This window comes from Dermacentor silvarum, unplaced genomic scaffold (genome assembly GCF_013339745.2).
Source record: "Dermacentor silvarum isolate Dsil-2018 unplaced genomic scaffold, BIME_Dsil_1.4 Seq955, whole genome shotgun sequence".
Classification (NCBI taxonomy): domain Eukaryota; kingdom Metazoa; phylum Arthropoda; class Arachnida; order Ixodida; family Ixodidae; genus Dermacentor; species Dermacentor silvarum.
Window position 1 is genome coordinate 20,062 of NW_023607015.1, and position 144,179 is coordinate 164,240.

A 144,179-nucleotide genomic window follows, 5' to 3' on the forward strand; every position below is an offset into this window, starting at 1 on the left:
TAGATTTTCCAGCGCGCAGCCACAAGTGTCCGCTTTCTAAAGGGGTAGGGGGGGGGGGAGGGTCAAACGGCATAATTTGGCCCTCCCCTTCTGACAGTGGGGGAGGCAATAGCCCTCCCCCCTGCCCCCTCTCCCTGTGATTACGTCTATGGTGGTGACGCCATTGTCATCAAACACCCATCCCATTGTTATCATGCCGTAGTCAAGCCATCGCCTTCACTGCATTGCATGCAGTGCAGGCAGTCGTCGTGCAGTCCTCATCATGCATTCGTTGTCCTACCGTCGTCGGGATGCCATCGCGGTCGTCATAGTTTTAGCTTCCACATCCGACAATCATGATTCCGTGGTCGTTATACCACTTTCGTCATGACATCCGGCCGTTTCACCATATTCGTCACTTCCGTATTGTCATCCCAGTGCCGGGATGCCGTCGTCGTCATAACACCTTCGTCTTTCCACCGACGTCATTCCTCGTTCTTCGCTCTATCGTTATCATACTATCATCATTCAATCGTGATTATGCCGCGGTTGTCATGTGATCATCGGCATCGTGTCGTCGTCTCACAGACGCAATCATGTATTCGTTGTCATGCCGTCATACCGTCTTGGTTATGCTATCGTCGTCATTCCTTCATCCGGTTGTCGTCATACCGTCGTCATTGTCATCTCAATGTCCTCATGTCATTTATTTATTTATTTACCTTACAGGGCCCAGAGGCCATTGAGTAAGGGGGACGAACAAAGATATTATAAGAAATGCAAAATATGCACGGCAAAAAGGGAAAGTAAAAGCATTGCACAGGGCTAGTACTAAAAAGCTGCAACAAACATAAGAGCAAAGTACACAAAATAATTGAAGTATATAAATACAGCGCAAATGTCTGGCACATGACTAATAAAAAAAGAAGAAAACAAAAAACAACGCAGGGCTTTACAAAACACAATAGCCAAAAAGCGCGATATTTCATACAAGACAAAGTTTAACGTCACCATGTGACTTGAAAGTATTCGCACAGGTGATCATGGAATGAGGTTGCATATGGATGAAATATTACCGGGTAGATAATTCTAACTTTCTACTTTTCTTGTGGAAAACCAAGGTAGCTGTGGAATCCTTGTAGATAGTAGAAAGTTGCCTATCAAGAAAGGAGTCAGGCAAGGAGACACAATCTCTCCAATGCTATTCACTGCATCCTTAGAAGAAGTATTCAAGCTCTTAGATTGGGAAGGATTAGGAGTGAGGATCAACGGCGAATATCTAAGCAACCTTCGGTTTGCAGATGACATTGTCCTATTCAGCAACAACGGATACGAATTACAACAAATGATTGAGGACCTTAATCGAGAAAGTGTAAGAATTGGGTTGCAGATGAATATGCTGAAAACAAAGGTAATGTTCAATGGCCTGGCAAGGGAACAAGAATTCAGGATTGCCAGTCAGCCTCTAGAGTCTGTAAAGGAGTACGTTTATCTAGGTCAATTACTCACAGGGGACCCTGATCATGAGAAAGAAATTTACGGAAGAATAAAATTGGGTTGGAGTGGTTACGGGAGGCATTGCCAAATCCTGACTGGGAGCTTACCCCTGTCGTTGAAAAGAAAAGTGCACAATCATTGCATTCTACTGGTGCTAACATATGGGGCAGAAACTTGGAGGTTAACAAAGAAGCTCGAGAACAAGTTAAGGACCGCACAAAGAGCGATGGAACGAAAAATGTTACGAGTAACGTTAAGAGACAGGAAGAGAGTGGCGTGGATCAGAGAACAAACGGGGATAGCCGATATTCTAGTTGACATTAAGCGGAATAAATGGAGCTGGGCAGGCCATGTAATGCGTAGGATGGATAACCGGTGGACCATTAGGGTTACAGAATGGATACCAAGAGAAGGGAAGCGCAGTCGAGGATGGCAGAAAACCAGGTGGGATGATGAAGTTAGGAAATTTGCAGGCGCAAGTTGGAATAGGCTAGCGCAATATAGGGGTAATTGGGGATCGCAGGGAGAGGCCTTCGTCCTGCAGTGGACACAGATATAGCCTGATGATGATGAGATAATTCTAAATAACGATGGCACGTTCAAGGTTGGCATCGACAACGTCACGTTGTCGCAGTTAAACCATCGCCATAATTTAGGAATCGACTTGTCATTCTTGTCATGTCATCGTCGTTCACGCCTTTGCCTTTATTTGGTTGTCATTCTCTCGTCATTTGATTCTCTCTGCGTCGGAGTCATACTTTTGTCGTCATGCCTCAGTGCTGATGCTCGACCTTGGGAAGCGAGTGCCATAGCACAGTGGGACAATATCGGCCTATGTGGCGTATAGCCGAAGCACAGAAAGTCTGAAGATAATCAGTACACGTGGTAAATAAACGTCACCTCAGGAGTATGGTCTGGCGCTACAATGCTCGACTGCTATTCGCATTACCGTCGACAGCCATCGTGCTGTTAGTTCTGCCGTAATATTTTACTCTATGCAATCATCGAATCAGTGCCTCTAAGTCGAAAGTTACCTACTGCATCATTTTGGTTTATAATTGACGAAAAATAGCACGACACCCCAAGTGATCGTCAGTAGATGTGGGCATGAGCATGATTGAGTGCCGTTGAAGGTGAGTAGGCGCTACAATCTTAGTGCTTTTGAATGTGAGTGACCATGAGCGTGCGAATGCCTATGCTGAAAAACAAAAAAAGCAGGCAGATCCCATGACCTGTGGGAATTGATATTATGTAAAGCAGTGTGCGAGGAGCCTACGAAATTTACGACACAACCACAAGAGCACCAAGACGTAGTCGTCCGTTTCATGGCATACATGACACGTATTTCATGACAATAATTTCCATGACCTATCATTTATGTTCGTCATACACTACTGTCATACTATGCAAATTTTGGTGCATACGAAGTTAACAAAATGACCATGACGGCACCATGACGTAGGCAACTGCTTTATGACCTACATGACACGCATGTCATGACATTCATATCATAACCTATGGTTTACGTTCGTCATACACTCCTTTCATACTATGCCAATTTTGGCACCTAGTAAATTAACGAAACACAATGAGAGTACCAAGACGTAGGCGGTTGTTTCATGGCTTACATGACACACATGTCATGACATTCATGTCATGCCTTATCATTTATGTTCGTCATACACTCGTCATACCAAGTCATACCAAGTCAGCGAGTCGTCATACCAAGTCAGCGAAACAACCATGAGTGCTTTCATGACCTACATAACACACATGTCATGACATATCATTTATGTTCCTCATACACTCATCATACTAGGTCAGTTTAGTACGTACCACGCTTACAAAACGACCACAAGCTCCAAGACGTAGGCGGCTGTTTCATGACCTGCATAGCACACATCATGATATTCGTGTCACGACCTATAATTTATGTTCGTCATACACTCCTGTCATACTGTGCCAATTTTGGTACATCCCAAGTTAATGAAACGTCCACGACAGCACCAAGACGTAGGTGGCTAGATAGATAGTTAGATACTGTGAAAGTCGCAAATGTTCCACAAGAAATGCTTCGCATTACAAATAACGTATTGGAGAGTGATTGCAATTGAGTGCAAACTGAAGATAAGCTGCAGCGACACAATATATCTATGGAATTTTCTGATTATAATACTGTGATGGAAACGACAACGACAAACTTGCCGGTTTCCAGTTGGGGAAAGGATCCGTTAATAATGACACGGCAGACGGGAGCTTGCTACACGAAACACAAGATTTATACAGACACGCTAAACGATAAGACATTTACATGCACATGTAAGTGGGCTATAGTTCGGGAGTCTGTCATTCCATATAAAAACGTGCTAAGACTCATGCGGTCAACACTCGCCCGTATGCATAGTCGTTGCGGGCCCGTGACGGTGTTGTGACGGTGGAGCGTCGTTGTGGCTACGTCGCTGCTGTCGCGCCGCACCTTGTCGCGACGTGGAAGCAGGTGAAACAGCAGGCCGGTAGAACACCAGGCCACTGCTGTAGCTGGCCAGTAACGCCTGGCCTGGAACGCCTCGGCCGCTATAACGTCGGGCTCGGTCAGCGGACAGGTAGCTCAGGCGCCCCGGTGGCCAGCAGGAAGCACTGCACCAGGCCGCTATCACAGCAGGCCGCTGGTACACAGGAGAGCAGAGCCACGAGCGGGGCACGACCAGGTCCGCACGGTAGCTGGACGCCCGGTCGCCAGTCCTCGGGCTCGCTCAGCAGGCTGGTAGCTGGTAGCTCAGGCGTCCCGGTCCAAGCAGGAAGCACTGCACCAGGCCGCTATCACAGCAGGCCGCTGGTGCGCAGGAAAGTCCAGCCACGAGCTGGATCTCCGCCCGGGTCCGCACGGTAGCTGGACACCCGGTCGCCGGTACCCGAGCCTGGAACCGCCGTTTTTCGAGCTTGCGTTCGAGGCTGCCCTCGCTCTCACGCTCTGCGTGCTCTCGTCCACTTCTTTGTTCATGGCACGTGGTGGTCTTCTTCCATTATCATCATCACCAATGCCCTTCTTGGTGCTGCCATACAATCACCAACACTTCAAGCTGGCTTGTCACGCACTTTGTTTTGGCACCGCCACACGCCACTATCCACATCATCACAAATACCAATATTAAGGTGTATGTTTGGTACTATATCAAAAGGTAAATATTTACGGTGAAACTATGCAATATTTTCCTAAGATTGTTACAGAATGCTGTATTTTGAATGGCAAAAAAGTCGCAGTTTCGCCCGAAAGGCGGAGCATCGATTGCGATAGCAAATTAGTAGACAGCTATACGAAGTAGGGATAGTAGTTTTATCGGCCGTGTAAAGTTCTAAATATTCGCTTACTAACTAAAAAAGGCGCACTTTTGCCCGAAAGGCAAGGCATCAATGGTACTAGAGACATCGGCTGCATAAACTTCGACACATTCGCTTACTGAGTTAAGAAGCATGAAGTCAGCGCGCACAAGCAAACATGAATAGATCACACTCGATGACCGCAGACAACTACTGTCAAAACGCTAGCGTGAGCAACCGCGGCGCAACGACGACCAAAGGTTCGGGCAGTCTATCGCTTCAATGGAAACTGAGCGGCGAAAGTACAGCGCATACAAAGGTAAGAGCCGCGTGGAGATTGCTTTCAAGATACGGTGCGCGCGACAGCCCTCAGCCGCGCAAAGTACAAGTACGCAGTTGCTGGCAGAGTAGAAGCCACGCCCATTCCCTCTCGTGCTGCCTTACCACTTTCCTCCTTCCGCGTGGGAGATTGAGTCGCCAGTTCCCCTTGCGCCCGGTCGCGAGATACGCATTTGGGGCCGCAGCTAAATGTCGTCTTCACTCCCCCCTCCCATCCCTCCACGGCCTTTCGCACAACGGAACACGTCACGTTTGCTCTCCGCAATGTGTTCGCTCTCCGTGAAAGCGTGCGCCCCTTGCGCGCTTTCACTCGCACATACAGCATACGGCGCTCGGTCACGATTTGATCGCCGTTGGACTTTATACGGAACCTCATGATGACGACGACGCCGACGGTGACGACGACGCCGACGGTGACGACGACGGCAGAAATGCACTTGGAGTGTCCATATAATTGCTATCGCCGTAATAAACAAGCACGGTGTCACGCGCGCACAGGTAAACATGAACACATCTCGCTCGATGACCGCGGAAACTCTTCAAAACGCTTGAGTGAGAAATCGCGCCAGCGGCAGCGAGCAAATTGGCCTTCGCGCGGGCTCTCGCTTCAACGCGAACTAAAAGTCGAAAGCACAGCGCATACGAAGCTAAAGGAACTCGGCGCGTGCACTTTGCACCCATCGCAGATCGTTTTGAAGATGAAGCCCCCCGCGGGCGCACATTTCGGCCACATCGCAGATTGTTTTCAAGATAGGCGCCCGCGCGGCAGCTCCGTGAGCAGCAGCCGCAAGAGCAGAACGCACCCTCCCACCTTCTCCGTCGCCTCCGCCCCGTGCCTCGCGCGCGAACTAAGACCGCACGCGCTTCGAGCCGCCTTCGTCTCTCTCTCGTGCGCGAGATTAAGCTGCGGTTGCCGTCTCGCGTATTTACAAATGCTAGTAGGCACAGCGGGGGCGTGGCACTGCAGGTCATGTGACTTCCGCTTAACACGGGTTGTCATGGCAATCATGAAGCTCCTAGGTGTTAAGGGGAAGTCACATGACCCGCAGTGCCACGCCCCCGCTGTGCCTACTAGCATTTGTAAATACGCTGCCGTCTCACCCTCGCGCGCTTTCACTCTCACACCCAGCGTAGGGCGCGCGGCGACAGCTTTATCGCCATTGGACTTTATATGGAACCTCAGGGCGACGGTGACGATGACGGCAAAAATGCGCTTGGAGTGTCCATATAATTGCTATCGCGATAAAAATTATAAGATGCTGGATGTTATGCGTTGTCAGTCACGGAAAGAAGAAACGTTGGCACTAAATACGGTAACAGCATTAACCAGTGCCATGTAAATACTTACCGAGTTCATGAGTACTACGATGTATTCCACACGATCGCTGGTATTATTAGCAAAATGCTTGGTGTGATTGTAATCACAAATAACAACTGTCTCAATAGTGAAATATGATGGCAGTGCTCTTGACTCTGCCGAGAGAAAATAGTCTGATTAGTTAAGAAAGAAACAAGGGTTAGGAGCGGAGCATTCAGTGAAATGACGTGCGATCAAGAGCAGACATCCCTGATATAATTCGCAGCATGTGATAAACCCACCTGGTTCAAGGTTGCTGGATAATTTCTGCGGACTCGTTCCTGAAACAGATGTTATGGATTCACATTCAGTAAATACGCAAACATGGGCAAATCCTGGCACAGAATAAAGAAAAAACCTAGCGAACTAGAAACCTATTCTACACTGATTTTATCGTAGAGACTTGAATAACCCTTCTAAAAGATGACATTATCTCAATTAAGTTAAACATTCGAGTATGTCCAGGGCAACACCTATGTCAGACACGCAAGGAAATTCTGCGCTGCGTGGGTGCAATACGAGTATATTTCCCATTGTTAACGCCAGCTCAATATTAGTGGTATTTATTGTGAGTATGGTAGTGCGAAACACGACGGCAAGTACGTAAACCGGAGACTTGAGTAACCCATGTAAAAGATGACATTATCTCAATTAAGTTAAACATTCAAGTATGTCCAGGGCAACACCTATGTCAGACACGCAAAATTCTGCGCTGCGTGGGTGCAATACGAGTATTTCCCATTCTTGACGCCAGCTCAATATTAGTGGTATTTATTGTGAGTATGGTAGTGCGAAACACGACGGCAAGTACGTAAATCGGAGACTTGAGTAACCCTTGTAAAAGATGACATTATCTCAATTAAGTTAAACATTCAAGTATGTCCAGGGCAACACCTATGTCAGACACGCAAGGAAATTCTGCGCTGCGTGGGTGCAATACGAGTATATTTCCCATTGTTGACGCCAGCTCAATATTAGTGGTATTTATTGTGAGTATGGTAGTGCGAACACGACGGCAAGTACGTAAACCGGAGACTTGAGTAACCCATGTAAAGATGACTTATCTCAATTAAGTTAAACATTCAAGTATGTCCAGGGCAACACCTATGTCAGACACGCAAGGAAATTTGCGCTGCGTGGGTGCAATACGAGTATATTTCCCATTGTTGACGCCAGCTCAATATTAGTGGTATTTATTGTGAGTATGGTAGTGCGAAACACGACGGCAAGTACGTAAACCGAGACTTGAGTAACCCATGTAAAAGATGACATTATCTCAATTAAGTTAAACATCAAGTATGTCCAGGGCAACACCTATGTCAGACACGCAAGAAATTCTGCGCTGCGTGGGTGCAATACGAGTATATTTCCCATTGTTGACGCCAGCTCAATATTAGTGGTATTTATTGTGAGTATGGTAGTGCGAAACACGACGGCAAGTACGTAAACCGAGACTTGAGTAACCCTTGTAAAAGATGACATTATCTCAATTAAGTTAAACATTCAAGTATGTCCAGGGCAACACCTATGTCAGACACGCAAGGAAATTCTGCGCTGCGTGGGTGCAATACGAGTATATTTCCCATTGTTGACGCCAGCTCAATATTAGTGGTATTTATTGTGAGTATGGTAGTGCGAAACACGACGGCAAGTACGTAAACCGGAGACTTGAGTAACCCATGTAAAAGATGACATTATCTCAATTAAGTTAAACATTCAAGTATGTCCAGGGCACCTATGTCAGACACGCAAGGAAATTCTGCGCTGCGTGGGTGCAATACGAGTATATTTCCCATTGTTGACGCCAGCTCAATATTAGTGGTATTTATTGTGAGTATGGTAGTGCGAAACACGACGGCAAGTACGTAAACCGGAGACTTGAGTAACCCTGTAAAAGATGACATTATCTCAATTAAGTTAAACATTCAAGTATGTCCAGGGCAACACCTATGTCAGACACGCAAGGAAATTCTGCGCTGGTGGGTGCAATACGAGTATATTTCCATTGTTGACCAGCTCAATATTAGTGGTATTTATTGTGAGTATGGTAGTGCGAAACACGACGGCAAGTACGTAAACCGGAGACTTGAGTAACCCATGTAAAAGATGACATTATCTCAATTAAGTTAAACATTCGAGTATGTCCAGGGCAACACCTATGTCAGACACGCAAGAAATTCTGCGCTGCGTGGGTGCAATACGAGTATTTCCCATTGTTGACGCCAGCTCAATATTAGTGGTATTTATTGTGAGTATGGTAGTGCGAAACACGACGGCAAGTACGTAAACCGAGACTTGACCCATGTAAAAGATGACATTATCTCAATTAAGTTAAACATTCAAGTATGTCCAGGGCAACACCTATGTCAGACACGCAAGGAAATTCTGCGCTGCGGGTGCAATACGAGTATATTTCCCATTGTTGACGCCAGCTCAATATTAGTGGTATTTATTGTGAGTATGGTATGCGAAACACGACGGCAAGTACGTAAACGGAGACTTGAGTAACCCTTGTAAAAGATGACATTATCTCAATTAAGTAAAACATTCAAGTATGTCCAGGGTAACACCTATGTCAGACACGCAAGGAAATTATGCGCTGCGTGGGTGCAATACGAGTATATTTCCCATTGTTGACGCCAGCTCAATATAGTGGTATTTATTGTGAGTATGGTAGTGCGAAACACGACGGCAAGTACGTAAACCGGAGACTGAGTAACCCATGTAAAAGATGACATTATCTCAATTAAGTTAAACATTCAAGTATGTCCAGGTAACACCTATGTCAGACACGCAAGGAAATTCTGCGCTGCGTGGGTGCAATACGAGATATTTCCCATTGTTGACGCCAGCTCAATATTAGTGGTATTATTGTGAGTATGGTAGTGCGAAACACGACGGCAAGTACGTAAACCGGAGCTTGAGTAACCCATGTAAAAGATGACATTATCTCAATTAAGTTAAACATTCAAGTATGTCCAGGGCAACACCTATGTCAGACACGCAAGGAAATTCTGCGCTGCGTGGGTGCAATACGAGTATATTTCCCATTGTTGACGCCAGCTCATATTAGTGGTATTTATTGTGAGTATGGTAGTGCGAAACACGACGGCAAGTACGTAAACCGGAGACTTGAGTAACCCATGTAAAAGATGACATTATCTCAATTAAGTTAAACATTCAAGTATGTCCAGGGCACACCTATGTCAGACACGCAAGGAAATTCTGCGCTGCGTGGGTGCAATACGAGTATATTTCCCATTGTTGACGCCAGCTCAATATTAGTGGTTATTGTGAGTATGGTAGTGCGAAACACGACGGCAAGTACGTAAACCGGAGACTTGAGTAACCCATGTAAAAGATGACATTATCTCAATTAAGTTAAACATTCAAGTATGTCCAGGGCAACACCTATGTCAGACACGCAAGGAAATTCTGCGCTGCGTGGGTGCAATACGAGTATTTCCCATTGTTGACGCCAGCTCAATATTAGTGGTATTTATTGTGAGTATGGTAGTGCGAAACACGACGGCAAGTACGTAAACCGGGACTTGAGTAACCCATGTAAAAGATGACATTATCTCAATTAAGTTAAACATTCAAGTATGTCCAGGGCAACACCTATGTCAGACACGCAAGGAAATTCTGCGCTGCGTGGGTGCAATACGAGTATATTTCCCATTGTTGACGCCAGCTCAATATTAGTGGTGTATTGTGAGTATGGTAGTGCGAAACACGACGGCAAGTACGTAAACCGGAGACTTGAGTAACCCATGTAAAAGATGACATTATCTCAATTAAGTTAAACATTCAAGTATGTCCAGGGCAACACCTATGTCAGACACGCAAGGAAATTCTGCGCTGCGTGGGTGCAATACGAGTATATTTCCCATTGTTAACGCCAGCTCAATATTAGTGGTATTTATTGTGAGTATGGTAGTGCGAAACACGACGGCAAGTACGTAAACCGGAGACTTGAGTAACCCATGTAAAAGATGACATTATCTCAATTAAGTTAAACATTCAAGTATGTCCAGGGTAACACCTATGTCAGACACGCAAGGAAATTCTGCGCTGCGTGGGTCCAATACGAGTATATTTCCCATTGTTGACGCCAGCTCAATATTAGTGGTATTTATTGTGAGTATGGTAGTGCGAAACACGACGGCAAGTACGTAAACCGGAGACTTGAGTAACCCCTGTAAAAGATGACATTATCTCAATTAAGTTAAACATTCAAGAATGTCCAGGGCAACACCTATGTCAGACACGCAAGGAAATTCTGCGCTGCGTGGGTGCAATACGAGTATATTTCCCATTGTTGACGCCAGCTCAATATTAGTGGTATTTATTGTGAGTATGGTAGTGCGAAACACGACGGCAAGTACGTAAACCGGAGACTTGAGTAACCCATGTAAAAGATGACATTATCTCAATTAAGTTAAACATTCAAGTATGTCCAGGGCAACACCTATGTCAGACACGCAAGGAAATTCTGCGCTGCGTGGGTGCAATACGAGTATATTTCCCATTGTTGACGCCAGCTCAATATTAGTGGTATTTATTGTGAGTATGGTAGTGCGAAACACGACGGCAAGTACGTAAACCGGAGGACTTGATTAACCCATGTAAAGATGACATTATCTCAATTAAGTTAAACATTCAACTATGTCCAGGCAACACCTATGTCAGACACGCAAGGAAATTCTGCGCTGCGTGGCTGCAATACGAGTATATTTCCCATTGTTAACGCCAGCTCAATATTAGTAGTATTTATTGTGAGTATGGTATGCGAAACACGACGGCAAGTACGTAAACCGGACGTTAGCGCCTGACCTGTTCACTTGTTTGTCCTTGTCTTCTTTTGCGCTTGCGCACTAATAATCCAGGGTTCATATTTTTTGCCCACATTTTAGACCAGACTCCCGTATACACCAGTTTCGTTTAACAGCGGAGCTGTTTGAGCCGGCCGTAATGTGTGTTGCCTGCCACTGGGTTACCACCACGCGGAGCGTCGAGCGCTATGTTCGGGAGAGAGAAAGAGAAAATGAGAGCAATATATATAGAGAGAAACAAGTTGTAGCAGCACTAACAAAGCAACTCGCAGAGGTGCTGCCGATGCCATCCGCGCTTATCCGTTTCCCCACATTAGGGCCGAATGCTCGCGGTGTCCGTGACTGCAGCAGGCGCCTCTGGCGGCGGCATGGCCACGCTCTCACCAGCTGCACGCTACTGCGCATGCACTGTGGTGTCATCCCAGCGTGTCGTCTCCTGAACGTCGCCCATACACTGTGCATAGCTTTTGACCCAGTTCCCCTACGTGGGCTCGGACTGCAAGTCCTTCGCGAGGCGTTCGCCGATGCCACGCACCACGAAGAAATGCGTATACACTTCGTATAACTTAGCATCACTTGGCATTACTTCGTATAACGTAACACCACTTCGTACAGCCAGGACAAGCTAGGAACCGATCAGCTCCGCTGTGCCTTTAGCCTTGTCCCAGTAGTGCCAGCTACCCCGAATTATTTTCTATTTGTTTGCATTCACTCATCAGGCACATACCATTAATTATGGTTTGTGTCTGATGTTTCTTGTTGTAAAAAGGCTATGTATCCATGTTCTAGCAATTCTTATTTGTATCAGCTCTATAGATGATTTGTGATGTTGCTTGTATGTATGATTTTCATGTTTCCTTGCTCTGTTCTGTTGCCAAAGTCAAAGGCATTCCTCGCGGCTTCTCTCTCAACCCCGTCTGCAAGGCCGCAGGATTGTCTCGTATACTTTCGCGCTGTCACGCGTACGGGTGGTAATCGCGCTGGTTTTCTTTGCGTTTTTGAGGGGCTGAGGAAAACCCACGTGGTCTCGAGTGACGACTCACGGTGCGCGCCGGAGGAGCGGTACGCATGCGAAAAACGCACTCACAGAACGTAGTCTTGTAAGCATCGAGTTCGGATGCCCTCGCCAACGGTCATAATTTTTTCACGCATACAAACCTTGAGTGGAACTGCGATATGCTGTGTTGTGGCACCGTTTTCCGATTCCTTCGTTGGCTAGAGACGCCGCCGAGGTTCAAGATGGTCTGACAATAAATAGTGCGCGCACAGCACTTTTCGCTGATGCCGTCACTGACTACGTGGGGATAAGACAGAGAAACGTAGTTGTAGAAGAAAAAAAAACACGTTTTCTTACTAATTCTTTTAATTCGAAGCGTAAGCCCATCTCCTTGGGTAGTGTTCTACAAAATGTTTTTCTCATTGGCAATTGCGTCTGCCCTACCGTGCTTTTAGGGGCGAAGCTCCTTAGGGTGGATGGAGCCTTGTCCCTCGTCGCGCTGTCGTAGCCATGCTAGTACTCGCCACTCCCGCTAGAGGCGCAGCTGTGCTCTCTTTCTCTTTCTCTCTCGTTGCCGACGCGCTTTCTCTCTCTCTCTCTCGTCCGTAGCTAGGGGCGCTGCGGTGCACAAGGGCGTAAGGTCCTTACAAGGGCGTTGGTTTCTCTTCCTCGTTCCCGACGCTCTCTCTCTCTCTCTCGTCCGTAGCTAGGGGCGCTGCGGTGCACAAGCGTTCGTTCCCGACGCGCGCTCTTTCTTTCTCGTCCGTAGCTCTGGTTTACCCGAATGCGTTCGTTTCTCTTTCTCTCTCGTTCCCGACGCGTGCTCTCTCTCTCTCTCGTCCGTAGCTAGGGGCGCTGCGGTGCCCAAGGGCGTTCGTTCCCGACGTGCTCTCTCTCTCTCATGCGTCGCTAGGGGCACTACGGTGCACAACGGCGTTCATTCCCGACGCGCGCGCTTTCTCTCTCTCGTCCGTAGCTCTAGTTTACCCGAATGATCCCCGGGTGCTTCGCCCACTCATCATCATTCATGTCGTGGATATGCGGGGATTTCTTCCTTGCCTTTTTGAGCTGTGTTATTCCAGACGATATCCTGTCCCTCAGTCTGGGCTAAACTCAGGATTGCTCAGGATCTTTGGGGTACCGTACAATGTAGGTTAAATGTAGTCTGGGGTGCAGTCAGATTTGGTGATCGATCAGTGCAGTAATGTACAGTAGTCTGGGCTCTAACAGTCATTGAGACAGACACTGTTTTCTCATTTGTTCAAGTTGTAATTATTTTAATTAACAATAATAATGTTACGGGAAGGAAGAAACGTACTGGTTTTACAGACGGGTTTTAATGGCTACGCAGAGAAGCGAAAACCCAGAATCTTCTTTTTCGTCTCCCAGGGCACCAACCATGTCCTCTTCTTTCCACCTTACGCACTGTGACATTACCCCGTCAGAAGAAGCACCTTACTGGTGCGACTCACTGGTTCCAGAAAGGAACGGTTTGAGGCGGCTGACGTGGACGACGTCAGATAGAGGTGAAGGCACGGTAGCATCCAGTGGAGACACTTCATATGTGACAGGCGTCACCTGGCGGAGGATGCGATAAGGGCCGTAGTATCGCGAAAGGAGTTTCTCCGAAAGACCGACACGTCGAGATGGAGACCAAACTAGCACAAGATCACCTGGTTCGTATTCGACATCGCGGTGGCGCTGATCGTAACGGCATTCTGACGTGTTTGGGAAGCAGAGAGACGAAGACGGGCAATCTGGCGTGCCTGGGTCGCTGTGTTATGACATCACGAGCGTACTCCGTCGGCGAGTCGAGTGTGGTCGAAAGAAGAGTCTCGAAAGACAAGGTCGGTTCACGGCCATATAGAAGGTAAAAGGGCGAATAACCAGCTGTGTCGTGGCGCGAGGAATTGTACGCAAACGTGACAAATGGTAAAGCAGTGTCCCAGTCGCGATGATCGGAGGAAACATACATCGCGAGCATGTCAGTTATTGTCCGGTTCAGGCGTTCAGTAAGACCGTTAGTTTGAGGATGGTAGGCTGTAGTAAGCTTGTATTTAGTAGCACAGGATCGAAGTAAGTCGTCGATGACTTTGGCAAGAAAGTATCGCCCGCGATCGGTGAGAAGTTGACGAGGTGCGCCGTGGTGTAAGATAACGTGGTGAAGCAAGAAGTCAGCGACGTCTGTAGCGCAACTGGTGGGAAGGGCTCTTGTAATGGCATAGCGGGTGGTATAGTCCGTAGCGACGGCAATCCACTTATTTCCGTCGTTTGATATAGGGAATGGTCCGAGAAGATCAACACCAACGCGAAAAAAAGGGTCGGTCGGTATATCCAGAGGCTGCAGCCAGACCAGCGGGATGTACAGCAGGTCGTTTTCGGCGTTGACACGACTCACACGCGGCGACATAGCGACGGACGGAGCGGTTGAGACGGGGCCAGAAAAGTCGCCGCATAGTTCAGCAGTTCACGCGGTAGTTTTGAGGTAGTATATTACGTTGGCCAGCATAAGCGTGTTAACCCACCTGTTGCTGGCGCAGACCCGTTCGTAATTTGCCAACCAGTCATCGACGTCAACGTTGTCAATCGCAGAAAACATGCCAGGGTCGCGGGGCTGGGTAAGGATGACCGTCGGTGGCGTCGACGGGGCCGCGGTTGAAGACTCCCCTTCGGATGACATGCAGCCAGGTTACGTCCGCTGCGGAGCTCCGTCTTGCGCAAGTGAGTACCCCGCACCTCCACCAATAATGTTACGGGAAGGAAGAAACGTACTGGTTTTACAGACGGGTTTTAATGGCTACGCAGAGAAGCGAAAACCCAAAATCTTCTTTTTCGTCTCCCAGGGCACCATGTCCTCTTCTTTCCACCTTACGCACTGTGACAATATATTTACACGGAAATGTTTAGCAAGAAACATTCGTTATCCATCTGGTCTACATCATTTCCTGTCTGCCAATCATCACACGAGCGATTTCACGTTCCAACGAAGAACAGAGAAGCAACAAGAGCCGACGACGAAACATTACTGGCGTAGCAGGACAGGATCGGCAAGCCCTACGACGAGCAACTAGCCGGCTTTCAGAGAGCCATGCGCAAGGCATCACACCACCACCAGCCTATTCAGGAAGCGTTAAAATTCATCAGGACAAGGACGTCAGGTGGCGCCCCCCAGCAGCAACGGCTGAGTGGAATCTTTTGCGTTTTGTCAAAGTTGGCATGAGTGTTGTTCTGGGAGGTTAACCATGCGGACGCGCAGAATGGAAAGCGCGATCGAGACTATCGTAAACAGCTCGATGAAGAGAGAATCAGAGGTGGCAAAAACTGCGCAGCTCCGGAGAGGCCGAGTCTGAGACGTCGGGCACGGTAATTGCGGTAATTGCCAAGTTGTCGCGCAAGGAGCTCCGCAGGCTCCAATCAGGCCAGATTCAAAGGCCATGGCTATACGATGCTTGGAACTGGAGTTGGCAAAGGTACGCCCGCAGCGTCAGTACGAATGCATAGCTTTAAGGAGAGAGGAGCTCGAACAATCGAGCAGGCCGCCTTGGTGTCGGAAAGAAGCGATCGCCACCATACCAGCACGGACAGAAAAGCGCAATGTGCTCAAGTCCTAAAGGTATAGCGGTTGCCGTTGTGACGCATACGTTTCGATGTGGTTAGATGAGGTTGAACATTTTTTCCATCTTTTTGTGCACCGCAAGGAGCCGTATACAGGTGATTAAGCCTGCGCTGACTGAGTCGGTCCGTTATCTGTTGTGTAGCCTCAAGGAAGAGGACTGTTCAGATTACAGGATCACAAAGAAGGCGATAATGAAAGCTGAAGGCTCTCCCGTGATTGCTTGGCCTATTCAGCAAGAGAATAGCTAGGCCGCAAGCATGGTCACGAAATCCGTAGAGGTTCGCAAATGAAATCTTCGCTTTTAAAAACTTCTTAGTGGACTTAAAGTTTTTCTTTAGACTACGCACAATAACGTGGATGCCATAATGCGCCGTGTCCCGAGGATATCATTTCATAAATTTCATGCACTGTGTCATCGCACCATATTGTAACCGCTGAAACACATCTTAAATCAGGCATGTAGGCTGCCGCAATGCTCTCTCGCGCTTTCCTCTGGACACGTATGGCTCGTGTGTGGATATTAGAGCACTCCACGGGCTCGGGCTTACCCGAAAGCCGGGCCGGGCCGGGTAGAGCAGTTTTTTCACGGGCTTGGGCCGGGCTCGGGCACAGCATGCGCTTTTTGACCCGGGCGCGGGCCGGGCTCGGACTTTCGGGTGGTGTGCATGTAACGTGCAGCGAGTTATCCTCGCCTGTATCGGCTCTGAAAAACCTGTTGCCCCGGCGCAGGTGGAAGCTAGCAGTGCTACTCCTGTGTGCTTCCCTTTTCTTCTTCCGTCGCATTTTGCGCAGTTTCAACAGAATGAAAAAGTCCAGAAAGACCTAAGTCGCCTCAAACCGACGGATGTTATAGTATTTCTTACCGAAATCAATGTAACTAATGCTTTCAGCGCGGTGCAAGCGCGTTCGCCACTTGCTGATTCTTCAAAGGCGAATTGGTAAAACAATGAGCGGCACGATAATATCATTCGTCACGCGGCTGAAATATGGCACTGCGTCCATCGATGATTGCACGCATGTTCTTAACTGGCCGCCTAACAGCACTGCATTACGCTGCACCATGGAGGAACGAGAAGCTTTCTTTCTCCGTTTACTCGATCCATGCGCTACGCTCACGACCGGTCGTGGCTGCGTTTCGGCTATAGTGCAGTAGAATACGGTTGAGTGGGACGAGCGGCTGAGGCGGCGTATGCTTTGCAGTGAGGCGCCCGACGTAGAAAAATACTGTGGTGGCGCTGCGATAGAAGTGGATTGGGCCGCATCAAGGTCGTGCCGTTGGAAACTGCTGGCGATAGTGCTCGGCAGGGTCATTGGTACTACTTCGCCCGCTGGTATTTGCGTTCAGACCGCTCAAATGGTGTTCATAATTGCATATGAGATGTATTTATGCCTAAGAATAAATTTCTTTCATTCTCTTCTTTATTTTATTTTTTTAATGCCGCTAGGTGATCTTTTTCGGTCTCGGGCCGGGTTTGGGCCGGTTTCGAGCCGGGCTCAGGCCGGGCTCGGGCCTAAGGTAAAGGGGTGGCGGGCCGGGGCCGGGCGGATAATGTAGATTATTTCCGGGCCCCGGCCGGGCCTGGGCTGAAAAAAGCGGCCTGTGCAGTGCTCTAGTGGATATACATTGAAAGAACATTGGCGAATATTTACTACGTAGGTTCCTCTTCACCACAGCCGGAGGAATCTATATGATGTTAAGGCGATCGCTTTATATATGTAGGCGAAATCGTATATGACTAGGCGAAATCACCTGTGTACCAAAAACTATCGTCATCAGAATTGACCCGAGCGTCGTCGTCTTATTACGCAGCTGGCTCGTTGTCGCGCCTCGGGTTGTGCTCGTGCCACTGCTCCCGCGTTCGTCGCCGTCGTTTTCTTCCACACCTGGCTGCGTTGCCGCTCATCATTCCAGCGAAGAATTTCACTTCTCTTCTGTCGTCGTAATGGGGAGGCTGCGTTTACGGGGGTATGAGCCATTGCTTAAGGGGGTTGGAGCCATTCTAACGTGACCGAGTGATTTGATTTTGAAGCAATTTAATTTCGAAGAATCGCAAGCGGTAATGGGCGGGCGAATGCTGCTAACCACTCCGCCTAGCAAACTCGAGACATCGAACGCAAGCGACAACGGCGGACTGCCGGCATAACGTCAGTGATGTCGTCCTCTTTGTCGCAGCCGAATTTGTGTGTAACCTCATAATTCAGAAATACCAAGGGGCCCTAGTTATTGTGAAACAGGTTTAGTTGGAGCTGGGCAGGCCATGTAATGCGTAGGATGGATAACCGGTTGACCATTAGAGATACAGAATAGATACCAAGAGAAGGGAAGTGCAGTCGACGACGGCAGAAAACTAGGTGGGTTGATGAAGTTAGGCAATTTGCAGGCGCAAGTTGAAATCAGCTAGCGCAAGGCAGGGGTAATTGGAGATCGCAGGGAGAGGCCTTCATGCTGCAGTGGACGTAAATATAGGCTGATGATGATGATGATGATGACTTGTATTGAGTTTTACACACAAATTGTTGACGCACCGATCACGAACAAGTGATCGGCCGGAACAAGAGTGGGAACGTCAGCTGGCCTCCCGTCCGGATCATGCAAAACCCGCTGCTGCTTTTTACGCAGATTTCGCTCCTAAAGACAAAGGGAGCAACCGCTGTTGACAAGGATTCTTCATGGCCGTTTCTTGCGCCGCCATCTACAGCGCTTGCGCACCTTATATCGGCTCATGTGGATGACACCGCCTTCATGTTCTTCGGCGCCTGCCGTTAAAAGAAGTTTGCCGCTAAGGGATCACTTCAGTGGGCACGTCAGCTGGCCTCCCGTCCGGATCATGCTAAACCCGCTGCTGCTTTTTACGCAGGTCAGTAACACTTGTTCTACAACTAAAACGAGTAATCGTTACCTAGTCCAGTTCACGTGCCCCCATAGTGTTTTATACCTTTGTTTGTATGTGCAAAAATTTTCATTTCACTGCTCATGTTGTGTGGTGACATCGAACCCAACCCAGGCCCCACTGCGGAACAGTTGCTGAAACAGCTTATTGATGGTCAAAAGTGCATTAATCAAAGATTCGACAACATCGAAGCTAAACTAAAGGAGGTCGAGCCATCTGTGGCAATAGCGAAGGAAGTGGGGGAGAAGGTTTGTTGTCTAGAGAAAGCTATACAAGATGTGGACAGATGATTAGTGGATATGGAAGACAGAACCCGCAGAAATGATCTTATCCTTTTTGGCATCCCTGAGTGTACAGAAGAAATAACGGCATGCCTGACAGATACTGGGGTTACTGACTTATTTATGAACACGCTCAGTGTTCAGGTATCTTTGGTTGAGCGAATACATAGGTTTGGCAGGAAAAGGTTGAACAAACCACGACCATTAATATTGAAGCTAATCGACTATCGAGAAAAAAGTAAACGTCCTGAGAAACAATTTCAAGCTAAAGGGAACGAACATATCCATATTGGAAGACTTTTCTGCTACCACTGGGTCAATTAGGAAGATACTCTGGGATAGCACTGCAGACATTTGAAGAGAGGGTGGCAAAGTAAAACTCGTGTACAACAGAATTAAAATTGGCAATGATGTGTTTCATGGGACTGTTCCAAAATGCAATGAGTACGTGCCTTCAGGGAAGCACCCCCCACGACCAGACGACATGACCCGCGAATCTCACAACATTCTGTTGCCTTAATGTAATTGCTAGAAGCATGATTAACAAAAGGGCCGACCTTGAAAGTCTCCTTATTGCACACAAACCACACTTCAGAGTTATCACCGAGACATGGTCACATCAGGACATTGCCGATTTCGAGATTACCCCTACTGGTTGCGGCATTTACAGAAAAGACCGAGATTCCTGAGGCGGTGGTGTTGCAATAATTTTCAATGAGTCACTAACTGTGTTTCGGTTGCCTGATATTGCAGGAATTGAATACGTTATTTTGAAGGCCAACTTGCATAATTTGCGTTTCATCATCGGAGTCTTGTATCGCCCTCCAACCTCTGGCAGCAATTTCTTTGAAAGCCTAAACGAGTTTTTGTGTGGGCATAGAAATCATTCGGGTTGCGTTTTGTTAGCCGGCGCCTTTAATGCCCCTGTTGTGAACTGGTCAGATGATTTTGCCGAGGCACTTTCACCAACGGCCGAACATCTTGTCGCTATCATTCTGCTTCACGATCTGTCACAGTTGGTCAAGCTGCCGACACGAGTTCAGAGTGGATGTTCATCAACTTTAGATTTGTTTCTCGCCAATGCAAAAACTCTCTCTCGCCATCCAATTGTCAGCATTTTTGATGGAATATCTGACCATAAAGCAGTGTGCCTGACAGTGTAACTTAATCCTGTCTCCAAGGCAAAACGCGAAGAAAAGCTCGTTCCTATGTTTGCACGCGTCAACGATACAGAAATCTTAGATGACCTGGGCAGTTCCTTTTCGAATTTCGTTTCTGAGTATCAAAATAACGGCTCTGTCGACACTTCGGGGAACCGCTTCAAAAATCTGGTTAATCTGTGCATAAACAACTTCGTTCCGACAAAACGCTACGTAAAACGTTCTTCTAACCCCTGGATGACGCGGGACGTTGTTCATCTTGGGCGCAGGGCTAAAAAGGCTCGAAAAAAGCATCAGCTACGCCCTTTATCGTCTACCGTTGATATGCTGTCTCAGTTACGCGTAAATTTGAAAGACGCCATTAAAAAGGCGAAAGACCACTACCAAACCGTTCGCTTAAAAGGGTTTCTTGTTTCCTCGCGGCACAAGTTCTGGCGTTATCTATCCCCCAGGAAAAACCCACCCATCAGTCTTATTTTGCAAGGGATCGCTGACTGACCAGGCGTTAATCGCTGATGCATTCAATGATCAGTTTTGCTCGGTTTTTACCAGTGACGACAGCAACGTTCCATGCTTCCCTGATTACGACGACAAACCAGCTATTGACGATGTTCATATAAGCGAAGAGGGCGTCTTTTCGCTCTTGCTTAACTTGGATATCAAAAAGTCGCCTGCTGTTGACGGTATTCCTACTGTCTTTCTCTACCGATACGCTGAATGGTGCTCAAAATACCTATGTCTAATAATTAGAAAATCACTCGCCAGCGCCGAACTACACCACGATTGGAAACAATCCATTATTACTCCCATTCCAAAGGCAGACGATAAGTCACTTGTGTCGTCGTATAGGCCTATTTCCTTGCTCTGCATTTGTGCTAAAACCCTTGAGCATATCATATCCAAACACTTGTCGACATTCCTCGAACAGAATGACATAACTGACAACCGTCAACATGGCTTTCGCCGAGGTATGTCTACCATTACTCAGCTACTCGAAACTATTCATGACCTTACGTTGGCTATCGATAAGTCCAGTCAAATTGATATCATATTTTTAGACTTCGAGAAAGCTTTCGACCGCGTGTCTCATTCTAAGGTGCCCTCAAAATTAAGACCAATACTTAAGAACGACTCGTCACTCGCATGGTTTGCAGCCTAGTTATCCTACAGGTCCCAGGCAGTCACCGTTGGCCACACTTCTAAATCTGCCCCTGTGCAATCTGGAATCCCTCAGGGCTCTGTACTAGGGCCTTTATTGTTTTTTTTTATTTTTATAAATGATTTGGTTAGGGATCTTCCTGTTGTGGCACGGCTTTTCGCTGATGACGGCATTATTTATAAAGAAATCCGCACTCCGGCAGATCAGTAATTATTAAACAACGCGTTAAATTGCATGTACACATGGTGGCAAATGAGTATTAACATCAAGAAAGCAGTGCCAATGCAAGTAACACGTAAAGTTCAAACCTTTAAGTTCACGTACGTCCTCAATGGTACCATTCTATCTGAAGTAACGAGGTATAAGTATCTTGGGCTACTAATTACTCATGATCTTCGTTGGAATGATCACGTGACCTATATATTTAGGAGAGCTATGCAAGGCTTAGGATACTTACGCTGATCTTTAGCTAAATCAACGACAGAAACTCTTGGCCTATAAAACTTATGTAAGATCAATCCTCGAATACGCGGCAGTAATTTGGGACCCCCATACAAAAACTAACATCCAAAACTCGAGAAGTACAGGGGAAATCGGCTGGATTTATTTATAACTCTTATAGTTGGAAAACATCCCCTACAGACCTTTTGCAGACAGCCAACTTGGAGAGCTTGGAGAGAAGGCGGTATCGTGATAGACTAAAACTTTTCTATTTATTGTATCATGACAAATTAGGAATAGATAAGAATTTATCGTTTCAACTATTACAGCGACGACAAACTCGATCCTTCCACTCCAGGAAAGTCAGTGAATACTTGGCCAAAACGATTGCTTTTAAAAACTCCTTCTTCCCGCGTACAATCCGTAACTGGAGCGACCTGCTCGCTGAGGTGGTCGAAAGCCCCACTATTTCGTCTTTCATGTGCGCGCTTGAACGTTTGCGATAAGTACTTGCCTTCTATTTATCATGCGTATTTGTCATGCGTTTTCATTCATGTGCGTTCGTTCCTTTTTTGTACAGCTGCGATATCGAATACGGCTTTGTCATGCGCAGTGCCGAGTGCTGTCACACGTCACGCGGAACGTTAGAATGCTGTTGGTACGGAAATTTTGTATCCTTGTCTTATTCTTGTATTGTTTCTTGTTTTACATAAATGAGCTGCGACTTCGTATGCTCACTTTGTTATGCGCAGTGCCGAGTGCTGTTATACGCAACGTTATCATGCTGTTGATAAGGAATTGCTGTATCCTCGCATTGTTTCACCTATTCTTGTATATTTCATGCCCACTCCTGCCCAAGGCCTGACATTCAGACCGGCAGTATGTACCAAATAAATAAATAATAAGTCTGAGTTTTCTATGAAGTAATGCAACATAACGAACTGCATGAAATATAAAATGACCAACCCTTTCCCTAACGGAAAATGGGGCTAAGCGAAGCTTGTCATGTGTTTCTGCCATGTTTCTGGGAACAAACTGCACTGACGAGTACCACGTTTTGCTCCAACCGCAACCGGTCACACTTAATGCAATTGGCTCCGAAGTTCCGGCTAAGAAACTCGCGTTGAAACCTGGCAGTAGCGCCGGGGAAGTTGGCGCAAGCATTGCCGAGGCGTGCACCACTGTTGTAGGGTTCCTGGAATGCAAGACGACGCTGATGTTTGCCCTCAATATCGCGCTCCCGCAACTCGGGGTCGGCGGCTCTTCGCTGACATTTCGCCTGGGCTTCGGACGCCCTCACGCTAGAATCGACAAGTCGACGATAAGCCCTTTCCCAAACGAGTTCGCGGTGCCGTTGCTCAAACGGAGCCTGCTCCTCGGCGGAACGCACTACGCACCGCCTTGCCAACCGGTCGCCGAGACTGATTTGAGGCGAGGGAAGCCCGGGGCGGAGCACGCGCCAACCCAATTTCCTTCCCTTTAACTCCCCGCAACACACCAAACGACCCTGATTGGCCGCGTGCGTCACGTGATCCGGCGCCGGTGCAGCTGGGTCAGCTGCTCTACTCGGGAGCAGCCGCATTTTCGTCGCGTGACCACCACAACGCCACCTAAACTCGTGAGCCAATACAAGCTTCGCTTGAAAAGAATTGTATTACCAAGAGCTTAATTTAACCGACTTTGGGCTAGGTTCTAAAGGCGGCATTAGAAATTGACTTACAGGCATACGTTAAACAGCCATTTTGGATAGGTCAGAAGTTACAGGGACACTTAACTCACCTTATGTGCATTCAGTGCGAAAGCATTGTGACTTTCCCGCACGATACTTTTCACTTGGTCATGAGCTAGAATTGAGCCAAGTCAATTTTGAGGCTGGGCCACCTAAATTACAGGGTGGGCCAAGTCAATTTTGGGATTGGGCAAGGTTGGTTTCGAGCCTTGGTGAACTTGATTTTCGAATTGGGCAAAGTCAATTTTTTTTTTGGGGGGGGGGCACCCATAACTGTAGGAGTGAGCGAGGTCAATTTTAGTGGGCCAGGTCGGTACTGAACCTGAGTGAACTGAACTTTCGAATTGGGCACAGCCAATTTCGGGTATGGGTCAGGTCAATTTTGGCAGTGGGCCAGGTCGTGTTTGAACATGGATTAACTCAATTTTGGAGATGGGCTAAGTCAATTTTGTGCTTGAGCCACCCAAATTTGGAGGTGGGCCAAGTTAATATGTGGAGTGGGCCAAGTCGGTTTTGATTGTGGGTCAACCTAATTTTCGAATTGGGCCAAGTCAATCTTTGGGTGTGCGCCACGGCGTCCGTCCGATGCCGTGCATGTTCACCGTGCAATTCGCAGCACAACCTGCAGCAGGTCCAGTGCTGGGAGCGTGACGTCTTCACTCGGTCACGGAAGTTTTGCCATGTGGATGTTAACGCCGCACGCTCGTCGGATTTTCCGTTCTATGGGTCATATAAGGCTTTCGCCCTAAAACAACGTAACATGCTGTAGACTGTACAATAATAGTGGAACATTGGTTCAGATGATGGCGAACGGCAGTATTAGAAAACCTGCCGACGTCATCTATTTTTCCTGCCGTGAATTCATTCACTGGGACATGGGCTGCCTCTCACAGAGCCGTCTTTGCAATGACTTCTTGATGATGCACGCAAAGCCTTGCTTGATCGCTACATTTGAGGGATTCCAAATTCATCTAACTGCACAGACACTACCACACTTCTAACGAGAAGAAGGGAAGGAGAGGGGCTCTCAAATAATGCCAAGGTTGTGGGTTCGTCCCTAGCACTGACAAACATCTTTTCGTCCACGTTTATTTAGCTTGTCTGCATTATTTCGCACAATTTAATTTGAACCGAAGGGTATTACCCCTATGCTTTTTATTGTCTTCGCTACCTGTTGGCTTTGTATGCTCGAACTACAGTACTAGCATTTTTGGGCCGTCAAGTCCGGCATAAATACCCAAATTGCAATGCTGTGCCAAAGCGCTGCGACTAACGCGTCCAACTTTCAAATACGTATTGCCACAGGAGCATATTACTGCCAATCCTAAAAGTGGTTGTGCGTGAATGTTTTTCTTCGCACTAAGCTCAGGTGGAAACTTAGGATAAGGAAGTGACCTGGGGAGGACGACATGACAAAGAATGAACAGACGAGGCCAGCCCAGTTTCCAGCTTTTAACTGCTGTCACCGGGAAATGAAGGCTAATTCGAACGTCAGTAATGCATAACACGAGTAATAAAATTTAGTGTCACGTGATAAAACGTTTAATTGGAATATCTGAAACACATTATTTCTGTTTTTAATAATTCTGTGTATACTGAATTGTTTTCGGCCTTCGTTACTGAGAGAAGTCATCCGTATTAGTTTAAAGTTCGCGCACAAAAGCTTTGCGCATAAGATTTTCTTTTTGAACGCTTGTGGAGCACAAGGTTTACAACGTTAATGTCTAAGAGCGCGACGAGTATTTCATATTGCAAGGCAAACGCGTTGCGATTGTGCTGTGGAGGAACCGCACAAAAGACCGAGCAGGCAAGGTGGTATACAGACACACACACACAGACACACAAACGAACATGCACACACACGCGCACGCACTAACACAAGCACAATCACAAAATATGCGCGCACACACACTCATGCACACGCACAGATATGTCTGCCCATGCAAGTACGCAGGCGCGCACAGAATGACAAATTTGGTGTGAGTGCATTAACACCGAGTGGCCCCTACTAAAACAATTCAAAGAAACAGCGCAAGTCATTCTGCACGAGTAGTGAAATCAATATTTTTTCACATGGCCATACAAGTCATAACTTCTGTCCGAGAACACAAGCGCTACAAAAGGACCTAAAATTAACAAAAGCTGGCGCTCTAACATTTTAAAGAAGTTTAACATTCGCTAATGCAAAGTCATGGAAGTAACACGCAAACACTGAGTACTCCTTGAAATCAGGAACTATAGCAGCAGTTGAATCGCATTGTTACCTAGGCGTCACCATTAAACTAGTAATTTTACTTGGTTTGAATACATCAAGAAATTAGCTGGTGATAAATCGGAATTTTTTATATGTATAAGATGAAACCTTGCTTTGTGCATTGTCTCACTCGAACATTATGCCATGAAACAGTTATGCGAAAAAAGGTTGAAGATTGAATACATGGCAGAACAGCATGGCGGAGATCGCTTCTTTCCGACACCGACGCTCGATTGCGATTTCTAGGCCTCATCAAGTATACATATTAGCCAGTTGTAAGAAATTGAATGACGTGGCAGCGCGTTTCTTCGTGCCAATTAGGATAGGCAGTTTGGAAGGCTGTGAAGTGCGGAAGTTAGCTGAGTTAGCGAGAAGTTAGCCTCCCCACATAAAATTATGCAAAGACAGCACTCGGACACTACAATTGAGGCAAATGTGAGAGGCTAGCAAATAAATAAACACGGTAGTTTCACACACGTTTTGTTTGGCCAAGGCCGGGAGCTTTATATGTTAGCTGTTAGCTATATGTTAGCTGTATATGATGGCCCATATGTTAGCACCGGTAAAATTCAATGATTGTACACTATTCTTTTCAACGACAGTGGTAAGCTCCCAGTCAGGATTTGGTAATGCCTGCCGTATGCACTCCAACCCAATTTTATTCTTCTGTAAATTCCTCTATCATGATCAAGGGACCCTATGAATAACTGACCTAGATAAACGTACTCCTTCGCAGACTCAAGAGGCTGACTGGTGATCCTGAATTCCTTGCCAGGCTATTGAAAATTATCTTTGTCTTCTGTCTTCTGCCTATTATTCTTCAATCCCACTCTGGTAGTTCATGTGTTCATGTGTTCAGTTCAGTCAATAATTCCATGCAGTTTTTAGACTTAAGAATTTTTCTGTTCGATCATCATATTTGTCGAGAATACCATCCTCGTGACAATAAGATGCTGCTTCCGCATCATTCATCACATTATAAGCTGATGAAACGAGCAATGGCTAATCTGTGTCTTGACAACGCGTTCCGCAAATCATGCCCCTATAAAATGTCTAGAAGCTTTGACATACAAAAAGAACGTCTATTGGACGCACGATATCATAACCATGTACTTATATCAGTAGCAGAAAGTGCGTTAAGGAAGCCAAAGAACCGGAATGGAACGCACGTGAGCAGTAGTGACAACATGAAAAAGGTTGTTGTGGCGTATTTGCATAACGTATCACACGCTCTAAAAAAGATTGGACGAAAGGTTGAAGTAGATGTAATATTTTCCGCTCCGCAGAAATTGCTTAGCTTATGCAGTGCTACTGATCCGTTTGCCAAGAAACGTGGAGGTTGCAAAAAGAATCATCAGCCCCCTCTTGTGTCGTGCGTAAAGAATGTTGTGTATCGCCTTCCGTTATCGTGCAGGAAAGTTTACGTTGGGCAGTCTGGGAGGTGCCTGAATGATAGGTTAAGAGAACACAAACAAAAATTGAACCGATACCGAGATGGTCATGTTTCTGCGCATTGCACTGATTGTGGGTGCAAACCCTTGTTCAATGAGTGTTCCGTTTTGTATAGAAATGTAGATAAAGTTACGCGAGAGGTTGTTGATGCCACTCTGATAGCCAGGGCCGGTGATAGCTGCATCGCGCTCCCCTTCAGTTGCTCTGACTACAAATGAATTTGCGTTCCTGGATGCGGACGGTTTTCATGGGCGCTGATTGGGCCTTTTCTGTAGGCGGGCCTACAAATACGGTTGTTTCTCGAAATAAACACTCAGTTGAAAGTTAGCGCTCGTCTTTTCTCTCGTTCTTGTCCGTGTCTGCTAGCGCTATGACCACCTCTGATGTATCTAACCTACTAGCCCAAAAAGCCATACTTGTAGGCTGAAATATTCGCCATTGATCCTCACTACTAAGCCTTCCCAGTCTAAGAGCTTGAGTACTTCTTCTAAGCATGCAGTGAATAACATTGTAGAGATTGTGTCTCCTTACCTGACCCATTTCTTGATAGATAACTTTTTTACTTCCTTGTGGAGAACCAATGTAGATGTGGAATCTTTTTAGATATTTCCCAAGATATTCACCTATACCTCCTGTACTCCTTGGTTACGCAATGCCTCTATGACTGCTGGTATATCTACTGAATCAAATACCTTTTCATATTCTATGAGAGCCATATAGAGAGGTTGATTGTACTCCGCACATTTCTCGATTACCTGACTGATGACATGGATATGATTCATCGTAGAATATCTCTTCCTGAAGCCAGCCTGTTCTCTTGGTTGGCTGAAGTCAAATGTTGCCCTGATTCTATTGCAAATTATCTTGGTGAATCTTATACAATACTGAAAGCAAGCAAATATGGATATATAATTCTTCAATTCTTTAACGTTTCCCTTATGGATTAGTATAATGTTGCGGTTCTTCCAGCTCTCTGGTACACTTGAAGTCGTGAGGCATTGCGTATAAAGGGCAGCAAGCTTTTCAACCATGATATCTCCTCCATCTTTAATTAAATCGACAATTATTCCATCTTCTCCAGCGGGTTTTCCCCTGGTCATGTCTTTCAAGGCCCTTCTAACTTCATCGCTAGTTATAGAAGGAGCCTCTGTATCCTGTCCATGACTACTTCGAATGAAAGTAGCTTGGCTGCTCTGGGCACTATACAGGTCAGTATATAATTCTTCCGCTGCTTTTACTATGTCATCGAAATTGCTGATGACATTACCCTGCTTATCTTTCAACGCATGCATCTTGGTTTGTCCTATGCCAAGTTTTCTTCTTACGGATTTCATGCTGCGTCCATATTTTACTGCTTCTTCAATCTTTTCAATGTGAGAGCCTGAGAGCCTTATCCATGTGAGAGCCTAACTGGGGATGAACTTCCCATTTTGTCACGGGGCCTAACCTTTTGTCCTGCAACCGGCGGATATGACGACTTTCAATTGGCTAAAAATTTGGAAAACTTTTCACGCAACGTGCGCCTACGGGAATATTTCCACGACCGCCATTCACTTCTGACACGCCACCAGTTATGCCTTCTAGCAAACGTTGGACCCCTCCGGCCCAGTGTGATAAATGCCTAGACATGTACATTGCCGCCATTCAACGTGACGTCCTTAAAGCTTATGAAAACCAAAATTCATTTGGGCGAAATATTTCATTAGAAGAAAGGAAATCCATCACCTCATTGGCCAAACGCAGTGACGTTGTGATAAAACTAGCGGACAAAGGTGGTGCCGTGGTGATGATGAGCACAACGGACTATATAAACGAAGCCCAGAGACAACTAAGTTATCAGACTTTCTATAAGCGTCTAGACGGGGATCCTACCAGAAATTTTAAAACAATAGTCCAAGACACCATTAAAGGTCTCGTAAAAGCGAAGCAATTAAGCGATAACGCAGTAGGTTCACTCTTCCCACTCAGTCCCATCCCGGGCAGGTTTTACTTACTACCTAAAATACACAAAGAAAACTGTCCCGGACGCCCTATTGTTTCATTGTTTCAGGCATTGGCACTGTCACGGAGCAACTTTCGCGCTACGTTGATGTAATAATCAGCAGCCTTCCATGTACCTTCTCATCTTATCTTAAAGATACGAACCATTGTTTGTTGGACATCGAAGACCTCCTTATACCAGAGAAATCCCTGCTCGTTACATTAGATGTGGTTTCACGCTGTACAAACATCCCACATAATGATGGCATTCAGGCAGTTGTTCATGCCTATGACAGATCGTCTGATGATCAGAAAACCATTGGTAGTGACACACTGTCTACATTATTGAAATTAATTTTACAGCTCAATAATTTTGAATTTGATGGTTCGCACTACCTTCAAATAAGCGGCACATCAATGGGCACTCGCATTGGACCTATTTATACCAGCATTTTTATGTCCGTTCTGGAGGATGACTTTCTTGGCAAGGGCGAACTAAAACCTCTTTATTATAAGCGGTTTATAGATGACATTTTTCTGATCTGGCCTCATGGTGAAAATGAACTGTTATCGTTTATAGCCGATTTCAATACCACCCACCCATCGATTTCTTTTTCGCATGAATACTCTCGTTCTACGATTAACTTTCTGGACGTTACAGTTTCTCTATCTAACAACAAGCTAACCACTAAACTTTACAGAAAACCAACGGAAAGGCATCGTTATCTTCACTTTAAAAGTTCTCACGTAAAACACTGGAAAACCAGTGTACCATATAGTCAGGCACTCCGCTTTAAAAAACTTTGCTCGGAACAGTCGGACTTCTATGAAAACTGTGAACAACTTCGCGAAGCCTTAATTCAGCAGGAATAACCACGTCATATTGTGGATGATGCCGTTAAAAGGGCCGATGCGCTAAATCGGAAGGATTTGTTCCGTGCAAAAAAGCAATCGCCCATTCAGACACAAAGTACCCTCGTTCTAACCCACTCAGCATCGGTTCCAAATGTCTCGTCAATGCTTAAAAACATTTCAACATACTAGCACAGAGTGATGACCTTAAAGTTATCTTTCCAGAACCCCCACGGGTAGTCTTCAGACGGTCTAGTAATCTGCATGACATCTTAACGTCATCTAAAACGAGGATTCCTGTGACTGCGGGTTGCCAACCTTGCAAGAAAACACGGTGCAAAGTTTGTGCACACATGACGACAGCCTGTATTGCCAAAAGCACTGCCTCCGATTTCCACATGAAAATTAAAGGTAATTTTACGTGTGACACTAACAACTGTATCTATTTGCTCGAATATTCCGTTTGCAAGTCACAGTACGTTGGACAAACTGAAACGCCGTTCCGGTATCGCTTTAACAACCATAAGTGCCACACAGCTACTCTCCTTCATCTTCCACTATCAAAAACACGTGCTCATTCCAGGCCACTCATTTGATAACATCACCGCAACAATCCTTCACTGTGGTTTTCATTCCCATCACGAAAGAGAGCTTCGAGAATCCTATCCAATTCATAAATTTAAAGCGGTTACTTGTGGAATCAATGAAAGTGAGTGAGTGAGTCAACTTTAATAAATATCCGGCAAATTGATGGCCTGGGTCTAGGCCGCGCCGGGGGCAGCAGAGAGACCCTGTCTCTCGGTAGCTTCCCGGGCTTGCTGGATGGCCCAAAGTTGGTCCTGAAGATCAGAGCTAGTCAGTGCGGTTCTCCACCGCGCCCTTGGTTCATCCGGGGGGACTGCAATTCTCCTCTGAACTATTTCACAATCCCAGAGTATGTGTGTTCTAGGGTGGCTACTCTATCTTTACATAACTTACATTTGGCCTCAGGGTATAAATCTGGAAACATGCGGTTAAGATGTACCGGGTTCGTGTAAGTTCTGGTTTGAAGTCGCCTCCAGTCAACCGCCTGAGACCTGTTTAATTTTGGGTTAGGAGGTGGATATATACACCTCGACTTTCTGTAGAATTGGGTAATGTCACTGAATGAGAAAAGTCTAGCCCTATCCATACGTTCCATCTCCTCCTCGGCCAGAGCGCCCCCTAGTCGGGCGCGGTTAGTGAGTCCTCGCGCAACACGATGGGCAGACTCGTTAAGGTTTGGGTTGGCGGTGGATTCGCAGTCTGTATGGGCTAGAAACCAGATGATTTCCTTGTCGTAACATTCCTCAGATGATATAAGTTCGGTTTCGATCACTGTTTAGAATTTTTGCAGCTTCAGCTGATATCCGTCCTTTGGCATAATTTCGTATAGCCGATTGAGAGTCGCTAATATTGTGTCTATATTTGGGAGAAGCGATAGCCAGAACGATGGCAACCTCCTCCGCAACCTCAGAGACACTGGGTTTTATTGAGCACGTGCGTACGCTTTCTTGCTTTGTATTAATTGCTACTGCTGTAAATGCTAGGTGATTTGAATATTCCGCGGCGTCCACGAGCAGCGCTTCCTCATCATTGCCATAGGCTTTGAGTAGAGTTTTAGCTCTGCTCGTTCTCCTGCCCTGATTGAATTCCGGGTGCATATTTTTGGGTAAATTGGGGATCAATGAAAGTGCTCGCAAACTTTCTTTTTTACCCGTTTAGTGTGCTAACACCTTGCAAGTTTCGTGGCTCCTTATCATTTAACATATACTTTTATCCCTATCACTTTTGGTTTCTTTGACGTCAAAAGGTGTGCACCTGCATTTCCAGCTGTCATTCTTCACTACTTTTTTATTTTGACATTTGACTGTGTGGCCGAAAAGTCAGTAAAGTCATGGTATTGTATTTATTATTATTTTTCTTCTTCATTACTCCGTTCTCCTGTTCTTTGAAAAAAAGAAATATATATATATAATATATATATATATTATATATATAGTTGTACATTGAACATGCATTTCGTGACGGTTCTATAACACATATTATATGGCATGTTTATGAAGGGATATGCATACTTCCGCAGCATTATTTCGGAATTATATTGATGCTTATTACTTAATCTTGTGATTACATCTTTCATTTATTTTATATTTTATTTCATTCCATCACACGCTCATAGAATTTGTATAAAATAGGCCTGCCTACAAACACAAAGAATACCACGTGTGCAACGAATGCAATGGTTCGCAGTTCGTTCAATTCATAGGTTAGTGGAGGTCACAGTGCAGGCGTCCTGGGGCCAGGTGAGGGTGTATTGACCATTTTTGTGGTCAAATAGTCTCCTGGCAGCAGCGACCCCTCGCATCCATTTTGTTAATATGTTTTCATAATGCCACTGTATTTACGCGCAGCTTTGTACCCCTTTATAGCACCTCGAATATATGCCCGTCGTTTTTGATGTATCTTGCTAAGAGCCATTAGACGTGTTGACACGCCCGACGCCACTAAATCTTTTCAGTGACGCCCGCATGCTTTTTGTTATTATGTTTTCAATAATCCCACTACATGCACGCGCCACTTTGTACCCCTGTATAGCACCACTGTACATGCCCATCGTTTTGATGACTTTGACATGAGTCATTGTACGTGTTGACATCCATGACGACAGGAAATCTGTGCACGCCTGTGGTCATAGGCTACTCACGATTTACGAGCTTGTTTTCACAGCCTTCTTGTACTCACGGTTTATTTTATAAACAATTCCACGCTGCGCACAAGCGTTTACATTTACGTGTTTATTGTATTCTTTTTTACTTTGTATTTTCTTCTTTTTTACTTTGTATTTTTTCTTGTCTCTTTTCACCCTTACGGCAAAAAGGTATAGACGGTTTCATACTGCACCACCACGCTCTGGCAACGCTGTGCGCCGGCATCCGGCGCCCCTAGGAAACTTCCGGTAGCGGTTCCTTTTGCTCGTTTTTGCTGGTAGTTGTTGGCTCGCGCGCTCGTCCTGTGCGTATTATGTGGTATTTTTCGGCTATATCAATATCAGTGCGACTTGTGGCATTGAGTGTGTTGTGTGACGGCGAGCAAGTCCAGCAATCTGGGACATCGACTACTGCGGCGAAGCCGACCGTGGGCGATGCGGTTGGCGTAACTCTATGGGAAGCATTTTTTAGAAATCGATTACTGAGCAATGGCTCGTTTTTCGCGATTTGCACTTTAGGCACTAATCCCGACAACGTTCTCACTGTATATGTGGAGTTTTAGTCTAATTCCACTGGCTGATTTTTTTCCTGGGGCACTTTTGTAGACATTGAAATGCATGGGGTGATTTTTAAAATGTAGTTTGCAGCACAGTAAAAACTCATCCTAATTGCACTCTAGTGGCACATACTTTAGATCTCTCTATATGTAGGTCCAGTTTGGTTTTAATCCGTTGGCTGAATTTTTTTCTGGGGCGCTTTTGTTTGGCTACTATGCGGCAAAGCATCTCTACAGGGGCAAAAGATTCGTCCGCCGTGGAATTGATGGGAAAGAGCTTGCGGACCATGTCAAAAATGGACACGAATGTGCACCTGTGATGCATATTTGCGCCATGACGTATAAGGAAAGATGATGGTATTAGATTCTGCAAGGAGCGGGCCAATGGCTTTATGGAGTGCCATCGAAGCGCGAAGCCTGGTTGCGCGCCCCCCTTTTCTCAAGTTTGGGTGCATGGTAAAGTGTTTCATTTGGTATTTAGAAAAAGGTGCTTAGACAGATTTAGTATTCGGCAAATTCTTGACACAAAAGGACATCGCAAATAGAGCACTTGTTACGTGTGTTTACGTGTTACTTGTTAGGTGTTTACTTAATTTGTTAGGTGTGTTACGTGTGTTTAGTGCAATGTGCCGACAATGCGAAGGTTTGAATATTATCAGTGTAAAAAACAAATTGAAAGGAAAACGATGATCTATAGTGCGCGTGACGGAACGAAATAAAGAGGAAAAAGATCCCGTGTTACAGCGAAAATCAGCAGCTTCGTCTCGTTTACTAAACCATCCCGTTTTAGTTTTAAATGCATAAGCATTTCTATGCTACCAAATGAGAAATTTGTCCGTCCGTCACGTAGACGAATGCAATGCTCATAACCACGTAAGGCAGAGGCTACAAGCGCTCAGCGAAGTGAAGGGAACAGCGCATACATTCATTCAGATCACCCATACAGTACACAGAACAGCACACGTTTCAATAAAGAACAAGTGCAAAACAAGCATCCGAACCATGAATAAGCATTGCATGCTCCCAGCAATTGTGTGGTTTTGTAACAGCTTAGCTGGACATCCAGGTTGATAAGGACCGATAATAATTCGTAAGGGTCGGATCGTGTTCGATAAGGTTGATAACGACCGATGAGGGTTTATAAGGGTTTGCTGGTCGAATCAAGTTTCATAACATTGATGATGACACCGGGCAGCGTGGGGATAGCAAGCGCCACAATGCTTGCATACTTAGGCAACTGCCAGAGGAGTTTCTACGTGATTTCTTTTATCAGTTTGAAAGTATAGCTAAAATCATGCGTGCCTGTTCAGTGTACACAAATCTCGCACGTTATACGCGAAGGTAAGGTTGTGAAGGTTTGAGAAAGTGGAGCCGCAACCGCTGAACTACACCGGGTCAATTGTTGTTGGGCCTGCTGTGAGCCACACGATGCTTAGCTGAGCAAATTGGTAATCTCTTGAGAATACTTCTCGGAGCCCCGCTTTGTCGGGAATATTTCCTCTCGTAAGGTGACTCTTACAATGTCCTCGTAGCGCAACAAAACTGGTCTGACGATCGTTCGGACATGACTAACCTGATTCCAGGCTTTTAAATGCAGTCGCACCAAATCGCTTGGAAATACGAATAACATACAATGCGTTTGTTTCTCCATAAACTCAGTCGTACTGTGGGGAAACAAGCTTCTAGTTTATGGCAGGGGTATTTCCCGTACACAACTTTTTTTTAGTATTTGGAAAGCAGTTATATCTACACTCCAAGAGCATTTACGCCGACGTCATCCGCGTCACCTTCGCTGTCGCCGCGATGTTCCGTGTGAAGTCCGACTGCGATAACATCGCGGCCGGATGCCGTATGTTGCCGGTGCGAGTGGAAGCGTGCCAGATTCATCTTAGAAGCCTGGTGGCTAAATCTCGAAGGTATGATAAACGGCGCACAACAATGCCTCAAGCAAGCACGTCTCGCTGTGTATTGTGTATTACACGGACAAACAGGTGCACGCAGAACATCAACTCACCCTCTCGCGTTGCACTAAATGCTGAAATTAAACATTCACTGTTAAGATCACCGCGTACTATCGTCAGTCAAAGCAAACAGCAGAGAAAAGCTTCGCTTACTCTGCTTACCAAACTGAGTCGGATCAACATAACTTTATTGCGATTGCAAATATATGGACACTCCAGGTACATTTCCGCCGTCGTCGTCAACGTGATGTTTCGTATAATGTCCAAATGCGATAACATCGTGGCTGCGCGCCGTATAGTATGGGTAAAGTGAAGCGTGAGAGGGTGGAGCAAAGAATGGTTGCTCAGTCTCGCGTGCGCAAGGGAGGAAGGCGGGGAAAAGGCGCTCCGTCTTCTATCGCGCACAAGGCCGCAGGGAAAGTGGGGGGCGTTTTACTCCGTGGCGGCTACGTATGACGCGGCCCCGATCTAGAAAGCGATCTGCGCTGGGTACAAAGTCTAGAAGGGCCGATGGCTGGGACCCTATAACGTAAAACTATTCCAATCTGTTTTCCTTCTAATCACCTGATGTCCAATTTACGTAACCGCCAACGCAAGCATCGGGCGGTGACTCGCAGCGTTGTTTGAGAAGGCTATGAAACGCTCTCCTATTTTATAGGAGGTCACTGCATGTTTGCTTTCAAAAGGAATAGCATTGCCTAACTTAACATATATTTCTTACCTGATTGGCTGACCAAGGGCGATGAGCACGCAGAAGTGGAGGGGTAACGTGGGGCCGGGCTAGCGCAGTGAAAGTAGATAACCTGATGAGCAGTGTGTTGCCGGCGTCTGCGTTTGCCCTGCTTCTTCTTACTTAGCTTTCGGTGTCTGCTATAAAATCACGTCGGCGTGCAACGGCAACGTAACAATGCAGCTAAAACGAATCTTCAGTGAAGAAAATTTGACATAGCGATGTCGTTTTCGTGCTGAAAGGACTCGACAACCATATAATGTCACGCAAAATTTTTAATATAGACAAATAAATCCATTCTCCACGGCAGCTCCGACTAGCCAGTGCCAGAGTTATCGGCGGGTACCACCTTCTATTGATGTCGGAACGGGGCAGTGTCCGGCTATTAAAAAGAAAATTAAGTTTTGACCGCGTAATAATGCATCTTTAATGCGTACAAGCCCCTTGACGCAGTGATTTTTCACGGTTTTTGGACGTCAGGTGACAGACAGGCGAAGTGGACGCGGCCCGAAAACTTTTGACCAATTGCGGATGGCTGATGTTTACCATCAGCCATCCGCATAGATAAAAAAAATGCATAGAATCGAAAAATAATATTTTTTGTTCGGTCTCACATGCAATAATAGTGTGCACACGTTATAAGAGTGAGTAGCTCTCACGTTTTTAACAGCGGAGCTGTTTAAGCCGAGCGTTAGTCCGTAACCTGCGGACAGAAATTGTGGGCCGATCCTGGCGGTTAGAGCAGAAAGGGTCCAAGCGCAATGACACATACCTCTGTGAACTGGCGAAGCTGAGCCTGTTAAGTCTAGCTAAGCATGGTTGGGACTACTTAAGCTTAGTCTCTCATCGATAGACAATCGATAGTCAACCAGCAGCTAATCTATAATCGAGAATGATCAATAATTCCGGAAATGCTGGGAATGACTTGGTAGTGCTTAGCCTAGTCCAAAAGCCATGCCAAGCTAGGTGCCCATCAGCTACGCTTTCTCTGTAGCATTGAGCCTCCCGTGCAAGCTACGCTAATATTTTTTCCTTTACGTGCGTGAAAAAAAAATATCTTGCCATTTTGTGGAATTATACGTGTACCTCTGAGAAGTCGATTCTTTTCGTGGGCGATGGACGCGGACCAACCCAGACGTGTGCCAGATTCGGCGACGTCAGCGGTGGCCGCGTCAAGAAAGCGGACTGGCCCTCACAGCAACTCTGACAGCGAGGACACCCATATCTACTCACTGAGCAGCGAGGAGGCCTCCGACGACGATGACTTCGAACTTGTTTGAGCCGTAAGGCGAAGAGACGCAACACCAGGACCTCTTCGTCATCGAGCACATTGAATGAAAGACCACAACAGAGGCCTGCGACCAACACCTCCTCTTCGTTCCTGCTGTACCCAACGGGAACATGAAACGCCTCAACAGGCAAACCGTTTTGGCTGCTAGAGGCACTGGTGCCGAATGAAATTATCGACATCAGAGTAAACACGCGCAAGAACGTCCTGGCGATCGACGTTACTCATGCAGCCGCACTGAATACCCTGCGCAACGTCACCGACCTGGATGGAATGAAGGTCCGTTCCCACATCCCGCTGGGCTCTGACATCGTCACCGGTGTCATCTACGATGTAGATTCCGCGATTCCCAGCTCCGACTTGGAAGTTCTTGTGAAACCAGCCAGTGAAGCTGATGTCATCACGAGTGTTACCCGCCTGGGCAGCTCACGCTGTTTGAAGATATTGTTCAAGGGAGACTGTCTACCTTCATATGTAAAGGTAGGCCACTTTCGACATCCTGTGCGACCTTTCGTACCGAAGCCACTACAATGCCTCAATGCATGAGGCTGGGCACGTGAGAAGCGTTGCGAGAATGCAGCAGTGTGTTCTCGCGCTCTGAAACGCACTCCGCGGATGATTGCAGGGCCACTGTTCCAACATACATCACGGTTGACAACCTCAGAGCACACATTCGACACCTGTGTCGCTCGAATTGTCATGGGCCCCATGAAGCTTCATCAAAGGATTGCCCAAACATGAAAAGGGATCTGGCTGTATTAAAACAAATGGCAGAGACCATTCGTCTCACCGAGAGGCTGCCAAAACCTCAGAAAGCGGCGATATCGTCGCCGACATTCGTGAAGAAAATCAGCGTCTCTACCGCGTCTGTCGCATATCCACCGGCTCCACGCCCTTGCCGCCCAGACCGGTCACGGCTGATAGGAACCAGAATGCTGGAAAAAGTGAGACTGCGGTTGATGCAGCTTGGCCTAGGTTGCCAAGACCAGCCACACGCACATCGGCAACCACGAATGCTGAACCTCCCGCCGATAACTGCTGAAGAGGACAAACAAGTGATCGCGATGCTTCGATCAATGATGAACGCCATTCGCGTGCTCCTAGGCAAGCTAAAAACGCCGTCAGCTCAAAGTGCCTACAGGTACTGGATGCTCTAAATCCAGTACTTGCAAGCCTTGAGTAGACACCATGGGTCCAATACTGTCATTTCGCACTGAGGTCAGACAAGCTTCGATTTTACAGTGGAACGCCAGAGGCTTGAGGTCCCGCATCTCATCCTTCCGTCAATATGTTTTCACAAATCGGATTCCCATAATCGTTATTTGTGAACCCAACGTACTTACTCCCATCAAACTGTCAGGGTACGAACCATTTTTGTCATCTACGTGCGAGGAGCCAGCAAAATTGTCGTTTACATCCGCACGGATTTTACGTATGCCCACCATGCAGTACAACCACATGATGACAATCAGTATGTCTGCCTACGTGTAAAGAAGAAACACGTCTCATTCACACTCATTGGTGTCTACTTATCGCAGTCAGGACGATTTGAATGCGATAGACTGCGAGACATATTGTTACATACCAGTGGTCCTTGGATTATAACGGGCTATTTCAACGCACATCACTTGCTCTGGGGTAGCTCGGCAATCAATTCCAGAGGCAGGAATCTGGTAACTTCGCCAATGATCACGACCTTTGTGTGACGAATGACGGCAGTCCTACATACCTGCGAGGCCTCAAGTACAGCAGTTGCCTGATTTGACTTTGGTATCACGATGCTTCAGCTCGCAAGTACAGTGGTTTTCAGACATAGAAACGCATGGAAGTGAGTGACCCATATTCCCACTTGAAGATCAGGGGGCTAAACAATTCCTCCTCGTCGAATGCAGTACAACGTATCGATTGGACTAATTCAAGCTACATATGGAAAATGCATGCAGAGAAGACTTGGGCCATAGCCTAGAGGAAACCATCTCAGAGGCAATGCGAGAAGTTTCATGCCTCCTAACATTGAAAGCGAACCGTTCCCAATTTGACGTAGAACTGGAGAGGCTAACGGCACTTCGACGACGAGCTGAAGGAGGTACAGGCGCACGAAGGCAGTTTGTGACCTGAGAATGGCACGAAGAACACAGAAGAAAATTCAGCGCCGTTTGGAAAATAGCAGGAACAACGTTGGAAGTCCTTTTGTGAATCCCTGGACCCTCGTAAACCACTTTCATACATCTGGAGGACAGTTCGTGGCCTCCGCTCGTCTCCACAACAGCGACATCCCTTCATGGCCTTAGCCCTACATCACTGCCAGACGCAAGTTGAGGTGGCAAATAATTTTGTGCGCGGATCGCCGGCGTGTGTGTCACCCCCCACGACGAAGGTGTTAGTGTCGTCCCTGTGTCTCGCGTACCAGAAATGGAACTTCCATTTACTATGGAAGAACTTGACGCATCTTTGGCTGCTTCTCGACGTTCATCTTCACCAGGGCCTGACGGCATCACCTATGCAGCTCTTGTCCATCTTGGACGGGAGGCCAGGCAAGAGATGTTGAATTACTACAACCGCTCATGGCGTGACGGAATTGTCCTCTGCAATGGAAAATAGTCGGCTTGTACCGCTACTAAAAACAGGGAAGTCGCCTTTAGACCTGACATCATATCGCCCTATTGCCCTGGCAAGTTGCGTAGGTAAAGTAATGGAAAAAATGATCCTTACACGCTTAGAATGGTACCTTGAACGCCACAGTATATACCCTGACTCAATGACAGGCTTTCGGCGAGGCAGGTCTTCAATAGACAATGTTATCGACCTGACAACGTACATACAGCAACAAAATGTCTCAAGCGCATATCAGTGGCGCTCTTTCTTGATGTGAAAGGGGCGTACGATAATGTCACACATGAAGCAATCCTTGAATCACTGGAGGCTGTCGGAATCGGTGGCCGTAGTTTCAATGGATCAGAGACTATTTGACCAGAAGGTCCTTCTATGTGCAGACCGAAATGGCCCCTCTGCCAACTATTATACCTACTGCGGCGTCCCGCAGGGCGGGGTATTGAGCCCTATTCTGTTTAACCTAGCTATGATTGGCCTTGCTGAACTATTACCCAATACAATACACCTGTCGATCTACGGCGACGATATTTGTCTTGATCTTCTGCGGTGACTCGTCTTCAAGTGCGCGCAAGAATTCAGCGGGCAGCCACCCTAACTTGTTCCTATCTCCGAAAACAAGGCTTACTATGTCCATCGAAAAATGTGCGCTCATGCCTTTACGCGCAAACCATGTCACCGTACCCTGTTTCTCTCAATGGCCAGGATATTACATACCAGAAGTCTCACCGCTTCTTAGGTGTGATTATTGACAGGAACCTTTCATGGAGCCCCCACTGCATCTACCTGAAGCGGAGACTAATTTCAATTACATATAATGAAGTTCCTGTGTGGAAAAACTTGGGGAACGTCGGTACGGTCAATGCTGCAGCTGTACAGAACACTGTTTCTGGGCTTTTTACGATACAGCTTGCCGGTTTTGGCGAACACATGCAAAACAAATATTCGTACCCTCCAAAGTTTGCAAGGCCAGGCTGCGGACATGTCTTGGACTTCCACGATGCGCCTCGACTCATGCAACAATCGTGATTGCTAGAGACTACTTGATTCCAACATACATACGGTTGACAACCTCAGAGCACACATTCGACACCTGTGTCGCGTACCCAGTCATCACATTGCTGTTTTGCCGGCACAAGACTCAGGCCACGTTTTCGAAACTTGTTGCGACACATCAAGGCTGCCTTCCATCGGGATTTACACCAGCAGCAAGACCACTGTCACCCCCGTGTGTCTACGGCAGCACAAGTACACCTCACGATTCCGGGAATTACGAACAAGCTCATCATTCCCGGTAGCTCTACGACAGTTGACATTGTCATTGCTGAACGATGCATATGAAGTTAAGAACGCAGGTTTACACCGATGGATCTGTCTCAGGCACCAGCTCCACAGGCGCTTTTATCATCCCGACCTTACAAGTCACAAGGAAGTTCAAGTGTCCACATAACGACTTCTACGGCTACAGAACTTGCCGCTCTACGTGCTGCAGTTAATTACATCGTAGAAACACCACTCGAAAGTGGGTCATTTTTTGTGACTCCAAGGCAGCCCTTCAAAGTCTGCAGTCAGCTACGACGCAAGACACATGACAACTGGGTTTGAGACCAGAGAGGTTCTCCATCAAGCCCTCATGAACGGACATGACATCATCTTTCAATGGCTGCCGGGGCACTGTGGCATCGTCGGTAATGAACTTGCCGATGATGCCGCCCGGTCAGCCCATAAGGAAACCCTGACTGTTCCTATACCCTTATCGAGGACAGACGCTGCGAAGGGTCTTCGTTTGCTCGCTCAAACCGAGAGAGAAACGTCATGGAGCAGCCCGGTTTTTACGAACTGTCATCTCCAACGGCTGGATCCTACAATGAGGCTACAAATTCCATCGAACTTCCCCCGCCGTGATGCAACTTTACTTTGCCGCCTCTGGTTAGGAGTGACTATTACGAAAGCATACTCATTCCTTCTGGGCATGTCCGACACACCAATCTGTGACTCGTGCAACTGTGAGGAGACGGTGGAACACGTGTTGTGTTTTTGTCATCTTTATGAGACCGAACGTGACCTTCTCCGGAGTGTGTTAGACCGATTAGACAGCAGCCTTTTTCAGAGACAAAGATTCTTGGACCGTGGCCCCACGTCGCAGGCTTACAAAGCGACGCGGGCATTGTTACAGTTCATGAAGTCTACTGGCCTCAGTGACCGATTGTGAAGTGTTGGACAACCGCATGTGTTATACTGCGAGTGCTTTTTCCCTCCTCTCCTTTCTTTTCATCCCTTTAAACCCCTTCCCCCGTGTAGGGTAGCAAACCGGACGTGCTTCTGGTTGACCTCCCTGCCTTTCCTTCTTTTTTTTCCTCCTCCTCCTCCTCCACGTTGCGTGAAAGACAAGTGAAGTTGGGCAATCATGGAGGCCTGATTGCAAAAATAGAATAGAAGCAGTTTGGAATAGCTTTTCGTTAAAGTGCCCCTGATGCCTTCGTGTGCGGTGTATTCTCGGCGCAATTAGTTAGCGTTGAAGCTAGAAGTAGCACGATGGACAATTCGCTCGCTGTTGCTGCCACTCTCCCCCACGCCAGCGTTTTGACAGCGAGTGTCCGCGCTTATCGAGAGAGATGTGCTCGTTTGTGATTGTGCGCGCGTGACAACGTGCAGGTTAATTTAGTTAGTAAGCGAATGTTTACAGCCGTTTATGCAGCTGATAAAACGACTAACCTTAGTTTGCACAGCTGTCTAATAAATTTCTGTCGCAATCAGTGATTCGCCTGTCGGGAGAAATTGACCTTATTGTTAATATTATCATAGTAAATATTATTATTACTTATTACGCTCAAGCCAGGCGCAATACACACAAGTTTCGAATACAGGCGCAGTTCTGTCTTCTTGCGACTGAGTGCCGATAATTTTTTTCGAGCAAATGGTGCACAGCGTGTCGTTTACAAAAAGCAGCTTGGTGTCTGCCACTGCGGATACGGTGGCATAGACATGTTGTAAATCTGGTTTTCTATTGGATGGCGCATATCAGCACGCAGAAAGAGAAATTCGGGTGGTGGGTCGATTCCTTGTTGGAAAAATGGATATATTCTCTCGCGCAAGTCATAGCTTTAAAGGTGAATCCAAAGTACAAGTGCCCAAAAATGGTGGTATTAGATAGTGTGGCTCTTTCCCGTCTCTTGTTTTCTTCCTGTTTGTTTTGGGCAGCGTCTCAATACATTAACATAACGTCACTGTCTCGTTCGACGGAAACACCTAAACATTTTGGCAGTGGTAGAGTCATCTGCGTTCGGCGTTCTTGGAAGTAGTCCCCGGCCGCGGTGATCAAAAAGTACAGCGCTACTTCATCTTTCTTTTCCTTTTATTAACCGTGCAACATTTAACGGTCGTGCGCGAAGGCGAGTACTACAAGCTTTTGCGCTGTAGTCGTTTTTTGTTGAAAGTTGCACACGTGGCTCCACTCTCGTGCGGCCGAGACATGGACTGTCAGGGTATGGTCATTTATCGGACAATTCCAGGGCTACTACTTTGTTTTCTCGCCAAAAAATTGTCCCACCCCCTAGTCGGTCAAATAACAGCTACAACCTTACCACAAACAAGACAAATTGGCTTTGTGCTTTTGAAAGCGGATAGTGACAGTCTATCAACTCTTTGTCTTTGGATCTTAGCGCTTGCTTTTTTTCAAGCCCATGCTTCCCTAGAAAAAAGTCGTCAGAATTTTTTTTTTCTGGTTACAATAAGCATTCTCAATAGAAAGTTACATTTTCGACAGTATTCGTCTTCTCCCGCAGTGCGACGTGTGTGGCGGCGTTGTGTAGAGATTCGGGGAAAAAAACGGTCAAATACGATATTGAGCAGCTGATTGCTGCACTCTCGTTAAATGCTAAACGCTTTTTTGGTTGCATGACACCATTTACGCACCCTTACGTTGTCATTTTCTTGGCACATGAAAAATTTGTGCTCTTCAAATGAATGTTCTATGGTGTAAGTGCTGCATTGTTTTGCTTATTTTATTTAATGTACTAAGCTTGAAAATGCCGCTAGTCAGACATAATAGAGCACAGAGAAAAGGCCCAACTGCACGCGGCATGGTCTTATCCTTACAATAAATTCGCTAACGAGACAGATCATGAATCCAACTACAAAATGATATCTCGAACCAAAGGAATGTGGAAAAAACCACTAGGACACAATAAGTTCGACAATCTTATTGTTAACAGGTGATTCAAGGGTGACGCAACGCGACAACTGTTGCATATGACGGCGTGCATACGACTAGACCATCAATAGAATAACATGACTTTAGTGAACCAAGAACCAATATGCAGGCCATGCGGTAAAATTTATAGCAACACATTTTCAGCATTGTTCGTACAACTCAACGCTTGAAGCCTGTGTATATTTGCGGCGGTAGGTATGTTTTATTGCTGCATGGCCCACTTTGGTTATTAGCCTGCGTACACCGTGACTAAATTTCGCCTCATCGCACGCACATTTAAGCCTTCTTGAAAACAGAACCAGGACGATTCAGTCACTGGAACAGCCTTTCATTATTTATCACACAGTCCCATATTCGCTCGAGGAGGATTATAGCGGGGAGCATGTATACACGCATTAAACTTTTTTTCAAGGTAAGATTATAAGAAGTGCTACCCAAACCAAACAAGATCTAAAACAAAGTAACAAAGCACCAGGGGCCGAATTCACAAAGCTTTTCGATCGTAAGTGCTGCACCACGATTGGCTGACCTGCTTCTGCAAACAGTTTTAGCGTGAGAACGTTTTGTGAATCGGGCCCCAGTAGTAGCATACAGTAGTACCATGAGCCTAAAAGAAAAAAAAGATTTTGAAATTAAAGGCGGTAATTTGTACATTACCAGGAATTTGGGACATCGCCGAACAGCACCTCTAGCGGCCGCCTCTGAAAACATACGCGTTTTCTACGGGAGAGCATCGTTTTTTCTTTCAAATAACTAATATAGAAGCCATGTTTTAAAATTTCCCATGGAAATAGGCTCTTGGCGCTTAGCTAGAAATAACATGCAAGTGGTACCATTACATACGGCAGAAAACTCGTTCCAAATTGCGGGCGAAGTTTCAATTATGGGAGTCTATTGAAAAGCCAAAATTTTGGAGGCTTTTTTGGCCAGTAAAAAGCAATTTGCGATGAACCTATTACATTGACTGACGTATTCCTGGGGATTTATCAACTTCAATTTCAATGATTTATCAACTTCAATGAATCAGCTTTCAGCTAGTTGCAGCAGCAGTTCTTGAAATGGCAAAGAAGTCGTTCCAATATCGCAGTTTTCATAACAAGGTCGCGGAATTTATTGTGGTATATATAAACCTTTTTCGCCAACAGCAGCGCTTCGAAGCGGTAGCCGAGCTTGTTGAGCGACCACAGATCAAGATCCTGATAACCAGGATCGTGAATTCGCAGGTTCGAAGCCAGCTGTGCCGCGCTTCTTTTATCACTTTGTCGCTGCTTAGTTTGGCAGTTTATCCAATGGCATATTCCGAAAGCAGACATAAGGGGCGCGATCTTGTACGCGTTCCAAAATGGAACGGAGGCGTTCCGTTCCATCGAGCCGCACACGATTGGTCAATTTCAACCGCGACGTTCAAATTGACCATCGTGTGCGGCTCGATGGAACGGAACGCCTCCGTACCATTTTGTAACGCGTACAAGATCGCGCCCTTGGTTACGGTTCTTGTTTAGTTTCTTTCTACTGTACCAAAGTCTTCCTAAAAAAGCTGGCTGGTTTCGAGAACATGCGAACGTGTTTCCAAAAATTTTTGCACTTTAGGTATATTGTACTTTGGAAAATAAACGCAGGTAACGTGTTTTGAAAGTACATTTCTTTCCTAAGGTGAATATTTATGAAGACATTACTAAGAATATTTTGCCTTTTCAGCTACGTCTTGGGAAAGGCGTGTTTTGTGCAACTCTTGTGCGGCTTGGAACGTGCCACAAAAATAAATAGCGCCCAGTGTGTGCAATTAAAAGACACAGAAATAGAAAAGTTGGCTGCAGCCCCAGACGTAGTATTTTTACAAAGGAATACAGTTGAAGCTATTTGACTGAGTGTATTTGCATTATATCAAAGCAGAATTTTTGCGTATACCTGACCTTCAGTGCAAATGAAGGATATCCGAATTATTGCACAAGCGTGTTTGCTTAGTAAAAACCAGTACCTCGAAACATAAACATTCTACCCTCAATATGCAGCGCACGTGTCCTATCATTTGAACCATTCTATACCTTCACAAAATTCCAGAAATACTAAAGTCTTCATATCCTTTTACCCTTTTACCACAACTTACGCAGAGGAGATTGGAAATTATGCGAAAAGACTCTGGGACGTGTTAATGTAGCCGTCGTGTAAAAATAGAGAACGACTCCAATCACAGACCACACCCTTTTTGAATTATGCCCACAAAGTTGTGCAAGAGGACACTGTTTTCGGCTACAATTACCGAAGTTGCCATATGGTGTTGGGCTGCTGAGCACGAGGTCGCGGGATCGAATCCCGGCCACGCGGCCGCATTTCGATGGGGGCGAAATGCGAAAACACCCATGTACTTAGATTTAGGTGCACGTTAAAGAACCCCAGGTGGTCTAAATTTCCGGAGTCCCCCACTACGGCGTGCCTCATAATCAGAACTGATTTTGGCACGTAAAACCCCATAATTTAATTTTTTTTAAGTTGCCATATAGCATTCTGCTGTTCTGTTCTTGACTAACTGTATTGCTGAATCAGGTCACAGCACCATGCTATGATTACTGGTGCAATTCTTTAGTAATTATGTGCGAATATTCTCCTACCCTAAATTTAACATGTTTGAATAATTGAAGAAACATGAGAAAGGACCGTGACGGTTTGCAGAAACGTTCCTTTATTATAATCGTTTATGACTCATATCGGTACGGTCGTTTTGTCATGATCACGCCAGCGTGCACTGAGCATCATTTATCATTTTGTCTACTGCCTATAAATAAAATACAAAAGTGTCGTTCCTTGTGTGTGAGTAGCACAATGGCAGCTGAACCTTTCACATGGTCCTACTAAGCCAAACTTTTCCTTTTCTGCCATGGTGCCACAGGACATGTCAATTTCACACTTGATTTTCACCCTTTCAGTTTCCTAGAAAGCATAGGGAGGTACACAAGACGAACAGGTGAAATTTTGAAGTAGTCCTGAGATGTGAGTAAAATTTCATAGGCAATGTTATTATCCTTTTTTGTTTACAAATTTATTACACCTCATTGGTGATAATAATGATGTACTACAAAGTAGTTCAGTTCTTATATTTAATACAACATGTCTGAGATGGCTGTCCTGAAAATTAACCAGGTGTAAGCATTGCATGACATTGGCTGGAAGGTCATTCATTAAAATATGTGTGCAGAATAAAGAAAATACAGGTGTTCAATGGCACAGTCACCGTCAAAAGTTTACGCGGCCGAGATTCTGCGAATAAGTTCATTTTCAACGCAGCTACGCCCACAGCCAGTAAAAGTATGCAAAACTTTTGTTTACTCTAGACCAGGATACGCTGTAAATCCGAATGCCACGATGCGTGCCTCAGGCGTAGAAATATATTATTTTTTCAGCTTCAGGCGTGCGAAAGCTTTGGACGCTGACGTTCTGAAGGCCAGGCTGCTTTTTAGCTTATACGTGATAAAAAAGCGCCGAGCTCTTGATGATGGAATATTAGAGCGTAGAATTGTAGAACTTGTGCAAGGTCAGGTGAATTCACGACGCAAACCTAGCGATAGAAGCTCAGCATGCTTTTTGTTTATTAACACTGATGATAAATGAATAATCAGAGTAAATTAATGTTACTGCCCGTTTTGAACAGACTCGAGTGTAACGCATACGTTCTATATCACTGAAGGTTCCATGCTAATTCCATACATTCATATTCGAATTTGGCCTGTCTTACGCCTACCGAATCTTTAGCAATGAGAAGAGGTAGGCAATTGCTTCTTGGGATGTAACCGAGGCCATGGTAGATGTGATTAGTAATGCGGTATATGTGAATAGGCTGACTGGAATTATTACATGAAGTACGCCAACGTACCTAGGTTAAGTCACGGTGGAAATTACAGAGCCCTTTATTGTATATGTTGAAGTCATGGGAGAGTGTCTCTGCTAAAAAGTTACAACTTTAATAATATCACGACTGAGTAGCCTTCTGTTAAACTGTTGGTAAAAATACTGTGTACGAAGTTCTATTGTGGTTTAAACTGCAACGTTATCAGCGCTTCCAAAAGAAAGCCACTACAAGTCCATCTTTCTCGGGCGTTCATTTCACCTAGGTACCCCTGCCTGACTCGTGACCTTTATATCTTTAAATCTGCCCCGATGACGTAAGTTACGTTGCGGGAAAAATAAATACCCTTTCTAAAGAATGAACTATCACAGCTTCCCGACAAAGCGCGGTACGTTGGCGCAAGTCGTCATGTGTGATCACGATAAGACGACCGCCCGTCGTTAAAAATGACTTGTCGCTCCCCGGTTTTTCTTTTTTTCAAGGACGCAACTAACCCGTAGAAGGGTAATCCCGACCTTGGCATAACGCTTGCGACTTTTCTGGTTCCGGACGAGCGCGTTTCTTTGTGTATAATTCAGGCGCCTGGCATCGAAAGGCTTATACACCTTTAAACAGCGAAAGGCTTTCACAGTCACTTCTGTAGCTCCACGGAAAGCGCGGACAATCAGTCCACTTTCAGCATGAGCGCTCTGACCCAAGACACATATTTGCGAGAAAGGAGCTCCTATATTACCCATAGCGAGAAATGTATCCACAAATTACACCTCATTATACCGATGTGTTTATGAGCCGCACTCTGGTGCCTGTATTCCGTATTATGACAAAAAATAGTTTGTGCAGTGTCAGTAGCCTAAACGTAAAACAGGAAATTGAAGTCATCACAAAGACTGTCATATATCATAAATGCAAGAAAAAAACTTAAACTGTACTTGATAATACTCGCAATGCAAACTTTGATGCATGTGATTCATTTCAATTTCCTATCTGTTCCGACCCGCCGTGGTTTCTGAGTGGCTATGGTGTTGGGTTGCTGAGCACGAGGTCGCGGGATCGAATCCCGGCCACGGCGGCCGCATTTCGATGGGGGCTAAATGTGAAAACACCCGTGTACTTAGATTTAGGTGCACGGTAAAGAACCCCAGGTGGTCCAAATTATTCCGGAGTCCCTAACTACGGCGTGCCTCATAATCAGATCGTGGTTTTGGCACGTAAAAGCCTATAGTTTAATTAAATTTTTTAAACCTAGATGTTGCTAATCGTAGTGTTTAAGGGGAAATAAACATGCACTCCTAGCGCGCGCAGAAACTACGCCGGTTTCTAGCGAGGGGAGCTTCGCGCCGTGACGCAGCAGACCCCTTCAAGCATTGACAGTGCAGCATGCTGCCGGCCGAAATATACGGGCGGTGGGGTGCAACTCGGAATTGGCGGAGGTTGCCGTTGCAACGCGAGGATAATTGGATGTGACGGACGTTCGCGCCGAAGATTAAAAAGATTGTTGATATTAAAGCGATAGCTGTGCACTATGACGTAGCCAAACATGGCGGGTTTTAACGTTGGATCATGAACGCTATCACAGAGAAGGTTTACTGCAAAGAGTTATATGGTGGGTAGAGGCGCGGTGGGGTTTAAAGCGATAGCCCTGTGGCGGCCCATGCGCAAAAAAATTGTACCTTAAGTATCCTTACGTGATTTGAATGCGAAAGCATTATGACTTCTCTTAGTCATTACCAATAAATACTTTTAAGTATTACAACCTGTTTGCGATCCTTCCTTCACTTTCTTTTCTCTGCGTTCATTAATCACCAGACCACAACCATTCAGAACTCATCGCCAAGTAGCTACGAGTTAATATGGTGATCCACCTTAATCCACCTTAACCAAATTTCATTGTAATTTTTTACTTCACCTTAATTCACTTGACTCCACCTTAAGTCACCCTACTCTAACTTGTTGTAACTTTAATTCACTTCACTGTAATTCACCTTAATTCACAATAACTACCCATAATTACTACTAATTGACGTTGTAATACCATTTACTATCTTCTATATTACTACTGATTTCATTCAACGCTGATGATGTCACATTGACTTTTGATACCACTCGTTGTGAACGACGCCGGCTTTTCTGCCTCATGGCTCATGTAATGCTTTCGCATTAATGACTACTGTAGACGACAACGGTCCGTCTGTACGGCAGAGTAAACAGCTTTCCCACTTTCATCTTTCATTGCGATTTGCGCAGCCCCGGTGCGCGGCATCCCGTCATGCTCAGAGTTGCTGCAGATAGTTGTTGCGCGGCGACGAGGGCAAGCGTGTATACTGCTCGAGTGCACGCGATAGGAGTGAGACCGCTGCTCCGGCCTAAGCGGCCAGATGTGCTTCCTGGCGCCGTGGTTGGAACGCGCCTTTGCCGATACGGATGGCACAAGAGCTGAAGCCGGCGTTGTTTCCGCCATGTTCTCTGCTCTGTGCCGCGTAGAACGAGTTATATCACTTGTCACGGCGTGACGACGCCGGTGGCGCGAGGAAAAGAGAGGCCCCGCGTATACAGGGGCACTATCCCTCACCAGTACACGGGAGCCCAAGCCCAGAGTCCACTAAAGTTTGCTTAAGTGATTTAATAGTGGAGATGTGGTTTATGGTAAATGAAAAAAATAATCACGATAAGTAAGCCAGAGAATGTTGATTCCACTGTCAATCTGCATAAAATCGACAAATTTAACACATGAAAACTTTTCTATAATCGCAATGGAACATTCGCATCACTTATGCTAAAACACTGCGTTGGATCTCATGTGAAGCTTTCATTGTTGTTGTACTTCCTCTATAATAATCATTGAGTAATAATGCAATACTAGTAGCAGTAGGGTAGTAATAGCAGTAGTAGCACTGATGGGACTTCAGACCCCCCCCCCCCCCGAAATTATTTCGTGCTGGCATGCACCGCCGACCAAACAACCACCGGCGCCGGGAATCTTTCTGGATTTTGTCTACAGTGTCTTTTTCACGCTCGAAAAGACATTTCGGCACGCACATTGCGAACTCGGGCTGGATTTCGTCGCAGCGCCCTTGGCACCTGGACTCACATAACGCAAGGAGCCCCATCCGAGCACAAACTTTCAAGGGTTTTCGATAGCGAGCGGGCGCACTGCGGCATCTCGCAGCGGCCGGGGAATCTACGGAGCGCATGGAATTCAATTCCTAAACTTTATGGGTATAAAGTTCCCATAAACTTATGACGCGAAAGGTGCACTGACATTTCCAAAGGCGTGCTTTAGATTTTCAACTCTGGAAATTTATGGGTTTAATGTTTTATAAACTTGAGCTAACATGCGCGCACTGGAACCCTCGTGTCCAAGCCGTTTCAGAAATGGAAGCCCGCGCTCGCAATCTTCCACACACACGAAAATACTAAATATGACCGTGACTGCCAGCTGGCAGCTGATAATTTTCTCCAAACATTTTCAGGAAGGGCGCCCGATGTGATCAATCAGCTGGACCAGGGCAGGCAAAGTAAAATAAGAGAAAAGAAGAAAGTTAACGGCCTATTTTTCAGGCGGTTCTTTTTTGCGGACGACAAGGTCTGGCTCTCCGTGGCCATAGGGACAGTGGTCCTATGGATTTAAGCAAATCCCCTCTGAAAATATTGGTATTTTCAGAGCGCTTCTTCATTTGCGAGCTGATTGTGGAGATACATATCTGAAGAACCATTTGGATGTTGCCCCAGTAATACCTCGCATTTGAGTCCAGATGTACAAAACCAAATTATAGAAATTTGTGGTGAAATTATCAAAGAAAGCCTAGATGCAAAAGTAAATGGTGCAGGCCGCTTCTCCATATTTGCTGATGAAACGACGGATATTGCCGGTATCCAACAGTTTACTGTTTGTGCAAGGTACCTAAACAAGGATGCCAACGACATCGAAGGAGTACTTTTAGGTTTTAGCACCGGAATAGATGCCCTCTCTCATTGCGACTGCAGGTTCTATGTAAATGTGTAGAAACGGCTTCAGATTCTAGCCACCCTTCCAGTGACCACTTCAAGCGCAGATAGTATATTTTTAACATGAGATTAGAAAAACTACTTGCGCTCTACAATGTCTGAAGAACACGTGGTTAGGCAGGCAAAGTAAAATAAGAGAAAACAGAAGAAAGTTAACGGCCTATTTTTGAGGCGGTTCTTTTTTGCGGACGACGAGGTCTGGCTCGACAAGGATGCCGACGTCCACAGAGACGTCGGCATCAACGTGTCCGAAGTCATTGACCGCTTCACTAAACTTCCCCGCCGAGTGAAGTTTGTCCTTTAGATAGCGAAGCGGCAAAAATCAATGCAAGTAAAGGTTCTGTTCCTTCAGGTCCATAAACGCGTAATTATGAAAACGTATGACTGTTCATTTTCTAAAACCGCAGAAATTATCGCTGTTTATTCAAACAGGTAGCATCATGATCAAAGTTATCGTGTGAAAACGAAAATTACGAGGACATCATTAAAAATTTTTACCGACCTTGTTTATTGAAAGCCCGGCCCTCGCGGCGTTTCCCAACAAACACACTCGGATATTGGGTAGTTTAACTTGCCGCATCATCTGTGGCTTTCGTTTGGTCTTTTCTTTCCTTTTTAGCTACCCGCTTTTACTTCTTTTTTGAGCCGAAGCAATACCCTTCCTTAATTTTGGGTGCAGAAAATTTGTCGCCGCTCTGCAGGCAGTTAAATTACACATTTTCGTACTGATTTTTGCATTATTCCTCTATTATCTACCCATATGGTGCTGTCGCGACCGCCGCATGGCCCAAGTACATATCACGAGTTACTTTCAGACATAGCGCAAAAAAGTACGCACAACACACACGAAGACACGACAGACGCGGACGAGCGCTACTACCAACCGTTTATTTCAGTCAACAAACCCTCCGATTTCTAAGGTGAACCACGTACACCAGTGTCACGCCCCTTTCCCATGCGAGGTGATAAAAAGAAATCTAAAAAAGTTAACAGTACTATCTCCCTCAGGCAACAGAGTTCAAATAGTTCAGTTCGGCACTGTGCAAAAGAATATCTGAGTTCTTGTGGATGTAGAATGCTTCTAGAGCCACTCGAGCCTTGTAGCTTGCAGATTTGCCTAAGATAGTGGTCTCATAAAATCGTGCCTCGCAACCACACGTAATGATGTGGGCAACTAAATGTGCATACTTGTCCTCTTTTTCTTAACTTTTAGCGCATGCTCCCTGAGCCGGTCGTTTATGCACCGTTCGGTTTGGCCGATGTACACCTTCCCGCACAACAAGGGGACGGAGTATGCCACTCCTGTCGCACACCCCACGAAGCGGCTATCGTGGCTGGTTTGGCAACCTCCTTTCCTGTCCCCGCAAATTCGAGGGCAGAGCCTGGATAGCTTATTAGGAGCCGTGAAGACCACAGGAATACGATGCCTGTTCGCAACCTTCTTCAGGTTGTGCGAGACCTGATGCATATAAGGCATGGCTACGGGTTCGCCATCCATCGCTGGGTCTCAGCTCTTTCCGCTCCAGCTCTGTTCTTTACCCTCTGCAGGATCTAGACTCGGCCACCGCAACAACAAGCAACTCAGGGAATCCCGCTGCTAATAGGCGACCAATCTGATTGTCAAAGCTATGCTGCATTGAATGCGGGCATGACTTACGGAGCGCAGCATCCAGACATTGTAATGCGATGCCCCTTTTTACTATTTTAGAGTGGGCAGATTCAAAAGGCAGGGACACTTCTTAATCCGTGGGAGGTACTCTCAGCAAACATGGCCTACACTAAATTTTAGCCTGAGATCCAGGAATTGTAACCCCTCAGTTCCAAGCAATTCATGAGTGAAACTCAAACCCTGCCCAGCTTGAATAAAAACATCAAAATACTCCCAGGGCAGTGAAACCGTCCTCTTTCTTTAAAAGAATTAAAAAGTCATCGACGTACCGAAACACTTTGAATACCTTCCCCCCATTAAAAGCCAAATCAAGCGCACTGTCAATATCAGCTAAAATATGTCGCATAGAATCGGAGCCACGCAAGACCTAATACACACTCCTCTACGTTGCAGAAAAGGCTGCTCGTTAAAAACAATCAATGTTACACTAAGATAAAATTCTAAAAGATTAAATTATGAACCGACAAGCAAGCGGAGTTTTGGAAATCGCATTCGCCACTCTGCTCAATGCACTTCCTAACAGCAACTAAAAGCTTATCTTGAGGTACTGAATAAAACAAGTCCTCAACGTCGACAGACAAGCCATAATCTATACTCTCGTTGTGTTTCACATATTCAGTGACTTCTTCAGATTTCCTCACGCGGAAAGGATCAACAACCGTGAGTCACTTAAGGCTCTTCAGTAAAAACTGACTAACATTCTTTTGCCAAGCCCCCCCCCCCCTCTGCTCACAATGGTTCTGAAAGGGACATCTACCTTATGTGTTTTTGCAGAAAAAAACCTTCAGACTGTTCCCCTTACTATTTCTAATAGCACTAGCAAGATCATTCAATTCCAAGTCCTTACAAAATTTGATGAACTTAGTCTTAACCCTCACTGCACTTTTTTAAACAGCCACAAAGTTCTTGTCCACTGCCGCTTGGGCTTTTTCATTGAACATGCCTTTCGGCATCACAACAAATCCACCTTCCTTGTCAGCTTCTAGGAGAACCAAACTGTTCTGCCAAACTGAAAGAAACTAGGTTAGACCAACTAGCCCAACAGGCGGTCCTTCTGGAACATATCACGATTTCTGCGATCATAGTTTTGTACTTGCCTGGATCGTCTGTCTTTCTATGCGTAAAGCTACTACTATGTGTGACTGCGCAACATGTCTATTTGTCTTGTTTGACGCATTACACATACATACGTTATCGTTTATACTTGGATATTATACATATATTTAAACATCTTGTTGCGAGGCTTTGTGTATACAAACAGTGCATTTTGTTACCAGTGACACTTTTGTGCCCTTTATCAACTTGTATCTTCGCACTTGTATATTCCATTCTATTTTCGCATTTCTAATGTACATCTTGCAGAACTCCTGCTTCTTATATGTACTCACTGTTGCGACTATATTATCGGTATAATTACAATACACGACCGGTAACAACTGCTCATTCGCAATCTATTGCAACGAAGGACAGCGCCATTGAGGTTTTTCCCTGGCCGTTGCATATGTACAGTCACGAGCCAAAGTTTGTGGACCAAGGTATGGTATGATGGATAAAGCTTTATTACGGTCCCTGGAACGCGCGTCAGCACGTAGCGGGCCGCTCCCACGTCGGTACAGAAAGGCCGAGCCTCTCTGCTGCCACGATTTTATTTTTTTTTCCTTCGCAGCCTGGCCATTCCGGCTGAAATCAAGAGCGCAAGCCTACGTGCGCGTGATGGACCAATACAACGTATTAAGCTAATTCGGGGCCGTGCAGCTGCACTTGAATATATTGAAATTTTTTCTGATGCCATGGTCACCAAACTTCTGCTCGCGACTGTACAAAAAGTAAACAAGGTTCTTTAATGACAAAGATTTATCAAAATATTTGTGCTCAACTTGTTCTTTTCATAGCTTTACGTTTTTCGCACCAGCTGTATGCACTGATTTGCTGGTTTGGAACTGATATTCTATGATGTTCTGATGTTCTAAAGTTCGTGTGATATTTTCTTTACTAATTAAATAGACAAAAAAACGCGGAAGCATTGATATCAGTTATTTCTGCCACAATTTTTGGGACGTACGATAATATCTTTTATGAAAAAATACATATTTTACTTGACAGTGGGTAGCACTCAGTAGTTTGTTTGCAGCCTCTAATATACATGACATTGGCAATGGCAAGCAGTTACGATTGATGTATTTGATTCGGAGGAGGCCGCGCTGCAACGTGAGCCCCCCCCCTCTCCGAACAAAATTTCTGGCTATGCCACTGTGCAGTGAAGCAGGTCTTCGAACACTGACCAGTTACAGATGATTTTCTGCATTTACACCCGTCGCTTACCAAGAGCTTAGAAAAGGTGTTCGGAAAAGTAGCAAATTTTCTTTACAAAGCCACTAATTTATTTTGTTCACAGGAACCTCCCTGAGAAAACTGACGTCAATCCGAGCATTTTTGACGTGATTTTACTCTTTGCGGGTCGGCCATTTTCGTTATGGCTCGGTTTCGCCAAGGTCCTGCTGCCAATGGCACCGAAAATATAGCCATGCACCTAAGGCTTTCGCCTTCGAAAAGAAATTCCGTGGCAGTGAACAACTCGATCAGGCACCTGCAGCAAATGAGCAAATGGACTCGTAAACTGAGGCCAACCGAGATTAAGGTGTCAATCATGCGACTGCATATCCTGAAACATGCGCCCATCGCGACCATTTAGCAAGCTTACATTATTATTTTAGAATCAGCTTTCGAGAAATGAAGCGATAAAAGGGCATTTTTGCTTTTCTGATTCGATCGGACAAAAAGTTGGACGAGGAAAAGATGGACGGAAGGGGGGGGGGGGGGGGCAGCCGCTTTCAAGATTCTGCACCCGCTTTCTCGAAGTGGGGCTGAGCCTCTAAACGACTATCAATAGCACAAAACTACTGATTCACAATAGACTAGCTGGCCGCGTCTTATACGCTCGGCGTTTATCAGATCAGCCATTCCTGATTCGCGCTCGTCCATGCCGGACGGTGAAAGGTGTTGGCGTGGGCCCCTTTTTTTTTCTTTTATTGTTAAAACGTGTATTCTGTTATCGTCCAGTACACTTCGTGCGTCATCGCGCGAATTTCGAATCTTAAAGGTCCGTACGCCACGTGGTGTAAAAGCTGTGAACTAAAGGCGATGTCCAGAATTGCTGGGTTGTAGCCTCTGGAGCATTGACTGTTTTCGTTACTTTCAATCCTCAACGGTGTTTTCCTGGCTGTTGCTGTTGCTGGCTTGAAAATGCATTTCGAATCGTAGATATCACAAGTGAAATGTTCAAGAATTGGTTCGTGTTGTGTCGTGCCAGGATGCAGCCTTCGTTCAGGAACCAACTCCCTTTTGAAAGTGCGAACGTTTAGGTTGCCTATCGAGGCTGACAGGAGAAACGCCTGGATAGCAGCGGTGCGCCGGGACAAGTGGCAGCTTACCAAGAGCACCCAGATTTGCTCTGCTCGCTTCATCCAAGGTACGTTACTACGTGGAGTAGCCGGCATGCTATAATGCGGAATAATAAAAGTGCTACTGCGCGATTGTTCTGGCCATATGTCGTGTAACTCAGGCGAGAGCAGCTCGACTCTCGCCCTGAGCTTGCCCGCTCGTCCAGTTTCTTGCGCCTTCGTGGAAGGCCATGCTACGAACATGAGTTTAAATTATTGTTTAGCGGGTGCCACGCTGCCGCCGTTTTTTTTCGTATCTGGGGGACAAGTGCACTTCTGCAGCTTCACTACCATAGGTAGTACACGTGCATATTGGTTTATCATATTTAACGTCCCAAAGCGACTCAGGCTATGACGGACGCCGCAGTATAGGGCTCCGGATAATTTCAACCACCTGTGGTTCTTTAACGTGCACTGACATCGCACAGTACGCGGACCTCTAGCAATTCGCCTCGATCGAAATGCGACGGCCGGGGCGGCCCAAACGGCGTCATTCGGGCCAGCAGCCGGGCACCGCAACCGCCCAGCCACCGCAGCGGCATGTGAGCAATCGTATCGGTATCGCAGAACAGAATCGCAGAAAAGCTAGCGATTTCCGTGCATGCATGTAGGAAGTTTCGGCCAAATTCTAAAAGCTTTACGAATTAACGGAGGCCAATCGTGAATTGAAATCTCGTGCTCAACACTACAGGTTTCATTTTGTTAGAAGTGCGGTAAATTCGTGAGCATTTAGGTTAGTCCCATTTCAGTCGACCTAGGTGTGTTGCACTAAATGACTTTTGAGAATGTACAGTTATTTGTGAATGCATATTGAAAAACAGTAAAAAGGCATATAACACAGAAAAAATGTGCATGTACACATGCACAGCTGACCACTTCATCCTCCATTTTGCAGCAATAAAAGTGCCCTTGCGAAATGCAAAAACGCCCGTGTGTTTGCATTGCAGTAGCACGTTAAAGAACCCCAGGCGGTCAAAATTAATCCGGAACTCTCCACTACGGGGAGCCTCATAATCAGAACTGGTTTGGGCACGTCAAACCCCAGAAACAAGAAGAAAGTGCCATTAAAATTTTGCTGGTTTACGGCAGTCCCATTACGTGCCTTGAAGGCAACAGTCTGCATTCATTGCATGTCCTCACCATAGCCTCCTATATACTTCATGCCTGCCCATCGGCGCCGAGAACGCAGGAAACCGGTCGTCGCGCCTAGTGCCGTCACTCACCACTAGGGCTGTAACCCCCCCCCCCCCTGAGGCCGACCTAACCCCCCCCCCCATTTTGTTTAACCCCTTTTCTTTCCTTGCGCATTCGAGTACTGCAACTAAGATGTAAGACGCGCAATCGTCTGCACACTCGCAAAGAGCGCATTTTTTGACAATTTCCTGTGAAGAAATCGAAATTAGTGCGGTTTAGATGGTATTGACAGACTGTCAACACCCCCCCCCCCCTGGCCGAGATCCTGGGTGCGCTACTGCTTCCAGCTGACCTCTTCAACCACCCAAAAAATATTCATCGGCGTCAGACGAGAGCTTTCTAGTCAGAACAAATCAAAGTGCATCTCTCTCAGCAAGTATCTGACGCATTCCACGTTTGCCACATTCAAACTTGGAGCCACTTCTCTGGAAGTTCTTCATCGCTCGGAATTTCATGAAATGAGATGCCCGGGACGTTTCTCTTACTGTACGAGTTGCATCTATATAGGTCACAACGATACGCCATACTACTGGGTATCAACTCGCAAAGTGCCCTATCAAACCACTTAAAGTAGCACAACTCACTCGTGACCACAATGTCTTCTTTTCGGCCAGAAGGCTCTCATTTGCGCTGCTGCTAGACGTCCTCAATGTGGCACCGACAGTCTCATAGCCACACTCCTTTAATACCCTGCCGCAGCTCATCGCGTCAATCGAAGGCAGAATGCATTTTTCCCCAGCCTGGACTGCTGCAGGAAGGTGGTGATCGCTCAGGAAGCCAGCGAACTGTCGGCAAGCGAGGCAAATGGGTATTGTCTCGATTTGACACTAATGGAGACGCGCACACGCAATTTTTCCCGCCTTTAACCATGCACGGCGGCTAGCGAACTATTCTGGGGTAGCAGCGCCCTAGCGGGTGACCTGCGAGGAGGTCAGGAGAGGAGGTTGAACGGCGCTCCCGGAGTGATTGCGCGGGCACAGAAAGTATATAGGAGGCTATGTCCTCACTAATACGATCCGCTTGTTTTGCAGGCCAGCCGTCATGTGATCCAAATCACCCTGACTACACCCCTACACTATTTCCGTATAGAGCACAAGGAAACTCTGGGCAGAAGATTGCAAGATATCAGCGTGCTCAAAGAAAAAGTCCCTTTGAACGAGCAGACAATGTTGCTGATTCCAGTTCCTACCCTTCAACATCCACAAGCGACGATACTGGCCTCTGTGACAGTCCAGAGATGTGTGATGGTGAAACGCAAACAGAACTCACCACAAAGGACATTGCAGTTCTCCTACAAGAAAATGAGGCGATGAAGCAACGTCTGAGAGATATGGAACACAGCTCTGAACCTGCTGAAAAGGAAGAAGCGATCAACCTTCCAGAAATTACATGAACTGTGGTGATGCAGTCAGATAAAACTTTGAAGTTTTACACAGGGCTAGTCTCTGCTACAATGTTCAGGGCTCTGCTGCAGTTTGTGTTGTCTATTTGGACAGCATCACACACGACATGCGTGGATGCAGAGCAGCAGCTTCTGGTGCTCATGAGACTGTGTTTGGCGCTGCTCACCAATGATCTTGCGTACAGATTCGGCATTTCATTAGGTTCCGTGAGTGTCATTTTCCATTCATGGCTTGATGTTCTAGCCAAGAACATTAAGAAGTTCATCATTTGGCCATCCCAACGAGCACTACGATCTCACCGCCTGCCAGCTTTTGAGGACACATTATTTGACAACCTGAGAGGTATAATTGACTGCACAGAAATATTTATTCAGCGACCAACCGCTCTGGAAGCTCAGAGTCAGACCTATTCCAATTACAAGCACCACAATACCGTGAAGGTACTTGTGATTTCACCTTCAGGTTCAGTAACTTTTGTGTCCAAGGCATGGGGTGGAAGAGCATCTGACAAAGATATCACACTGCGTTGTGGAGTGCTAGATATGGTTGAGGAAGGGGATAGCTTTCTGGTCGACAGAGGCTTCCGATGTGAAGAGATGTTTGCTGCTCGAGGTGCAACAATACTGATGCCCTCCTTGACAAAAAAACGACCACAGGTTTCAGGAGGAGAGATAACAACATCAAGTAAGCTCTCTCGGGTTCGCATCCATGTTCAAAGAGCTATTCAGCGACTGAAACTCTTCAGATCGTTCCAAGGTGTGCTACCGGTGAGCTTTGTTAAAAGATCAAGTGACATGGATTGTGCAATAATCGACAAGATGCTAGTCGTCTGCAGTGGGCTCTTCAACCTGCAAACTCCTATCATCAACAATCTTGACAAAGACATTACCATGGATCGTGAAGCAGCACGAACACTTGCTCCATTCTCCACGTGAACGTTATGCAATCGTGATGGAAAGTACCTGTGGTGTTATGTTTTTTCAGTGAGTAGGAGACTGCCATTTGAGAGAAGTAACATTTTTATGGCACACGCTTTTTCTACATCACATGCCAAGTGAAACCAAGATTATGTCGCATACAACTCAAGAATGAAGCAGTGAATGACACTCAAAGGGGACCCTCCAATCAGTGGTGTCGACCGACTTTCGTGACGTGGTTAATCTGCATGCACATGCTAGCGTGACCAAGTGGGCTTTCAGGTACAAGAAGATTAACTACGGATTAGCCGAACCAACTGCAACGTCATGCCATTGAGGATGGCCTCCTTGGTGGGGAATTTGCCACTTTGTTCTTCAATTGTATTGCATTGGTACGCTTTTCCATTTTTGCTAAACATGTTGAATATTGCCCCTTTTCCTTCACTCGTTTATCACATGTGTTCATTGCACTGAAGAATCATTACTGCAGACAAAAAGCGTGAGGTGAAGGCAGGCTTCAGCATTTTTGATATTAAAAGAAAGGTATAGATTCATCAATGTCTTTCCTTCTATTTTTACATTTTACGCTATTCGTGAACAGCATGTCTTCTCAGTCTACAAACTACTATTGTCGAGAGCCGCCTAGACTGAAGCTTGTTGGGCAAGTTGGTTGTAGATATGATATGAACAGCCTGAAACCAGTACAGAGAAAGAATGGGCATACAGCAATACGGCATCCGTGTTGCAGTGTGATCTTTCTTGCCCTGTCCTGGTTTTGCACTGTTTATGCAGCCCGAGCAGCTGGCTTTGTGCGATGGACCATTTTTGGCGTGCAGAAGCACTGCAAAGTGAGATGACTATGCCAGTGAGCTTAATCAACATGTACCCACATGCCACGTAAACGATATTTCGTTCCACTACTTCTTTGGCTATATTTGTGCTGATTTTGTCTCACTTTGAAATCACAGTTGTCAATATGGCAGGGTACCACGTTCAACTATTTTGCATGTTTAAACATGGCTTTCATTATATTGCAGGAATTTTACTACACTCATTGTACACATCAGGAAAACATAGCACCAGAAAAGCTGTGGATAAAAGAGTGCTTCCATTCACTCATTAGAAGACTGGCTGTCGGTTTGGCATTTCTTGCAAACCCACGATGCTGCAGTGCGTTTCAGTTCGACACACTTAAGATGAAATGTGGCTCTACACATTGAACAGCTAACAACATGGCCAGACTTTGCACCTTGGCTAATGCATGTCCTTGTAGCATGTTGAAATTGTTTGAGGAGGCTCATTGTTTGCAGTTCAGGAAAGATGTGGTTAAAGAAAAAATCTTCTGCTTCCGGCCTTATAGTAGCCCAGAAGTTTTTATCGAAATAAATAACTTCAGTGGTTAGTGTACAACCTGTGAACACAAGAAAGTATGCACGAGAGAGCTGTGTTGCTGCCATTTGAGACTGTACTTGAGTGTAGTAGGCGTGGTCTCTTCTTAGCTGCATACTTTCATTCATATATGGCAGCTGTTTTGTAGCAGTACTAAGGGACTGTCCTTTCAATAAGACAGGGCACCTCACCTCGAGTACAGCCTTGTCGCAACATCCGCATGACACAATGGCGTCGGGAGACGCAACGAGATAAGGCTGATTCCCCATGACATACAAACCATAGTCGTGAAACTGAAAACCTTGATGTGCCCCTAACTCTTGAGTCATGAATGCTTCTTTGGCTTTTAGCTCCATTTGAGAGCCCCATTGAAGGTTAAAAACATTGGGTGGCTTTATGTAGCCCATAATTTCGGCCACAAGGCCATCTGCTCCACTTCGGCATGTTGCCACCCGATGCATGACTGATGCTGTTATTCTGCCTTTTCGTTCTGATTCCCACCTTAATGATTTCGATTGCTCACGCGTTGACTTCTCAATTTCAGTGCAACATGCCTCTGCTAGCTGTACTGTTTTAGCTGCTTGTGTACTCATGCCCTCGTATATACCATAGAGTGGAAGCTGTGGCGATGACTCATCCTTGTCCAACTGTTGTTCGTTGTCCAACTGTTCTTCTTGGGCAGCTGCTTCAGGTGAAGAATCTGTTTCTTCACTGTCTGTTACTGAAGTCAACAGTAGCGTCTTTGGGGCCAGTACCTGTCAGCACACAAGCAGTATTAGTATTAATATTAATGCAACTTCATGACAACATGTGCAAGCTGTGTGCCCTGTGATGCAATCATTACTTTTCCTTGTTTTTTCAATCGCTGCCGTAAAGTAAATGTCATCTGGTATGTATTTATTCTGGCCACAGCACACTACAAGAGGGGAAGTGAACATGCAAATGCTATTCACAACCAATTTATTGAAAAGATGTAGTGTACTGCAGTACAGATGGGTTAATTAAGAAGCTAAAAAACTACGAAATATTTATATTCACTCGTTCCATCAAGATATTGATTGCAACCTCGTCCAGCAGCATTACACAGGTATCCACATACAAGCTACATGTACTACCTACTTGTGTAAATTTTATTTTACGTTGAGTTGCTGCAAGAAGTTGTACACTTATTCATCTGTCCAGGTTGGTACGGCCCCTTGTGTTCTTGGCACTGGCTGACCAGTCTTTGGCTTGAAAAATATTATGTCACTGACTGGTGCTGCCTGCATTTAGTTTAGCAGTCAAGTCTTATTGTTTTTAAGAAGACTGACATGGCACGACAGAATTGCAGAAGTAGACTGAAACCATTAGAACTCACTGTGCTCTTCCGTGGCACCGCGGTCCACTTGCACGCAACTTCAGTTGGTGATGGATTGTGCAACCCATACTTTAAATGAGCTTCAACACTGAACAGCAAAGCAACCACATGAGTGCAGCATTCTCCGAGGCTGAAATTCAAAAGAGTGCAGTAATAAGTTTGTAAGTACCACGAAAAATTGGTGGAGGGGGGGGGGACATGCAACATAAGTATGCAAAGAATAAATGCAATCGAGGTGAAAGCTTAGGCAACTTGATGCAACATCTTTGGAATAGCGCAGACACGGACGAGCAATGAAACACACAGCACCCTGCCTGTGTTTCTTTACTCGTGCGTGACATTCAGTGTTCCGAATAAAGAATGAATGTCAACACTGCTTCACAGCAGTATGTCGACTTGCAATGACACTCATGGTTCATATCCCTAACATGAACGCGTTGACGAAATTGCAAGCCAAATCTATGAAACAGCAAGACTGCTCCAGTCCCTACACTAACTAGCATGCGATTAGACGTGAGAAGACTAGTCTAGAGCGCTGGCGCGGTGTGCAGCGGTAGAAATAAAATTAAATATTAGCGCATCTGCTCTGTTAAGGGCAGGGCTTCTATCGCTCGCGTTCGGTCGGGTTAAGTGCAGGGCTTCATCACTCGGGTTCGGCGCACTCGGGTAGATTACTTACGAAAATCATATCCAGATGGCACTTAATTGCATGCTCGGCAGGTCAAATTGGGACTTAGCCTGCCTACTGTGTTTTGGACACGCTCGCGCGTCGGGGCAGTAGCAAGCAATTAATAAAACAACAAAAAAGCGTCCTAGGGCCTTCACATTTGAATATAAGACGACTTATATTGCCCCTGGAAAAGCGTCTCCCCAGTAATGCATTTCTGTTTAAAAGTGCAGCCTGCTCTAAGTGGATCGGCACCCACCGTGTTTGCTATGTGGCTATGGTGTTGGGCTGCTGAGCACGAGGTCGCGGGATCGAATCCCGGCCACGGCGGCCGCATTTCGATGGGGGCGAAATGCGAAAACACCCGTGTACTTAGATTTAGGTGCGCGTTAAAGAACCCCAGGTGGTCAAAATTTCCGGAGTCCCCCACTACGGCGTGCCTTATAATATCGTGGTTTTGGCAAGTAGAACCCCATAATTTTTTTTCTAGGGGGATCGGCGTAAGCTTGGTCTTTGTAAGCTGGCTTTCCCACGTTCGAATTGCAGTGGAGCCTACTGAAAGAAAAATGCAATAGGATCGGGGCCCGATAAAGCTATCGCATTCCACTCTTAAAGGCGAAGCCTTAAACGTCCTCCAATTTTTTTTTATTTATTTACTTCGCATAGGACCGCACGAGTGCTTTAGATAAGTCTGTTCACCCTTCAGCCAAAACGCAAGCAGTTACGATATGTTGTGGACGACGTACTTACCCATCCATACAGGTGCAGTGAGCACTGACAACGGTGCCATTGTCGTTAACGATGCACCAAGGGCGATATGTTTTGGAAAGTGTTTGGCTGGCCTCTACAGTTGCCGCAATGACGACGATGCCTTCCCCACGTTTGCCGGCCTTGAATGAGACAAGTCGCTTAACTTTTCCGCTCACAAACGCATTTTATGCATCGGTTACCCTGTAGTTCTTAAACTGTTCTCTTGTGTAAAAACATACACCCTCCACGAGATAGAAAAAGTCCAGTGTTGTATCAGAGGAAAGGGTTTGGAGCCCGACGAAAACGAAAATCGCACGACATCATCGTCCAGCGGGTCGGGTAGCTCGCCGCCTCTAAACATCAGCTTTTGGCGATACCGATGTTTTTCTTCGGTGATAAGAGCCTTAAAGTAGTCGCTCGTCATCTCGACAATATTCACGATGTAGAATCGCAGATTCGATGTAGAATCGCATCACAGATTCCACCAAGCAGTGCAATCATAGACACGCCGGCCTCACGTCGCACATGCCTTCAAACAACATAGCCGGAAGTTCTTCCAGCTCTCCTGCCGGAAGTTTCGATGGGGCAACCAATCAGCGGCAAGCGAGGTTTGTTTGTAAACCCAGAAACCGTCTATAAATTGAGCTCTGTATGCTTGTAAACACACTCTTGATGAAGGCCGGACCCCGGCCGAAACCTCAGTAAAGTCCTGTTATGTTTTTCCTACGTGCTTCTATTTTTTGTACTACTTCTGTTCCGGCTCCTGTTCTTCTTTACTTCACTGATATATATATATATATATATATATATATATACATAGATACTGTACATGTGTACAGTATGTACAGCGCTTATATAGCTGATGATATGATGATGATAATTTTGTGGCATCCCCTTTGAAACGGGGCAGCGACAAATAGTCACCTAGCCTGCTTGATTTATCAGGTATACTATACCTGTTCTTTATCCAGCATTTTTGTATACCTCTTTATTATTTTTATTTTTCAAAAATTTACCTTGTACTGCTGCCTATTATTTTAAGAGATCAGGTCGTATCCATATTTTCCCAGCTTTTTTTCCACCAGTACTCTAATCGTCTCTTGCTGATTTCTAAGGCTGATCTGTTTGTTTCCTTCCACTTTAAACCCAAGCGCTTCTGGGAGTTGCACGTTACCTACGGTTCTCGCTGGGTGGATCCCGTCGCATTCCATCAGGATGTGGTGAGTGGTTTCTGGATCTTTACTGCAGCATACACATGTCTCATCTAGTTCCGAAGATTTGTTCCGATATGTTTTCGTCCTTAGGCAACCGGCCCGAGCCTCAAATAGCAAGGCACTGCCCATTGTGTTATCGCACAGATTTTCCCTTCTAATTTCTTTCTTCTCATTCTTGTAAATCTCCATTGTCCTTTTTGTTTCCATTCTTTGCATCCAATTCACGGTCTCTATTTCTCTCACATTCTTTCTGATGACTCCTGGTAGTCTATTTACCGTTTCGATTATCCTGTACTTGGTTGCCAACTTCCTTGACCTCTTCCTTCATTCTGTGTCCACGCTTTTCATGTGCTTTAGCCGCCCATTTATTTTCATCCATGTTCCTGAGCTTTTCTTCAAAACAAATTTTGCTCTGTGCTTCTCTGACTTCAAAAGAGGCCCAACCCATGTCATCCTGCCCTGCCTCATTTGTGGTATTACCGTGGGCTCCCAAAGCCAACCGGCCTACTGATCTTTGGTTAACTTCGAAACCCGGCACTATATCCGATTTTAAGCATATAATGGCATTTGCGAATGTTAGCGCTGGCACCATTACCCCTTTCCAGCAGTGTAGACATTTGGGCTTGTTAGTATAACATGTTTGCAGATTTTCTTCATGTAGCGCAAAAGCACACGGACGTAGAAGAAGAACGGAGACACACACAGGCGCTAACTTTCAACAACGATTTTATTTCCGGGACGGACGCCACTTTTATACCCTCAATTTAGCAAGTAAGTGGGGAATGAAAGGGAAAATTGAGGGTATAAAAGTGGCGTCCGAGCCCGGAAATAAAATCGTTGTTGGAAGTTAGCCTGTGTGTGTCTCCGTTCTTCTTCTACGTCCGTGTGTTTTTGCGCTACATGAAGAAAATCTGCAAACATGCCCTTTTCCAGATTCCACGCATCACCTCATACTTATTGTGGCCCCACAGTGCTCTGTGTTTCATTATTGCTGCATTCCGCTTCCCCTTTATTTTCAGATTATCTTGGTGGTTGCTTGAATAATTCTTTCCTTCGTTTATGTGTACGCCGAGGTACTTATATTGCTTCACTATGGGTATTACTTGCTGTCGAATTGACACCACGAAGTTACTCGTGTGTTCATTAAAGATCATAATTCCTGATTTCTCTGTGCTAAACTTAAGGCCTAGATTTGTCGCTGCATTCCCACAGCTATTCGCAAGTACCTGTAAATCTCTTTTATTGTCCGCTAGTAGCACAATGTCGTCTGCGTACATCAGTCCAGGGACCTCCTGTTGCACCATTTGTCCATTACGGATGTAGGATAAATCAATACCTAATTCGCTGTTTTCCAGTTGTCTTTCTATGCCCTTGACGTAAAGCGTGAACAACTATGGTGACAGAGGGCACCCTTGCTTCAATCCTTGGTGAATTCCCACCACTTCATTTCCTTTTCTACCTTCCCATACCACTTGTACTTGGTCGTCTCTATATATCTCCCCAGCAGCTCTACGAAATCATCATCTATGCCTTGGTATTGAAGAATATCCCACAACAATTCCCTGTCTACGTTGTCATAAGCTCCTTTAATATCTAGAAATGCTACCCATAAAGGTCTTTTCTGAGCTACTGAAATCTCTATGCACTGAGTTAGTACAAACATATTATCCTCTAAGCGTCTGCCTGGCCTGAACCCATTCCGTAGTTCCCCCAATACATCGTTTTCCTCCACCCACTTCGACAGTTCTAATTTTATGGCTTGCGTTGCCATTCTATATATCACCGACGTTACTGTAACTGGCCTGTACGAGCTCGTCTTGTCCTTATCTCCTTTGCCTTTGTAGATGAGATTCATCTTGCTTTCACGCCATCCAACGGGAATTTTCTTTGTTCTAATCACTTGCTCTATGGCATTAGTCAGCAGTGCCTTGCTTTTTGGACCGAGGTTTTTGATTAGCTGTACTGGGATTTCAGCGGGTCATGCTGCTGTGTTGTTAGGGACATTACCTGCTGCCTTTTTCCAATAAAAGCTTTGTATGCTAAATTTTGATCTCTCTGGCCTCTCTGCTGTTGCTGGATCTGTTGTCCGAACTACGCTTTTTCTCGTGCCGATGTTATCCCCAATAACGTCTGTGATGTACCGCATTGCATCATATCCTTCGTAGATGTTACCGTCTTCATCCCTTATAGCCGTTTGCGAGTTTTTAGTTGGAGTTCCGAGGGCTTTTATGTGGTTGCAGAATCTTTTTGGAGCGTGTTTGTCTCTTTTGTGAATGTTATGCACCCAAGGTTCACTTGCGCTTTTAATTTTCTCTAGCACGAGCTCACTCGCAATCCTTTTCTTTTCTCGGTATGTATTCCATCTAAGGAGCACCTCTTCTTGCTGTAATCCCAACTTTTTGGCTTCTCGATGAGCCCTAGATGCCTCCTTACTCTCTTCTATAGCTTGTTTTATTTCCTTGTTCCACCACTTACGTGGTTTCCTCTTGCCAATCCAACAATTGTTTTGTCGTGTCCGCACTTATTTCATACTGCATAACGTCCACCAGTTCCTTATATTCTCAGACTGCTGTAGGATAATCCTCAATTTTCTTCTCTATGTTGTTTGTGATCTCTGTTATTTGCTCGTAATTCATTTTTAAAAAACTCTGAGGCTATTGTTTCATGTTCTGCGCTAGTATCTCGCCCAAACTTTAATGCTAGACGTCTATGATCGCTTCACAGGCTATTTTTTCCATTTTCGTCTATTATCATTTGGTCTAGTTGTTCGTAGACCATTTCTGAGACTAAGGCGTAGTTGATACATGACAGCCCTTGTGCACCGCTGCGCCCCTAGCGGCCTCCATGCAAACCAAAGCTACGGACGGACAACGGAAGACGAGGGACAAGGCTCGGCCCTAAGGTGATTCGCCCCTAAAACAGGTGTTGCGTCACTAAAGTCACGCGACGGCGACGGCGGTTGCGGCGACAGTCGACTGCGAAGCGAGAGAGACACGCATGGGGGACGCTCGCCCGGGGCCTAGCGGATTTTTCGGTGGACCTCGGAAGTTCGCTACGGCCGAGGATACTCGCCAAGCGAGAAACGAGGAGCGACGTGAGAAGTAGCGGTATCAAGGTGTTCGACCACGAGTGGTGCTTTCCCCTGCTGTGAGGATGGAAAGTAAATATGCTCGGCTGGTGTTACACATTTGTAACACTTCCTGGCGACAAGCATGCTGCACCTTTAGGTAGTGCATTAAGTGCTCGCATGTGTCGACGAGGTTGACCTAAGTGCCACACGTGTACTTCGCACAGTGGCTCGTTATGCCTTCCAACAAGTCTAACCCCTTCGATCGTCTAACTTAATGCATTACCAAGTGTACAGAAGGCTTTCGCCTTTACGTGTTACTGGAGAGTAACATGCTGCCAAACTTTTGCTACATTGCTCCAGTGATAATCGCAGTAACGTCGACGCTCAATTTGAGATGTGGTCTTCCGCAATTTTTATTATATGGCGGCGCAAATAATGCTATCGGATGTTAGGCGGCTCATTCACAACCTTGACGATTTAATATAGCTACTATGTAAATACCAGTCCAATGTCTTTTGTTCAAGACACCCATATTAATTGCAAACAAATCATTTTTTTCCTGAGATGGGTCCTCTTCCCAAGCTACCGTGACCGCAGTGTTGCTCATCCAGTTGTGCGGCAAGTATTGTGGAGAAGTCTGTCGTTTGTTAAATCTACCACGTTGAATGTCTCTGAAGGCATTCTCTATAGGAGCAATTCTACTTGATAGGCCGGTTGCAATTTGCTCCATGTTCATTGTACCAAATTTTCAACTAACACTCGAATTTATCATCGCAGGTAATGATTTCAAAATGTTCGAATTCGCTTGAGATGAACAGGCTTTATATTAGAGGAGAACGCGTGGCCATCATGCCTAATTTTATTTAATGTTTGTCTCTGAGCCCGACAGTGGTACGCCTACAAGAGGAGACCACAATCTCGATCTCTTTCTGACAAATGCGGCATACTCTATTCGCTCGAAGGTGGTCATACCAGCTATAAGCAACCACTTTGTCGTCCTCTGCGAAATGAATATGACGCATCATAGAACCTACAGCAAAAAGAAGCGGTGCGTTTGTACCCACTCTAAAGTTAGTTTACTTGAAAAGATTTGTATGGTAAATTATTACTGTTTTGTTTTTAAGTCACTTGCAGAATCGTACTCGCTGGCGGATATTTGGATACCTGGTTCATTTTCAAAAATAAATTCTTTTAACTAAGACACTACTTTGTTCCCTCGTGGATGCTATTCTTTTGAAGTAATTAAAGCAAATGGTGGCCCCTAAAAGACCTACTGAGACTTACTCGGAATAGGCAATAAATTACCGTTCGTATAAATCTGCTCGCACGGAAAAAAAAACATCATAGAGACCTTGGGACGATAAGAAACGACGTAAATCCTGCCATATAGCCTGAAGAGTGTTGATGGAAGCAGAGTGTTGATGAAGTTGATGAGCTAGAAAGCAGTGCCGTAACAGCTATGGTTCATACTGCATTTGAAGCACGCAGTATAGAAGTTCTCTTAAGAAGCTCAAATCCTTCAAACACGGCTGAACTGGTTGGTTTGCCCAGTGTCCTCCTGAAATCTTGTTCTCATACTGTGCCAGTCTACGTAAAAGTGATTTTTGAAAAATGATAGAATAAAGGATTTGTACATGCGAACTGGAAGATGACATCTATTTTCCCCTAATCATAAATCGAGTCTTCGAAGGCTTGTTCATATTTACCACCGTGTTTTCTTAGCTAGCGTATGCTGTACGATTTTAGAGCTTAAAGCATATCTTATATTCATCCATAATCCAGCTCGCAGAGACTCATTCGACATTCAACCCTTTTCAGTATGAATTGCGGAAGCTATCCTGTGTAAGGCACTCGGCGAAACTCACGCATGATTTGGCTCTTGCTGTAGATGAATGATTTTCAGTGGACTATCTATTCCTGGACTTTAGCAAATCATTCTATGTCATGGCTCACAAAGTAATAGTGCAGAAAATATTAGTTTATAACATCTTGCCCCAGATATATGCATAGATGGCCGCGCAAGACGCCAGTATGCTGTTGAAGAAGGAGCTCAGTCAACTACCTGGGACTATGAATAGTGCCTCAGGGATCGAATTTGTGTGATCATCTTAATTTTACTTTATGTAATTGATCCTGTCTGTAACCCTGTGACTGTATGTATATTGTAAATACATTTCTTTTCTCCCCGTAACAACATCATCGTTAGTGAAGCTTCGCAAACGACTATCTTTGCCTATGATTGTATACATTAAAATAAACAATGAACCATAATGACTGTTACGAAATTCAAAATTATTTGAACATAAAACAAACGATGTGTAGAAGTGGACTATTACACCCAACTTGAACATGACAGTATGTGCTGAGTTAAAAAAACACCACCAGTCAATGAGGCAAATCTCCTTTGGAAGTACACTGCCGCCGAAGACACTCGAAGAAGACACCTTCCTCGAGGACTAATTTCACCTACTGATTCGGAAAGTCCCGGGCGTGGGTTCATGGCCCCTATTTTAATCCACAACTCCCCTACATTGTGGATTCCGGCTTAGATTGCTTGATGTAGAAGATGCGAGACCGACCTAGGACCGGAGCCCACTACCTGATTTTTAAGATAAACATGTTTTCACAATCACCAGGCTCCGCTACATACATCCTGAACGGTGTTTCCACAAAAGAAGTTTCGGATAACAAGTATGTGGTCATGTATTGTACGTTCTCTTTATTCTGGCATCGGCACATCCAGTACACTGTTGATAAAGCAAGTAAATTATTCGGTTCTTTACGTCGAAACATGCGCACTTTCTCTCAAAGTTCAAAATGACTTGAAAAAAAGCCGGAAGCTTGCATTAGGCAGCGCAAAGCTCAATCCACAGCGAAGCTGGCCAATTGATTGGTCAGCTTCGCCGAATTGACTCGGTCGAGATCAGAACTGAACACTCGTCGATCAGCGTCGGAAGACTTTACCATCTTGTCGCCTTGCAACGTGTTTAGATAAATAAGCATTTGGTGCCGCAGCTAAACGCCGCCTCCCCTCCCGCCTCCCGTCCCCCCAAGGCATTTCGAGCGCGACGGAAAAAGTCGCGTTTTCTCTCGGCATGCGTTCTCTCCCCGTTAAAGCGTGCTTCCCTCGCGCGCTTTCACTCGCACATACAGCATACGGCGCGCAGCGACGATTTCATCGCCTTGGACATCATACGGAACCTCATGGTGACGGCGACGGCGACGACGATGCCGACGGCAGAAATCCGCTTGAAGTGTCCTCATAATTGCTATCGCAATAATAGGAATTGACAGCCATAAAGCGCGCGTTACTTCTACGCTACCGCCAGTATGACCGCTAAGCGCCGCTGCAGTGACGGTCCCAGACGAGGGTTTCTTGCACTGGATGATACGCGAAATTGTGCAAGAATAGATTCAGAAGCTCGCAGCCACGCCATGCAAATGCACAGCTGCATCGGTGGCAGGATTTTTTTCGCCAAGAAATAAGGCAGTCGTTCTCGGCTCTCGAGCCAAATCCCCGGACGCGGTAGCTCAGCTAAGCAGATGTCCGTCGACCGCCGCCTCCGATGCCGACGCCGCAGTATTACCAGTCACCGCCGACACCGCAGTCGCCACCGGCATCGCCTTAGTACCACAGGGAATAACCCACGCGAGCAGTGATTCGTAGAACCGACATGGCGCACAGCTGACTATAGGCCTTTGTGCTTCCACTGTGACGAAGCGGGACATATCTGCTGTCATTGCTCTTGTCGCGTCGCAGGGTACCAAGGATTTCCATCAACTGCTTCTCGTCGTGCTTTCGACGGTAGCCGAGCGAACATCAACGCGAATTCAATCTGCTGGCGAGCCGATTCTCCCCCTTTCCGGTCGCGTTCCCCCTCTCCGGGACATGCTTTCCCACCTGCACGACGCAGTTCCACCGACATGGCCCGAGGAAGATCTCCAGCCTACGACGGGGTAACTGGAGTCCGCGATCTCAGGGGGAAAGGTTGTCACACGTCAATTTGCTGAAAATCCGCCATTACCGTCGAACGAGCAGCCGGTATGCAGCAGAATGATTTGACGACCGACGAGATTGTTACCACCCATATTAGTGTATCAATTGACGGCCACAACGTGACGTCGCTGGTGGACACTGACACGGACTTCTCAATAATAAGTGGAAAACTGGCGGATACGCTTCACAAATTGAAAATGTAGTGGACGGGGCCGCACGTTAGAGGCGCTGGAGCTCAGCTACTGACGCCGACTGGCAAGTGTACTGCAAGGATCAGCATAGGGGATTCATCAGTCATCGCAAATTTTATGATTCTTCCCGTCATCTTAGGTATGGACTTTTTACGCGAGTAAGGCACCGTCATCGACATACCAGTCGGTATACTAACTTTTCTGTGAACAAAAGTGCAGGGTTACAACGCAAGTCCTTGCCCATCATAGACGACGTGACCAAACCACAGTTATCTCGCCATCTTGTTTCTGTCAGGTGCGACAAATAGTACTCTGGACAAGGTCTTGTCGAGCAGATAATTACGGTTTTGCTCACTCAAGGTGTTGCCATGCTCCGAAGTCTCGTCGAAGTAATGCACGGGCAAGCCGAAGAACTGCTGACAAACTTCAGCAAGGAACGACGACACAACGCCAGAGGCGCAGCGGTTGCTTACCTCGATGAGATTGTGGCATTCCGCGAATGCTTTGCATTACAACAGGGAGAGCAAGAAAATTCGGCACGCCTACCTGCTCTTGGCGTAAGCGCAAGCTTATCACCAGCAGAAAGACAACGCCAGTTTCACGCTTACTTTTCGTCGACATCCAGAGTCGGTTACACGCCACTAACGAAGCGCAGGGTTTTCGCGGAGAAGTCAGCGAGACCAATCCGACTTAACCTGTACCATGTAGCTTCCGAAAGAATGTGAAGTGATTCAAGAACAAGTGAAGAAAATGCTCGACGATGACGTTATCCTGACCTCGGTTAAACGCCACTAACGAAGCGCAGGGATTTCGCGGAGGAGTCAGCGAGACCAATCCGACTTAACCTGTACCATGTAGCACCGAAAGAATGTGAAGTGATTCAAGAACAAGTGAAGAAAATGCTCGAAGATGACGTTATCCTGCCCTCAAAAATGCCGTGGGCATCGCCAAAAATAAAGACAGCAGTCTACGTTTTTGTGTCGACTACCACAAGCCTAATATCCAGGTGACAAAGAAAGACGTAGATCCATTACCGCGCATCAACGATTCTCTCGGCAGACTGAGGCATGCCCGCTACTTCTCGTAGATGGACCTAAAACGTGGTTATTGACGAATCGAGGTCGACGAGACAGACAGAGAAAAGACTGCTTTCGTAACGCCTGACGGGCTTTTCATATTCAAGTTCCTGCCTTTCGGTTTATGCTCAGTTCCTGTAACTTTCAGCGACTCATCGATACGGTTTTGTCAGGCTTGTCTAGTATACCTTTACGATGGCACAGTTTTTTCGGAAACGTTTGAGGAACACGTCCGACGGCTGCTGGTGGTTTTACAAACGATACGATCCTCTGGCCTAACACTGAAAGCAGAAGAATGTCACTTTGGTTTCGAGAAACTCCAGTTCTTAGGTCACGTTGTGAGCTATCAAGGTATCCACGCTGAGCCCGAGAAGACCACGGCCATCGCAATGTTTCCAGTGCCAACGGATAAGAAGGCAGTGAGGCGTTTCCTAAGTCTCTGCACGTATTACCGAAGATTTATTGCCGATTTTTCGCATGTAGCTTCGCTGTCAACGCACCTCACAAGAGAAGCCGTTGCCTTCGTATGGGGCGAAGAACAACAAGCAGCGTTTAATGATCTCTGACAGCGCCTGCAAACGCCTCCTGTACTGGCTCACTTTCAGGAGGACGCTCCTACCAAGATACATACGGACGCTAGCAACGTAGGTCTAGGCGCTGTGCTCGCCCAATGGCATGACTCAGCCGAGAGAGTGATTGCATACGCAAGCAGGACGCTTTTACGGGCCGAGTCTAATTACTAAACCAAAGAAAAGGAATGTCTTGCGGTGGTATGGGCAGTTATAAAGCTATGGCCGTTCCTTCTGTGTTGTCAGCGAATATCACTCCCTTTGCTGGCTGACGAACTTGAAGGATCCGTCTGGTTAACTAGCACGTTGGAGCCTACATGGAACCCAGCCAGCCTCCTGTCATTGGCCCAACGCCTCGGGAAAGACTTCCTCCTCTGCGGGAATGTGAATGCCCACCACACCGCCCGGGGAAGCCGCCGTTGCTGCCCACGTGGCCAAGGACTGTGGGATGTCGTGAACCAACTAGGCCTGTCAATTCTCAACACCGGAGCACCCACATTCATCCGGCGCGCGGCGCAGGTGGTCCTATCCGCCATCGATGTCAGCCTGGCAACGGAGGGCTGTAACTATACGTGGGCACCGCTTCCGCAATAACGTCGTCAAGGTCCCGCTGTAATTATACCAATACAGCTCAAATGCCGTAGACACTGGCGCCTTTGTGCACCTCGCTAAGGACGGCTGGATCAAAATAGGCAGAAAGGTGGCGTTGAGAGGTGCGTGACAAACTCGGTGAAAGGGGTGTTTTGTTGAGGATCTCAAGAAAAAAGTCGCAGTTCCACTGGAAAAGCGAAGCAACGATTGCGATAGCAAATTAGTGGACAGCTATACGAAGTAAGGAGAGTAGTTTTGTCGGCCGTATAAACTTGTACACGTAGGCCGACTCCCTAAATCAACAAGCATGGTGCCACGCACGCATAAGCAGGAACGCATCTCACTCGATGTCGATGACCGCGGAAACTCACTGTCAAACACTGGAGTGAGTCAGCAAGGCATCAGCAGCGAGCGAATGAACCTTCGTGCCACTGCTCGCATCAACCCGAACTAAGCCGCGAAAACACAGCGTAGGGCGGGCTGTGTCCCCGTTGCAGATGGATTTCAAGATATAGTGACCCTAGCGGGCGCGCGTGGCGTAGAACACGCCCTCTCCCAGTCCTCTCCCCGGCTCCTTATGCCCGACGGGCGCTCGGGCCGCCCGGAGTAGAACGCTACCCCCCCCCCCCTGCCTACCCTCCCTCCGGAGCGTTGCGCGCGACTGGAAGATGGCGCGATTCCTTTCCACTACCCTCCCTTGCGTGCGCGAGATTGAGTCGCGATCGCGGGCTCAACCTCGCACGCTCTTGCTCGCACATACAACGTACGACACGCGCGGTGCCGATTTTTGCCCTTGGAACCGCATGGCGAAGGCGACGCCTATGCCTGAGAAATCCTGGAGTGTCCATATAACTGCTATCGCAATAAAAGCGACGTTTTAGTTCGCAGCTCTTTGCCGCCCGTTCCTGTGGCAAGCGTCGGCGTCGACGTAAGCAAGCGAACGAGCACAGCGAAGGATGAAAGCGAACGCGGAGCGGGGGATGAAAGATGCGAGGAGGAAAGCGTAGGCGAAGGGTGCAGCGGTCCCATGAGGCGGTGAGCGGAGAAGGAGGATATGGCGAAAGGATGAGAAGAAAAGCGTAGTGCGCCGACGATGGCTACGAGATGGCGCTAGAGTAGCGCGTGTCGTCTGCGAGGTCTGTCTGCGCCGGCTGCTGTGAATCTCACCAAAATGCTGCTTCTCGCTATCTCCAGATTAGCGAGGCAGTCGCGCCACATTGCGCTCCGTTTGCAACGTACCGCACTGCGCAGATTGTCAGCGCCAGCCAATGTATCGTGAAATAAAAACACGTATAGAGTTGCGCTCAAATTTGGCATTAGGGAGTATCGTAATCGTCGGTGAATTTTTTTTCTTTTGAAAGTCAGTGAGCGGTTTCGCTAATGTAGCAAAATATTTCACAAAGCGGCAGAAATAGAAACATTAGCTCTACAACGCGCGACGTCTTTGGCCGAGGGAGGAACTGGAATGTCGCTCACGGCACATACTTTGTGTGGGCATGGGCAGACGCCCACAGCGTCAAAGAGATGACCAAGAAGAGAGTAATCTGCTTGAGGGCAGATTACTGTCCGGTCTTGAACTCATCGAGTTTAGTTGAAGACTAGCCTAAAACAAGACGGCCAAATTGGCTGACAGATGCTCTAGGTGTGTTTAGAACGTAGGCGAGTACACGATCACATCACTGAGGCAGCAAAAACAAGTCGACCATTTGAAGCCTTGACGTATGGAGTCCATCATTTCCTGAAATGTTGCCGGCGCGTTGTATAAACCAAAAGGTATTACCTTGAATTGATAAAGTGTGGCGATTGTGACAAACAGAGCCTATTCGTGATCCAAGTCAGCGACATCAATATGCCAGAGCGAAGATTAAAAAAAAAAAGAAAGTAGTTGGCACTCAAGAGGGAGTCAAGGGTCACGTTGGGACCATGACACCTTCCCAAATATGATAGGAACAGATCATTCGCTGCAGCAGTACGAGGTAATAGGTAGACGTTCTTCTTGGGTATTTGGTTTAGGTTACGACAATATACGTAGTAACGCCGAATACCATCTTTCGTTTTTTTTTACGGGAACCACAGGGGATACCCAACGATGGAACGAAGGCTCAGTTATATATTTAGACAGCGTCTTTTTTACCTCGATTGGAATAAAATTCCGCCTTCGCCTGTAGAGACACGACACGGCCAGTGATGAATAGGGTGGATCACTATGCCGGTGTCAATGTGGTAAGTGACGATGGACGCTTGGCCTAATCGTCAGTTACAAAAGTCAAAGAAGTCACTATTAGAGCTCCACATGCTGTAGAGTTGCGGAGTGCAAATTCCCGAATTGTAATGATTCCGGAATCATTCAAAGTTTCCAAACACCCAGAATGGATTGGTAATTGAATGATGGCACCAGCCTGGCAGATGGAATAGAAATGGAAAGGGAGCCCGAAATTTCGGTATGGAGTTCGAATGGAATGCGGACATTGACCTCGGACCGCGAAATGTTTATTTCAGCAAGACTACGAGACCAGTATATTATACATTTGCAATTAGGTTTCAGTGGACTTGCCCACTTGACAAAATTTCTCAAATGTTACTCGATGCGGCTGTTTCACCATTTACCTTTAGGTAACTACCTCTGCCGCGGTAGTTAGGTGCAACAGGGTATTCTGCACATTATTCACTTCTGATTATCTGCATACCTTGCCTCGTTGGCATGTCGAGGTACATTTAAAGACAGGAATATTTAGTTAGAGTTAAATCATTAACCTTTTTGCAAAGTTGTTAGGTTAGTTGATTCCTTGCTTTTAGTGCATTCCGAATATGCGTTAAGAATTTAAGTATCTGAAAATTCCTCGATTAATTCTAAACCTACAACAAAGGGATGCAGGCCAGAAATGGCCCTACAACAAACGCTTGCACACTGAGCGAGTCCGCGGTGATCTGGAAAGCGCGCCATATTTAACAGCGGAGCTGTTTAAGCCGACCGTTAATCCGTGCAGAGCGAACAGAAAATGGGGGTCGATCCTGGCTGTAGTGCAGAAAGGGTCCAAGTGCAATGGCACATACCTCTGCGAACTAGCGAAGGTGTTTAAGCTTAGCCTAAATACGTGGCCAATACCTTGCGATAGCTAATCGATAGCCCATCATAGCTAATCGATAATCGATCAATAATCAATAAATGCCTGAAAAAGCTGGGTATGACATGGTAGTGCTTAGCGTAGCCCAAATACGTGGCGAATATCTTGCGATAGCCAATCAATATATAATCAATAGGCAATCAATAATCGATCAATAATCAACAAATTTCGCAAAATGCTGGGGATGACTTGGTAGTGCTCGGTGCAGATCAGCACCGCTGTCCTTGCGCCACGAGTACAAGCTACGCTAACTTCTGCCCGGAAAGGGCGATAACAGGTGGTCGGAGAGGTGTGCGGGAAAATTGTGTCTGTTAATGTGCCGGTAAACGTGAACCGAAAAAAAGCAGAACACTCCAACGGTTTCTTCGGTTTGCAACTTAATTACTGCGACAGCAGCAATCTCCTTGAAAAGCATTATCTTAATTTTGCTTGCATGTTGTTTCTAAAAATAATTGCGCTCAACTCGTGCATAGGTGCTTAAATATCTCGTTGGTTTTGCTCGAACGAGTAATTATAGAAATGAAAGGCAACAACGACCACAAAAGTTAGGAGGCCACAATGTGTATTTGTTATTATTGTCAAGGTCGAAGACTGGGCGTATTGGTATGCATACTAGGAGTTGGATTGCGTAACATTTTCACGGGAAACACAGAAGAGAAACACGCACAACAGAGCGCTGTTGTGTGTGTTCAGTTTCTCTTCTATGTGTCCTGTCAAAATGTTGCGCAATCCAATTTATACATATTTTTATGCTTGCATTTTTTTACTGCGTAAGCTGTTATGGGATTAATCCAATAAGTGTTCGGGTTGGCGATGTCGGCGGGCGTCCGTCGCAGCTATCGCTAGGATTGAAAAGAAGAACCCAGTTCTCGCGGGATCGAAACCGGTCTCTGCGCGGGAGTCAGCAACTCTACCAATGCGCCACGCCGGCGTTTGCTAGCTGCTGCAGAAACATGCCCTATGCATGTGTCCTAGTGCGCGATGATGTGAGATGCGCGCCACGTAGAGTCGGTACATGCAAACTTGTCATTGCGCTTGCACATTATTATACCATTATTGCACCACATAGCAGTTGCAGCTTATCGTGCAGCTGGTCACGGGATGAGAGATGTGTGCCGCGTAGCATTGATACGTGCAAACCGTGCATTGCAGTTGCGTTGTATTCCACCAGGTGTCGCAACATGTATAGCGGTTTCACGGTATCGTTGCAGGTGTCAGGATATGTGACATGTATGCCGCGTAGTCTAGATGCTCTTCTGTTGAAGTTACGATGCCTCCTTGCAAGGTACGAAGCGCTGCTGAAGAAGCGAATCGTAGGGCTGCGCGCGTGGCTGCAACTAGGCAACGTCGGGTTCAGCAGACTGCTGTGCAGAAAGCAGAACAACCCGCAGCTGGCCATCGACGCCGGGCGGAGAGTTCAGTTCATCCTCGTGAAAACGACGCAAAGAGATGGTCCCCTATGAAGCCGCTCCTCTAACTTATGATGTGACTGTGCTGCGTCTGCCGCACAGGCCTGTGACTTTTTTCTTTGCTAAGCACTTAAGCGCAAGAAGTAATCAATTATAGAAAAAGCGTTTTCTTTACTGGAATTGCAGGAATACATTCTACCGGCTCAGCCACTCCAGGAGCGGGAATGGTCCAACTCTCACCATTCTGAGGAATTAAAGGTGTAGAATTACGGGACCTTCACTCTCATGAATGGAGTGGGAATGGAATGGACAACTTCACTCCGCAACTCTGATACGTTGCAGAGGTCTTCACTCTGCTGAGGCGAAAGATCCGATCCAGTCATTTTTCTCAAGGTGTCATAGTCACAACGTGAGTCTTACTCGGTGTTTTGATCCTTAGATGAAGCATCCAAGGCAAAACTTTTGATGACCTAGTTCTGAATATTGTAAATTGTGGCCAGAATATCGCTGCTGGTAAAACTCGTGGCGCCCAAATGAAATTCAAAAAAGGAAAGTACGTGTGGCGGTTTTGAATGGCCGAAACAGTGTTGGGCACAGTGACCTTTTGCTTAAGCAAGACGACAGGAAGCGGTGATATGTAGTCACCGTCAGGTGCGTGAATGCGCGACGTCATGCAGGCCAACAAAATTTGTTGATCTCAGGCGACCGGGGCGGTTAGCACAGATGTCAGGAACAAGACGTAGATCTCGGCGAAGGGCACCTGCTGACCAGTCGTTGAGTGCAGAGTGATAATCAAAGCGAGTAATAAGTCATGTGGGTGGTGGGAAATTACTTCAGTGGGACCACCAGCGATACTGAGAGGGGCAGTGCGTACGCTTTGTTGTCGCCTGCAACTGCCTCTTAGCAACCAATATAAAGAAAAACGAGTCGGGATGCGTCAGTGAGCTCTCTCTTGCAGTGCATGCGCGGTAGCTTTTTTTGAAACGTACGCTACCTCTGGCAGCCGTCGGCGATTCAACAGTTTTCATCTTGAGAGCTAGAGGTCAAACTACAAGGGAGCATTAAGGCGCGTTTATAGACCGACGTTATCAGCACGCGGGCGAGTGTCATCAGACGCCGGGCGCATCAGAGCGCATTGGCGGCGCGTCCGGTTTCGTTGGCGGCGCCAGTACGTCGAACCATCGGCCGAATTATAGTACCGTATAGGGTACCATTGTTCTCGCCTACGTGACATAACGTGCGGGCGCGTTCACGCTACGTCGGACTATATTTTGGCCTTTACGGAGCCCTGAAAGGAGACATTGCCGCCGTTGCCGAGTAGAGTTGGGCCCGGCTGCGAGTTGTGACCAAGTCTCACTACTTTATTGATCACCGCAGTGTCTTCTTAAGCATACACAAAAATGATGAATAAACACCGTATTCATTGCAAACATGTCTGTATATCATTGCGAAACCACACCTCGGCCAGAGCTCTAGGATGGGCCTAGCCAGGTCAGTGAAGCTTTCGCTATCAACCAGGGTTGACCAAAGCTAAACCACACCAATTTTTTTCTTAGATTTGGAGCGGTATGGTCGCCAAAGCTTTTTGTCTTGTGTAAATGTGTGATCGAGCCCCGTTTTTGACGAACATGCGTCTTGTTGTTTCTGATACTGTTATTTCTTGCTGTATAATGTTTCTCCGCACGTCGGCACGTGGGCAGGTTCTCGCTATATCCACATCTTTTCTGAAATGAACGTTCAGTTGATAGCAAGCGCTCGTGGTTTCATCTCTACCTTCGTTTTCTTGTGGGTATTAAGCGCTCAATGTTCAACATTTTTCATGCCGCTGGGATTCAAGCAGCCTCCCCCCCCCCCTCCATTCAGCCCGGTTATCCTTGGTAGCTTCAAAAAAAGCAAGAAAAAAAGAAAGAAAAGAGCATTCCAATATTCACTTTGCTGTATGAACAATCTTGAGCGTTAATTTAATATTCCTGCTTCATTTACTAAGAGAGCGAATTAAAATTATTGCAGCTTACCTTCTGGTGTAGCCACACCATATGTTCCCATTTGTGCGGGTATTTTAGATATCTTGTGCGCTCCTCTCCCAACTGATGATCGCTCGCTGTTTATGAGAGGCTGAATTCGATGCGTAAAATTCAGTAACCCAATCTAGAAGAAGCGATGTTTGCTAAGTGTATTGCCTCTAGAATAAAAGTGAAAAAATATTGTTGCGAACAATCGTTACCACATGGTAGTGCCCTTCCCTCTGAGGCTTGACGAGAAGGGAAGCTTGCAATGATGTGTCCTGGTAGAGGTGCCTCTCGTGGTAGGCGCCGTCAACCTTGTAAAGGTACATGGAAAATAGGGAAATTGTGCGGTATTTTTAGGATGACTTGGTTTTGAATCATATAAAAGATTGCTGTGCACAGTGTATTGCTTCCGTGTTTTTCTAAAGCAGGCGCAGAGGACTAGTCAGTAATGACGTTCATTCGAAAATTTGCTGCCGAAATTTTCCTGTATTTATGTTCTCGTAGCTAATTCAAGAGGATCACAAATGCTAATTCACTATTTTAGCTTATACAATGCATTTGCAATATTTAGGCGTAGCATCAGTAAACTCTTGTGTTCTACCATAATTGATTACCAATCGAGTTATCCGTTTCCAGAATATTCAGAAAGAGCGTTAGCGTTCAAGTTTCGATCGTCTCGAACTGCTAGAAGAACGTACATTCTTTTGTTTCTCTTTAACGGCCTTCACGTTGACTGTAGTACTTTGACTACAAGAACCTCGCCGCCGCACTTACCAACAATGAAGAAACGATCGTTTACCCACCAGAAACTCAAAAAAAGATATACGATAATGTCACTTGCGTCGATTTAGAAATCTATTTTACCGGATTCTGGACAAACTAAGGTGGTCTGTAGCACATAATACAGAAAATAATTTTAACAAACTACAGACCTGTTTGCTTAAACATGCCTTTACTCAATATTACGCCTGGCAATGCACCGCAATGAAATAATTACGTATTTTATGAGCGTATAAAGTACATTTTTATGAGAACATGTTCATGTTATGTCAAAACGCAATCGCTAGTGTCAAGTACACTTGTGGGGAAGAAAATATTCTGGACAGTTCCAAAGAGACATTGGTGAAATATTTAAAGGCAATAAATTTGTCATAAAGACGATATACAGATTTTGTACCGGGGTTAAGGTACAATGCTTAACCCAGCTTAAGGCCTGGGTTAAGCATCAGTGGCCTAAAATACTTCACTGGAAAATGTAGAAAAAGCAAAGTTCACAGTGCACGTTTTATTCGCTGGTAAAAGAAAAAAAATATTTCACGCGCCAGTTATCCTGTTAATATGCTTGTTCACTCGTTACGTTTTATATACACTCGGAATTACGTCATTTTATATTTCTGTTTCAAACTTTACACTTATCAGAAAGATGGAGGTGGGAAGAGTTTAAGCTGATCCTAAGACGGGATTAACAAATTACCGCAGTCGTAGCTTTAAAATTTCAAATGAAATCAGCTATGTCTCCCTCAAGCATTTGAGGAAGGCAGCAAGACTGTATGGTGTTAGTAATAAGACAGCTTTATACGAGAAAATAAAATCGCATTCAGAAAAAATTCAGGCATGTACGAATATTCCTTTTCCGCTTACATAATTCTCGGCGAAGCCATCTTCTCTGAGGTCTCTGAGCAAGACGCTTGCGGCTAGCACTGAAGCCTTCTTTAGGGTTAGAACGTGGTCCTCTTGAATAACTAGAAGCTTCTGAAAGGCCTCTTCTCGGTCTTCGTAAACTTGGGGATAAACTATGACGCTATGTTCTTGCTTGTTTTGGTTGCTAATTGCTGAAAACAAAGTAGCCCACACTTTTACTTGGCATCAATAAATGTTCTCGAGGCACATGGGGAACACTTTGTGAACAGTAAACAAAAACATGTCATGCACATATTGCACCAATGGGCGTCAGAGCAGTCACTCTATTCTTTTGTATTGCGTTGAAATCATTCAGAACTAGGGCCCGTACTCCGAAAACGTTTTTACGCTATAACTTTTCGTAAGAAAAAATTCCAGCCAATCCTGATGTTCGACATATTGTTACGCAAAAGCTACGAAAGGACAGAAGAGAAGAACGAAGTGCGCTTGTCTTTGGAGCGGCTCGGTGTCGGCGCGGCAACCCTTTGCCCTTTTTCATCGATTCATCTTTAAATAAACGCACGCCATCGTAACAGTTTTGGTGGACGGTGCTGGGTAAAACAACGGCGCCCCCGAAGAACGACAACGAACCGACCGCTGAGGCGCAATCCGTGGAGCTTCGACGAAGTCGCCGAATTGCCGGTCTGCCACCAGAGATGGCTTCTGACGGCGACAATCCGCCACCTTCTACCAGCGTTCCATGGCAGCCCTACATCGAGCCACGCACCTTCGCTGGAAAAGACGGAGAAGACGTGGACGGATGGCTCAGCTTCTACCAACGAGCAAGTCGGTTCAACGGCTGGAATGCCACCGCCCTTAACAACGTCGCCTTCTTCCTCAAGGGAACAGCGTCTGTGTGGCTTGAAAACCATGAAGAAAGCTTGACAACTTGGGAGAAGTTCGTAGACGAAATTAAGAAGTCTTTCGGAGATCCGACAGCTAAAAGGAAGCGTGCAGAGCAAACGCTAATGCAGCGAGCTCAAGTCCCCGGCGAAACTTGCACTACGTACATCGAGGAAGTGCTTAAGCTGTGCAAGGCCCTGGACCCTCAGTTGTCAGAAGAGGATAAAGTTGGCCATCTGCTGAAAGGGATCGCTGAGGACGTGTACCAGTTCCTCATAGGAAAAACCGTCTGGAATCCGTAACGGACGTCATTCTGCACTGCCGCACATTTGAAGCGCTCAGAGCTCGGCGTATCACACCGAAGTTCGGTCGCCTGGCCAACGTGACTAACGTCGCCAGTGTTGACGTGGTCCCAGCTCCATCCGACCTCGCCTCAATGATTCGGCAAGTGGTGCGCGAAGAGCTTGACCGACGCCAGGCGGTTTCCCTCTCGACTGCTCGGGTTCGAGAGCCTTTCTAATCCAGCGACTTTGGTTAGACGTCCATTACCGCCGCCTCCGTAGATGCCTACAACTTCGCGCCTCGTCCAGCAGTGTCAAACCATACTACGAACGCGCATCCCAGTTACCAGTTTCACAACGGTTACTCACGCAGACCGCCTGCAGTTCCTCAAGAGTGGGACGGCCGTGCCAGTTATCCTCCTACTGACAATTTCAGTGCGTCCCGTGAACGCCCCATCTGCTTCCAATGCGGCATTCGCGGTCACGTCGCCCGATTTTGTCCTCACCGCCGTCGCACGTCACCACCGTCCTATGAACGACCACGTACTTTTTATCGGCGGGGCAACCGACAAGGTGACGAGACACGTTGGTCCTCTGATTCTGATAGCAGGACGCTCTACCAGGCGAATTACCGTAGCGACTCACCAGCTTCTGTGCGGAGCTTGACACCGCCACCTTCACGCCAGCGCAGGTCTCCATCTCCGCGACGGCGTCTCACGTCACCGCCACCTCGTCAGCTACATGCCCCTATGCCTCCGCCAGTCGCCATGTGTCATAATAAGATTCGTGTTTTAGTGGACAATGTTACTACTTTGGCCTTAGTGGACACAGGAGCGAGTGTCTCTGTTATCAGCCAACATTTCAAAACCCGACTAGGCCGTAAAGTGATGTTTCGCAGGGACACCTCTAATACATTTCGTGCTGTGAGTGGCGAGTTGCTGCGACCTATTGGTGTGTGCACCGCGAACGTTTACTTCTCCGATAACGTGTATCAAGCCGAATTCGCAGTGCTTGCTAAATCCACTCACGACGTAATTCTTGGCCTCGACTTCCTACAACAGTGCGGTGCCACTGTTGACTGCGGTACCGGCGAGCTTTTCCTCTCTCCTCTTGCTGACCAACCTGCTACATGTTCACGCACTCTCGCCGTCATTGAAGATACTGTCTTACCGGCACGTTCCTTATCCAGAGTACGAGTTGCTGCTTGCGGTGTCGACGCCGATACATTTGATGCAATTGTTGAGCCTGTGCCTTCGATGGTTGTGAAGAAAAGTGTGCTCGTACCTCGATGCGTCCTCTCTGTGGCCTGCGGAACAACTACACTATGGGTGTCAAATTTAGCCTCCCAGTCTGTTGTGCTACCCAGCGGTATCCGACTTGCCTCTTTTGAAGTGGATACCAGCCTCAGCATAGGCGCTTTAACTGATGACACGTCCCATGAATCCCAAGAGCACGGTGCTGAAGACTCGTTGCCGTTTCTAAAAATGATCAACAAGTCATTGTCCTCAGAGAAGCGTCAAGCCCTGGTCAGCGTCCTTCAAAAGCATGCGTCATTGTTTGATTTCGCGCAGAACGCTAACAAAGTTCACGTTCCAACTACGCGGGCTCGCCACAGGATCGACACGGGGCCCGCGCATCCCATAAGGCAGAAACCTTACCGCGTGTCCGCGCCAGAGCGCAAGATCATCGCTCAACAGGTCGACGACATGCTAGCCAAGGGCGTCATACAAGATTCCTCTAGCCCTAGGGCTGCGCCGGTCATCCTCGTGAAAAAGAAAGATGGGTCCTGGAGGTTTTGTGTCGACTACCGGCGTCTCAATTCTGTGACGAAAAAGGATGTGTATCCACTTCCCCGGATCGATGACGTTATCGACTGTCTTCATTCCGCATCCTACTTTTCATCTGTAGACCTCAGATCGGGCTACTGGCAGAAGAGAAAACCACTTTTGTGACCCCAGACGGCTTGTTTGAGTTCAACGTCATGCCGTTTGGTTTGTGCAACGCGCCTGCAACATTTGAACGGTTTATGGACACGGTACTGCGCGGCCAGAAATGGGAGATTTGTTTATGTTATCTTGACGACGTCGTCATTTTTGGCCGCACCTTTGCAGAGCACAACCATCGACTGGACGTTGTTCTGACGTGCCTTGAACAAGCTGCCCTTACCCTCAACTCAAAGAAATGTCACTTTGGCCAACGAGAGGCGCTAGTACTTGGACATCTAGTGGACAAGCAGGGGGTGCGACCAGACCCACAGAAGGTCGCTGCAGTTACCGGCTTTAAACAACCGCAGTCACAACGCGAGCTGAGGAGCTTCTTGGGTCTTTGCTCGTACTTCCGACGTTTTGTGCCCAACTTTGCCGATACTGCCTACCCTCTCACTTCATTGCTGCGCAAGGGTAACCCTTTCACCTGGACAGCAGATTGCGATTCCTCGTTTCGTCAACTGAAGTTCCTGCTCTCTTCGGACCAATCCTTCGCCATTTGACCCCTCTGCCTCAACAGAATTGCACACCGACGCGAGTGGAATCGGCCTCGGCGCCGTCCTCGTCCAGCGTTTTGGTGACGCCGAGCATGCCATTGCCTACGCCAGCCGTTCGTTGAGCAAGGCCGAACAGAAATACACCGTCACTGAGCTAGAGTGCCGCGCTGTCGTCTTTGCAGTCCAGAAGTTCCGGCCATATCTCTACGGGGCCGCTTTACGATCGTTACTGATCACCATTCACTATGTTGGTTGGTTGGTCTCCGCGACCCGTCTGGCCGCCTTGCTCGATGGGCGCTACGTTTGCAAGAATTTGACTTTGCAGTCCGTTTCAAGAGTGGCCGGCATCATGCGGACGCCGACTGTCTTTCGAGTCTCCCTCTACCGACAAGTGAATGTGACGCCGACAATTTCGATGAGTTTCTGGTCGCCATCGACGACGTTCTTTTTCCCGATCTGGCCACCTTCCGGGAAGAGCAGCGTAACGACCGCAGCCTGGATGGCCTCTTTGCCTCAGCTGCTCAGCCAACAGGTAACAATGGCTTTGTCATCCAAGATGACCTGCTCTACAAGAAGAACTACGCGGCTGAGGGTGCCCGCCTCCTCTTAGTGGTCCCTAAGAATTTGAGAAACCACGTACTCCGTGCTATGCACGACGACTCCACCGCTGGACACCTGGTTTCACTAGAACATACCACCGCATTCAGGGTCGATTCTATTGGATTGGTATGCGACGCGATACAGAAAAGTATGTGGCCAGTTGTAACAAGTGCCAGCAATTCAAGCGCCCGAATACTGCTGCGCCGGTCGGACTCCTTCACCCAGTGGCGCCACCATCATCTCCTTTCGAAATGGTTGGAGTTGATCTTCTCGGCTCATTCCCGCGCTCATCCAATGACAACCGCTGGATTATAGTCTGCGTCGACCACCTGACGCGTTATGCGGAAACCGCAGCGATGCCTACGGCCACGGCTCTTGATGTTTCGAGCTTCCTCTGTCCTCCGTTTACTGCGTCATGGACCCCCTCGTGTTATTGTGAGCGATCGCGGTCGCCAGTTCGTGGCCGACGTAGTCGAAGAGCTGTTGCGTCTCTGTGCTGCCACTTTCGCCACGCGACCCCGTATCATCGCAGAAAATGGTCTCGTCGAGCGCACTAACAGAACTTTGACCAACATGCTTTCGATGTACGTGGATTCCAGGCACAAAAATTGGTATGACATCTTGCCTTTTACATACGCCTACAACACCGCAAAGCATGAAACTACAGGCTACAGCCCTTTCTATCTTCTTTATGTTAGACCACCCCGCAACTTCCTTGACACCATTCTACCTTTTCTCCGCATGCGGACTCTTCTCTTGCCCAGACTCTCTCCCGCGCGCTGAGGAAGCACGCCGCATAGCTCAGCTCCGTACGTTGGCATCCCAGGACCACTCCAAGATCCGCTACGATGCACGACATAAGAATGTGTCATACGACAAAGGGGACATTGTATGGCTTTGGACACCACTTCGTAAGCGCGGCCTGTGCCAGAAGTTTCTGGCTCGTTACACCGGGCCTTTCGACATCACCGATTGCCTCAGTGATGTAACCTACTTGATTGCTCGCCTCGTGTCCAATGGCTACCGGTCTAAGAAGACGCAGCTTGCTCACGTCGCTCGCCTGAAACGCTGTCATCCACGTGACTCAGTGGACGTAACAGTTACTCGCCCAGCGGGCTTCGTCTGTGAAGGAGAATGTTTTACGCAAGCTACGGAAGGACGAAGAGAAGAACAAAGTGCGCTTGTCTTTGGAGCGGCTCGGTGTCGGCGCGGCAACCCTTTGCCCTTTTTCATCGATTCATCATTAAATAAACGCACCCCATCGTAACAATATTATTATTTTTATTTTTTATTTATTACATACTGCAGTCCGAAGACCAAGCAGAAGGGGCAAAAAAGGGAACATAGTAATATATACTATATCTAAATATCTAACAACCTATAATAAACATTGCAACTGAACGAAAAGCATACACTAACAAAGGTGATTAAATATACATGTGTAGAAAAAATTGCATAACTATGTATTGCAGACTTCGAGATGCGTTAACCCGAGACTAAGGGAACACTTGTATAGTCTCAAAGGTCGCCCTAGCACGCATTTGGCGATGCATTGTGATGATCATGCGTGCTCACTTGTCTTGGAAGCACCGCCATTTTGTTTAGGCATAGAAACCAAACCGCGAGAGAAATTGTGGAAGCTCACTGGATTGAAAAACTAAAGGAAAAATGCATGTCATCCTTCTGTTTCATTGTTAGATAAAGAGAATTCGCTCTTGTCATCATATCTTTAACACATTTTCGCCTTCTGTGCTTGTTTTATGAATATTGCTGCTTTTATTGCGATAGCAATTATATGGACACCCGAAAGCAGATTTCTGCCGTCGGCGTCGCCGTCGCCGTTGCCGTCACCGTGAGGTTCCGTATGACGTCAATGGAGATGAAATCGTCGCCGGCGCCGCCGAACGCTGTATGTGCGAGTGAAAGGGCGCGAGGGACGCGCGCTTTCACGGGGAGTGAACCCACGGCGGAGAACAACGCGCGTTCTGCGCCGTGCGTAAGGGCTGCAGAAGTAGGCGTGTCTTTCCTCCTTTACAATCACCATATGTAGAGCAAACGCGCCTTCTTCGGACGCACGAAAGGCCGTGGGGGGGGAGGGGAGGGAAGAGAAGCGACGTTTAGCTGCAGCACCAAGTCCCTATTTATATCAGAGGCTCCGGCAACAGTCACCAAGGCCGCACGCATTTTGTGCGAACGCGGGCAAAACGCCGACGGCGTCGAGAACAGTTGTGCGTGTTGCCGGTGCTGCTGCATGTCCAAGTTTATACAGCTGATAAAGCTACTATCATTACTCCGCATAGCTCTCTACAAATTTGCTATCGCAATTGATGCTTCGCCTTTCAGGTGAAACTGCGACAAAATTTTTTATGCTGACCGGGTAGCGACATTTCATAACAAGCGTTATTTTATGCGCTCTTGATGTGTTCTATTGACAGGATTGTGTAGATCTGTGGGTATTTAAGCCGGTGGTTCTTCCATAAAAATGTCACAGTTTCGCCCTAAGGGCGAAGCAATGAATGCGATAGCAACACAGCAATGTCATACGAAGTAAGGTGAGCGGCTTTGGTAGCAACAACACGCAGAACTGTTTCGACGCCATCGGCGTTTTGCCCGCGTTCGCTCAAAATGCGTGCGGCGTTGGTGACTGTTGCCGGAGCCTCTGATATAAATAGGCACTGCGTGCCGCAGCTAAACGTCGCCTCCCTTCCCTCCCCCCCCCACGGCCTCTCGCTCGTTGGAAGAAGGCGCGTTTGCTCTACATACATGGTGATTGTGAAGGAGAACAGAGACGCCTACTTCTGCAGCCCTTAAGCGAGCACGGCGCAGAACGCGCGTTTGTTCTCCGCCGTGCGTTCACTCCCCGTGAAAGACGCGCCCCTCGCGCCCTTTCACTCGCACATACAGCGTTCGGCGCGCGGCGACGATTTCTTCTCCAAATGACGTCATACGGAACCTCACGGCGACGGCGACGGCGATGGCGCCGACGGCAGAAATCTGCTTTTGAGTGTCCATATAATTGCTATCGCAATAATAAAAATGCAGTTGTTAGAAAGCGCTCGTCCTTGTGTCTCCTTTTTTTCGTCCCTGTTTGTTTGCGCAAAAAAATTTAAGAAAATAAATCTGTTCCAACTAGGCCGACTCGCAGCTAAGCTTCAGTTCATTAACTATGTATTAACAGTTTTATGTACACAAGGGTAAAGTAAACACATCAAAATTTATACACAATCAGTTTAAACACAATGAACAGTTTTATGCACACAAGGGTAAAGCAAACACAACTTAGATAATGCGTTGACATAATGTAGTATGGCAATAACAACAATGTTGTTTAGACAAAAAGATGCATGTGTTTTTCGAAGTCAGGAAATCCACGTTCTGGGGTGCTATGCAGGATGCCCCGAGTTTGGCGAAACTCGGGATCTTCACGAGCTCTGGCGACGCCCCAAGATGAAAGAACTAATGGTATCAAGAAAAAGTTTGTCCGTCGGCACGCCTCCAGTTTCATTGGTTTATCTCGATTCACTCTGGGTGGCTATCATCCCTCGGGCGTTGCCATATGGGCGGTCGACAAACTGGGGCTCACGTGATGATACGGTCGGGTGCGTGGTTGTGCCTTCTTTCACTGGTTTGTCGTTCCACCGAGTGCAATACAGGCACAAGGAAGTTAAGAATTAAATGCATTCAGTACAATATTATTATCACGTTAACGTGGGTTATAAGCATTTTAAAGATTACAAGATGTACACTGAATGTGTATTAGAGTAATTCGTTGTTTAATACGTTTCGTGTTATACCACGAGGGGACGCTCGCCCTCTTTTTTTTCCCCTCTGGATTGGATTGGAGCCGCTCGCTACGTGCTTGCGCTAGCATTTCCTAGCACAGATTGGGGTGCGCCTGGTTTCCGCACTAGGCTTTAAACAGATCGCTCGTTGCTTGTGCCAAAGTAAGGCTGCGAGACGAAGTCAGCGTCGGCTAGCGCAGAAGTGGTTTGCCGCGCGCTTACCGTGTAAGCACTCAGGAATGCGGGAAAGCACTCATACAAGGTCAGAAAAATACGCTTTATTTACTTTTACTTTATGATGCACCTTCATACTGGATAGCGCCGAGCGATGGCTTCTAACAACCGCAGGAAAGAATCTTTATACTGGGTATCCCGAGCGATCTGTGGCTTCTAAGAAACGCAAGAAAGGGTCGTTGCAGCGCATGTGGCTGTTGACGGCCACCACATCTATCCAAGGTGGGACTCCAGCATCGGTGCAGTTGCCCTGCACCCACCGCTGACGAGGTGGCTATCCCCCTTTTTTTTTAACAATAACTTTCCATTTTTTTTTGCATGTGAACGCCCGTGATGGGGTCCACAAAGTTGACGCTGTGGTTGACTGTCTCCTAATGCAGATTGATGCATAGCCCCATTAGCATCCACTAAATATGGAGTACAGTTGTATGCGGCCAATTCGTCACTATAAATAATGGTCTCCGGTTGAACATTGGCTGCAATAATGGCGCCTAGCGTCGCCGCCTTTCGTCGGTCTACCTTGAAAATTCTAACACCCGTCTGGTCGCGCAGAACATGCAGGAGACCCATGGCCACTATCTTTAACACCACCGTAATGTTTGCGACTCGGCGGAGCGTTGTCGCCCATCATTAGGCGGCCTCGATTGCACTTTTGCTCGCCGCGAAGAAGGCACTCGTCAATTTGCGCTGTCTTCCCGGGGCCACCGAGTGGAGCTCGCGCCAGCAGCTCGTCCCTCGCGACCTTACGGGGGTAGCTCCTCCAGTTGGCGATGGCGTGCTCCGATAGAGGAAACAAGTCTACGGTCTCTTTCAACATCCATATGTCTACGCTTTTGCTCATGCAGTACGTGAGCCAAATCATTTGCCGCCTGGAGAGGTGGTCGTTCGGACGGCCGATGCGGTCCGTGTTGGCGCAGTAACTTCCTCGTCTTCCAATATAATTTGACTACTTCGCCTGCGCAGGTTGGTTGGTCCGGGTTGAAGCCCAGGTGCTCGCAGGTGCCCCAGTACTCCGATGACGACGCCGGACCTGGCCTGGGGCTGGGGCGCGGTGGACGAGCTTGCTTGGAACAGGAGAGAGCCGAAGCGATCGCACGAACTATTCCTCTGCAGCCTAGTCACACCAGTCTGCGCTGGGAAAGCGCAGACATAATTTGCCCGCCACCCTATCTCCGCAGACGACGGCCTTCGCCTAACTCGTCACACAGCCAGCGCACTCACGTTTTGGAAAGGCAAAAATGACGCTGAAACTCTACGTCGGACATGTAGGTGAACGGGTCCAGATGATCATATTGACGCTTGCTGCCTCTGAATGCGATTACACAGGCTGCTGCTGCCGCCACCATGTTCCCGAGTTCAACTCGAGGGGGGTTTCGCGATGTACGAGTTTGGCCCGAGTTCGCGTGTCAATCAAAACCATACGTCACGCCCCGCGCGAGGCATGCAACTCTGGTGCGCGCGCGCGCCACGGTTGGGCCACGCCCAACTTATTTTCCGGCAACAGCGACGTGGTGTGGAACTGAGAGGCATCAACAATCTTGACCGCCGACAGAAAATACGCACAGCACACTGTCATCGGTGATGCACCGTAACTGAGAACCACTATCAAAAACAAAGCGGCGACTTTCGCTGGCTCATGCATCTATCTTCTTACGCTGTCATGGCCCCACAACATGGTTCATTGTCTGCATTGTAGCGACGTAGCGCACAGCAAATAATTATCGGAACGACACTGTAGCTGCTTGCAAGGTGTCGATGCGCCGTGGTGGATGACGATGTTGAGCAGTGCGTAGTGTTTTCCAACGTCAAGGTATCGCAGCTGTTTGAGATGGCCGCTCCGTCATCGATGATGTATCGGATCCTCAGTGTCGCAAACACGGTCAGCGCCGAGAAACGCTCGCTTTTTTAAACCCAGTGCGATGGCATTTCTTCATCACAAGCACGGCACACTAAATAGTTGCAACCCCTTCCTGCGTTCGAAGTTTAATTTCCTAACTGCACACAGGAGCCATCACCCGCCAAAATGCGATTGCTGCGCTGTCGTTACTATATCTATCTGCGATCGCTGTTAGCTCAGCAGCAGAGGCAATCGGCAAGCACATTGGAGAGAACGACACACTCAAACTCTGTGTATACATGCGAACGGAGGCACCTTCACTGGGAAAGCGATGACAAGCGATGAATTGCGTCACTGGGCAGCGCTCTCTTCTTTGCAATGCATCGCGGAGGCTTCCCGCTCGCAGATAAACGGGCGCATTTTCACTGTGCGGCGTTACTACGGACCCTAGAATACCGCACAGCCATTTTGCAGTGACAACCGTTGCTCCCGTCGTTTCAGTTGGTAAAGCAGCGGCCTTAAAAGCCGCCTAAGTGAAGCACCTGCGGTGAACAACCATGCCGTAGCGCTGCGTTGCCATTCCCCTAATAGTCAGGAAATGGATAGTCATGACTGACTTTATCAGATTAGAGTGCCTCAATGCGCGCGGGCATCAGGGCACCCCATCAAGGATAGCACTGCACTGCCCCTGGCGACTGCTCACCGTATGAGCTCCCTCGTGCGTGCGACCCTCTAAAATGTATCCACTTGTAAGCTTTCGCCTCACTGTCGCCACTCGCGGCAAAAAAGTGCAAAATTTAATAATTCGCTCGATCTCTGTTTGTCATCAAACATTTATGGCATTCCAAACGAAAAACAGATACTTCAAGAAATAAATTGTTTCTTATTTTATTTGTTGTATTTGAACGTAATCGATTGAGGGAAAGTGTAGGCGCAACAATGCACCGCATGTGCCCTGTTCGCATTCGACGGAGGATAGAAAGATAATGCTCGAAAGAGGAGGCACCGCCTTTACGCACCCGAGAAAGGTGTGGCAAGTGGCTCACGGCAAGTGTGCGGATAAACAGCGGGACAGCCACGGTATTGCGAAATGGGGATAATACGTTGATAACAATACGCGGCGCTGGCGCGTTTTGCTGCGAAGTCTTCTGTGCTTGAAGCACGAAATCACTGTGCCGCGCAGGGTTCGCTCATGTTGTCATACGCGTCTTTCTCTCGACATTTCTTTTTGCCTACTGTACTTGCACGTTCCTTGCTATCTCCGTTCACTGACTGCCATCGAGCAAACTCGGGTGAAACTCGTGCGAACGAGAAACTCGGCGCATCCTGCATAGCGCCCCTGGAAAAACATTTGAAGGCAGTGCATTCCATTCGTTAATGGTTCGCGGAAAAAACGAGTGTTTGAAAAGGTTAGTATGTGCAAAGTACGGTGTCAGATCGTGATTGTGACAATGTCTGGTTTGCCGGGAAGAGGGGGAAATGAATTGACCGGGATCGATACGAAACTGCCGATTTCGGAGCAGGAAAAGAAACTTGAGCCTCGCGATTGCTCTGCGCTGTTTCAAGAGTGGAATTTTGTTAGTACTCATCAGGGATGAAGGGGAATCAAGATTGTGGTAGGCGTTATAGATGAATTTTACTGCTCTCCTTTGGACCATTTGTATCGGGAAGCGTTGCGCGTACAAACGGACAAACACAGGAAAAAAGACGTAAACGGATAGAGCGCAAACTATCAACTGGTTTTTAATTTGTGTAGAAGCCATAATATATAGACTGCTTTGACACGTGCCACAAAAAGGAAGGGGGGAGGAAATGAGAAAAAAAGGGGGAGGGTTGGAAATCAACCATTTCTAGTTTATTAACATAATTTTTAAAATGTGAGTCCCAGGCCACGCATGCGTACTCTAAACGGGGTCGAATGAAAGTATTATATGCAAGAAGTTTGATCTGAGATGGTGCGTTTTTTAGTTTATGTCAAATAAATCCTAGTTTTCTTGAAGCGGTGGAACAAGCGTCGTCAATATGGCTACCCCATGATAGTTGATTTGTAATCTTCACCCCCAAGTATTTAAAATCACTGCCTTCGATCAGGGGATTATTATTTAAGGTGTACCTAGAAGAAAAAGGGCTAATTTTATTCGAGATTCGCATAAAGAGAGATTTGTTAACGTTTAACTCTATCGACCATGTGTTGCACCAATCGGAAAGAGAATCCAGGTTGCTCTGAAAGCACTTTTGGTCCTTTTTACTTTTAATTGACCTGTAAAGAATGCAGTCGTCTCCAAAAAGCTTTAAGTTTATAGCGGAAGTGTCAACTGATGAAACGATGTCATTGATGAAGATAAGAAACAAGGCAGGACCAAGGACACTACCCTGGGGAACTCCCGAGGTTACAGGCTTAACGTCAGAGCTGCAGCTCTCGACCTGGACAAACTGTTTTCTGTTGGAGAGGCAAGAACGAATCCAATTAAGTTAATGGGTAGGGCAATGTTAGAAAGTTTCATGAGTAGTTTACCGTGGCAGACACAGTCGAAGGCTTTTCTAAAATCTAAGAAGATAGCGTCTATTTGGTCGCCCTTATCAAGTGCTATTGAGAAGTCATTATTAGTGGTGACAAGTTGTGTGGTAATCGAGAGGCCTTTCGTAAAAACATGCTGGAAGGGAGCAAAAATATTGTTTCTTGTAGAAAGGACATTATGTAATGCGTAATGATGAGCTGCAGAAGTTTACAGGGGCCGGAAGTTAATGATATAGGCCGGTAGTTTTCAGCATTCAGCCGATCACCTTTCTTGAATATAGGAATGACGCGCGCCGTACGCCTATCATCGGGAAGAATTGAATTATGAAACGAAAGACGAAAAAGGTGGGTGAAGGCATGTGCAATAGGTTCCCTCGTAACGTTGCAGAAAAGCGCTTGGTATGCCGTCTGGAGCGTCAGAAGATTTAGTCTTAACTTTAAGTAACAGAGAAAGGACACCTTCGACAGTTATGAAATCGGCAGATATGGTAGGAAGAGGATGATTATTCGTGTCAGTATGATGTCCCTGAGTGAATACCGAGTGGAAATAGTCATTCAACTGGTTCGTAATTTTGGTTGGATCATTAACAATATGGCCGTTTACTGATATCTCGGTGAGGGTTTTGTGAAAGTCGCTCAAATACCGCCGGAATATATCCGGGTTTGTTTTCAAGAAGTTAGGGAGTGAATGGTTGAAGTATCTCGCGTTGGCTTCGGTTAGCCAAGTCGCAAGCTGGGCCTTTAATGAGTTAAGTCTACAATGGATTGTTTTCTTCTTTCTAGCACGTTTTAGCTTGCGGTGCAAGTGTATTATACCTGGAAAATTGGTAACAGCATTGTGGAACGCGCTCAGCATTATAAGTACCTAGGCATAAACCTAACTCCTAATCTTTCCTGGTCCACACATATCACTTCTATCTGTGCTAACGCATCAAAATCATTAGGTTTTCTACGCCGTAATTTATACAATTCTCCTTCCGATGTACGTAAACTCGCGTATCTTGCTTTAATCCGTCCGCAACTCGAGTTCGCCCCCTCCATTTGGTCACCGCACCAAAATACCTAATTAACAAGTTAGAATCTATCCAGAACAGAGCCAGTCGATTCATTACGCGTAATTACAGCTACCCATCTAGCATAACACAGATTAAACAAGGCCTTGCACTCGAGCCACTAAAAATTCGTCGTGACATTTCCCTTTTATCACTTTTCCACAAACTCATCCACACCAGCATGATGCCATCTGTTCACCTTAATCTAGCTCATCGAACTTCACGCCGACTAAATAACAACTTTAGCGCTTATCACGCATGTACGGTGAACCGATGCTTTCAACCTTTCGGCCCTTCCACGAGCGATTCGTTTGTGGAATGGCCTACCAGATGCTCATCAGAGCGGGATCACGCAAAGTTCTTAAACAACCTAAAAAATATTTATGCACCGAAATTTGATGTATGGCGTTTTCGCGTTCACCCGTGCCTACAATGCTGTTACCGGTATGCTTTTTTTTCTTTTTATTGCTTTTATAGTTTTGGCGATGCCTTTTTCAACTGTTTTTATTTTATCGTCTATGTACGGTTATTTGCGTAATACTTTTTCGGCAGTTATCATATCTTGTTAACTGTTGGTGTTTAAATAGTTACTTTATATTATCTTTTGTGTAACGCCTTCAGACACTACACTTTGCTGTTTATATATTTTTGCGTTTCTCTGTTCGTGTGTTCACTTACATCTGTAATATCATATTTCACCTATGTGTTTTCTCTATTCTGTGCATGCTGTATTGCCCCCCTTACACAATGTCCCACGAGGGCGCTGTAAGGTACTCATAAATAAATAAAATAAAAAATAAATAAATTAGTAACCCAGGGGTTATTTCTGTTTTCCTAACACGTTTGCTTGGCACAAACTTATCAATGCAGAAAAGTATCGCAGTTTTTATTTTATTCCAGGTGGCCGACACATTATCCGGAAGATTGTCGCAAAGGAACCACAGATGATCCAAGATGGCCTGGTCATCAGCCTTCAAATAATCCCTGATGACATGCCTGGATTCTTGTTTGTGTATGTTTTTACACCAATACCGAAGAATAAAAACACGGATTTATGGTCAGAGATGCCTTATTCAACGGAAACTACGTATATATATATATACATCAGAATTTAAAAAGACTAGGTCGAGAGTAGAACGGGCGTTTCCAGCCTCTCTGGTGTACTCGTTAACAATCTGTACAAGATCACACATCAGGACAATGTCGGCAAGCGGGTTCAGGGACGTGATATCAGAGCCAGAGCCAGGAACGCGTCAACCAACACTCATTTTTGAACAGGCACGTGTTCAGGAGAATAATTTTTGAACAGGTACATGTGGTCATATTGCTTAGTCAGATATTCATGCGTTGATGAGGATGGTCTGTAGATGGCACACACGTTGAAGTAATGGCCCCAGCAGCTCACTTTGAGGAATAAACTTTCGTGCTCATGGATTTGTTCAAGGGGCAGGGCACTAATGCCAACTGTAATAGCTATTGCTACACCGCCTCCTCGAGTCGGCCGATCGCGTCTGAAAATTTGGTATGTCGGAGGAATTAGGACTGAATCATTTATACCTTCGTTCAGCCAGGTTTCTGTGATTATTGTAATGTGAGGGTCGTAGGTAAGTAGAAGGTACTCGAGCTTGTGAACTTTATTGGATAAGTTTTGCGAGTTTACATTAAGCACTCTCAAACTTTTGGAAGCTGCCTGCCGAGAGCGTCAATCAGAGCCTGTAGTTTGCGGATGAAGGAAGACACGTGTATTTTTTGCTTCATCCCAGACAAAGTTTGCCATCAATGATGGCAATGCGTATTAACGAATGCAGTCGCAGCCAGCTAATAGCAAAGTTCCTGAAGTTCCCTTACGAACGAACAGCTTTGTGAATTCGGCCCTAGATGATCTATTTTATATAAAGCTCAAAAGGAACGACTTCAGAAAAACAAAATGTCGGGACTTCGTGGTACACTGCATATGAGCCCCAAAGACGTCATCCGAACGCTCATTTGTCACTTTCGAATAGAAAGTGGCTTGTTTAGCTTTAATGTACCAGCTATTATTGCGGTAGAACCAACTTTCATTGCGTGTCGACGTAAAACGTGAAGGAGAATGTCTCTCTTGCCTGTGAATACTCGTTGTTTTGCCCAACAGTTTCGCGAAACAATCTTTGTCGTGCCGCACAACCCGGCACGTTTATTGGTAGTCACTGAATAACCCTGAATAAGACTTCTGTATTGAGGGTTATTCAGTGATTACCGATTACCGAAAGAAGCTCTAAATTTACATATGCTGGTAAGCGAAGAAATTACAATCTTATTGAATAAGATTGTAATTTCTTCGCTTATCAACATCTGTAAATTAGAGCTTCTTTTTCTATCTTTTGGCCTGTGCTACGATGTGGGAATGTTGATTTTCGTGCCAATGCCGCTTAGCAATTTTGAGCAGACTTTTATTTTAACACGAAATTGTTTGATGCCGGCTTTCACGAATGACTTCCTGCAACGGATGTAACGCGCCGCAATCTAGGAGTGGTGAAGCGAAGTACTGTTTCGTAACATTTACGAGCAGCGCTGACAGGGAGCGCTTCGGTAGTCATAGCGCATCGGAGGCTCCATAGCGGTGCTGCCACAGAATAACGAGCCAGGTGTAAATGGCTTCGTGACTTTGTACAGTCGTAATTTTCCACGAAGTAATCATCATCATCATCAGCCTATATTTGTGTCCACTGCAGCACGAACGCCTCTCCCAGCAATCTCTAATTACCCCTGTCTTGCGCTAGCTGACTCTAACTTGCGCCTGCAAATTTCCTAGCTTCATCACCCCACCCAGTTTTCTGCTGTCCTCGACTGCGAATCGTTTCTCTTGGTATCCATTCTGTAACTCTAATGGTCCAGCGGTTATCTATCCTACGCATACCAAGCTCCACGTTTTCCTCTAAATGTCAACTAGAATATCGGCTATCTCCGTTTGCTCTCCGATCCACAGCGCTCTCTTCCTGTCTCTAAAGGTTATGCCTAACATTTTTCGTTCCATCACTCCTTGTGCGTTCCTTAACTTGTTTTGAGATTCTTTGTGAACCTCTAAATTTCTGCCCCATATGTTAGCACCAGTAGAATGCAATGATTGTACCCTTTTCTTTTCAAAGACAGTGGTAAGCTCCCAGTCAGGATTTGGCAATGCCTCCAACCTAATGCACTCCAACCCAATTTTCCTCTTTTGTAAATTTCTTTCTCATGATCAGGGTCCCCTGTGAGTAACTGAACTAGATATACGTACTCCTTTGCAAACTATAGAGGCTGACTGGCGATCCTCAATTCTTGTGCCCTTGACAGGCTATTGAACATTATCTTTGTCTTCTGCATATTCATCTTCAACCCCACTCCTACACTTTCTCAGCTAAGGTCTTCAATCATTTCTTGTAATTCGTCCGCATTGTTGCTGAATAGAACAATGTCATCTGCTAATCGAAGTTTGCTGAGATATTCACCGTTCATCCTCACTCCTAAGCCTTCCAAGTCTAAGAGCTTTATCCCTCATCTAAGCACGCAGTGAATAGCATTGGAGAGATTGTGTCTCGTTGCCTAACCCCTTTCTTGATAAGTAACTTTCTACTTCTCTTGCCGAGTACCAAGGTAGTTGTCGAAACCTTGTAGATATTTGCCAAGATATTCACCTATGCCTCCTGTACTTCTTGATTAGGAAATGCCTCTATGACTGCGGGTCTTTTCATAATCTATGAAGGCCATATAGAGTGGTGGAATGTACTCCGCAGATATATACGTGTTTTAACTCCTGTTAAACACGTATAAAGTGAGCAATTTTATGGTTATAAAAAAGGCCTAAATAAAAGAAATGATAAATGTTAGCACAGTGGAAGTAAATAACGAAAACAACATTTACCACGGCATCTTGTTCAACATTACACAGGACAACTGACAATAATTTATCGTACTATATAGATATAATGAACAGTAATGATTTAGAAGATAGTAATTGCTAGGTAGAAAACAATACCAATCAAGATTTTATGTAAATATTGAGGAAGGTATAAATAAAAAAAAGCGATAAATATATCATAGGGGCGAGAATATTTCATTGAACTCACATAGCAATGCTGTCGTGACTCCGAAGGCGATCTGTACCAATGCTACTTGGAAAAATTGGAAAACATCCATGACGAACACCCACGTATACCGACGTTATGTTCACGGAGACCTGTAAAACAAAACTGAGGCAAAGGTGACCTTGCAGCATTTCATAATGACAGTGTGAGCATACAAGCGCGCTATATAAGCGTCGCTATGACATATTAAAATGCCACTTTCATGAAACCGAGATTAGGCATTTCTCAAGTCGTTCAATTGTGTTGACTTCATGCGGGGAGCGCAACTCGGGGATATCATTTAGCCCTCACCACTCCGCTATAGGCCAAAATAGGAGGACCGATGTGCCTAGTAGTATTTGAAATTTAAGGTTTATTGTGTCGCTATCAAATTGTATTGCCCACGAACCAAGAGTAAAGAAGAAACTAGTCTGACCGGGTCTTCGTCTTGTGGGAGTGACAACAGCCGTGACTTACAATAAATTATACAATAATAAAACATTAGCGTACGGGTGTCACGGGTGAAACAACAAGGACAGCCAGAAGTCCACGTCTTTACCGGAACCAGACCAAAAGATGATGATGATGATGATGATGATGTCCTCAGCACATGGCTCGTACTCACTTCGGGGGATTGTCCAAGAATTGAGCACCTGTACTTCTAGATATCGATTCTGAAACTACAGTTAATGTGCCAAAAGAAAAACGTTCTCTTCTTCCAACCCCCAAGCGTGAACGTGCCACAGTGGATCGGTTATATGTGATCGCATGTGCCATTAACCCTCTCCTAAGGAAGCATCGTCTCGATGTTGCTTGTGAGGGTAAAAAATGAGGGCTGTAGTATAAACAAAAGAAATGTGACGTAACGCGAAATAACAATCTGCTGCTGTGAAAGAAGGAAGGAAAGAAAAGAAAGAAGCAGGAACAAGACGCAACGAAAACGAACAACAAATAACAACAACAAAAAGAACGGCGCTAAGTCGTCAATGTAGTAAAGTGATTGAAAAAAAATCGGAAGACGCTTTGTCGAGACTAAAGTCTGAAACGGCGGAAGCCTGAAACCATTGCCTGTTAAAGTGTCTGTGAAAGTAGTTTGTGGCCGCCTGGAACTGTTGCAGCGCTGTTTGTGGATAAGGTGGAGACGCGTCTTTCGTGGCGGTGCTATGCCAGCTATGCGCGCTACTGGCGTCAGTGCATAACTGGAGCAGCCGACAAAATGGGTAGGCAAGCCGGTGCCGTTGCTACAGCAACTGTAGCAACGACGAAGAAATGACAGACCCGCGCGGCGCCGAACCGCCCCCACACCCGCATTTGACGACAGTGACGTCACGCACGCGAGCCATTCAGGAGGCGCACACCGGCGCCTAGCGACAGTGCCGCAACGAGACAGAGGAGACCAATCAGGTGGCCGGCAAGCTGTGACAGTTTCTGCTAAAGGCAGATGACCTTGAAAATGAGCCATTAAAGGCTTCCGTCTTGAAATATGGTTTGAGTCTTGAAACACCATTGACCTGAGTTTGAGGAAGCCGAAGGGAGTTTCTTTAAGTGCCTTCTGGGAGAAACTCGTGGGTAACGTCGCTGAGTGGGGATACAGACCCACACTTCATCGCCAGGATTGTAAGTAACCTCTCGGTGGCGAAGGTTGTAAAGGCGTGCGTCGGTGGTTTGGCGACAGTGAGTACGACATCGCGTGAGTTCACGGGCCTCTTCGGTGCGCTGGGTGAACGCTGCAGCATCCATGTGAAACATTCCCAAGTTGTCGGGAAGAGCATGGTATCGGGCATCGTGGTGACCTCACGACCATGGGCGAAACGAAAAGGGGTGAATGTTGTACTTTCTTGAATTGCGGTACAGTAGGGAAAAGTGACGTAAGGAAGGATATCGTCCCAGTTTTTGTAGTCAATGGCTACATACATTGATGGCACTTCCACGATCGTCTTGTTCAATCGTTCAGTGAGTCCATTTGTTCAGGGGTGATAAGCAGTCGTTTTGCGATGTGCAGTGCCACTTAGCCTCAAGGCTTCCTGTAGCATCTATGTGGTGAAAGCTGTCCCACGATCAGTAATGGCGACCGCAGGCGCTCCGTGACAGAGGCCGATGCTGTGCACCAAAAAATGGGCCACCTCTGCAGCGGTAGCTTTGGGAGTGCCTTTGTTTCGCAGTACGGTGTTAAGTAATCGGTAGAGACCTTAATCCACCGATTTACCGACGAAGATGTAGGGAATGATCGCAGAAAGTCCATACTAATCTGATGAAATGGCGTCTTCGGTGTTGCTATTGGTTGTAGCAGTCCTGGTGGCCCAACAGAAGCAGTCTTACGTCGTTGGCAGTCGCGACATGTGCGAAATTACTGCTTCACAGTCTTTGCGAGACGTGGCCAGTAGTAAGGGCGGCAAATTTGTTCCAACGTGCGTGTGTAGCCTAGGTGGCAGGACAACCGTTCGTCCTAACAGGCATGTAAAATATCGTCACGAAGCGAGGTTGGCGCAACTAGCAGGAATGCAGCTTGCGTATAGTCAAAGTTCTTATAAAGAACGCCATCCCGCGGAAAGAAAAGGAGGCTAGCGAGCGTGTGAAACTTGGAGGAAGACTTGACGTGTGCCCTTCCAGGTAGTCAATGAGAAAGCTGAGTTCCAAGTCGCCGTGCTCTTGTTGGGCCAGGTCTGTTGCTGATACGGGAGAACGAAAAGTGTCGTCCTCTTCAAGGTCAGCGTTGGCACTTCCGACTGGTGCACGTAAGAGACCGTCAGCGTCGGTGTGAAACAGTCAGCGTCGGTGTCAGCTGACTTGTGACCGATGGTGACGCCAAATTCTTGCAGTCGAAGGCTCCATCGAGCCAGACGACCTGAGGGATCTTTGAGACTCGCGAGCCAGCAAAGAGAATGGTGTTCGCTGACTGCTCTGAATGGGCGACCATACAAATACGGCCGAAACTTTGTTATGGCCCAGACAACGGCTAAGCATTCTTTTTCTGTTGCAGAGTACTTTTTCTCGGCAGCGGATAACGTTCGGCTCGCATAGGCAATCACACGCGCTACGACATTTTGCCACTGAACTAAGACAGCTCCAAGTCAGACGTTTCTGGCGTCTGTGCGCAACTGCGTGTCAGCGTTCTTGTCAAATTGGCCGAGTACAGGTTGGGCCTGGAGAAGGTTTAGGAGGGTATCGAAGGCGCGGCGCCGATCCTGACCCCAAACAAACGGGAGGCTTTCTTTCGCAAGGTAGTTGAGGGGTTCAGCCATTTTAGAAAACACTTTAACAAAGAGTTGGTAGTACGCACAGAGCCCCAGAAAGCGGCGTAGAAAGCGCTTATTTGTTGGGACGTGAAATGCGGCGACGGCGCTCGTTTTCTCAGGGTCTGGGCGGATGCCGGCATGACTCACAACGTGACCAAGAAACTTCGGTTATTCGTGCCCGAAATGATATTTCTCGGGTTTTGGAGATCGTGCAGCTGTGCGAATGACCTGGAGAACTGTCAGGAGGCGCTAGACGTGCGGTTCAAACGTGTCCGAAAAGACCACCACGTCGTCTAGGTAAACAAGACAAGATTGCCATTTAGGCCCAGAGAGAATCGTGTCCATCATTCTTTGAAAAGTGGCTGGCGCTGAGCATAATGCAAAAGGAAGGACCTTGAGCTCGTAGAGACCATGAGGAGTAATAAAATCGGTCTTCTCGCGATCACGTGCGTCAGCTGCGATTTGCCAGTAGCCACTGTGTAAATGCATGGAAGAAAAGTATCGAGCGTTACGTATACGATCCTTGGAGTGATCTATTCGCGGCAGAGGATAAACGTCTTTCTTCTTGATCTTATTAAATTTCCGATAATCGACGCAAAAGCGAAAGGTGCCATCTTTCTTCTTTACTAACACAACTGGCGAAGCCCAGACACAGGTCGATGGCTGGATGACGTCGTCTTTAAGCATCTTCTGAACTTGGTGACGCATAGCGTTTTGTCCAGTTTGCGGCACCCTATAGGGATGGGCCTTTCAATCGGTTAGGTAATGATACGATGCTGGGCAAGCGGCGTCTCGTTAACCTTCGTCGCTGTAGCGAAACAACCTTGAAAAGAATCGAGTACATCTAGAAGGCTTTCTCGTTCTGCTGATGGTACGCTCGGGTTTACTTCAAGAGTGCTCGCGAACGCATTGGCAGAATGGTCACACGGCGAAAGAGCAGCTAATATTGGCGCACCGTGGACGTCAGCAATTTCCTGTGAGTTGACGACATTCCTCGCTAAAGTTCGTGACCAGCATGCGAGCCTCTCTGTTTCAAGGCTGAATAACTTCTCGGGCAACGTAGATTTGCCATGCAAGAAGGAAAGACAAATTTGCCTTCGCAATTACAGCGTAGGGGAAGTCCTGATCCGATTACACACTGACAAAGAGGCTGCTGCGGGGGCGGAGGGGCGAGAGGGGGCAGAGTCACAGATTCATCGGACACATGTAGCGTTGTCTTCACTAATTCGGTGTTGTCGGCTTCAGAATGAAAAGGGTTCTCGAACAACATCGGCAACTCACGTAGCTCAATGATTGCGCCGTATTCACGAAGATAGTATATTTCAAGGATTATTGGGCGCGAGCACACAGGTAATACGAGGAAAGACCCCGTGAACGTCGACGCACGGATTCGAATTCATGCAGTGCATATTCCAGTAGGCATCAACAGATGATCACCTGCCATGCGCAACTGGGGCCCTTGCCACGGCGTGGCGACTTTCCTCAATTTATATGCTAGTGCGCCGCTAACTGAACAATTGGCACCGGTGACAATGAGGGAAGTGACAGCATAATCATCATCATCAGTCTATATTTATGTCCACTGCAGGACGAAGGCCTCATCCGGCGATCTCCAGTTACCCCTGTCTTGAGCTAGCTGATTCCAAGTTGCGCCTGCAAATTTTCTAATATCATCACCCCACCTAGTTTCCTGCCGTCCTTGAGTACGCTTTCCTTCTCTTGGTATCCATGTACTGACAGCATGATTATCCACAAATACGGTGATGTCGGCAGAAACAATCGCATTAGTGTCGGAAAATAAAGCAAAATCGGAAGGGTCGTCGTCGAGCGAAGCTCTTTGAATATTCGTTGGAAAGAGACTTCACGCCCAGAAGTCGCGGTTCCTAGTTTCCCTTGTGGGGACTCCTTGATCAGTTACTCAGGGGAGCGTAAAGGCCGTTTCATATGGTGCGATTTTGCACTGCGATTATCCCACCGGAAGTGCGATTTCCGTCGCATGCGACGAAAATCGCAGTCGCAGGGCCGATTCTGCGATTTTCGGCTGCGACCAACCGGTTGGTCGCAGCGTCGCAACGTCGCAGCAATCGCTGCGATTTTTCCGTCGAAATTGCGCCGAGAGGTATTTCGCGGTCTGTTTTGGAAAATGGCGGCGGTCGCTCAACGCAACGTTTATAGATACTTTTTTGTCTATAAAAATTGGATCAACGAGCCTCGAACAGTGCAACTAATTCAGTGGAGCCTTGGATTGCGCAATCGGTACGTAACATCAGCACCGACACGCGAACAGTGCAGATAAAAACTCGTAGGTCAGATTCGGTTCTGTGATTTCTACGAGTTTGTTGACACGTTACGTTCCTAATCTGGCGACGCTGTTTTTTAGGTTGGCTTCGGGTGCTGATAGTACGTACATTTTGCGTGATTTTCCGTTATTAACACGCGCTGCGAGTTGGTAAATACTACGAGGTGTCCCTCACGGGAAGGCATGGCCTTCGGATGTCATCCCAATTTTCTGGTTCTGGAGACAACTCGCGATATACGAAAACGCCACAGTTTTATCGCGGTATGCTTTTACGGACGGAACAATTTAAAGAATATGCAACTACGGACAAATGCTTTGGTCAATAGGTCACGCTATACGCGCGACCATTTAATTGCAGTCGGTTGGTTAGGGCTTTCATGCGCATTTTCCCCAATGAATTATCTCATTTAAAGGTTCTGTTACTTCCGCTGCGAGACGCAAAGCGAACGTGCAAACTGGATATCGTAATGAATGTTCTACAATAGCATATTTCACGCTTTGACTGGGAATAAGCAGTATTGCCAATTTATTTTCGAAGCAATATTTAAACAACTTTTTTCTCATTTTTCTGATGCATCATTTTTCTCCTGAATAAGAAAAAACCAATAAACCTTCAGTGTGTTGCAGACTTTGTATCCGTACTGCATCTGTATTAGCCCTCACATTAAAAGGTAATTGCACATTTCGCTTACTTCAGTGCATCGAATTACTTTTGTTTATGCTGGTTGTAACATATCGCAGTACTCTAAGAAACTACTTAGCCATAAACATCCTTGCCTTTTCTTGCTTCTCTGTCTCTACTTCCTGTAAACACATGCAGTAATGCGAAAAGCAGGCAGACATCTGGTTTTTATAAGTAGTAGATAACACATTAAACAAAAGCAGATCAAAATTGTGCAGTGAAGTCAGCCGGTTGCATTCCTTCGTGTGAATGATAGGATCTTTTCAAGTGTGGGTGGGTCTTGCATGTCCACAGCTCATAAAGTGTGCAGACTCATCACGAGGCGTAGGTATAGCCCATCAAGATGGAGGCAATGTTGCTAATGAGTCTGCACTTACATGTATTACTGCATAAACTCGTATAACCATATCCCATCATTACTCAATCGAGCTTGCTCAGTCATATTCACCAAAATTCTACTTATCCGAGCTTGCCCTGACTCATATTCACCAAAATTGTACTTGGCCAACTTGACCTGACTAATATTCACAAAGATTCTACTCAGGCAAGCTTGCACCGGGTCATATTCACCAAATATCTAGTTAGCCAAGCTTGCTCCGACTTATATTCATCAAAATTCTACTCAGGTGAGCTTGCACTGAGTCATATTCACCAAAAATCTACTTGCCGAGCTTGCTTTGACTCATATTCACTAAAATTATACTTGGATCAGCTTTCCTTGACTACCACATGACAATATTCACTAAAAGTTTGCTCAATTGAGCTTGCTATTACTCGTATTCTTCAAAATTCTACTCAGTCAGGCTCAAACGAACTCAGACTCACGGTTAGTTCGAAGTCTTAGTGAGCCGACGTTTGAGTGAGTACCGTGCTATGTATACATTACATTATGTGACCTGTGCGGTTAATAAGCAAACATTATCTATGAGTACGTGTTGCATCGGGTGAAATAAGTACAACTGTAAACACTGCAGTTAGTTTTCTAGAGTTCAACTGACCGTTGCGTGAAAACTTCGCCTCATGTCGATTCAAGCAAGTGCATTGGATCTGCATCATATTTTTTGCCAATCCTGCTGGCTGTCCTAGTCATTACTGGGTGGCGACATTTTGTACATTTCATTACAAAGTTTAATAAATGACTGTAGTGCAATATATTAAAAAAAAGATGCTTGCATCACTGCACGTATAACAATCAGAACATGACACAAACACATGCACATAAGATGGACACAAATGATAAACATAAACAGATGGAATCAGCTAGCCAACACCTATTGAAAAAAAAAAAGCACAGGACTACGTATAACCATTCCCCTTGCCAGATACATGGGCTATAGGAGAAACACACGTGCAACCTAGCAGTTACCTCGAGGTAGCAGCTATGGACGCTTTTGCATTCGCAGCTGGCCACTCAACCACTCAAGTGTGTTCAGTGTGCACTTGTACTTAGGCACACTTTTTATTGTCTGTATCTCAAAAATTTAATGTGGCTCCTCAAAATTTTGAGAATGTTTGGATTCTGAGGCTTGCAAAGGTAAATATTTTTATTCCATTTTCGTTCAAGGTGAAGGCTCATACAAAAGATTAGAGATAATGTCAGTGCCCCTCACTTTCTCTCAGAACATAAGTGGTCTGTTATTGAGATTCTAGCAGCTTTTCAGCAGCAAGAAAGGGAATCAGCTTCCCCTGTTTTCAGCATTGGGTTAATGCAGGCAATTCAGGGAGGCATAAAGTTTTGCTAATACAATCGGTTCGGGAATACCAGATTAGACTGTACCTTGACACTTTCCTTGCACTTTCTTATTTTGGTCAAATAACCCAGTTTGAAATGGCTCCAGTTAGCATACTCTAACATTGGTCTAACATAGGTTAAGTACATGACTAGCTTAACAGACTGGGATGCTGGCTTTCATTTCCAGGAAAGGAATCATAGCACCTGCTCCAGTTGCATATGTTTTTGGTTATCAGGGGTATTCAGCCTCACTTAAAGGATAACGTGCTGAAGCAGGTAGAAGCACACGCATGCCATTAGCGGATAGTTTCGATAGCTTCTTACCTTACACTTGCCACCATGAATACAAAATTTTAGCGTTCGATTTTGTTATTAAACAAACAAACGTACTCCTAACAAGGTATTTTAATGTTAGCCGTGTGGCTACGCGGCTGTGCTACGTACTGCAGCATATTAACTTAAGCTTCTTGATACAGATTGACAGCACACTAACAGCGCAAGAAACAGGACGAGAAAATAGACGACGCCCATGTCTGCCAGAATGATACGATACTACGTACACTAGTGACTGCAGCTCCTAAAAAATGTGGTGTCGGCTTTTACGCCTTTCGAAATATTCAGAGAGCACTTGTATGAATAATTACAGCACAGGCGCCGAGACGGACGAGCCAGGCTGGCGCTAAGATAAACGTTCACAACACAAATTCCATTGCACGTTCAGTAATTACACACAGATCATTTGCGGCTTTGTTCAGGGGCAGACGTGAGCTTTTGGGTTGGTGCTTGCTGCTAAGTTTGGTGCAAGAATATTGCTAGGAGCAGGAACCGCTAATTCGCAATCACGAGCAATACACACACATCCGTTTTTCAGAAGCTGACGTTAATCACGGGTAGCGCGAGGGTCTCTGCGTTGACATGACGACTTCGCTGCAGCCGAATTCCGAATACTGCATATGCGATTACAACAGCTATAGGGGCTTGTTGATAGGTCCTCTTGTAATTTGTTTAACCGCAGGTAGAACGACACAGGCATAAAACACACACGAGACAGCACCCAACGCTGAACAGCTGTTTACGTCCGCCATTTCTCCTCGTATTGAACTTCACAAACCGCTGTTGCACACTCCAAAACAAACTAAACTTTGAAGCGTTTTTAAATTACAAAACGCACGTATTATTTGGTACTAATAAAGAGAGGTCAATTATATTATAACGCGCACGTCTTTTTCATTACATTAAACGAATTTATGTGGCGTGTGCGACAAAATCTGGCAGCAAGCAACTCTGGGCGTCGCATAATCGCATTGTTGACATCGCACCATGTGAAATGGCCGTTGCGAATTTCGCATCTGCGAAAATCGCAGTGCAAAATCGCACCATGTGAAACAGCCTTAAGACGACGAGGGCAAGCTAGGTGAGACGGACCGGCGAGGGGATGGTGATCGCGATTGGCAGCGCTGAACAGTCGAAATCATTCGCTGGTCCGTCCGATACGCATCAATTTTGCGGGAACGCTCATCATAGCGCGGGCACTTCGCGTCAGGGTAGAAGCCGCGGAGACCTAGCTGGCGGTACTGGCAGCCGCGGTACACGTGGCCCGCTTCGCCACAGTGGTAGCAGAGCGAACGGTTATCCGACGTGCGCCATACACTTACCTTAGTAGCACTCTGTCGTGAGCCAGGCGATAGATACGTAGGTACGTTCGGGTACCTTGAGCCGGGTAGCGGATGCGAAAGGGCGTCCGGGGACAGAAGTGTAGCCTGGTGCACTGTCCGCATGATGGGACCTGTAGATGGTGGCGCAGGAGCCCTCAATGCCACCGCATATGTTAGGACGGGAACACCAGGTCTTGGTGGTACGAGTGGTTGCACCGCCTGTCTGATGACGTCCGGAAGTGCTGTCGCAGGTGGTTGGGGCCCCACTGGTCCCACTGCTTGAGTGGCCTCAGTTCGTCATGGACAACACTTCGTATGAAGTCTGCGAGGGCCTGCTTCTCGCTGTCGAACCCAATATAGCATGCAGTAGTCGTTATGTCGTGGTGTTCGTAGTGTGACGACCGCTGCTGGAGAGTAGGCTCCATCATGGTTGCCTCACTCACGAAATCGGCCACGGTTGTTGGTGGATTGCGTGCGAGACTGCCGAATAGCTGCTCCTTGATTCCACGCATTATATGTCACACCTTCTTTTCATCGTACATTACAGGGTCTGCGCACCTGAAAAGACGAAGCAAACATCGAGACTCTTTCGTTTCACCGCTGGTTCCTAGAAGATATCGCTTGTTCAGCTCTTTCTTTCGGCGTTGCAGTACGCATCGCGGAGCTGTCGGCTAAACTATTGCCATGTCGCAAAGGAACCCTCATGGCTCTCGTAGCACATCTTCTCGGGGTCTTTCAACGCGAATTAAACTCTCCGCAGCTTAATTGCGAACATCATCCCACTTGTTGGTGCTGGCAACCTGATGGAATGGTTCCAGGCAATCTTCAACATCCTCAGTGTCTCCGTGGAATCGTCTGGGTGTCTGTGGCTTATGAAAAACGGGCGGGAGCATCGTGGGTTTGGCTCGCCTGGTTTGTAGCGGTCGTTGACATCTTTATTTCTAGTCTTGATGACAAGGGACCGAATTCGGGTGGTAGTCCTTGCAGGCGGCGGCTGCTTCTTGCTGTGGGAGCTGTGGCTGTCTGTAAGGTGCTAGGAGCGACGGCGTAAACTTGAGAGCGAAGATGCATTTACCCAACACTCTCCACCCGTAATGTCGCGGGCGAAACAACAGAGACAGCCAGGAGTCCATGTCTTCAGCAGAGCTAGACAGGAAAACGTTCTCTTCTTCTTCGAACCCCCAAGCGTGTACGTGCCGGAGCGGATGGCTCATATGTGATGGCCTGTGCGAATCTAAGACAGACATATTGTCACGGTACTATTATTCAAGAGGAGCGTCGTTGAAGATGACGTTGTTGATCTGGCGTGCGCTCTCGACCATATGGTTGAATGTTTGATCGCCTTGTAATATACTGTAAATACGTCTTCCTGTTGTGTTTGAGGTCATCCGGATACACGCGAAAGGCTACCAATCCAGAGGGTCGATTAACATTGTGGTTGAGGGCCAAATGGTCCGAGAGGAGGTACCTACGATGTGAGTCCTGGGTTTGTGGCTTCAGAGCCACGGGAGAGCAGCACAGACGCTCAAAACTATTAAATCTGCAACCCACAACATAGCCCAAATGATACGCCGAGTGACGTATAGAAATACGGGAATGCGAGAAATCGATACCCTAAGGCTCGTACAGGCCTTAGTGATTAGTCGAATGACATATGGCTTGCCCTACCAAATCCTGAACAGCGAGGAGAGACAGGCCAACACGATAATTCGAACAGCTTTCAAGTGGCTCTCAGCCTGCCTAAATCTACCTCCACGGAGCGCATGCTAGCTTTGGGAGTACTCCACACTTTCGACGAACTGAGACAGGCCACTCTGATGCGACAGAGGGAGCACCTCAGCTTCACAAAACTGGTAGGGCAATATTGGCACGACTTAATATCCCAGCATACCTGATTTATCTCACCGAACAGGCCGTACCTCTCCTTCCTTCAGTGAGATCCAAAATTGCAGTAGCTCCAATTCCCAAGAATATGCATCCCGAGTACAACAAGGAAAGGCGCAAAGCACGCGCACAACATATTCAATCGATGTACTCTAATAACGCTAGGTACAATACGTACTACACGGACGCAGCTGCGTATGCAGAGGCTACCGGGCAGCGCTACCAAAGGAGGTACGTCCTGGCAGTCATGAACACGGTCAGCCAGCAGCAAATTACCCCATCGACCACGGCGGGCTCCCCCACCTCAGCCGAAATGTTAGCAGTGGCGATCACGCTCGCTCACGCGGAGCGTTCGCAAAAAGACTCGGTTGTGGTCACTGACTCCAGGAGACATGTTACATGTTTCTCAAGGGGCACGTGACTGCGGCTAGCCTCGCGATAATCCCCAAATCGTTCAACCACCGCCATCGCCTACTCTGGGCCCGGGACATGCGGGGGTGCAGGGGAACGAACAGGCTAACGCGTTAGCTCGAGCGTCTACTAACCGAGCGATGGCGTCCTCTTCGAACCCCAAGCCCTCACACTATCCCTCACAAAATCCCATCAATTTAAATGTCAAGACATCCTCGCTCATCAGCGCGGAGTCCGCAGAAAACCCGCCGCTTCACCCACAACTTAGCGGGAAGAGGCCGCCGATTGATGCAAAATACAGAACGGGTATTCCCCCATCTAAAACTGCTAAACGCCATGTATCTCACCCGCTATAGGGCCACATGCCCTTGGTGCGGTGGCATACCTACATTTTACATGTAACCTGGGAGTGTACTAAGCACCCTCATAGGCCATCTAATAATATCACTGGAGCAGTGGGAGGCACAGCTCGCCCGTTCCGACTTGGCAGGACAAAAGTCCTTAATTAGCCAGGTCAGGCAGGCGGCAGAAGCCAGTGGGGCCCTGGACTGAGGGGCTCCTACCACCGCTCCTTAAAATATTTACCAGCCAAATAAAGTTTCTATACATATATATATATATATATATATATATATGCCTCCACGTAACATCTTGGTGGAAGTCTTCGATATACGCAGGACGGAGCTCCGCAGCGGCCGCGAAGTCGCCACTCTAGGCATGTCTCCCGGCGTTGAAACTGCGTCATCGGCGGTCGCCATGCCAACCGTCACCCTGGCTCCACCCCACGACCCTGGGACCTTTTCCAGCACTACTGGCGACGACGTGAACGACTGGATTCAACTCTATGAATGCGTAAGCGCACATTACCGCTGGGACCCGACCTTGATGATGGCGAATGTCATTTCATGCCTGGTTCGATAACGAAGAAGAGGAGCTCACAAGCTGGAGCATATGTAAGACAAAACTTCGCAAGTTGTTTGGCCAACCTGCATGCAGTCAGCGTGCTACCAAAAAAGAACTTGCTTTGCGTGTGCAGATGCCCACCAAGTCGTGCTTGACGTACATTAAGGATGTGCTGGCCCTTTGCCGGAAAGTTGCCGCCAAGATGACAGAAGCCGATAAGGTCGTGCACGTACTGAAAGGGATCGCGGATGATGCCTTTAATCTGTTCGTGTTTAAAACCCTATGATTGTCAACTAGATCATTACTGAATGCCGACACTTCGAAGATGCTAAAAGCCGATGTATCGCCTACCGATTCACCCGACTTCCGAACACGGCAGCGACATCAAGGCGTGAGGACGTTCATATGCCGACTCAACCTTCAACGTCGGAGACTATCACCCGAATCGTTCCACGCGAAATCGAAGCCGAATCACCCGCAAATTTGTTGCTAGGAGAGCCCATTGATGCCCAATCTACAATATCACTTATACAACCGTTGTTCCTGAAGAACTGGCAAACGTGGGCCTTCAAACCATCTGCTCTGTGAGCCGCCGCGACACTTACCCTTCGGCCACCTTCAATGCTCTCCAACGCCATTGTCGCACTCCGAATATTGCTATCAGAATGCGTGGAGGACGCCAGACGATAAGTCAATTTGCTTCTGATGTGGACGTGTTGGATACATTTGACGAAGTCTTTGGCCCTTGCCTTCTCAACCAAGCTTCTCCAGCTTACGCTATCCACCCCGAAGTCAGCACCAGGTACCAACCCAAACATCGCGACCCAGAAACATCTACCGAGACCCCTACAAACACCGCCCAGTACAGCCGCTCACCCGCACCACGACGCCGACCTTCTCGTTCATCTCCACCACGCCGTTCCCCGTCCCCATTCTGCTCCCGGCGTTTTCCTTCGGGAAACTGACGGCCGCCGCTCCCGGAGGTGACGCTGCTATTACGACCTGCTACCCAATTCCTCTTTCGACGCTACCCTACCAATGAGAACCTGATCGACGTCGAAGTGGATGGCCTACTTGTTTCAGCATCGATGGACACTGGCGCCCATATTTCTGTTGTGTGCTCACACCTTCGCGAGCAGTTGAACAAAGTTATGAGCCCTGCCCCACCACGTGCTGTAGGTGCGGCCGACGATGGTACGTCTCCCGTATCTGCCCTCTGTACCACGCGTGCTAGTGTTGCCGGCCATGAAACTTCTGTTTTGTTCACCATCCACGCCTACTGTTCCAATGATGCTATCCTCGGTCTTGACTTTCTGTCCGCCCACTCCACCCTCATCGACTGTTCCGCTAGTAATATATCGCTTGACCGTCGAGGTGTTATTGATCAACCCGGACCAATCAGTGTCGCCTCTGTTCGGCTGAGCACGTCCGTTTGCCGCCGCAAGTCATGACTTGTGTTGGTGTGACGCCCTATCCACCAGAACCCGACGGTGACTATCTGCTCGCTCCCATCACAGCCGTTCTGTTGACGCACAGTGTTGGTTTTCCACACATTGTTATAACTCTATGGACAATCTTGTGTCTTCCTGTGATCAATTTCGGACTGTGCATAAGTGCTCCCACAGGCATTTCACTCGCTATGCTGACGTCCTGACAAATGAATGCTCCAGACCTTTCACCCCCATCACGCTCAAGATTTCCTTCGCCTCCTCTTCTCTTATCGTTACGTCTTTGACATTTATTACCGTCCTCTGGGTCAAACCTGCGCTGTCAAGCACGCATAAACACTGGCGATGCCTTATCGGGTTCACCGACGGTAATACAGGGTATCTCCAGCTGAGCGCCGCATCAGTCAAAAGGAGTCGACGAGATGCTCGCCAAAGATATATTGAGCCACCCTGCGGCCCTTGGGCTTCTCCTGTGGTTCTTGTTAAAAAAGTTGTCGCAGTTTCACCTGAAGGCGAAGCATCATTGCGATAGCAAATTTGTAGAGAGCTATACGGCGTAATGATCAAAGCTTTATCACTGTATTAACTTGGACATGCAGCAGCACCGCAACATGCAGAACTGTTGTCGACGCCGTCAGCGTTTTGCCCGCGTTCGCACAAAATGCGTGCGGCGTTGGTGACTGTTGCCGGGGCCTCTGATATAATAGGCACTTGGTGCCACAGCTAAACGTCGCCTCCCCCCCCCCCACGGCCTTTCGCGCGTCGGAAGAAGGCGCGTTTGCACTACATATATGGTGATTGTAAAGGAGAAAGAATTGCCGGGGCCTCTGATATAAATAGGCACTTGGTGCCGCAGCTAAACGTTGCCTCCCCCCCCCCCCACGGCCTTTCGCGCGTCGGAAGAAGGCGCGTTTGCACTACATATATGGTGATTGTAAAGGAGAAAGAGACGCCTACTTCTGCCCCTTAAGGGAGCACGGCACAGAACGCGCGTTTGTTCTCCGCCGTGGGTTCACTCCCCGTGAAAGCGCGCGTCCCTCGCACCCTTTCACTCGACCATATGGCGTTCGGCGGCGCGCGGCGACGATTTCATCTCTATTGACGTAATACGGAACCTCACGGCGATGGCAACAGCGACGCCGACGGCAGAAATCTGCTTTGGAGTGTCCTATAATTGATATCGCAATAAAAGCAAGAGGACAGTGGAGATTTTGCGTGGACTACCGCAATCTTAACAATATCACAAAAAACGAGCACCCGCTCCCATGCATAGACGACGCCCTGGATTGCCTTCACAGCGCCAAGTATTTTTCTTCAATCGACCTTCAGTCAGGCTACTGGCATACCGCCGTTGATGACATGGACCATGAGAAAACTGCTTTTGTACCCCTGACGGCCTTTATCAGTTCAAAGTCATGCCCTCTGGCTTATGCAACGCCCCGGCCACCTTCGAACGCATGATGGACACCCTCTTACACGGTTTTAAATGGTCCATTTGCCTATGTTATCTTGATGATGTCATTGTATTTTCACCGACATTTGAAACGCATCTCGGCCGACTTTCTTCTATCCTTTCTGGTTTCGCAAAGCCGGCCCCACTTAGTTCATCTAAGTGCCACTCCGGACGTCAGCACTTATCATGCTACCCGCCGTGTGGCTTAGTTAGCTAAGGCATTGCGCTGCTGAGCACGAGGTCGCGGGATCACTCCCGGTCGCGGCGGCCGCATTTCAATGGAAGCGAAATGCAAAAAGGCCATGTGTTTGCGTTGTAGTGCACACTTAAGAAACCCAGTGGTCCAAATTAATCCCGAGCCCTCCACTACAGCGTGCCTCATAATCAGAACTGGTTTTGGCACGTAAAACCCCAGAAGGAAGAAGAACTTATCATTCTCGGTCATCTCGTCACTCAACCTGTGTTCGCCCCGACCCTGACAAAGTCTAGCTGTGCAGCAGTTCCCCTTCTGACTGCACAAAGGAACTTCGTAGCTCTCTGGGACTGTGCTCCTACTTCCGTTGTTTTGTGAAGAATTTCACGGAAATCGTACGCCCCTCACAAGCTTACTAAGGAAAGGCCTTTCTTCTTTTTAACTCGGGGGGGGGGGGGGGGGGGGGGCGCAAGCCTTCTGTACCCTCATCACGTCGCTCACTACACCACCTGCCCTGGATGGTTTCGACAGCGCCGCTCCAACAGAACTCCGCACCGATGCTAGCGGCTACGCAATCGTGGCCGTTTTAGTCCATCATCAAATGGCACGCCCGTTTTATGCGCTATGCCTGCCGTCTCATTTCCCTAGCCGAACAGAACTACTTGTCGCATATCTGTACACGTGTACTTGCGCGAATAGCGTTTCACCTTCTGATGTGGCTCACATCGCGATCCACATCACCCTCGCCCACTATTTGTGTAAATCACTAGCCGCAAGGCTGGGGTGCATTTCGTCCTTTGTATTCCTTGGCTGTCATTCTGCCACTTACGTTTTGCTCTGCTTTGCAATTAATCATGGTTTTCAATACGGTCTGCCTCTTCGCTCACGGAAGCCCCGGAACAGACATATATCCCCGTATTCACAAACGCACTTCGACTCGACCGTCCATCGAAATGCTCCTTGAGGGTGGAGCAGCTTTGCATTTCACAATCGCCTCCCACTCGAAGCACGCCTTTGAGTGAAGGAAGCTGGAGCAATTTACTCGAGATATTTCAAGTAGCCTCTCAATTACCTTGAATCGCTCCTTGAGGTCATTAGTGCGCAACATGGCTGCGTAGTGATCTGTCTCTCGCCTCGTCGGCTTTTTTGGATGACGCCATTTCCTCCCAGCTTTTCTTTCGTTAACGATGCTGCGCATTTTCAAGGACATCGTTTTACGAACCGGTGCATTCCTCTGGAGCGCTTCGGCAACGGATAATTCTGCTGCGCACCGAGACAGATCGTCGTCTGTCAAAAGACTACGAGCTTGCAGTGACCTGTCGTCTTATTCCATGCTTGAGCCAGTTGATGACCTGTATACGTGTACTCTTCGTGCGAGTGCTCGAACTACTATCGGCGCCCAGTGCATTGACGTGTTTCTCGCGGGTGATCATACAAGCTGCATCAGTTAAGCGCAGCACGATACATAAAGTGCGGCGGAATTCGAACGTATGAAAGAAAATAACTGCGAAGATTCCTGTCGTTATGTGTGTATTGCCTGTGTGCTCGATTGCTGGATGCGGGTCTGGCTGCGCGAGCGCCGGATTCTCCCTGCCTGAGCGGTTTGTACTCGGGTTCATCACTTACTAGCTATTCCAAGGACGGCGAAGCGCACCGCAGCAAGGCTAGTTTCTCTATAAACGACCAGGTGCGTTCACTTTTTTTCTCTATAATCTCATGCCGTTTAGTTTGCTCTAGAAAATAAAGTAGACTGTAATTAATGCGTGGGACGTGTGCAGTAGCTGCTATTTATATTTTGTTAGCAATAGGTACGCGAGCCTTGCTTCAAATATTGGTTTAATTAGCTTACCATGCTTGTGAACATCCAAGCCAACGAGGAAGTGAGCACTAAGAAATGGTTTTCATAATTATACCTGCATACAGAGGGAATGTAACGTTTTATTTCAATACAAATATTGAATAACATTGGCAAGAGATGATAGTTTTTGTAACATCACAATATTTTATTGTGATAAAAACGCTGTAGCCGTTAACCCAGCTCCTAATACAAACACGCTAGCAAGTGGTAGCGATATATGTCACATTGTATTGTTTAGGGGTGTGGGGCTCGTCAATCTGCTTCTATGCATCTCTTTTCCCGTCATACCCAACCACAAATATACATTTCTCATGTACCATGCGGTTGAATAAACTCAAACTCAAACATATCTTGTGTGCGCACATTCCACTATTATGAATGCATTATGTAGTGTTAGGCTGCTGTATGTCAGTCTGGCTGAGCAAAGGCGAGACCAGCTTAAAACTGTATGTTTTGCAAATAGAATGAAAATGGTTCGAGTTCAAGAATGTATAAAAGAAATCGGCTTCCATACACAATGAAAATCTTAACGATTGCATTTCCTACGAAAAGCAAACAGAAGAAAATGGGTTACAGTACCTAACTAGTTTTTATGTGCGTTAACATCAGAAAATGTCGCCGTTTCGCCCGAAAGCAAAGCATCGATCGCGATAGCAAATTAGTAGAGAGCTATTCGGAATAGGGGTATGTTTTATCAGCTGCAAAACTTGACACATGGCTTACTAACTGAATAATATCTGGGTGTCAGCGCGCACAAGCAAACATAATAGATCCACTGAATGACCGTAGCCAACGACTGTCAAAACGCTGGCAGCAATCGCAGTTCGCGTGTCTATCGCTTGAACGGAAACTGAGCGGCGAATGCACAGCGTGCATACAAGGTCAGAGCCGTGTGAAGTAGAGCACTGCACGGGCTCGGGTTACCCGAAAGCCCGAGCCCGGCCCGGCCACGGCCGGGCCGGCCCGGGTAGCACAGTTCTTTCACGGGCTCGGCACGGCGTGTTCTTTTGACTCGGGCCTAGGCCGGGCTCGGGTTTTTTGACGCGGGCCCGTCCGGGCTCGAGCTTTCTGGTGGTGCGCATGTAACGTTCAGCGAGTTATTCTCGGTGTCTCACTCTGAAAAACATTATTTTTCGGTCTCGGGCCGGGTTCGTGCCGGTTTTCGACTCGGGCTCGGCCGGGCTTGGCCTAAGGTAAAGTGGTGGCGGCCGGGCCGGGCGGGTAGCGTTGAGATTATTTCCCGGCCCGGCCGGCCCGGGTCTCTCCACGAAAGTTTTTGATCGGGCTCGGGCGGGCCGCCCATCGTAAAACGGTCCGGCCGGGCCCGTGCTGAAAAAAATCGGCCCGTGCAGTGCTCTAGTGTGGAATAAGAGACGGTGCGGGTGACCGGCACCGCCGGGCAAAGGGCAGCGGAGAAGTTGTTGGCAGAGGAGAAGCTGCCCCCCTCCCTCCCTCTTCCCGTTTCTTGCTTTGGCGTGGGAGATTAAGTGCAGATACGCCTTTGGTGCCGGAGCACAGCGCCGCCCCGCCTCCCTCCCTCTCATACCCCCACGGCGTTTTGCGCGACGGTCGCGTTTGCTTTCCGTCGTGCGTTCGCTCTCCGTAATAGCGCGCGGGGGAGTTCACCTTCCGTGATAGCGCGCGTCCCCCCCCCCCCCCCCCCCCCGCGCTTTCGCTCGCGCATACGGCGCGCGGCGACGATTTTATCGCCCTTGGAATCTGTACGGAACCTCACAGCGACGGCGACGGCGGCAGAAATCCGTTGAAGTGTCCCATATAATTGCTATCGCAATAAAAAAAAATCACGCGGGTTGTTATTGTACGTTTATATGACCGACCCCTCATCTCATGCAGGAACCAGGCTTCCAACAAACCACGCAGAGCAACTGCCTTTCCGAGTGTGCTGCGCTTGCATTGGTGTGCAAGCGGAGAAGAGCTCCAGTTAATGTCTCCTGTTGCACTGTAGTTGTCGCACTATTCTGCTAAAACCTCTACCTCCTTTTTGACATCCTACCAGCTCAACATCACCAATAAAGGCATTTTGCATACATCTGCCCTCATAGGCACCTTAAGCTGGTGTATTTTTCATCCGGTTTCTTTTCTTAAGTTATATTTAATATAACAGTCTACCCCTGAATTATTTTGGTCAATCCAAGTGACAATCTCTGAAACATGAATTAATATATCCTCGTTCTTTGGTGTTCTGATAGGATTGCAAAACAGCGTGGACTCTGATCCTGCAAACACAATCAGTAGTACTACTGACAAGCTATTCTAGAATAAACATCATCCGTGTTCTAGACAGGGACTGTCGGGTGTAGGCACCCGAGGTGTGCAGTGGTATATCCTTCTAGAATATACGCTGTTCTTGCTCTGTTTCTAGCTTCATCTTAAGATTATGAACGCCGGAACAATGAATTTCTTCCATTCGATGCGGATGACAGTTGGCTTCCATGGCGCTTGCAGAAGTTTAGTAATCGACCGAGGAACAAAGCGTGTCTTGTGGGATCCCACAACAGGCCAAATGGTGATGCAGACTGTCAGAATGGCGATGCTGAAAAATACAGCATAGAGCGCATTACTACTATTAGTTCAGAAAAGCTGAGGTCCACCATTAAAATTATGGTAAATTTATTGATGTACACGTACTTGCTCATGCAAAAGTAGCTTCAGCATACCACTAAATACTAAAGTGCTGCATTACAAATTGTGGGCAGTAAAAAAGCTCAAGTCTCAACCGTAACAGATTATGAGCAACTCATGACTTCGCACATCATAATCATGACTATGCTCTTCAAAACAATATATATGACTGCGGAAGAGGAATGAAATATGTGTTTGATTTCATTTTGGCATAGCTGTTTCATGTTTGCGGTTCTTTTACCATTTTGTCAATGCGGCCAAACATAACATCAATTTTATTAAGCTAAGTATGAAAATAAGCACATACTAACTACCGGGCAGACCAGTCGAGTACTTCTGCAGCACCTAGTTCTTTCAGGGAAGCGAGATGGTGCAATTCCAACTAGTAGGCACCGTATTTATCGATGCTTTCACGTCATTCACATGCCTTACCGTGCACACAGACGTTGATTTTTTTCCCATCAGCTGGTTGTTCCAAGGCCCACATCCTGCAGAAGAATGCAAAAAAGGATATGTACATAGGGCGTTCGCATGCTAAGTTCAGTGCAGCTAAGCAACTGAAAGGAAAAGACATAGCACACCTGAACAAATGTAGCCATTGCGTGAACTTGAAAGAACAGTTTTGGAACGTGCTGGAGATGCTACGACATAGGACATTGAAGAAGGTAAGGCAAAAAAAAACTAATGCTGGTAATGAACTACTGACAGGTGAATTTTCGGAAGAATAAATATTGCGTAGCATATATGTGAAGTGAAGTGCACTGGAAATGCAGGCACCAGTGCTATTCATTGACGATATGTGCTACATTTGAACAAACGACTAACCGCCATGGCAACTAAAACAAAGTAGATGGGTCGCCAGGAGCGAGCCGGATCTTTTGAGCGGCTCTTCTTAAAGAGCGAGTGAGCGGTCGTTCAGTAAAAATGAGCGGCGGTTCTTTGGGAGAAAGAGAGCCGGTTCTCTCGCGTTCAGAGGGCCGTGCCGATGCGTTCCGTCAGAGCCAGGTCTCCTGCTGGGTGCGACTTCCACGTCATCTATTAGCGGTACGAGTAAGCAACTGCCCTCCCGCCCTTCCACGCAAGGGTCGCCTTCACCCCCTCGCCTTCGGCCGAAGAACGAAAGAACCGCCGCTCACTTACTGAACCACCGCTCCCTCGCTCTTCAAAAGAGCGGCGCAAAAAATCCGGCTCGCTCCTGAGCGCTCAGGAGCGGGTCGCTCTATTGAAGACCGAGGGAGCCGTGGTTCAGTAAGTGAGCGGCGGTTCTTTCGGAGTGAGGACGCCGGTTCTCTCCCCTTGAATGAGCCGTGCCGAACCGTTCCGTCAGAGCTGGGTCTTCTGCTGGGTTTCGATGTTTTTTCGATTTCTGACCGACGAATGGTGGCCAGTGTGGGCCGACTCGCGCTACCGGTACTCGCTCGCAGTGTGTGGTGTGCGCAGTCCCCTTGTTTTTTTGTGCGTCTTATGGTGTGGCACCCGATGCTACCGAGGGGAGGAGTAAAGAAGTCTTAATTGGAAAGGATGGTACCGTTCGTTGCCTGCTGCTGTTCGAACGATGACGCACGACTCTCACCGATCGCACATCGTGCGCTGGTCTAATAACACTTCGAAGATGGTCTTTCATGTCTTTAAAGACAACAGGTGGACGTGCAGTCATGAAAATGTCGCCCATGACATCCACTTCATTGTATCATTAGCGTGTCATTAAAACGAGGCCAATGATCTGTTTTGTTGTAATAGAACTGCAGTTCTTATTTTTGTCCTGACGTATGATGGCATCATCGCCAGTATCGCGCGTGCACTCAAGAGAAAAAAAAAACGAAAGGTACGTGCGGCAGTTTTGTGGATCTTTCGTATGATTTTTGTATTGTACTTCAAGAAATGATTTCTACATTTTGCATGGCTTGCAGCTTACTCATATTGTAGTGAACGTACGTATGTAAATAAATGAATAAAGTTGAAACATAATGTACAATCATTTTCTGTTCTTAGTTTGACAAAAGTTGATTTTAAAGTACCACAAAAACGGACAAGCTTCTGCAATGACGATGAAGTTTACACATTTTTCTGAAAAAAGTAGGTCGCATTCTGCCTGTCACAGTATCATAAGTATTTTATCCCCAATACCTGAAAAGAAGCTTCATTACAGCTAAAAATTCACGCTTTTAATATATGTAAAAATATTCCCTGAACATAGCGAAAATATCAATAACACGGTTATTAAATTATGCATATATCGTTTTTTTCAAAGCCACATAACTATAGAATCTGCATAACGCAGGTTACAGGTTTAAGTGAACCGGTGAGCCGTTCAAATGAACCGGTTCACTTCAGTGAGCTGAGCCGTTCCGAGCCGCTCACTGAAGTGAGCCGTTTTGCCCATCTCTAAAACAAAGTACAGGACTCAAAAACGTTTGTTTCCTTAAAACTGGCGGAGCTACGCACTCAACCATATGGATTCTGCCACATGTATACTACAATTGCTTCTTCTCTACTGAAAGATCTTATACGCGATACTGGAATGATCATTGGACACAGGCGCGGAGCGGTACCTTGTGCATTTATGTTTAAACAGCTGAACCAATCGCGCGGCATCTCCCACAAGCTCCAATTCAAGAAAGTGAAAAAGAAGAACATCTCGCACATTCTTATGCTGCTTTGAATAGTATGCTTCGGATGCTATTGCCCTCAGCATGAGCAACTGAAGTCAGTCATGCTTGGATACATCGGACACGTTTTATTGATAGCGCGGCGGCAACTGAACGAAAACCGCAACAGCGTAATGTGCTTCTATGCATAAACTGCTCACTCACCCTTATTTTCTCTCCTGTTGCTTTCAGAAAGATTTCAGGAGCAATCGGTCTTGTAGCTAAACAAAGCTGCCCATTGGCTGTTGAACACCATGCGTTGCCTCCTTCGAAGTGAATCCGGCTCGGTCACAATACACACACGAACAGTATCGTCTATAATAACCACGAATAACAACTGCAACGTGAACCCCAAACTAAGCACAAAGAAACAATGAGCAGCAGACAAATGCGGGCGCAAATTTTCTTGTTGTTTCTCAGCCATGTGCCATGCTCATCTGCTGTGGTGCGATCATTCATTGCCAGACCTCAAACACAGCTCCCGCTTGATCTATCAGTGGAACGCTAACAGTGGCAGCGCTGCCGAGCTTAATTTGTGCATTGCGCCGTGTTGTCGTTTGATAACAAAGCCCCATTAACGGAAACACATATCTGCCTCAAATAATTAGGCTTTTGCTAAGCGCATTTAAGACTAGCCTACATATCAGACGCTTTTATCGGTCGGTGCACTTCACTCGAGTCAAGGGCGCATTTTCAAGGCGTTCCTTGGCGGAGGAAACGTGAAGTAGTGTTCATGAAACGCAACGGCGCCTTGAGTGAAGGAACGCTCGTCGCCTAGACTTGGCTGAGTCGTGGAGAAGCGTTGAGTGAAGGCGTGTTTAGAAACTTTATTGGAATGGAAAAGATATTAAGAAGGGATGGTCGGCCCTCTCAGGGCCACACTGGCCTCTGCCGCCTGCTGGACCTGGCTAATTAAAGACTTTTATCTTGCCAGGTGGGAGCGAAGGTGCTGTGCCTCCCACTGCTCGATTGTATTACCGGTGAGAATACGGGGGATAGTCTTGGCGACGAAGATGGGATTCTGGTAGAGAGCCACGTGAAGACAAGTCAACGCAGCCATGTCGTCAAAATTGGGGCAAGTAGAACCTTTCGATCAATCTTCCGCCTATAGGGCTAGTTACGAGGAACGGATCCAAGCATTTCGGCGGGCTAACGAGGTCCCGGTTGAGCTGCAGGCTGATACGTTGATAAGCATGGTAGCACCGAAGACATACGCAATATTGAAGTCGTTAACGTCTCCGGAGATTCCCACTAAGAAGTCTTTGAAGAACTTCTAGAGTTACTGCGAAGCCACTTTGTCCCAAAACTGTCCATTATTAGGAAAGAGCGAAATTTTATCGCCGCTCGCAATTGCCGGAAGAGACCACTACTCAGTATGCCGCAGAGATGCGGAGGATCGCACAAACTTGCGAGTTCGGGACTTTTCTCGATCAAGTCTTAAGGGACAGATTCGTTGTTGTGGGTTGCTTTGAGCTGACATTCAACGCAACTTATTTGCAGAAGACAATCAGCTTAAGTTACAAACAGCCGTCGATCGTGCAATAGGGTCGAAGCAATAGCTTTCGAAGCCGCTATTCAAAGTCCGTCTGCTACGCGCTCAACGCCACCGAGAGAATATGACGTGCATAAAGTTAACAGCACTGAACAAATTTCTGGCTGATGTTATCGCTGCGAGTCATTAACGCACGCAGCAAACTTCTTTCGGTATATGAATGCCAAATGTTTTCACTGCAACAGATAGCGCCACATCAAGCGTGCTTGTCGGAACAGAGAGTTAAAAGAATCGCCAGACAAAAATAGGCGACATGTTCGTACCCTGGCACTGCCAAGCATCAACTTGCAAAGCGTGAATACCGCTTCAAAAGTGAGAGCAAAACCCAGCATGGTTGAAGTTATCGTTAATGACTTAAGTGAACGTGGAACTTGATACAGGAGCCGCTCTATTAGTTAGGTTTGTTTCACAGTTCCGTTAGCTCTTTCCAAGTGCTCAATTTCGCAGGACAAACCACACGCTAAGAACCTACACGAATAAAACTGTGAAGCCCTGCGGAGTAGCATTTGTGGCAGTCCAGTGCAACGCACAGAGCCAGCGCCTGTCATTGTACGTGCTGCGTCAGGATGGTCAGCCGCTGCTAGGGCGCAATTGGCTGCTGCACCTCCAGCTGGATTGGACGCATATCCAAGACTAGTAGCTCTGAGAAATCACCTGAGCTCGAGTCCTTGCTAAGCCGCTATCAAGACCTGTTCAAGTACGAACTCGGCACAGTAAAAGGTGAAAAGGCTACTCTTCTTCAAGTATGTGGAGACATATTTTTTTTAACTAGAAGTGTGCCTATCGCACTAAAAACTCCTGTCGAACATGAACTGTCCAAGCTACAAGAGCTAGGGATAATTACACCTGTTACAACGAGCCCGTATGCTAGGCCTGTCGTGCCAGTGGTCAAACGGGATGGTTCAGTCAGACTATGGGGTGACTACAAAGTCACGCTAAACCCAATACTCGACATCGAAAGGTATCGCCTACCAAAAACGGACGCGCTATTTACCGCACTTTGAGGTTCAAAGCATTTTTCGGAGACCTACATAGAATGTATCAGCAGGTCTAAATGAATGACGAGTCCAAGCAATATCGCACGCTGAACACTCACAAAGGCCTATTTTTGTTCAACTTCTTACCGTTTGGCATTTCGTCGGCTGCAGCAATATTTTAGCCTAATATGATAACGCGCTGATGTGTTACCTCGATGGCATACTGATCACGGGCCGCACGGAACCAGAACATTTGTTCAACCTTGAAGCAGTGTTAAAACGGCTTTCAGAACACCCAATACGCCTAAAACTTTCGAAGTGCGATTTCTTTCGCGAATAACTGCAATACTCAGACTATGTGATCACGAACGACGGTGCTCGGCCGACATGTGGAAAGTTGGTCGCAATCACGAATGCACCAACTGCGACAGATAAACAGCAACTGCAGTCGCTTCTAGGGCTCATAAATTACTATGAAAAGTTTGTTCCGAATCTGTCATCTTTACTGTTTCCCCTGAACAAGCTCTTACGCAAGACCGAAACTTGAGAATGGAATTCCCCTTGTCAAAGTGCGTTCGCACATGTAAATAAACTGCTAACGTCAACGCCTATTTTGAGTCACTACAACCCCATTTGGCCAGTGCCAACTGGGGTTGTCACGTCTCAACTGGGCTATCTTGTCATGTTTCCGCCTATTTAGTAGGTGCGGTTCTGTCGCACATTTCACATGGGCAAGTTCATCCAATTGTGTATGCTTCACGTACACTGACAAAGGCTCAACAAGGTTATAGCCAACTAGAGAAAGAAGTATTAGCTCTTGTGTTTGGTGTCAAGAAGTTTCAGTACTACGTTTACGCACATAATTTTACGTTGCTCACAGAGCATAAGCCGCTTGAGAGGATATTTGGTGCCAAAAGAGGCATTCCAGGGATAGCAGCCGCCAGATTTCAGCGCTCGGGAGTCACACTTTCTGCATATTCTTTTTCTTTGCAGTATCGACCTTCAGCTCAGAATGTGGACGCTGATTGCTCATCGCGCCTTCCACTTCAGCAACATGACAGGGATGGGGCTGAAGAAAATTTTTTGCTTTTGCGTTGGACAGTATGCCTGCCTGCAGCAAACAAATCGCAGGAGAAAGTGCACGTAATCCAGTTTTTCGTCAAGTAGTAAAGCACATTTTGTCAGGCTGGCCGACTAACGTGTCCACACACCTGAAACCATTCTTCTACAGGAAACTAGAGCTTTCCTTACAGCAAGGTTGTGTCATGCTCGGAATGCGTGGTGTGGTACTACAAAAGTTTTGTCGATTTGTCCTAGGTGAGTTGCATGAGGGACATCCAGGATTGGGACGCACGAAGGAGTTGGCAAAAAGCTATGCGTGGTGGCCAAATATCGACCATGACATAGAGAGATGTGTCGCGGCTTGTAAAAGAAACGCTGGGACACGCAGTTTACCGATAAAAGCACCGCTCCAACCTTGGGCCTGGCCGACGCGTCCATGGCAACATCTGCACGTCGAGTTTCCAGGTCTCGTGAAAGGTGTTTCATACTTAGTGGTAGTCGACGCTCATTCGAAGTGGCCAGAAGTATGTCCCATGACGACTACTACTTCAGAAGCAACCATCGCATGCATTCATGAACTTTTCTGCAGATTTGGTTTTCCGGAAACTGTGGTGTCCGACAACGGAAGCCAGTTCATCCTTGAACAATTCCAAGTCTACCTCAAGCAAAGGGGTACAAGACAGGTATGGACCGCACCGTATCACCCAAGCAGCAACGGATTCGCGGAACGTTTTGTCAAAACCTTGAAGGCAGCGCTTCGCAAGATCAATCCGAAGATAGCGACTGCGGAATAAGCGGACTTCCTTTTGGCGTACCGTAATACGCCTTATGCTACGACAGGAGAAGCCCCTTCCACTTTACTCCTGCGATGGCGCCTACGCACCAGACTAGACTTGGTGCGACCATCGGTCGAGATGACAGTGTCACAGCGCCGATTTCATCAGACAAGGCGCCACTCGTGTCGCGAGAAAATGTTTGGTGTGGGTGATGACGTTCGGGCGCGCAACTTCCGACCGGTACAAAAGTGGCTCTGTGCAACAGTACGGCACCTGTGTCATGCAGTTTAAGTGTAGTGGTGTTTTCGAGTGGGCGCGTCAGCAAAATCACACCCGCAAGGACAACAACGACACAAGGGAGTTCAATCTACCCTTCGTGAGTAACCAACAAGTATCTCCGGTAGAGCTCCCAGCTGCGCACTCTTCAACCGATAACGACAGCACGGCGGTCATTCAGCGTGAACCGGCGAAGCCTTAAAACTCTGCTAACGAACATGTTACACACAGAGACAGCGCCGCCCACCTGATTGCTATGTGCCATAAACTGTTGTGGCTATGCTCGTGTTTCCAAAATAACTTTGGGGGGATGTCGCATATCTGTGCACGTGTACTTGCGTGACAGAGTTTTCCCCTTCTGTCACGCGGCTCATATCGCGATCACATCACCCTAGCCCTATGCGTATATAATCGCTGGCTACAAGGCTGGGGTGCATTTTGACCTTTGTAATCCTTGGCGGTCATTCTGCCACATTAAGATGCAGCCATGCAATAAAGCATGTTTCAAGTATAGTCTGCCTCTTAGGTCACGGAATTCCCGGAACGCGACACTACTCTATCGCGGAACGGGAGTGCCTTGCTCTCGTTTTGGCGGCGGGCAAATTCCGCTCCTACTTACATGGCCAGCATTTCACCGTCAATACCGATCACTATGATCTTTGCTGGCTTTCGTCCCTTAAGGATCCCACCGGGCATCTTGGTGGCTGGGCACTCGGGCTCCAAGAATGCACGTACTCTGTTTTTTATAAATCTGAGCGATTGCACCCGGACGCTGGCTGTTTGTCCCACAATCCCGCAGATCCGCCTGAAACTTCCGAGGACGCGCCTGCATGTGTAATCTCGCTCTCCGCTTTAAGCCACATCCCATTTTAAGTGAGCTTATTCAGAATCTGGATTCCGCAGAGCCCGATCCGTCCCTTCGCCTCTTCGTGTATAAAGATGGCACATTGTATCACTACAACGTGCACCCAGACGGACGCGAACTGTGCTCGTAGTTTCTACGCATCTGCGCTTGCGCGCTCTTGGCCAACTACATGACGCCCAGACCACTGGCACCCTTCGAGTTTCCCGGACCTACAACGCGTTCGGCGTCGCTTCTTTGGCCCAGTCTGGCACTCCGTTCGTCGCTACGTTGCTGCTTGTGAACCCTGCCAACGCCCAAAAACCCACCTACACCTCCTGATGGCCTCCTTCTGGCCCTTGACGTCCCATCTGACCCCTTCTTCCGAGTTCGCCTTGACCTCTTCGGTTCTTTCCCTGCCTCTACTTCTGGAAATAAATAAATTGCTGTTTCTACGGACCACACCACCCGATAAGCAATTACACGCGCTCTACCTACCAGTTGTGCTGCGGACGTCGCTGATTTTCTGCTACATGATATTGTCACGAAGATAATTATTTCGAACTTGCCGAAAGAGAACAGCCTTCTTTAATGATGGCCGACACTCAAGAGAACGCGAGCACACCTGCGCTCTCGTCGTCTTCTCGCTGGCGATCTTGTGCCTGTAGTGGGCAGCTGACATGACGATCGGTACCTGTAGTGGAAAGCTTACTTCGCGTCATTACTCTTCACGTGAAAAGCAACCGTCCCGGTCGCCAGTTGGAGATGGTAAAGGGTGACAGAAGGCGTGGGAGAGAGTTGATCAGAGGGGCACTTCGCGGGCGTAGTACGGCTTAATCCGTGCTAAGTGGACAATTCGGCTCCTGCTCGCCGTCGGCTCGAGCGCATATTAGTACTCTGAGGGACGACCTGGTCGTTCACGTCGCTTGTACGGGCCAAAGTATCTGCGCAGTAATTTTAGATGCGAAGATCTTCTGGTCGGGGCTACGTCACTCCCTCCCTCCTCCGCCATGCGGCGTCCACACCCCTACTGCTCATGCATCCTCCCCGTCCTCTCCTCTCCTTGTCTCATCTCCTCTCGTCTCGGCATTTCTCCTCTCCTCTCCGACGCTCCTCTCCTCTTTATTGCGCAACGAATGGCAACACCTGCGGCTCCGCGCGCGATAATGCGAAGTAGCTTGGTTAGAGGCGCGACGGTAGGCGCCCAGAGGCACCGGCAATAGTCACCAACGCCGCGCGCGTTCGGTGAGAAAGCGGGCAAAACGCCAACGGCGTCGACAACGGTTCTGCATGTTGCTGGTGCTGCTGAATGTCCAAGTTTATACAGCTGATAAAACTGCCTTGAGTCGACCCATGGCTGCTTCGAATACTACTCAGGGTTCCCCTAGGGAAGATGGTGTACTTTTTTTTCTGACAGCCCTTGACGACGGACGGGTGCCACACCCAAACAGTCACCGGGTTCGTACTGGATGTTCCTTCGGCCACTGTTGTAACGGCGAGAGTCGGCACTCTGCTGGTTGCGGATGCGGTTGCGAGCAAGCTGTCGAGCGTCTTCGGCTTTCTGGATGATGTCGTCAGCGTTTCACTTCTTGTTCCGTTCTCTACCGGGAGCATGGCGTCTAAAGGTGTTGTTACGCAGCGCCATAAACCAGTTCAAATGGTGTGAATCGGGTGGTTTCCTGCACAGCCGTATTCTATGCGAATGTCACGTATGGTAAATTTGGTCCCAGGACTTGTGCTCTACGTCAACGTACATCGAGATCATATCGGCCATAGTTCTGTTGAGGCGCTCGGTTAGTCCATTAGTTGTGGGTGATAGGCCGTGGTTTTCCGATGATGGTGTGGGTAAGCGTGACGATCTTGCATTAAGTCAGGAGTAAACGCGGTTCCTCGATCGTTTATTAAAGGAAGGGGTCCCATGACGTAGTACGATTTCATGGACAACAAACATCGCGACTTCTGTAGCGGTTCTGCAGGACACAGCTTGGTTTCTGCGTACCTGTTAGGTAGTCCGCTGTGACGATACATTTGTTTCCTGCGGACGACGTAGGGAAAGACCGAAGAGGTCCATTCCCACCTGTTGAAACGGTGCCGGAGGAGGGTCCAGGGGTTGCTGAAGACCAGCAGGTTTCAAAGGTGGAACCTTGCGCCGTTGACAATCACGGCAGCATTCACGTAGCGCTGAACGGACGCTCCAATAAGAGGGGGCCTGAAGGGTCCCTAAGACTGGCAAGCCAGCACAGTGAGTGGTGGTCACTTACTACGCGATAAGGTCGGCCGTAAAGGAAGGTCGGAACTTGCCGATGGCCCAAACGACCGCTAGACACCTTTTCAGTCGCGGAATAGTTGACCTCCGTCTTTGTGAGACTGCGGCTCGCGTAGGCTATTACTCGTTCGGCGCCGTCTTGGCACTGAACGAGTATAGCACCGAGCTCCACGTTGCTGGCGTCTGTGTAGATTTCTGTGTCAGCCTTGTCGTCGAAATGCGCGAGTAGGGGGCTGTTTGCAGTCGCTTCCGCAATTCTGTAAAGGCTTCCTGTTGTTCTTCCATCCACTCGAAGGGTATATCTTGGCGTGTTAGCCTCGTTAATTGTTAAGTGATCTTGAAAATCCTTCGACAAAAACGACGGCAGTAGGCGCAGATACCTAAGAATCGCTGAACTGCCTTCTTCTCTGGAGGGGGGAACTCGGTGACAGCAGAGCTAGCTTCTCGGGGTGGCCGAACACTGCGGGGGCTGACTACGCATCCAAGAAACATTAGCTGAAAGCAAAAATGACATTATCATCTTAGATCATGGAGCCCCTTGTCAACTCTCACCGACCTTGGCCGCTACGTTCTTTCCAGAGTTATCGATGACCTGCTTCGCTCCTGTGCGACACCACAAATTTACGACGGCTTATCACACGCAACTAACAGCGGGATGAGCGCTTCAACGGACGCTAACTGACATGCTTGTATGTATTTTTGACATCAAGACTAGCATGTTGCGTTGCCCTGGTTACATCGCCTACAATCCTCACGTCATGATATGCTGGTTTTTCAAGTTTTTATCTTCTGTTTGGCCGGTAACGTACTATCGTCCCGATGCCATCAATTACCCACTGAGTATGCTCGCGATGCCATTTCCGAGCTGATGAGGCACGCCAAATGCTCGCCAACCTTACTACATCGCAAGCCCACCAGAAGCACCGCTATGACTCCGCTCATCGCGACGTTACCTATACTCCGGGTGCCTTGTACTTCTATCGACTCGAACTCGGCGCCTTGGACTCTCCGAAAAAAATCTCTCGCGGTACACCGGACCCTACCGTGTCTTACCCCTGTAACAGACGTCACTTATGAGATTGGCCCGCTCGAGTCTTCCTCTCCAACGTTTCACCGCCTACGGACGTTGTTCGCGTATCCCGCCTTAAACCTTACCACTCGCCCGCACAGTAGCAACCACTGTGACGGTGCTCAGCAGCCGGGAGTCATGTCGCGGTAATATTCTTCAAAAGGAGCGTCGATGAAGAAGACGTTGTTGATTTGGCGCGCGCTCTCGACCGTATGGTTGACGCTGATAGCCTTGTAAATATACTGTAAATATGTTTTCCTGATGTGTTGCCTCCACGTAACTATATAGCAAAAGCCTACCCATAAAACTTCAGAACGCAAATTTGTTCAGCAGGTAAAACACACGAAAAATCATATCACATAGAACAGCAAATTTACACCGAAATACGTAACAAAACATCGGTTAAGTTATCGCCAACAAAAGCACTGACTAGAAAAAATTAAATAAACTCAGGCATGATATACCGTCTATGAGATGAGGGGATTATTTTGATGTAAGTACCATTATCCATTCAGGATCATTGTTAGAATAAAGAATGCGTAGCACGCTTGAAGTTGTATTTTGTTTTACGCTCTTTAAATATATGAATAAGACGGACAGGCATTTGAGAATATTATAATTGGATAGGAATTTGTTGTGTGCCATAATTTGTGTGTAAGAAGAAAGGGAACCGAGGGGCCCGTTTTATTAATCATATCATAGAAAGCCAACAAACAATGGCACCAAGGACAACATAGGGGAAATTACTTGTATTTACTAATTGAATTAAAGAAATTTTAAATTAATTGAAATGACACCAATGACACCACACAATGACACCAATGACAATATAGTGGAAATTACTTATACTTACTAATTCAATGAAAGAAATGATAAATTAATGGAAATGAAAACGGATGAAAAACAACTGCCCACAGGTGGGGAACGAACCCACGTCTTCGCATTACGCGTGCGATGCTTTCACCATAGAACTACCGCGGAGCCGTTTTCCATCCACTTTCTGGGGTATTTATGCTCTAAAGCTTTTTCTGTGGTATTTATGTTTTGCAATTTATCATTTCTATTTCAATTAGTAAATACAAGTAATTTACCCTATGTTTCTCTTGGTGTCATTGTTGGCTTTCTATGATATGATTAATACAAACGGGCCCCTCGCTTCCCTTTCTTCTCGTTCATTACATAACGAAAGCTCGAATCCGGCAACATTGATGCCTTTAGGTAGCATATGTAGGTTTATTGACCAGTTGCCATCACCCAAAAAGATCACCTGCTCGTGACGCCTGCGGCAGAAAGGATGTTCCACATCCGCCTCTAGGCTTTTGAGTGGTGGCGCTGGCTAACACTCCCAGGGTTATTTGTAGTTGTAAAACTAATACCCCAGCAAGTAGATGGAAAAACGGCTCCGCGGTAGCTCAATGGTGACAGCATTGCACGCGTAATGCGAAGACGTGGGTTCGTTCCCAACTGTGGACAGTTGTTTTTTTCATCCGTTTTCACTTCCATTAATTTATCATTTCTTTATTTCAATTAGTAAGTACAAGTAATGTCCCCTATGTTGTCCTTGGTGTCATTGTTGGCTTTCTATGATATAATTTGTGTGTGACCTTTCTACCACGATTGGTATTTGATGGAAAGTCTAGCCAGTGTAGCTACACAAATAGCTGCTAGAAATCTACATATTCTTTCTCAAATTATTATTATAGGTCCACCTCATTTGATATGCTACAAGAACATTAACCATTACATTATTCTTCCTGATCAGAATTCAAAGCGCTTATTCCATGACCAGGGCGGTTAAAAAAACGTGGTGCTCGCGCTGTAGGACAGAAAGTTTCTCTCGGTCCCTACTGTTACATGTTCGCCAGACCAATAAACAATAGCTGATATGTCTGTGAATGATGGAGAAATATGCATTTTGATCGGGAGGGGAAGAACATTACGGAAACGGAATATCCTTGCAATCGCTCTCGAAATCTTTATGCGTAAGCCATCGACATGTTTCCTCTAGATTAAATTTTGTAAAATGTAACTCCCAAAAATTAGGATTGCCATCGTGTTCTAGTTCTATATCACGTTATTATAGTTGCACATTCCAATGTATTCGCTTTTTTTCATTCTATGATAGCCTAAACTCCATTCTTTACCATTAGGTACAAGTTTGTTGCATTTGGTTTAATAATTAATTTATAATATAAATCAAACAGAGTCTGTAAAGGAGTACGTTTATCTAGGTCAATTACTCACAGGGGACCCTGATCACGAGAAAGAAATTTACAGAAGAATAAAATTGGGTTGGAGTGCATACGGCAGGCATTACCAAATCCTGACTGGGAGCTTACCACTATCGTTGAAAAGAAAAGTGTACAATCGTTGCATTCTACCGGTGCTAACATATGGGGCAGAAACTTGGAGGTTAACAAAGAAGCTCGAGAACAAGTTAAGGACCGCACAAAGAGCGATGGAACGAAAAATCTTAGGACTAACGTAAGAGACAGGAAGAGAGCGGTGCGGATCAGAGAACAAACGGGGATTGAACACATCATTGCCAATCAGATAAATTAATTTTTAGCGAACACTCAGTCCTCTCTAATTACCAACATGGGTTTAGAAAAGGCTACTCAACAACTACACAATTAGTTACAGAATATATTCACTTGCTTCGTGCCTTGATAAGAACGGTCAGATCGATGCAATATTTCTAGATTTCAGCAAAGCTTTTGATAGAGTTCCACATGACAAACTATACTAAAGCTCAGACGCATTAAACTACCGGAAATTTTAGTTATATGGATAACGCACTATTTAACCAATCGCTAATTCGTAGCCATTAATGAGCGGCAATCAGGCTATCTTCCGGTTGGCTCCGGAGTCCCCCAAGGGAGTGTGCTGGGACCATTGCTGTTTTTACTGTATATAAATGATATAACCACTGTAATTGATCCTAACGTGCAAATCAGATTGTTTGCGGATGATTGTGTGCTTTTCAAGAAATAACCTCATCTACCGATCAGAACCATCTTAATACCGCTCTTGCTAACATTTTTGAATGGTGTGAAACATGGGATATGAAACTTAATGCTGATAAAACCGTCCTCCGCTTCTCTCGGCAAAAAGCTCCGCTCTCTTTTGCGTACACGCTAGGCACGGCACCGTTGCGGGAAGAGACTCAATATAAGTACTTGGGCGTTACACTTACTAAACTTTAACTTGGAATTTACATATAGATAACATTTGCTCGTCTGCGTTCCGTAAATTATATTTTTTAAGACATAAGCTTAAAAACTCACCCCCGAGTGTAAAATTACTTGCATACAATTCAGTAATTAGACCTAAACTTGAATATGCATGCGTTGTTTGGGACCCGTTTACTTAACACAATATTTCCCGCCTCGAAAAGGTACAGAGGAAGGCTGTACGGTTTATTTACACGAAATTTTCCCCTGACTCACCCTCTGAAATAATGCAGGCTGATGGAATTCAATGTCTCGAACAAAGAAGGAAAGCGTTACGTTACAATTTCTTTTCTTGCTGTGGAATCGGCAACTAGCAATCAATCATCACCCTTCTATCATCTTCTACATCAAGGCATACTCGCCACCATCATCCTACTTCACTGAAACCCTATTTTGCACGAACAGATTTATTCAAGTTTTCATTTTTTCCTCGCACTGTAACTGATTGGAATGATTCTTTATTGCCTTTCGCCTCAATTTGATGTTTTTGAAACGTTATTAACTCTGTTGTATTTGCCTTGTTTACCTTTTTACTCACCCTGCTTGGACCTGTACAAGGTTTGCAGTATTGAATAAATAAATAAATAAATAAATAAATAAATAAATAAATAGCCGATATTCTAGTTGACATTAAGAGCAAGAAATGGAGCTGGGCAGGCCATGTAATGCGTAGGATGGATAACCGGTGGACCATTAGGGTTACAGAATGGATACCAAGAGCAGGGAAGCGCAGTCGAGGACGGCAGAAAACCAGGTGGGATGATGAAGTTAGGAAATTCGCAGGCGCAAGTTGGAATACGCTAGCGCAAGACAGGGGTAGCTGGAGATCGCAGGGAGAGGCCTTCGTCCTGCAGTGGACATAAAATATAGGCTGATGATGATGATGATAAATCAAACATGCAAGTCTTGTATTTTTGTAAATAAATTTATGGGGGTCGCGTCGTGATTGACGTAGACAAATAATCGCGCGGCATTATATAACACTGTTCCTCAACGCTCCAAGAAATTATCCCTGTAGTGGCATCTCGGTTTATGAATTCGCGACCGGACGGTGGTGGTGAATGGAAGCAGTTTTTCCTCTAGGAAACAATGTAACTACGTTTATTTCATTGAAACTCTGTGGATTCAAAAAAGCCACAGTTCGTTCGAAAGCCGAAGCGTCGATTGCGACAGCAAATTAGTAGACAGCTATACGAAGTAAGGGTAGCAGTTTTGTCAGCCGTGTAACTAGGAATTACTGGTTTACTAACTAAATTAACGAGCATGGTGTCAGCGGGCACAGGCAAACATGAACATATCATACGCGATGACCGCGGATACTCGCTGTCGAAACGCTGGCATGAGGAAACGCGGCAGCAGCCGCGAACGAAGTCTATCGCTTCAACAAACGAAGCGTCGAGAACAGACCATACCCAAAGGTATCAGCCGCCTGCAAATTGCTGTCAAGATGAGGTGCGGGCGTGCAAAGTACGCTGTTGGTGCCGGAGTAGACCTCCTCCCCCACTCGCTCCCTCCCGCGCTGCCTCCCCGCTTCCCCCACTGCGCGCGTGCGATTGAGCTGTGATCGTCGGTTGCCCAGGGAGAACTGCCTCGGGCACACCAGTCACTAAGCGGTCGCAAAATACGCAGTTGCTCTCGGAAAACAATGCCTCCGCCGTTTCCTCCCTCCCATCCCCCAACGGCCTTTCGCGCGACGGAAGACGTCGCGATTGCTGTTAGCTTCCCTCCTGCGCGCGCCAGATTGAGACGATCGTCGGCTCCTCTCGCGTGCTTTCATTGGCACATATTTATATTAGAAATACTGCAGAGTCGCTTGACTCCAAGCAGGAGTGGGCATAAGAAAAGAAAAACATCAGAGAACACAGCAACAACGGCAATAAGAACCGAATACAGAAAATGAAGATAGGAAACGCTGCAATTGAAACAGTACAAGAACGCCTTCTTGACAAATACAGAAAATAAAGACATGAAACACTACAATTGAAACAGTACAAGAACACATTCACCCACTCATTGTCTTCAAGTTTGTAATAAATACGTCAACACTGCGGCTATAGACAATATCTTTCGGTAATTTGTTCCAGCTCTTATGGTTCCAGGAAAAAATGAATATTAAAAAATGTCGTTTTGAGCGCTGTATTCCTTGATCATTTTCCCATTGTCAAAACGAGAGCTTGTGCGCAGAGTGTGGCGGGTAATAAAATTGTGATTGTTAATTTGTATTAAGATATGTAATAAGTACAAATATTTTATTCTGCATTCGGCCCGTCTCGCTTTAAATGTATCAAGACCAAGATAATCAATCATTTCTGTCACACTATCAGTGCGTTTTATTTGTTGCAAATGAATCGAGCCGTGGCTCTTTGAACTTTTTCTAACTTGACAACGTTTTTCTGTTTATAAGGGTCCCATAGGCACGAAGCATACTCCAGACATGACCGTACAAACGCTTTATATGCTGCTAATTTCACTTTCATAGGGGCTTTTGAAAGTTTACGTCGAATGAACCAGAAAGATTTGAAAGCCTTGGTGCTAATTGTATTAACAGGAAGATCCCAACTCAGATTGTGTGTAATTGTAACTCCGAGATATTTAACAGCCGGTGATTCCTTAAGTACAATGCCATCTACAGAATAAGAATGTCGCAAAACAGTTTTGTTCTGGCATATACAGAGGACTAAGCACTTATCAGTGTTTAAGAATATGTTCCATTTCATTCACCAACATGAAACTTCAGCGAGGGCTTTCTGAAGTGTAATTTGATCATCAACATATTTAACAGTGGTGTAAAGAATGCAGTCATCTGCGAAAAGCTTTATCTTAACATTACTGTGTATAACATTCACAATATCATTAATATAAATGAGGAAAAAATTGGACCCAAAAGTGACCCTTGTGGCACCCTGATGTTACTTGTACCGTCTCCGAGCACTACCTGTCAACTTGGACATGCTGATACCTGTTTTGTAGATAGGCCCTAATGAATTCGATAAGTCTGCTATTTATTCTAATGGAGTATAGTTTCTGTAATAATTTATTATGGGGCACTTCATCAAAAGCTTTCGTATAGTCCAAAAATAAAGCATCGATCTGTTCTTTGTTATTAATCGAGAGAGAAAATAATTGCATACACTAAGCAGCTGCGTAACAGTTGACAAATCACGCCGGAAACCATGCTGAGTATCTGATAACAGTCTGTTTTCTTCGAGAAATACGGTCAAGTGTCGGCAGATTTATGCACTAATATTTTACAGCTTGTTGAAGTCAAGGAAATTGGGCGATAATTGGATACGCACAAGCAATCAGCTGACTTGAATATAGGAATGATACGAGTCCAGTCTGACGGAAGAGAACACTGCGCTAGGGAGGCCTTATAAATGAGGAACAAGTATTGCGATATCTACTCTGCGTAACGTCGCAAGAAAACCGTAGGAATGTTATCAGGGCCGTCAGCTTTTTTAGCATCAAGGTTAAGAAGCAAGTTAAAGATCGCACCTGACGGACAACAACATCCTGCATAGAAGAAGCGAACCCTTCAGGCTCTGTTACAAGATTAGCATCTTCCTGGCATATACGGATTGAAAGTATCCGTTAAATTCATCAGCTACTGCTTTTGCTTCTGAAACTGGTGAGCCGTCAACCATTATTGTACTAGTACTCGATTTGTTGTCGCCTAAGTACCTCAAAAATTTCGCTCGTGCTTCCTTGAGGAAAATGCCTTGAGTATTAGTGAAAAAATTGTCCTTGGCTTTTCTAACCTCAATTTTCAGCGATGCGCTTAGTGTGTTGATAGTAGAGTCCCGAGGCCGACCTGAGCGTCTCATTCTCTTAAGCTTTCTTTTCATGTGGGTTATCTGTCTCGTAACCCAGGGGTTCTGTTTCTTTTTCTTAATATTGTCATGAACGAACATGGTAATATAATGAAGACACACTTGTTTGAATTTACACCACAACACATTCTCATTTTCATCAGCCTAAAACCGTCCAATTTAAATCTAAGTAATCTAGGATGCTCTTATCATCTGCCCTGTTGAAATCTTTACAACAATCACGGCCTTGCTTTTGTCAGAACACTTTTGAAAAGAAAAGGTGGCAAATACCAACTTGTGATCAGATAGCCAATTGATGACGTCAGCAGAGTCGCATGTGATAGTGGAACTTACAAACAATAAATCAAGATTATGCCCAGCGGTGGCAGTGATTCTGGAAGGGGCGGTAACGATCTGCGTTAGACCACACAAAAATGCATTGTTAATAAGAGTCTCGGAGTGCCTAATATTCATACCCACAGCATTCGTGGTTTCCCAATCGACATTAGGTAAGTTAAAATCCCCGGCCAAAACAAATCTTACGTTCTCACCCCGGAAACGCTGAACATAATCGCAGAGTTGCTCGAGGAATGCAAGATCTGCCGTCGGAGCACGGTATACAACACCGATAACAATGGAATTGCCGTAAAAACAAATTTTACAAAAGATACTTTCATGCTTAGGAATAGCCGGTAAAATTGTCATGTTTATGCTTTCCTTTATAACAATTGCGACTCCGCCCCCTCGGGATTGTCTGTCACATCTGAGTATTTTGTACGACGGAGGAATGATTTCGTTATCAAGCACTGCGGCGTGCAACCAGGTCTCCGTCAGCAACGTAACATGTGGGTCGAGGCCGTAAAGCAACGCTTCAAATACAGCGATTTTATTCCCGACACTTTGCACAATTAAAGAAAGTAACCGCAAACGACAAGTGTCATTTCCTTGTCACTTGGATGCCCCGTTTGCGCTCTTTGTTTGCAGCGTTTGCGGCCCCGTTTGTCCTGTTTGCTGCCCCTTTGCGGCCATTCGCCGGGTGGTTATTCGATCATTCCGAAGCGCAGCCTGGTTTCGTTAACTTGTGCTATGCCACCGTCTGAATCAGTACCGGGCTTCACAAGCTTGCGTCTTTGGTTTTTTGCCTCATCCCACACGTACGTCACCCGGTTGTAAACTAGCTTATCCTATTTCAGATACACTTTATCTTCCGGTGTACGACTGTCTTTAACGGTCGACAATAGCTGCTTTCTTATTGTCTGAATTCTGAGTGAATAGTCATCTGACAACGAATTGTCGGTGTTCTTTAGTTTCTTTGCATTTATCAGAAGCTACATTTTTTCATTGAAGTCAAAGAAGCGCATTATCACTGGGCGCGTTCTATCTGTTGCCTTTCTACCCAAGCGGTGCATACGCTCAAGGCTTCTTACTTTTATTCCCATTTTCTTTTCAAATATTTCTCCCAAAACAACATCCCTGAGCGAGTCCACCGTTTCAGTTTCACATTCATCAATTCCATAAATAATCAAGTTATTTCGTCGACTTCTATTTCCAAGATCATACATTTTTTAGGAGAAATTCAGTCTGGTTATTCAATTTTGAAACAAGACGCTCACAATCTTCTACCTTTTGTACAGTCTCTGGGAAGGACAGCAGTTTCTCCTCAATTGAAGCCAGCCTTCTGTTAGTTTCAGCAACGTGACATTCTAAGCTTTCTCACATGGACTTAAGCTCATTTGAGGACACCTTTCGGTTATCTAGGATAGCTGTCAGTTGCTCCGTAACCGTAGGGCCAGGGTTCATTTATATCCCACTTAACGAAAGAACAATAAAGCACAACAAATCAAAACAACTCGCGACACATTCACACAATACCCCTGGGCAAGGGAAAAAAATTAAATTATGGGGTTTTACGTGCCAAAACCAGTTCTGATTATGAGGCACGCCGTAGTGGGGGACTCCGGAAATTTGGACCACCTGGGGTTCTTTAACATGCACCTAAATCTAAGTACACGGGTGTTTTCGCATTTCGCCCCCATCGAAATGCGGCCGCCGTGGCCGGGATTCGATCCCGCGACCTCGTGCTCAGCAGCCCAACACCATAGCCACTGAGCAACCACGGCGGGTCTGGGCAAGGTACCACAACTAGACACAAGTAATCACTCTTAAATTCGTGACTACTAGTCTTTCTACTAACCTGCTCAAAAAAGACGAGCCAGGTTAGCCGCGTCTGCATCCTTTGGTTGGTCCCTTGTCCAATGAAGAAAAAGTTGCAGTGGCTTAGCTCGGCTATGCCAGGATATACGTAGCGTTAGCAAAGATTCAGCTGATTATTCTTAGCTTTCCTGGTTGTCTAGATTGTCAAGGATTAGCTTGATTGTCATGCTTACTGCTGCTCCAATGACACACACGCGGTATACGTACGTATTATGTGGCACATGTATATTTATTTTTGCTCAACGTCACGTTGCTTCTCTATTGCCACAAAGACGGTGATCAGTGAAGTAACACGCTGCCGTCTCTATGGCCCCAACACAGTATTTGGAGTTGTCTGTCATCGTCATCGACAGCGTTTTGTTGTTGCTGCAGGGGTGGTCGGGCACGTCGCTCAGCCTCCTGTCGACGCCGCTTTGCTAGACGTTCGTCCCTTTGCTCCAGTGTCTCCGCAGCACGTTTAGCCTTCTTCTGTTCATTCCTCCTACGCTCAACCGCTAATTGCCAGGCAACTACTTCGGGATCCGATGAGTCAAGCTTCTCCGTTCTTCTGCGCGCTGTTGAGCAGCATTTGCGCTCTCCTTCTCCATGGCTATACCACACTGGCAAACGCCAGTCAGAAGCGCAGCGGCTCCAGCGCAGTGTCAGACGGCGACTGCACAGCGAGCGCGCGCCGGCGCCAGTGCGTCTACCACGGCTACGACGTCACTCCTCTGGGCGCAGACCGGCGGCGGTGAGTCGCGCGCGGCGGCGGCGGAGTGCGCGAGAGGTGCCGGCTCCGGTGGCTCCGGTGCGCAAGCCGTGTGACATCACTGATCCTTGCTCATGCGCAGCACGGCTCTTGATGTGCCGCGCGAAACGGGCTTGGCTAGGCCAGTGTAGCTAACGCTACAAACGTTCGAGGGGCGGTGCCGGTCGGCTCGGGTGATGACGATGTTGCTCCGAGGTTCCTTTGCAGCACAGGAAAATGTCCGAAATTCGTGGCATTTCTTTCAGTCCGCAAGATATTACTGTCGTCAAGCGACGCAGCTTTCACTTGCGAATGAAGCCTGTAGTTAGGTGTTGTCTTGTCAATGTTGAATTCTTGGAAGTTGACCGGTTTTATTGCACGCAGCAAAAACCTGCGCAAAAAAGACGAGCCAGGTTAGCCGCGTCTGCATCCTTTGGTTGGTCCCTTGCCCAATACATATATACATATAGAATACGTCGCGCAGCGGCAGTGTTATCTCCCTGGGATTTCATACAGAATATCACGGCGACGGCATAAATGCGCTTAGAGTGTTTATATAATTGTTCTCGCAATACAAATTATAGACACACAAAAATGTGAAAGCAAGTGCCCTGTTCAGGAGTGTTCGGTGCAGTGCTGTAAAGCGATCTTATGCAGAGACGGAAGATGCTCACATTGCTGGTAAGAGGGACAGAGGGTAAAATGGTGGCCGGCGGTTATTGTATGAAAGCAGTCACTCTAAATAAAACATCGTCATCTTCTTTTTCAGTGGAAAGTTCTTCCAGAAGGGTCTTCTGTTGCTCAAAGTGCTGTTTCGTAAGTTATCTTGCCATC

The 144,179-nt window shown here is 46.7% G+C and overlaps 1 protein-coding gene and 1 long non-coding RNA gene across 2 annotated transcripts; both read right to left on the reverse strand.

Moving 5' to 3' along the window:
* Nucleotides 1–6,481: 6,481 nt before the first annotated feature.
* Nucleotides 6,482–101,639, reverse strand: LOC125942048 (uncharacterized; the record flags this gene model as incomplete). Its single annotated transcript, XM_049659964.1, has 6 exons — nucleotides 101,502–101,639; nucleotides 83,749–83,939; nucleotides 82,323–82,418; nucleotides 82,114–82,246; nucleotides 6,733–6,771; nucleotides 6,482–6,606 (listed from the first exon to the last, which is right to left on the reverse strand). Coding segments are annotated over exons 1-6 (654 nt in total), but the record flags the coding sequence as incomplete, so codon positions are not given.
* On the reverse strand, nucleotides 62,641–65,007 carry LOC119435848 (uncharacterized). Its single transcript, XR_007464756.1, has 4 exons — nucleotides 64,857–65,007; nucleotides 63,440–63,569; nucleotides 63,222–63,344; nucleotides 62,641–62,837 (listed from the first exon to the last, which is right to left on the reverse strand). It is a non-coding gene; the product is annotated as an uncharacterized LOC119435848 (long non-coding RNA).
* Nucleotides 101,640–144,179: the final 42,540 nt, after the last annotated feature.